The sequence below is a fragment of the Argopecten irradians genome, chromosome 12 (genome assembly GCF_041381155.1).
Source record: "Argopecten irradians isolate NY chromosome 12, Ai_NY, whole genome shotgun sequence".
NCBI lineage: Eukaryota > Metazoa > Mollusca > Bivalvia > Pectinida > Pectinidae > Argopecten > Argopecten irradians.
In genome coordinates, this window is record NC_091145.1 from 38,234,730 (window position 1) to 38,347,186 (window position 112,457).

At 34.8% G+C, this 112,457-nt stretch overlaps 3 protein-coding genes and 2 pseudogenes across 6 annotated transcripts; 4 read left to right on the plus strand and 1 right to left on the minus strand.

The window, feature by feature from the left end:
- Positions 1-23,353: 23,353 nt before the first annotated feature.
- On the plus strand, positions 23,354-40,791 carry LOC138305087 (uncharacterized; annotated as a pseudogene).
- A 2,715-nt stretch (positions 40,792-43,506) lies between these two features.
- Positions 43,507-60,562, plus strand: LOC138304917 (uncharacterized). Of its 2 annotated transcripts, none has more exons than XM_069245311.1 (8): positions 43,507-43,676; positions 49,752-49,788; positions 50,442-50,626; positions 51,292-51,339; positions 51,567-51,684; positions 53,083-53,439; positions 53,786-53,869; positions 53,960-60,562. In XM_069245311.1, the coding sequence occupies exons 1-8, from the start codon at positions 43,563-43,565 to the stop codon at positions 54,718-54,720; spliced, it is 1,704 nt and encodes a 567-aa protein (XP_069101412.1). In that variant the 5' UTR covers positions 43,507-43,562; the 3' UTR covers positions 54,721-60,562. The 2 variants fall into 2 exon arrangements, with proteins under 2 accessions (XP_069101412.1, XP_069101411.1); XM_069245310.1 differs by having other exon boundaries at positions 43,509-43,676; positions 53,080-53,439.
- A 2,508-nt stretch (positions 60,563-63,070) lies between these two features.
- Positions 63,071-85,070, plus strand: LOC138304918 (uncharacterized). Of its 2 annotated transcripts, XM_069245312.1 has the most exons (12): positions 63,071-63,552; positions 70,309-70,348; positions 71,638-71,808; positions 72,686-72,810; positions 73,384-73,525; positions 74,192-74,382; positions 74,562-74,609; positions 74,902-75,076; positions 76,548-76,562; positions 77,647-77,748; positions 80,847-80,954; positions 81,307-85,070. In XM_069245312.1, the coding sequence occupies exons 1-12, from the start codon at positions 63,466-63,468 to the stop codon at positions 82,422-82,424; spliced, it is 2,322 nt and encodes a 773-aa protein (XP_069101413.1). In that variant the 5' UTR covers positions 63,071-63,465; the 3' UTR covers positions 82,425-85,070. The 2 variants fall into 2 exon arrangements, with proteins under 2 accessions (XP_069101413.1, XP_069101414.1); XM_069245313.1 differs by lacking the exon at positions 76,548-76,562 and having other exon boundaries at positions 63,076-63,552.
- Positions 85,071-89,807: 4,737 nt separating this feature from the next.
- Positions 89,808-104,679, minus strand: LOC138304919 (uncharacterized). Of its 2 annotated transcripts, XR_011205648.1 has the most exons (4): positions 102,407-104,679; positions 95,507-95,701; positions 90,763-93,802; positions 89,808-90,723 (listed from the first exon to the last, which is right to left on the minus strand). XR_011205648.1 is itself a non-coding variant. In XM_069245314.1 (3 exons), exons 1-3 carry the CDS (start codon positions 102,792-102,794, stop codon positions 93,174-93,176), a joined length of 1,212 nt encoding a protein of 403 aa, XP_069101415.1. In that variant the 5' UTR covers positions 102,795-104,679; the 3' UTR covers positions 90,740-93,173. The 2 variants fall into 2 exon arrangements, 1 of the variants encoding a protein (XP_069101415.1); XM_069245314.1 differs by lacking the exon at positions 89,808-90,723 and having other exon boundaries at positions 90,740-93,802.
- A 5,179-nt stretch (positions 104,680-109,858) lies between these two features.
- The window catches only part of LOC138305088 (uncharacterized), a 4,815-nt pseudogene continuing 2,216 nt past the window's right edge, over positions 109,859-112,457 (plus strand).

Genomic DNA, 112,457 nt, shown 5'->3' on the forward strand with positions numbered 1-112,457 from the left:
TGTTGGTTGGTGCAGTACCCCCAAACCCTGTTTACAACGTTATTTACAGTCACGTCACTTATTTCAAAAATAACAGCTAATGTATTGTAAGTAGGATATGTTCTAAGCCACATGAGAATGATTAAAAGCATATTTCTTCTTGACATACACCACCGTTCAGTACTTTGAATAGGCGGACGAAGATTTTACACTATTTCCCCGAGTAAGCACAAAAACGTTTCCTGTGTTTCTCCTGTAACTGTGTAGAATTGTCTTCTACGTTGACTAAGACATCTCCATACATTTCTCCTGGTATATTCAGCAGTCTCGTCATCTAAGAACATAATTTCTCTTGTACTTAGAGATGGTGGTTGTAATAATGTCAGCAAAAGTGGGAAAGCGATACGATTTCGATGTCGATGTACTCTTCCATTTCTAAACAAAAATAGGAGGAATAAGATCTGGAAAGAAATATATACATAGGGATTGGATTTCGTTTTTATGTTAACCATGCTTGTATGGAGCAATTCCTCTAAGAATATATTCTATGGGGCGCGTTAGCGCCCCATATTGAATATATTCTTAGAGGAATTGCTCCATACACGCATGGTTAACATAAAAACGAAATCCAATCCCTATATTTACACTCACACGACTTTTTATTTATATTTTATGGAATAAAATCGTCATTTGAAAGTGACGTAATTATTCAATAAAAGTCGGTCAAAAGTGGGAGGAGCTTACTCATTTCAACAGCGAATGGTGACGCTTCACGTAAGGTAGAATTATTCATCCGCGACGACAAAAAAGTTCAATATTTTAGTGTAAAATAAACATGACAAACAAAGTAAATTTCAGAGATAATTTTATTTAATCAGATCAGAACTTAAATACATATTCAATTTTGCTAAAAGTTAATATATAGCGTAATAACATAAAGAATTTGTACACGGCCACATGTGTGAACTCGGTGACCGTTATTGTGCAGCGAGGCGAAGCTGACGCACGCTTACACACTTAAGTTTGCCGAAGTTGGCAAAACACCGATTTTCAAGTAGCTCAATGTGTTTGAGATGTCGTCTGACTTGACGGTATTACATCCTTGGGAGCCATGTGATTATATAATCTACGCTTAGATCCATATCGCCATCGATAGATGAAACAAACTCACTTGTGTTCGATGGATACAATGTATTTGTGGTGACGCGGAACGGTCAACACGTGGATTATTAGCGGTGCATGTTTTATAATACACATGATTAAATACTCAAAGAACAAAGACAAGAGGATATGTTTATAACTGACCTCTATCAGAGGGTCTCACACCCGTCCACCCCAAAGGCTCGATCGTAGGACGAACATAGGCACAGAGGTAATGTTTACATTTGACACCCATCATTTTTAACAAAAATGAAAGCACGTCGCCCCGGTCGGGATATTTTTCCGTTTCTTTATACAATTGTTAATTTAAAAATTGTTTGAATCATATATAAATATAAAACATGTATATATTGTTTACATTTTTCCAAAATTCTATGAAAAACAACAATATACACGTAATGTTGCGTCAAAATGTAAACAAAGCCATGTTTTTCTTTTTAAAAACAAGTAATTCTTTTACGTTGCACAGAACATTTCCTTATGCAAGTTCAAAGTTCAATGTTACCATGCAGTTATGGTAAACAAAATCGGCTAGTATTAGCGTATAGTGACCAAGCCTAGCAAGTGTAAATATATAAGTATATAGTTTTCAGTGGACGACTGACCGTCGCTTATTCTGACGTCATTTTGATTATGACGTCACATACAACTGTATACAATTGTCATAATAATCGGAGGTTGAGACTCGTTGTACGTCATTTCTCACAAGTACAGGAAAGTTGATATCGTAGAATAAGGTAGTTTTAGTATGTACATATATGTAGGTCTGTGATCAAAATTTGGATAAATGGTACAGACATCATGTTATTTTATTATTTCGATACCGCGAAAACATACACATATATGTGTATCCTTACGTTAATGACTATCGCTTTAAGGAAAAAGAAAAAGACAAAAAAAAAACAAGAAAACTAAATCCAGAAAAGAACTAAGAAAGGAAAACGAGAAATTCCAAAATAAATTGTAACGTTTCTAATAGAAAAAAAATAATAGAAAAAAAAAGAAAAAGAAAAAAAAGTAGGCGTGATATGTTGAGCTCGAGTTCAAGTATTAAATACAAAATTCCAACAAAACAAACACACATTGATTTTTGTTCTTAATTGTAATTTGTAATTTATATACACATAGAACAATCATATGAACAAAATTAATATGATAAAAGTTATGAGAAATATTCCTACTTAAATTCTATATTTACTGTTCACCTTAGTCAATGCTCGCTCCGATGAACCACACTAATGACCAGCGTACAGTTCCGCTCCTTTACGGTTCACCCAGGTACACACATGACATGTGCACGAGACTTTGCATTATAGGTCAAACAGGTAGCTATACAGAGACTGCATTGAACAACACACACTAAGATATTCACAAACAATCAAATCAAATCCAAATAAGTTACGATAACATAAGTTTTATTATAGATTGAGAAAATTCATCGATTTTTATAAATATCCGTATAGGTATCCGTATAGGTATGCGTATACGTATACCGCTTATTGTAAATAGCCCTTATTACAATAATGTTTGCAATGGAAACAAAAACAGCAAAATAAACAAACACAAAACACAGGTATCTGTAAATATGTTCACACACTGTATACACTTTAAAGCGTGGTAGGCGCGCGCGTGCTCAGTCCGTGTCACGCCTAACGGCCGCCACACAAAAACAAGTATTGTCAACCTTCGTCGTCGAAACATGTGTTCAATATTTGGGCTTTTGCTTCAATACCACAAAAGGAAACTCCTTTTGATACACAATTTTAAATTTCTTCTTCTCAGACGAGGACATCTCCCAACTGTCTTTCTGCAACTTAGCACGGATTTTATTTATTTCAGGGGGTAGATCTGTCATTACATTGTAGCCCGATCCAGGTTCAAGCTTCTTGATAGCTTCTAGCACCTCATCCTAGTCTATCAAGCTATTGAAACGCATGATGATATTGCGCTTTCCACCCTTGCCACCCTTCAGCCTGTGCGCGGCTTGAAAGATCATCTGGTCGATAATATCGTTTTGAAGTTTTAATGTATAGTCGACAGAAATTCTTTTACTTTTGTGAGTGTTTCCCTGGGTTTTTCCCCTTCGGGTCCTTCAATGCCTTTTAAAACCAGATTCCACTTTCGGCCCCAAATTTCTAGCTTCAGTCTCTCATGCGACTCATTTTTTTATTTTGGTTTCTATTTCAGGCTCTAGTTTATTCAAAGTCTGCTTAGCATGGGTCGCAAATTTCTCTAAGTGGTCGACACGTGCACGCGCACCAAGATCTTTTACGGTTCCCCGAATAACATCGATCTCACGGCTAAAACCGTAGTGCATATTTGCAAAACATTCGGTGATGTCCTTGTTTTTATATGAATCAACAAGACTTAGGTATTCAGACGTTTTATTTGGCTCTACCTCCATTGTTCCTGAATACACGTACACGTACTCGTATAGGCCACGTATTTCTATAAATAGTTCACAGGTGTGGTCAAGCAGGTACCCGGTAATTATTTTTCAATAAAACACGTTTCCAAAGTAATAAAAGTTCAAATAATCAAATGGTGAGTTACCTTATACCATAAGGTCAGTACTGGTATGTGCAATTCCTCCAATGTAATGTTAGGAATGTATATATGGATATGTTTTCTTCGGAGGCTTCTCAGGCACGTTCACTCACCCCGCCATTTCAACCGGAAGTCTCCTGTATTGGAAAACTACTATATTATATTTTCTTTCATACCTACGGGTGTAATACTGGCTGGTCTAGGGTAATACACTCATGCCGCCTGAGGCTGTATTGCATGGCTATCCATGCAATAAAGCCTCGTGACATCACGGCGTCAACAAAATTTCTATTTCCTCGGTAAAATTTTTAAGAAATTTTTTTCACAGACTTGACTGGTTTTACTATAAAAAATGCAAACAACGGAATTTTTGTTGAAAATATCACGTATTTTTCCTTGTATGAAAAATTGACTTTCTGCCGTGGATTTCTTCGAATTTATTTCAAAATAGCGGGATATTATAGTTGTAATATTGCAATAAATCATCGAGGAACGAAAGAAAAATACTCTTTCATAAGTGGATATGAAGGATAGGGATATTCTACCCTCGGGATCACAAAATGTTGCAAAACCCTCGGCAACCTCGGGTTTTACTACATTTTGTGACCCTTGGTTATAATATCCCTATCCTTCATTTCCACATATGAAAGAGTCTTATAATATTATATTATAACCGGAAGTACGTACCGTTGTCGTAAAACGAAATATATTTTCTTAAATTCACGTTTCCTGCATGTAATTTGACTGACATATCAATAATATAGTTAACTTATTACATCAGATCAATTATGATGTGTTTTTTTTTTTATTTATTTTGCGAAAAAAAATATACGACAACCGTGTTGGTTTACGATGCGCGCGCGCATTCAAAATCGGCCGAGCCAACAACTTTAAACAGAACGTTATAAAAGATTCAGCAGGCTGATAGTGCTTGTCATTCTTTGGCTAAAAGTAAGACACTGCCTGCTAGGAACTCTTCAAAAGAAGTTTTTAGTGTCTGATATAGACTATTTGAAAACTGTTACCACGACATCAGACCAAGCTTATTCAAGTAAGCAAATTTCAAAGTGCTTCATCCGGAATGATACAGCTAGACCAACTATCTGAGTTCTTTAGACTTTTAATTCACATTGATCAATATTTAAAGCTGCTTGAAATGATTCTTTATATTTGACCCCTCTGTGATCATGACAGTAAAATGTAGATCTAGAGTTCAGTCTTTCATTCCAACAAGACTGCAAGACACCTCAGTTATTGCCAATACTTAAACGTTTGTTTTGCCCAATTTGACTCTTGTGACCTTGGATTAAGGTCAAGGACACTCATTTGACAAAAAGTCAAAGCACGTTAGACGGTACACGACGACGTACATTTTGTATTGTATAGGTCATACTAACTTTTCGGTTCAGCTGATCATAATAATCAAAGTACTGTAAGTACTGCAGTCCTTAAGCATTTGAGTCCATGATGTTATAAGTTGAGGAGCTTTACAATTTGGTCTGAGTAATATAATGACATGTTTTGTCATACAGGGTGGCCTAGCTCCATATCAAAGGTTTTTTTTATGAATATAGATGTCATGTTTTGCCATAAGGTATTACCTTGATACGTTAATCAATAATTTTCGCACATCTATACAATGCAGATAAATATAGTCTTCGCATATACTGCTTTTTAAAGTGAAAGCAGTAAATCAATATTTGGGACATGAAACAATTTGATACAACTTCTACAAAAACAAAAATAAAACCAAAAAGTGGAAGGGGTATTATGTAAGAATAAAATGACGAATAAAAATACGTGTATTACCATTACATAATAATGCAAAGATTTCTTACAATTGTAAGGGGTATATATACAGTAACGTCAGTGATAGTCACCACTGGAATATTGGTGATGCATGTAACTCAATAGTAGCGCATTACATGTACGTCCAGTCAGCTTTGACCACTAAACCCCTTATATTATTAAAAGTTTCAAGGTCATCTGATCCAAAATAGCGGAGATATGGCCGTTTGAAAAATGGTGATTTTGTCGTTTTCGCGCCAAAAATGTACAAGGTTTCATAGGCTACATAGACATAGCATGGACAGATGTCTACCAAACTATGCTTTTCATCGACATTGACTTATCATTCAAGGTCACAGTTAGGTAAAATTATAAAACCAAGTCTATTTTACCGCCCAAACTTTATGACTCTTATACCTTATTAAATCTGATCATGCAGATTCCATATTTCAAAAACTTATGACATTCATGTGTTCCAGCAAATGCAAATGCATCTTTATTTACCTTAGAATTATATTCAATGAAGTCACATATACTACAACAGTACAATTGTTGTAGAACACTTTTACATCAAAGATCTATTACGGCATAGACATCTCGAGTAAGTCCCTTTAACCATAGCTGCATAAGAACAAACAAGAGTCGCCGACATGACGACGAAAGTTCTCACAAAATACAAGTTAAGTGCACCTGGCATGCACAGAGGTGAAACCCTAATTAGGATGATACCATTACAGAGGACAATCATCTTTGAATGTAAATAATTTGAAACTCAAAGTGTTGTTTTATTTTATAATTTAGATGAGCTGAATGTCAGCATAAGTTTACAAGTACTCTTATTTGGAAGTCCTAAACTTTCTGTAGACCAAAATACAATTATTTTCAACCATGTACATAGATTAACAAGGTCTAGTAATGTATTTTGATTTTATGTAAACTAAACTAGACAAACTCGTGCTAAAGATTATAATCTCACATTCTTTCTCTACATATCTTTTCACAGCGCTCTCTCTCCTTCCTCCTCTCTCTCTCTCCTAAATTTTTTTATTATACATTTTATTTTTTTGTCGTATTTTGTTGTCATCATATGATGTTTGTATATTACATTATTATGTATTATTGAGAAAAGGACTTAATGAGGTGATAAAACTCGTGTCAAATCCTTTTGTTATTTAACAATGAAATATGTTTCAATCAAATAATCTAGTACAGTATTTCTATGTACATGTATTTACACTATAATTAAAGATAAACACGTTTGAATCAATAAGAAACTATAAATGGGACAATTTTACTATAGATGTTTTACAGAGTCAATATTATTCTAAATCTGAAAACTAAAGCAAGTTGTATTATTTCTTTTAAATATTTACACTTATAAAGGTGAAAATAGCACAAAAATGTATTCTGCAGCAGCTTGAAAATAATTAACAGTTACTGATTTGCCGATTACCTACCAGGTGAGTTGATTTACCTGAGATTTACCTGTGATCTTGCAACGAAATCAATTACAGACTATTTAAGCGCGGGCCAAGATGTCGTAAGTTGAACTTCTACAGTTACCACCTTCAGATATAATACATTATCGGAACCTCATACCTTTAGCAGTGCAAGACCACTGTTTTTTGAATGGAATCTTGATAGCTTTATAGATTCCTGAAAGTTACAATTAAACAACGCCCTGTCTGCATCTGGTCGTGGACGAAGTAAACTGAGAACTTACAAAAACTTTAAGAGTAATTTTGGTACTGAGACTTATTTATCTAAAGTTATGTCTACAAAAGCACGTGGTGCCCTAGCCAAATTCAGATGTGGAGTAGCTCCAATTCGAATAGAAACTGGTCGTTATGAAAACTTAGACTTAAATTCTAGAACATGTTTTAACTGTCATGATCAAATAGAAGATGGAATCCATGTTTTATTAATTGTCCGTTATATCAGGATGTTAGAAATGACTTATTCTTAAAGGCTTGTAGGATAAATTCTGATTGTTCAACACTTTGTGATACAGAAAACTTATGTTTTATTCTCCAAAATAGTGATATGTGTTGTTATAGTGCAAAAACCTGTAAACAAATATTAGATAAACGCCGAAACTTATTTTATAATAACTGATCATGATTCGTATCATTTTTAAGGTTTTTATTCTCATATTTTGAATGTGTGTATATGTATATTTTACAGTCTCTCGTAATTCTGTATAGAATGGCCTCTTCAATTTAAAGAAACTTTGTTGTATTTATTATGTAATGTTTTAAATTGAGGGTGAGACTTTAATAAAATATTTGAACTTTGACTATGACTCCATATCAACACAACCCCTAGGAAACACCCCATCATATATAGCTATCTATACCCAGAGTTGGTGTTCGGGGAATACCCCTTGGACAGTAATGGGACAAAATGTATTTCATGAACTGACACACTGACATTAATTCTCCCCTATGGTTATGAATTGTTTTACCTGTAACTAACATCCTGACTTGGGTATACAGGTACTAGACCAATTTAATGCCTTTATTACCCATCAGATCAAGTGAAGTAAAGAATGAACAAAATGTCTTTACATTGTAAATCCTATATCCTAAGATATAGAATTATACATATTGTAGTAATAGCTAAATGTACATGTATAATATAGCCCTCATCAGAATTTGTGAACAGTTTTAACATCTAATAGTATTTTGTTAACGAAACTACATGACGATAGCTTTATTTTATTAATAAGCTGTCCTGTTTTAAAGAAAAAACAACAATTAGATGTATGAATATTTTAGAACATGGTATGAAAGATTTATTTTGTTTTGATATTCAATTAAAAATATTGAACTACTGATAATTGAACTGGTAAATAACCAATGGTGTTTGATAAAAAAAAATACCAAACAAAGTTCGAAGATGCTTATCAAATGCATGTAAATTCACATATGTACATTAAGCAATTTTGTAAAGACTAAAGTTATACGAATGTACCAGGTATAAAAATTTGATAAAAAAATCTATTTATTACATGACAAAAGTTAAAAAGAAATTTAAAAAATACATACGGGTTGTATAAGTTATATGAAAAATTAACGTTTCATTGCAACAAATAGATAAACAAAACAATTTTTTTAAATCGTGTCGTTGGCAGCGCGGATCGATTCCCTACCGCTTGTCCAGAAAAATTGCATGTTACATCGAGACCACATTTTCGTCTTCTCAATGATAGGTGAAATTTTACTTTAGATTGATTACTTTTGTTTACTGTTTGTTTTCTTTTTGTCGAAGTGACTTTTTAATGATGTTATGTTTCAAGATTAACTTACACAATTATTCTAAACTATGTTATGTTGTAAATGAATGCAAATTGCTACCATAAATACCACTAGTGAATGCTTATTCATTCAAAACGTAAGTCGGGTGGGGGGAGAGATAGTTCAAGCGTACTTCCGGCAAAAGCGTTGACAAAAGTCCCTTTGCAAGGCTTAAGGACTTAAAATCATTATCGGGGTAACATTTGCTGCATCTCAATATGTAGGCTACCACCCAGAAACTATTACTCGTTTGATTTCCGTTTTTCTGAAGCTATGTCATTAAAATATCTCTGCATATATGATTTATGTTGAAACGTATAGGAAGATCAAGATATTAAAAGTTTGCGATAAAAACCGGTGTTTGATTAAAATCCCTTATTTATAAATCTTATTTAGTTTATGTCATGTGTTATCTCGTAAAAAGCGACTAAATTTCAGATCATCTACTGTATTTTCATTTAATCCAACCTGACTTTATTCCTAACGTCTCCCTTGACACCGCCTCGCTTTTGGCATTGAGTTGAGCGCTGCCCCCGTGAGGAATTTATGTAGGCTCATGGGTTCCGTCTCCTGGCTGGGATACGTACACCACAGTCTGTAAAAAAGGGAGTTTCTCCTCATGCTTGGTGTTTAGCATAAAAATACCCTCAGTACTTTGATGTCAATGCAATAACAGAGGGTAGTGGAAAATTTACTGAAATGTCTTGGCATATCCAGTGATTCATCAACTTGAGTTGTGTAAAATGGACGGACGACAAACTAAACATAATTTTACACGTCAAAAAGAGTACTTGGGTAGGGTAGTGTCGTACTTATTCTGTTGCTCAAATGAAAAAGTGGCTTATTTGCTGTCAAAATGATATTTGCCTACGATTTTTGCGGATACAGCCAAGTGTGATATGTCGTTTCGAAGGTGATCTTATCTGGTACATTGTATTTTTCATTACCACAAAAACTCGAATTCAGCATTATGACTATGACTTATGCCAGGAAAAAGGCATTAGGGATTTTATCTTTTGATGATGTCTGACAACATGGTTACGTGCGAGTCAGAAAGTCATTAAAGGCCCACTACCTTTCCGGAGCAAAGCATAAAATTTCCTTAAAACATTAATAACATCAGAAAATATATACTGATGGACCAAGATGAGATTACAACACCAAAAATATACAAGATTATCTGCGAAATACATGATAACAGTAGAGAGTCATTTCGCTGTTTTGGCGACTGGCGCAGTAATAGTCAAATATTTCAACTACAGCGCGGTATGTAGGACGACGACGGGAAACATAAGACGACCCGCGTTATGAAAATTAACATTTTATTTATTTTAATCAAATCGTTCAGGAGGTAATGATACGTGTAATATTAACGGTAAGTTAAGAACTTTTGCGACTCTATATAATCATCTATCTCGTTTTACATTCCCATTTGAACAAAGAAAAAGGCCTAAAAAGAGTCTGTGAACCCAGACTAAAATTAAGGTAAGAGATTGTTTGAAATAGAATAATCTGCCAGTTGTTTATTGACTGCCTTTAAAGTAATTTAGAAACATTGCTTAGAACACTGTCTGGTCCAGAGATTGAAAAAGTCAGTGAATATGTGCTTGGATTTTAATTCTTTCATTTTCCAAATAGAAAAAAATGCTTGAGAGGTAAAACAAACTATTTTGACTTGAAAATAGTTAAAGACCCGTCAAGATCTGTTTGTGTGTGTTTGTTTGGTTTTTGTTGTGTTTTTTTTTTTTTTTTTTTTTTTTTTTTTTTTTGTTTTTTTTTTGTTTTTTTTTTGTTCTGTTGTTGTTGTTTTCGTGTCAGTGATACAGATATAAAAAGATTTTACCAAAGTCAATACAGTTCAAAATAAGGTGGAACATGCAATGATTCAATGACTAAATAGGTTAGCAGAACATGGGATCAAGGCATATGTTAAGTTTATCTACCTCCTACCACCAAATGATCAACAATCATTGGTCAAGCGCTATTTCCTTGTGGACATTAGTTTGGTATAAAGTCAATCGGCCGACCTTCGAATCACAACCCTTCTACTTGAAGCGATAAAGGTAAGAAAACAGAAAAAAATGTTTTTATCTTAGCACATACTTTCCGTTACAAATCTTGTAATGTCTGCTGAGTATCACCTGATGTATTATTGCTATTAATGTGTAGTTGTGTTGATGATTTTACAGAATATGCCCCTCTTACTGTAAACCAACATTTGTCGCTTTATCATACCAAGGAACTTTACATGGCAGCTTAATGCCGCGACCTAGACTTTTCGGGGTCTGCTTTACTTATATCTGAATGATTTTGTTTTGCGATTTTTATAGACCACTTTCAGTGCAAGCTTTTATACAAGCAAGTACATATTACTTGTGTTTTTCTGTTTGATTATTTGTTTATATCTCCGACACTTACCCTAGAAGCACCACAATGGTACTGCTGTTGCTGCTAATGTCACACTGAGACACTTTAGAACATTGTATTTTATTTCACTATGGTGCTTTACATATGATGTGATTCCAACTGCCTTTATTAACAAAAACATAGTACACTGTTATAATCCTTTAAAGTATTCTCCCTGGATATATGATAATGTATCTTTTCAGCCCAATAACAACATGCAACTGACAGTATTATTCGGCTGTGTTTTGCTGTGTGCGGCGTCACATGCCTTCCAAGTAAAGTCGAAATCAGACCAAGAGATCGCCAACACTCTCCGCATGGCTACTCTGGCAAGAAGTAAGTATGACGAATAAAAGAACATTGTAATATTTATTTATGGTTATATTTATCTGATATGCATATGGGTGCTATGTTTTTTGAAATAATGAGGAACTACACCAGATTTTGCTATAAAAAATATTTTTCTTCGTTTGCATCGTTACTTATCGATTTTACGGTTTGACTGGTTGGACCTGTTCGTTCAATACTTAATTAATGACAAACCTAACTCGCGATTTTATATTGTCAGACTAGCCTTGTCAAGTCCCCATATTAAAATCTGCAGGTCTGTCATGATATACACTTGAAATGGTTTCTTTTATAATCGATCCAACTAGTCCAACAGTACATTTTTGTATAAACTAAAACAGCCCGGCTGAAATGTTACCAATTTATGTTGCTACACTTGGGTCTATCTGAAGAAAGAATATAACTGACTTCTATTACATGGTTTATATTAGAACTATTTTGATCTATTTGACCACTATTTGTATCCCTTAGACTTCCATTCTATGTTTTATATTAGAGTTATTTGTTTGTAATAGGTGCGTTACCAGTTGAGCACCAGCAGGTTACTGACGACTATGTTGATGGCGCTTGTGGAGTTGCTGGGGCCGCTTGTGTCCTCGGAGGAGTTGTTGACCCTGTCTGTGACGTTTCTGGCGCTTTCTGTGCCGGAAAGGCTATTGGAGACACACTCGGACACATATTCGGATGAACATGCTGAAATAAACGATTTGTTTCTAAATAAAAAAATAAAATGAAATAAAATATATACATGAATAAACATTCATAATATATCATTTTGCATATATATTAGATTATCATATTCTATCATTTAATCGGTATTTAAAACCATGTCTGGTTTCTTTCTAAATATTTTTTAACAAATTCACGCACTTAAGCATTGAACGTCTTTCAGTTGGCATTCATTACCTATAAGAATGCAAACTGGACAGAAGCAAATTCCATGAAGCGCGCTTCATGTCGGTTTTGCCTCTGTCCAGTTGGCATTTATATTGGTTATGAATGCCAACTGAAAGACGTTCAATGCTTATATTTACATTTGGTTACAGTTTTAAGATGAAATCCCTAGGAATTTTTCATTTGAAATGAAATAATAATTCGTTACCGTCATGGATGGAACAGCCATTTTAACAGCAGTCTTCTGTGATCCCTGGCACGACAACTGTGACATCACAATGACAATGACGTAATAATAAGCGTTTGAAGTTCATTGCCTATATGGCTGCCAACTGTGCTTGGTAAGGTTACATAATGGGGCTGCAGTGAAAATGTAAATAGATCATATTAACCTGAATGCTATACTGTATAAAACATGTTGATTTGGAGTGAAAAAAAACCTGAACACAAATCAAAATCTGTCTTTCTGGAAAAACCATACATACAATTGTATGTTTACACGAAAAGTAATCCATGGACCAAGTGGATTCCACAATCAATGATAATACAATTTTAATGTAAGAGAACGGTCAACATGTGTGTATTGGAGTTAGATAATTGGCATTGATGCGTGTTTATGAGACCACTTATGTCTTCAAAAAGTACACATCTGCATGAACAGTCCGGTAGTGCACCACATTATTCATTCGTCGCTAAACTGTAACCACACAGAATGTGGTATGGTTTAACTTGAGAACAGTTTCTCGCGTAAATTGATTTGGTTGACTGATAAGACGTAACGTTCTATTCCCAGGTTAAGAATATGACTTAATAAGATTTTTTTCATGAGTTTCATGATCAAATTCAGATTCCTTACAAGTTTATCAACAACCCAGACAAAATTAGTAACAGATACTTTTTTGAAAAACATGCATTAAAAGAATTTTTTCTCTGAAGTGAAGGCAGCCAATATTTTGCATATTCCTCCATTTTCCTGAGTTGCTTCCCTTTTATACTCCGTGCCCGGCCTTTAAGATTGTCCTTCCCAGTATACAGTGTGTTACATGTGTGAATTACACAGGGACAATGCATGTTATGGGAGGCTGTGGTATATTCGTGATGTGTCTCCATGTAATTGTTCGACTCGTGCTCTTTTTTATAGTGCTACCTCCCTGAAGCATGCTGGCATTTAGAATCTCTACCCTTTCAGTTCAATTCCATTGATAGAACAAAATTCACTTATGTTCTTTATATTTTACAAATAAGATGTTACTATCTTTCGAACGATGCTATAGAATTTTAGTAAAATGTATTATAACCATGTACATTAGTTGCAGTTAATTGATCTTTTCCATAGTATTATTGGATGAACTATATTTCTTTGATTTTGCTTTGACACTTATGTACAGACATTTTTGTATATGACTATCAGTTCATGCATATGCCCTAATGCAACTCATGAACATTTATTTTCTATCATTTCTATAATTGGTATCACGTTCAACACACACGATTTTTCTTTATTTATTGATTATCAATTAGCTGTATTATCATTATTCAATAACTGATGATAAATGTACTTTATCCTCAGGTAATTTTAGGCACTTTGTACTTGTAGTTTGCTACTTTAATGTAATTTATTATTATGTACTTTTCAATTTGGAGGTTAACACAGATATAATAATAGTGCTATATCACTGAAGCATACCGAAAAACATTTAGAATTCTACACGTACAATTTTTCAGCTCTGTGTTTAATACGATTGGCTGGAACCACTAGCTGTGTCGCTTTGACAGTACAATGTATATATGCCTTTAACTCCTTTAATGATGTTGCATCTGTTACATAAATGGTGTATGTACCATTTGCAGTTTGCCAATCAGATATTTTTTTGTAGAAGAACAGGGACTATATACTCATCCCCGTGGAATGCTCCGACAAGAAGTCTAATATCACTGTTGTTCACGCACTCTCAACCTGAGACTTTTAAATCACCTTCCATGGGTCCCAAGTTGTGCGCCATTGTAGAAGAACAAGGCAAATATTCATTCCTGTCAAGTATCCTGTTCAGGAATCGAATACGTAGGGTCCCCGGTATGAAAAGCTAAGACTATACCGACTGAGCCAAAGAAGCACAACCTCCGTCAGCTGAGTGACATAGACATGTACCATCCACACCGACCTGCTCCTTTTACATTTTTATCTAATTCGTAATAATTAATTTTTATTCGTTTGGATCCTAAATTCGACTTTTTAATTGACTGACCCATTTTCTTCATAGTACCACGAAAAAAATATCCGAGAATGGCGCGACAACCCGACGTTATCATGACGTCACATTAGAAACGTCGACATTGCGTGTTGATTTGGAAAAAATAATCTATTGGAAAATTAATGGAAACGTACATTTAATCGTATTTTATGTTTCCGAGTGTTCTGAAAAATTAATTATAAGCATTGATGAAACATTTTTTAAATTCGTCGGGTTCTGAAATAAATTTTGTTTGTAAACTATTGTGAAAATCCGCTACGTGGTTACACACAGTTTGCAAACAACATTTCTTTTATACCCCGATAAAATTAAAAGATAGTGACATCACTGCTTAAATAATCATGTTTTCTTTGTTTTCATTCTAAATCTGACTTTCTAATTGGCCGACTCTTTTTTTCATACTATTTAATTTTTCTTTGTTTTCATATTAAATCCAGATACTTTTTCTCCATATTAATACTAAGGGAAAACCCGTTAATGGCGCAAAACCCGGTGTTATTATGATGTCAAAATAGAGACATCGACGTTGCGTATTGATTTAGAAAAAAAAATCCATTGGAGAATTAATGGAATCATATATATATTATCAAGCACATGTAGTCTGAAACATTAATTATAAATATTGATGTACATGTAACTTTTTTTTAATTTCATCGGGCTATGAAATAGATTTTGTTTGCAAATAAAATGCTCCGATCAAATGGAAAAAAAATTAGTGACATCAATGCTTAAGGTAACTCCCTACTTTTGGAAAAACCCATGTCATGTTGTTCTAACAGGTTTTTCTTCTTGCATTTTTCATGCAAATTTCAAATTTGTAAAGACAATTGGGTGTTCTCGAACTACCTTTTGAGATATTTGAGCTTGAAATATATCATCTGTGCAGATTTGCTGACCGAAAAAACAAAGTACAAGTAGAAAAATTCATAAAATTACGTTTTCTGTAATATTCGGGTGCATGTAGTCTCAATCCTGTTGATTTTTTGTTCTAAATTTCTAACAATAAAACAAAATACAAAACTATTGTATTTTTATTAATACTTATACTAATTTTGTTATTTTTCACGATCGTTTCTATACGTAATTATCATGTTTTGGCATATTATCGCCCCTAAAAAATCAATGAAAAGGCAAAATAGGAATTGAAAACCCATGTCTATTTCACAATATTTGTATATGATATGCCCAAGGTGATATATTTTTTTAAATATCATATAAAAACATGGAGTCCTCGATCAAATTTTCACAATTTTGCAAGCTAGAAAATTGCAACTCACAATATTACATGTACCTCCATTTCATCCAGTGCTAAGATGGATCATATTTAACGATTTTTTCAAGATCAAATGGCTAAAAAACATTCCACATCAGTTCACATATGTTTGTGATATTACATCTGTTTTATGTCTGTGTATTGCAATGAGATGATTTTTTTCAAATTTTGTGTTTTAAGGAAATCCGTATGCGATTTATGAGAATTCCGTAATTTCGGTCCGGACGGGTCCCCTTTTATCATTTATAAAACGAACGGTACTTGGAGGCTCGTACGTGCGGGGTTTGAAAATCCATTCCCATTTACGACAGGGACAGCGAAAACCTCAGAGATCTGATATAATTTTCACTTCATTGCTTTTATTTGATTTATTTAATTATTATAAACATTCAATATTATATTTAGACAATTTTCACCAATTGAAAAAATATCCAAGTGGAATGTCGTAGCGTATCAGAAACCATTCAGTAATTCGAAACAACCTCCGCAGATTCCGGTGTAGCGTCATACGGATGGTCGCGGTTTTCAAAAGTATGGACCTACCTTAAATGAAAAATAAATCCGAGAATGGCGCGAACGACGTTATCGTGACGCCACAATAGAACATTGACATTGCGTATACTATTGATTTAGAAAATTACTTCCCTGGAAAACAAATGGAATCGTACGTGTTAACGTATTTTATTTTAACACGTAGTATGGAATTACTTATACGCATTAATACACGGATTCATTCAGTTTGCAAACAAAATTTCTTTCATACCCCGATTACCCATTATTACAAAATTTCTTTTATTATGTAAACGCCATATAGCTCCGATGTTACATCGCATGTTCAAACTCCCACACTGACACTGGTGTATACGTGCAGACGTTGTGTATGTGAAGACGTGTGATCGACGGCACTGAATCATAATTCTAGAGTCTTGTATTTTACACAGTTGCGTTATTACTCTAACACCCTACGGACAAATATGTTAACGCCGTCCTGATATACTTCATACTTGTAATATTATACCTATGTATAAAATGTTTGTAAATAATGTGAGCTGCGTACGCCCCGAATCACACACATTTCATGGTATGTTACGGAACATGAAACCATGAGAAACGTTAACAAAACCTCCTAGTAACCACACATTCCTTGGGGCTGCAGTTGTACTTAGGTCAAAAAGTTTATTTAATATTTGTGGTTCTCTAATTTGCTTTGCTTCTTTCTAAATGATACGCAACTATCTAGTTCCCGGAAAAAACCAGGTGATAATGAATTTAATGAGTAAAGAAGAAAAAAATGTGCTCTTTTACTGACAATGTTAAAGAAAAAGTAAGATAGCATTTGATGATCTGTAAAAATTATGGTCGAGACGTTTTCAGATGAATCTGTTTTAATAACAAACCAGGCCCCGGTTTCTCGAAACAATAGTGCAGACTTAAGTCCAAACTTAATCTTTTCTTCTTATGTAACTTATATGACAATTTATGACTTAAGTCAGTTTTTGACTTAAGTTTGTTTCGAGAAATCGAGGCCTGTTTGACAGGCTCATGTTTATGTCGCCGCTTACGATGATTTAACGGTTAATCTAATCTTAAGTCCCTGTCACACCTTGATTCCCTTATCAAGCTCATGTCAATACATATAAATACGGAAACATGTCTTATACTGTTAGTCGTATCCAGATCACTATTTGGGTTGAACGATTTAGGAGTACATCCGCCTATTCTATCATATCTGTTCTTGATTCAGATAACATCTATAATCAGCTATGATAAAAATGAAGTAATAGGTACCTGAACCATGTACAGCATCATATATAACTATATTTTGTAGATACTGCCAGCAAAAAACACAAGCGTGAATAATGTAACGCCTATTTCCATCGTTTAGTTAACACTATGAACTAATTTAAGATACCAGATGATTTTCTAAATACACTATGCATTTGTTTGTAATTGCTAATAGTAATGATTTACTTCAACAAACCATGCGTTTACATTAATAGTAGCAACGATTTACTAAATAAAGCATGCAGTTGTTTGTAATAAGTAACAATTTACTAAATAAACCATGGACTTTATTGTAACTAGTAAAAATTTACTTTATGAACCTTGCACTTGCCTGTAATAAGTAACAATTTACTTAATGAACCTTGCACTTGTTTGTAATAAGTAACAATTTACTTAATGAACCTTGCACTTGTTTGTAATAAGTAACAATTTACTTAATGAACCTTGCACTTGTTTGTAATAAGTAACAATTTACTTAATGAACCTTGCACTTGTTTGTAGTTAGTAACGATTTACTTAATGAACCTTGCACTTGTTTGTAATAAGTAACAATTTACTTAATGAACCTTGCACTTGCCTGTAATAAGTAACAATTTACTTAATGAACCTTGCACTTGTTTGTAATAAGTAACAATTTACTTAATGAACCTTGCACTTGTTTGTAGTTAGTAACGATTAAATACGTTCTGCACTTATTATTACGTAATTAACAACGATTTCAAAACAAAACATGCACTTGTTTGTAATTAGTAACGATTTACTGAAAAAGACATGTATGTGTTTGTAACTTTTAACGATTTACTAACAAACCATAATAAGTACCTATTTGTAATCCGCAACGGTTTCAAAATAAAATTTGCACTTGTTTGTAATTAGTAACGATTTACTGAAAAAGACATGTATGTGTTTGTAACTTTTAACGATTTACTAACAAACCATAATAAGTACCTATTTGTAATCCGCAACGGTTTCAAAATAAAATTTGCACTTGTTTGTAATTAGTAATTATTTACTAAAATTAAGCATGTGTTTGTTTGTAATTAGTAATTATTTACTAAAATTAAGCATGTGTTTGTTTGTAATTAGTAATTATTTACTAAAATTAAGCATGTGTTTGTTTGTAATTAGTAATTATTTACTAAAATTAAGCATGTGTTTGTTTGTAATTAGTAATTATTTACTAAAATTAAGCATGTGTTTGTTTGTAATTAGTAATTATTTACTAAAATTAAGCATGTGTTTGTTTGTAATTAGTAATTATTTACTAAAATTAAGCATGTGTTTGTTTGTAATTAATAACGGTTTACTTTATAAATCATGCACTATAGTTTGTAAGTAGTTATGATTTATTTAATACGCCATGTACATGTACTTGTTTGTAACCAGTAAAGTTAGTTTTCTACATTTAGTCACTTGTACACTACAGTATATTATAAACATATATATATTGCCTTAAAAAGAGGACGTTTTAAGGCTTGACCTGTTATCTTATTTCTGTTGACATAACATCAGAAATAAAATATTCTGTGAAATGAAAACTGAGATACTCTTTTTGGAAGAAAACGGATTGTTCTCTACATGTTTGTTATGAACATGTCCTGCACCTCCCATTACCAAAATCTAGCTATGTCTAAACATGCGCACCGCATGCTACATAATTATAGTGTCCAGACAGCATCCGTATGGCTAATTATAATTTATCAGTTATGGACTTAAATGACCTTTTTATCTGAACATGTGTCAGACTGAGCCTTGCCTTTTAGCTCGTTCGCACTGAATTACTAGAAAGCCTACCGGGTGTCATCATCAGTCTCAGGTGTAGCGATATTGCCGTGTGCATCTAGAGCCGAGAATGACTAGGTTGAAGTCGCAGAGCTCTAAAGCTAGACTGACCACCTTGCGAAAGAAAGTCTACCAGGTGAAAGTCTAATGAGCTAGACTGACCACCAGACCTTTGAAAGCTTACCAGATGAAAGCCAGAACCTAGTAAGTCTACCAGGTGAAAGTTATAAGGTTCTAGAGCTGGACTGATCACCAGATCTTCGAAAGCCTTCCAGGTTAAAGTCGTTACTAATGGATAGTTATAAGGCTATAGAGCTAGTCCGACCACCAGGTCCTAGAAAGTATACCAGGTGAAAGCCGTTACTAGATGAAAGTCATAAGGCTCTAGAGCTAGACTAACCACCAGATCTTAGAAAGTATTCCAGGTGATAGTCGTAAGGCTCTAAAGCTGGACTGACCACCAGATCTTAGAAAGTATTCCAGGTGATAGTCGTAAGGCTCTACAGCTAGACTAACCACCAGATCTTAGAAAGTATTCCAGGTGATAGTCGTAAGGCTCTAGAGCTAGACTAACCACCAGATCTTAGAAAGTATCCAGGTGATAGTCGTAAGGCTCTAGAGCTAGACTAACCACCAGATCTTAGAAAGTATCCAGGTGATAGTCGTAAGGCTCTAGAGCTAGACTAACCACCAGATCTTAGAAAGTATCCAGGTGATAGTCGTAAGGCTCTAGAGCTAGACTAACCACCAGATCTTAGAAAGTATCCAGGTGATAGTCGTAAGGCTCTAGAGCTAGACTAACCACCAGATCTTAGAAAGTATCCAGGTGATAGTCGTAAGGCTCTAGAGCTAGACTAACCACCAGATCTTAGAAAGTATCCAGGTGATAGTCGTTACTAGGTGATAGTCGTCATTAAGGCTCTAAAACTAGACTGACGACCAGGCCCTATAAAGTATACCAGGTGAAAGTCATAAGGCTCTAGACCTAGACTGACCACCCGTAGTGTAGGCTGATTACGTCCACTGGGTAACTGACAATGCAAAACGCCATATTATCATGATTGAAAAAGATAGAATTGCTTTACATTGAGTCATTTTCCTACTGAGCTTTGTTTTGTTACATTCATGTTGAACACTGAATAACTGAAGATGGAGTCTATCGCCGTATCCATGATACATTCTTACTCTTACAATAAGTTGTTGTTCAGCAATCACTAACAACATCTGCATTATACATGTATGTCAACATGTTAACACATTAATAGAGTATACCAACCCACACACACACAAAACATTAGATAAAAGTCTGTTGTTAACGGTTACACACTGCGTGTAGGCCGAATGATTTGTTCATGGCGAAACCACATATATAGAGCTTTGTTATTTGGTTTTCATCATGGTCGTTTAATTGGTAATATATACTATATATGTTCATCACCGTCCTCGATCAGAATATACCCAATTCAAACACAACAACCATAATATATCTATAGAAAAGTGAACTTTGAAAATATTGTCTATTAGCAGGATCAGTGCATCGCGAGAGTAAGCGATCCCAACTCCATTTACACTAAATGTATCTGTAAATCTAGATCAAGTAAACGGCACCATTACATATTACAATTAGGGGGCACAAATGACACCATTCTACCGCCGGCGGCCGATATTAACTTAATCATTCAATCGTTCCTAGAGATTAATGGGAAACATTTAGAAATTGTATTTGATATTACAGACTGTATGAATAAAGCACGAGTATTCTAATATTCTTATTTATAGCTCATCACCCTTTTTAATATACCACTGTCATTAATCGTTGTTGGAATGCTTGTATTGGACTATTACTGTTTATCGATACTTTATAACATGGTTTTTTTGTAATAGCATTCGTTGTTGCTATGAACAACGAGTAAAAAATTAAAAAAAGAAAAAAAAACAATAAAAAAAAACAACAAAAAAACAAAAAACAACGAATATTTTCACCTACAAAAAACAAACCACGGCATGTCATAATATACCGTATGTAAACGAGGTAAAGGTATAGATAATGAGAGTGTAATTTATTTTTGTATAGGGAATGGGTATATCTAATGCCATATGGGGATTGTGATTTATTGAACTGACGACTCAAACAGAAATCGGGATAAGACACACATATATATGTGAGAGTAATAATAAACGATTGTCATCGACTTACGGTTAGTAGGTGGCAAATACTACACGTGAATTTGAATGGTAGGTGTAGTTTACAGCTTAGGAACACCCTATACCACTCGGCCCATGCAGGTGTGTGGGCAATTGTTGTAGTGAAATGACTGATGCGGGGTATCTCTCGAACATTATACTATTATATAATATAGGTGAAAGGCACTTAGACAAACAAATATTGAAACAAAATTTATTTATGAGGTGGGTAATCGGGTTTCATATCCGTTTTAAAAGTCTGTCGATTGATTTATACACCAAATACGTCCCCGAAAACTGATGACTGCAAAAAGATTGGAAATTATCTTATCTATTGCTACGTTTAATAATTGATACAATATTGTGTGTTTTATTTGTAATTGCAGCCAGTGCACTTGCCATCGCTCCCAGGGGTAAAATGGGACACATAACCTTTGAATCAGACGGGGGAGAGTGGGCGATAGTGATTGGGTAGTTATTTATATATTCTGCTGTGGCTTCCATGACTTGATTCACTTACAATCCGTGTACGCGTGTGTTTGTTGATAAAGAATGGAGAAGAGGTTGTGGTATACTTATTTTGTGTTAGTATTTATCAGTGGAGCCAGCAGTGTAAGTCCTGAATTTATCTGTCAAAATAATGTAAGTATACACCACCTTCTGGAATTAGATACATGCTTTTATCATACATGTTATTGGTTTTGTGTTTCATACAACGCGAACACCTTCACTAATCGGACCAGCGTATACAATCAATGTATCTAATAACTGGAGTGAAGGACTTATTATATGGATTCAGTATGGCATGTCGTATATATGTTGTTTTAAAGAATAAGTTATATATATTTATTAACTGCATGATTCTACTTTTGATAATGTGTTACCTTAAAGTTTCTTTATTGTCCATTTCTGTTTCCGAATATACCGTTATGCTGGCAATTACAATGTATAACATTTCTAATTTGTTGAATCATCAGCAAAATATTTCCGAAGTATGTTCGCAGGCAGGAGGGTGCCATTAATGTGGGCCCTCTGGTGGCCAAGACTGATACGTGTTATAGTTTGTTAACATATGACAGGTCAGATTAAATCTTTTTTGTAAACATTGTCAAAGTGTCGTAGTACACACATTTATACATATATCGATACATCGTTTACCACACCCTTTACTATCATCACAGTTTCCTCTAATCTCCAAGATTGTGAGACTAAGATTGTGACCGCGTTTTCAAGACCGGATGTAAAGTGGATCTATAATATGTCTTGCTATTTGCAAACTCTGTTTATTACCCACGTTATCAAAACTGCGTGTTGAAAACTTATCCTCGACAAAAACAAATATTGTTACGTAAATCTGTGTTATATAACCATCTTGGTGTCTGAGAGGTCTACAGACTCAACATATGTTTACATACAACCCTTTATATACAAGGAATGATGTAACATGTAATCATTATATCTTAACATAGTAGATAGAGACGATCCTTAATCTTATTTTAATGACATATGAAGCAAAAGCAGAAAAAATATTAATTTTACATTTTTGTTTTTCACAGACTAAGAGTTAAACGACGTTTCGTTTTTAACTATATAAAGAATCATTTGCGATGGTCCCCAATCTGACATAATTCCAGAACGTAAAATATTAATGGGGCAAAATGTCACAGATGAAATGCCAAGTGGCGCATTCTAATGTATGTCGTAATACCTAAGTTGTTTTTGTCTAATAATGATGACTGTAGAAAGTTTCTCGTGGTGTTACATGTGATTCAATGTACATGATATCCTCCGGTCACATTTTATTACATATCATCGGGTCACATGTGGATACATGATATCCTCCGGTCAGATTTGGATACATATCCTCCGGTCAGATGTGGATACATATCCTCCGGTCACATGTGGATACGTGATATCCTCCGGTCAGATTTGGATACATATCCTCCGGTCAGATTTGGATACATATCCTCCGGTCAGATTTGGATACATATCCTCCGGTCAGATTTGGATACATATCCTCCGGTCAGATTTGGATACATATCCTCCGGTCAGATTTGGATACATATCCTCCGGTCAGATGTGGATACATATCCTCCGGTCACATGTGGATACGTGATATCCTCCGGTCAGATTTGGATACATATCCTCCGGTCAGATTTGGATACATATCCTCCGGTCAGATTTGGATTAATTGGATACATATCCTCCGGTCAGATTTGGATACATATCCTCCGTGATTTGGATATATCCTCCGGTCAGATTTGGATACATATCCTCCGGTCAGATTTGGATACATATCTCGGTCACATTGAATGCATATATCTCCGGTCAGATTTGGATACATATCCTCCGGTCAGATTTGGATACATATCCTCCGGTCAGATTTGGATACATATCCTCCGGTCAGATTTGGATACATATCCTCCGGTCAGATTTGGATACATATCCTCGGTCACATGTGAATGCATGATATCCTCCGGTCAGATTTGGATACATATCCTCCGGTCAGATGTGGATACGTGATATCCTCCGGTCAGATTTGGATACATATCCTCCGGTCAGATTTGGATACATATCCTCCGGTCAGATTTGGATACATATCCTCGGGTCACATGTGGATACATGATATCCTCCGGTCAGATTTGGATACATATCCTCCGGTCAGATTTGGATACATATCCTCCGGTCAGATTTGGATACATATCCTCCGGTCAGATTTGGATACATATCCTCCGGTCAGATTTGGATACATATCCTCGGGTCACATGTGAATGCATGATATCCTCCGGTCAGATTTGGATACATATCCTCCGGTCAGATTTGGATACATATCCTCCGGTCAGATTTGGATACATATCCTCCGGTCAGATTTGGATACATATCCTCCGGTCAGATTTGGATACATATCCTCGGGTCACATGTGAATGCATGATATCCTCCGGTCAGATTTGGATACATATCCTCCGGTCAGATTTGGATACATATCCTCCGGTCAGATTTGGATACATATCCTCCGGTCAGATTTGGATACATATCCTCCGGTCAGATTTGGATACATATCCTCGGGTCACATGTGAATGCATGATATCCTCCGGTCAGATTTGATTACATATCCTCCGGTCAGATTTGGATACATATCCTCGGGTCACATGTGGATACATGATATCCTCCGGTCAGATTTGGATACATATCCTCGGGTCACATGTGGATACATGATATCCTCCGGTCAGATTTGGATACATATCCTCGGGTCACATGTGGATACATGATATCCTCCGGTCAGATTTTGATACATATCCTCGGGTCACATATGAATACATGATATCCTCCGGTCAGATTTGGATACATATCCTCGGGTCACATGTGGATACATGATATCCTCCGGTCAGATTTTGATACATATCCTCGGGTCACATATGAATACATGATATCCTCCGGTCAGATTTGGATACATATCCTCGGGTCACATGTGGATACATGATATCCTCCGGTCAGATTTGGATACATATCCTCGGGTCACATATGAATGCATGATATCCTCGGTTCATATCTGAAAACATGATATCCTCGTGTCACATGTGGATACATGATATCCTCCGGTCAGATTTGATTACATATCCTCGGGTCACATATGAATGCATGATATCCTCGGTTCATATCTGAAAACATGATATCCTCGTGTCACATGTGGATACATGATATCATCGGGTCACATGTGGATACATGATATCCTCGGGTCACATGTGGATACATAATATCCTCGTGTCACATGTGGATACATGATATCCTCGTGTCATATATGGATACATGTTATACTTGTGTCACATGTGGATACATGATATCCTCGGGTCACATGTGGATATATGATATCCTCGTGTCAAATGTGGATACATGGTATCCTCGTGTCACATGTGGATACATGATATCCTGGTGTCACATGTGGATACGTGATATCCTCGGGTCAGATGTGGATACGTGATATCCTCATGTTACATGTGGGTACATGATATCGTTGGGTCACATATGGATACATGATATCCTTGGGTCACATGTGGATACATGATATCCACGTGTCACATGTGGATACATGATATCCTGGTGTCACATGTGGATACATGATATCCTCATGTTACATGTGGATACATGATATCCTTGAGTCACATGTGGACACAAGATATCCTCGGGTCACATGTGGATGCAAGATATCCTCGGGTCACATGTGGATACATGATATCCTCGGATTTTTATAAAAACAATTATCCAATTAACGATTAAGAATCATTTGGACCCAGTTTCAGGAAAATTTCTTAACTTAAGCAATACATTTACTTAGAATTCCTCAGAAGAAAACAATAAAAAATGTAAGCGGACCACAACTTAGTTAAGGAGCCTCCCTGAAAATCCAAATACTTTCATGTGGGGATTTTTAATGAAGAGAAATTGAGGAATGCTCTTGAAACTGAGTCACAAAAAGATTAAATAGAAAATATCGTTTCCGCGTAAAATATATGTATGATTTTTTCTGTTTACAGACACGTATCTGCACCGTGAAGTCGGAGCAATGTCAGTGTAAACGTATGTATACAAAATGTTTAAACTCACATCGCAACTTATATCTGATAAAAACACGAAGCATACTATATGTAAGCAAAAAACTCATTAGCCGTAATGCCAAACTTTTCGTTCATTTAGATATTAAATCAAATTATGGATATATAAGATAAATCTGTAGCACTCAGTGATGTTTTATTTCGCAATTATTTTTCCACAGCTATAATATTATATACTTCTGAAAATATTATGAATAAATAGTTGTCAATGAATAGATCTTAATGTCGTATATATTCATTTTAAAATTCAATTTAAAATCCTGTTTCATTTTTATCAGAATACTATGGAATTGCTGAGATATGTTTTCGAGTGGACTTGAGCTCTGATCTATTTTTTTGTGGAAATACTCTCCGAGGAACAGGCTAGCTTCTATATACGGGTCTCTCCTTATCTGAAATTTGAAACAAAGCCGGTTAGTTCACGACTTAGTGAAATCTTAAATATCATACAATGTTCAATTTTCACGGCTCGCACTTGTTTATTTCTCTATCAGGCTGGTAATTTATTTTCAATAAACACTTTTGTAGCGATTTCTATGTGTGTGAATAAATACAGTATAGTTTAGTGAATAATTTTGATGAATATCTCTATATATGAGGCTTAGAAAATTAGGTGTATTAATGACAAAAAGATTTAGAAAATTCTCAAATTTGTATAAGATACCAGTATCTTGTAATATATGTAGTAGCGTCTGTACTATCGTTGTATCAATATTTACATTTACAGGCCTCCTGTCGCTTGCTACACCTACCGATGAGAAACTACACCGTCAAGGTATACTATCACTCTTCTAGCTAGGGTTTTATAATGCAAACTGTTTTTATTTCTCAATGATTTGTAAAGTTTTTTGTATGGTTTGTAGCTAGTTCCGCTGTCGGCATACGACTTGTGGGCCGGAAATTACTTAAAGATGTTTTAAGGTGACCTTGTTTTTGTCATCACTGTATGTTTGATTTTATCGAGTCTCCAGATATATTGATAATATTAGGTTTCCACTGTTTTATCCAATGTTGAATTATCGTAACGGTGTTGGTTTTTTTTTAAACTTTTTTATTTCCATGAAAGTGTGTAATAAGAATACTGTGGAATCATTATCATTTCGAGGGGTTAAATTTCATGGATGTCGTTTTTTTGACTTGAAGCAACGAAAATACGTCCACACATTTGATCTGTTTAAAACAATCATAATTATTTATCTGTTTATCGAAGCTAAACATCAAACTGCTGTTTTACCCAAGGCCACAAATATAGCTTAACTCACAGTAACGACACGCCGACATATACAACAATGTATACTTGTCGTCCCACGAATTTAAAGCCCAGCAAAAAGGTTTTTTTCTTCCATTCAAATTAAGCCCTACAACAATTAATGATTTTACAGAATCGTCAGCTGAGAAATGACTATTTATAATGTTGATACCGTCAATACTACTGTGAACGTTATTACATACTTACAACAGAATTCCCATGCTAACACTCCTTCGTTGGTGTGTTCCCGAAATGTGTTCTATATCAAGGCCTCTGTCAGATAAGATTGAAAAAAAAACACCCCTGTGGGTCCCCTTCAATGATATGCAGGTGTACTTAAGATTTGATTTGACAAACCGTTCTGTCATTTGTCAGTAAAGGACCAATGTGAATCCCTCTTTGGTAATTTGGAATTGTTTGCTCTTTGTGGGGGTTATCGTCCCAGTGACAGGTGGACAGTAGAGGTCATAAAAGTGATGTGGCGAGGAGAGCTTTATCTCTAACTGATAACAACGTTTTTTGCAGATGTTAAAGCCCTTATACGATTTTTTGCAGATGTTAAAGCCCTTATACGATTCAGAAACAATGCACTACAACATTGGTAATAATATTTACTGATATGGTTAGCACACCACTATAAAGATATAAAATCAATATAACTACAATAATTTTGTTGTTGAGAGGAAACTTTTGATATTTGAAAATTATATGTGCATGTAAATAAATAATAAGCCAAAGAAAGACTAAGCTAAAACGCATGCAAGCTACTTGCCAGTAACGACTGAAGTATTTGTAGATACAACATTTATGTTTGTATTTCACTATCACTAGCATGCATCATATGTATATTTGATATTTTATAATTCTTCCATTACCGTGGCAATGCGGTTTCCAATCCCCGAAATGAAATGTGACATAAGCTAGATTAGCATTTCATAGAATCACTAACTTTATTTTACGACATATGGTCGACGAACCATAAATATTTCCTATTCAGAAGTCTTATTGATTTATTATTGGTCGGCTGTATTTAACTGTCCACTGTATACGTACATTGTTACCATGCGGTATTTAATTATAAATTAAGGCTGTGCTGATATGATTAGGGACGTTGTTATTATCGAAATACACCAATGACATCACGTGTATCCACTGACAGCTCTAACACATATATACCATAGGATGTCAGATGTTTCATTATCGATATAGTGCTAATATTTGAAACTATATGTCGGATTTATATACAGTGTACGTAATTTTAATTAGAGACTTCTTTCCAAAAGAACTTCAATTATTCAATAGCTACTGATGTTGTATAAAACAAAATATCTAAATTCTAATAAATTATTGTGTTCGTAATTCACATTGTCGGAAAAGGTGTTTATTGCGACTCCAATATTAGTAATACGTGTAGTACACTGTAAACCAACTGCGATTGAAAACCAAACAAGGGAGAAAAACAAAACTGGAAAGGATATATGTAGCAACATAAAACGACAACATTGACTAAGTTGTACTATTTCGGTCAAAGCTATCACGTTAAAATGACGACAACATTGACTTAGTTGTACTATTTCGGTCAAAGCTATCACGTTGAAATGACGACAACATTGACTTAGTTGTACTATTTCGGTCAAAGCTATCACGTTAAAATGACGACAACATTGACTTAGTTGTACTATTTCGGTCAAAGCTATCACGTTAAAATGACGACAACATTGACTTAGTTGTACTATTTCGGTCAAAGCTATCACGTTAAAATGACGACAACATTGACTTAGTTGTACTATTTCGGTCAAAGCTATCACGTTAAAATGACGACAACATTGACTTAGTTGTACTATTTCGGTCAAAGCTATCACGTTAAAATGACGACAACATTGACTTAGTTGTACTATTTCGGTCAAAGCTATCACGTTAAAATGACGACAACATTGACTTAGTTGTACTATTTCGGTCAAAGCTATCACGTTAAAATGACGACAACATTGACTTAGTTGTACTATTTCGGTCAAAGCTATCACGTTAAAATGACGACAACATTGACTTAGTTGTACTATTTCGGTCAAAGCTATCACGTTAAAATGACGACAACATTGACTTAGTTGTACTATTTCGGTCAAAGCTATCACGTTAAAATGACGACAACATTGACTTAGTTGTACTATTTCGGTCAAAGCTATCACGTTAAAATGACGACAACATTGACTTAGTTGTACTATTTCGGTCAAAGCTATCACGTTAAAATGACGACAACATTGACTTAGTTGTACTATTTCGGTCAAAGCTATCACGTTAAAATGACGACAACATTGACTTAGTTGTACTATTTCGGTCAAAGCTATCACGTTAAAATGACGACAGCATTGACTTAGTTGTACTATTTCGGTCAAAGCTATCACGTTAAAATGACGACAACATTGACTAAGTTGTACTATTTCAGTCAAAGCTATCACGTTAAAATGACGACAACATTGACTTAGTTGTACTATTTCGGTCAAAGCTATCACGTTAAAATGACGACAACATTGACTTAGTTGTACTATTTCGGTCAAAGCTATCACGTTAAAATGACGACAACATTGACTTAGTTGTATTATATCAGACTTACTCTGTCACATTAAAATTACGATTAAACTATTTAAGGTCGAGTCTATCACACTAAAATGACGTGCGACATATTAACTAGGTTGTACTAGTTCAGACCGACACACGTAACTATTAATTATTATAATATTTAACTATTTAAGGTCGAGTCTATCACACTAAAATGACGTGCGACATATTAACTAGGTTGTACTAGTTCAGACCGACACACGTAACTATTAATTATTTTGATATTTAACTATTTAAGGTCGAGTCTATCACACTAAAATGACGTGCGACATATTAACTAGGTTGTACTAGTTCAGACCGACACACGTAACTATTAATTATTTTGATATTTAACTATTTAAGGTCGAGTCTATCACACTAAAATGACGTGCGACATATTAACTAGGTTGTACTAGTTCAGACCGACACACGTAACTATTAATTATGATAATATTTAACTATTTAAGGTCGAGTCTATCACACGACACAACGATCAGGAGTGTTACTGTGGTGGTTCGATGCCTCTTTGGTGTAAGTCTTGTGCTGTACAGGTCACTCATGTCAGTAATTCCGGTAAGTTTATATTGAAACATAGTGCTTATGACTGTATAACATTCTTTACATTTTCTAATAACAGAACGCAACAATGTTGTACACGTGAATACTTGATTTTATTTAATTCCCATGCAATTAACGTGTTATGAAATAAATACAGAACAAAAATTTGCCATGATGTCTACGCTGAGCCTTGTCCCTTATGCATTAAGATTGTATACTTTCCAGGTTGTGCTCGGGTCAATTTCAAGTTTATATTACCTGCTTTTGTTATCATGTGTTGTAGACATATTTTTTGTTTAAATTATGTTAGACATATTTTTTGTTTAAATTATGTTCAATTAGCATTAGACCTTAAGCGACGGAGAATCATTTTATAACTTCTAATTATCTGTTTAGTTCTTAACAACACAGGCAACTTTGCAAAAAGTAATGGATTGAATTGAATTGAGTCCTGTACGTTTAAAGGCAGATTTGAGAATAAGATATTATTGGTAAAATGTAAAGGTCACCCAGCTTTCGTTTTACTGTAATGACATAATTCATAGGTACGTAATCAGGTAGCGCTATCGCTGGAACATCAGCTAGTGTCGACGGTCCTTGGTTTAAACCCCGGCTTGGCTGCTAGATTTACTCCTCTCTATTACAATTTCAATAATTCAATTCTAAAGTTACATTGCCTTACAGTGGGTATTGACTGATACTTTGATATTGCTTTCTCTATAGATACCTGGACCGTCTTGACTGGAGCCCACGGTCCGGTCCCCGTGGTAACAGCATATACTACTGCCACACCGCAACAAATTACACCACTGAACATAAAGGAATCGACAATTGTCAGCGCTGTCTCATCCTCCATCTCAGACTACCCCCGTCCGAATGGTATACAACCAACATATACTCAAACACCAATAGCGGTAGCGGTGTCTTCATGTGTCGTGGTATGCCTAGTAGTGATTTTGATAATCCTGCAATATAAAGGTGAGTATTTAGCGGATACTTATTTAGTAATATAAAGGTGAGTAGTGTAGCGGATACTGATTTAGAAATGTAAAGGTGAGTAATGTAGTGGATACTTATTTAGTAATGTAAAGGTGACTAGTGTAGCGGATACTTATTTTTTAATGTAAAGATGAGTAGTCTAGTGGATACTCATTTAGTAATGTAAATGTGAGTAGTCTAGTGGATACTTATTAAGTAATGTAAAGATGAGTAGTGTAGCGGATACTGATTTAGTAATGTAAAGGTGAGTAGTCTAGTGGATACTTATTTAGTAATGTAAAGATGAGTAGTGTAGCGGATACTTATTTAATAATATAAAGGTGAGTAGTCTAGTGGATACTTATTTAGTAATGTAAAGGTGAGTTGTCTAATGGATACTTATTCAACTGGTTTTCCTTACCTGTTATGTAAAGGTGAGTGTTCTAGTGGTTGTCCTTACCTGTAATGTAAAGGAGAGTATTCTAGTGGTTTTCCTTACCTGTTATATAAAGGTGAGTATTCTATTGGTTTTTCTTACCTGTTATGTAAAGGTGAGTAGTCTAGTGGTTTTCCTTACCTGTTATGTAAAGGTGAGTATTCTTGTGGTTTTGCTTACCTGTTATGTAAAGGTGAGTGTTTTAGTGGGTTTCTTACCTGTTATGTAAAGATGAGTAGTCTAGTGTTTTTCCTTACCTGTTATGTAAAGGTGAGTATTATAGTGGTTTTCTTTACCTGTTATGTAAAGGTGAGTATTCTAGTGGCTTTCCTAACATTTTAGTAAAGGTGAGTATTCTAGTGGTTATTCTTAGATATTTAGCTGTAATCTTATCTAAGAGCGTTTCGCACTAGTAACTGATTGTAAAGGTGAGTAGTCTAGCGTATACTGATTTAGTAATGTAAAGGTGAGTAATGTAGTGGATACTTATTTAGTAATGTAAAGGTGACTAGTGTAGCGGATACTTATTTAGTAATGGAATTGACTAGTCTAGTGGGTTTCTTACCTTTTATGTAAAGGTGAGTATTCTAGTGGATACTTATTTAGTAATGTAAAAATGAGTAGTGTAACGGATACTTATTTAGTAATGTAAAGATGAGTAGTGTAGCGGATACTTATTTAGTAATGTAAAGTTGAGTAGTCTAGTGGATACTTATTTAGTAATGTAAAGATGAGTAGTGTAGCGGATACTTATTTAGTAATGTAAAGTTGAGTAGTCTAGTGGATACTTATTTAGTAATGGAAAAGTGAGTAGTGCAGCTGATACTTATTTAGTAATGTAAAGGTGAGCAGTCTTGTGGATACTTATTTAGCAATGTAAAGGTAAGTATTTTAGCGGATACTTATTTAGTAATGTAAATGTGAGTAGTGTAGCGGATACTTATTTAGTAATGTAAAGGTGAGTAGTTTAGCGGATACTTATTTAGTAATGTAAAGGTGAGTAGTGTAGCGGATACTGATTTAGTAATGTAAAGGTGAGTAGTCTAGTGGATACTTATTTAGTAATGTAAAGGTGAGTAGTCTATTGGAAACTTAATTAGTAATGTAAAGATGAGTAGTCTAGTGGATACTTATTTAGATATATAAAGTTGAGTAATCTAGCGAATACGTTTTGAGTAATATAAAGATGAGTAGTTTAGCAGATACTTATTTAGTAATGTAAAGGTGAGTAGTCTAGTGGATACTTATTAAGTAATGTAAAGATGAGTAGTGTAACGGATACTTATTAAGTAATGTAAAGGTGAGTAGTGTAGTGTAGTTTAGTGGATACTTATTTAGTAATGTAGAGATGAGCAGTGTAACGGATACTTATTTAGTAATGTAAAGGTGAGTAGTGTAGCGGATACTTATTAAGTAACGTAAAGGTGAGTAGTGTAGCGAATACTTATTTTTTAATGTAAAGATGAGTAGTCTAGTGGATACTCATTTAGTAATGTAAAGGTGAGTAGTGTAGCGGATACTTATTAAGTAACGTAAAGGTGAGTAGTGTATCGAATACTTATTTTTTAATGTAAAGATGAGTAGTCTAGTGGATACTCATTTAGTAATGTAAATGTGAGTAGTCTAGTGGATACTTATTAAGTAATGTAAAGATGAGTAGTGTAGCGGATACTGATTTAGTAATGTAAAGGTGAGTAGTCTAGTGGATACTTATTTAGTAATGTAAAGATGAGTAGTGTAGCGGATACTTATTTAGCAATATAAAGGTGAGTAGTCTAGTGGATACTTATTTAGTAATGTAAAGGTGAGTTGTCTAATGGATACTTATTCAACTCGTTTTCCTTACCTGTTATGTAAAGGTGAGTGTTCTAGTGGTTGTCCTTACCTGTAATGTAAAGGAGAGTATTCTAGTGGTTTTCCTTACCTGTTATATAAAGGTGAGTATTCTATTGGTTTTTCTTACCTGTTATGTAAAGGCGAGTAGTCTAGTGGTTTTCCTTACCTGTTATGTAAAGGTGAGTATTATAGTGGTTTTCCTTACCTGTTATGTAAAGGTGAGTATTCTAGTGGCTTTCCTAACATTTTAGTAAAGATGAGTATTCTAGTGGTTATTCTTAGATATTTAGCTGTAATCTTATCTAAGAGCGTTTCGCACTAGTAACTGATTGTAAAGGTGAGTAGTCTAGCGTATACTGATTTCGTAATGTAAAGGTGAGTAGTGAAGCGGATACTTATTTAGTAATGGAATTGATTAGTCTAGTGGTTTTCCTTACCTGTTATGTAAAGGTTAGTAGTCTAGTGATTTACTTACCTGTTATGTAAAGGTGAGTATTCTAGTGGTTATTTTTAGATATTTAGCTGTAATCTTTTCTTAGAGCGTTTCGCACTAGTAACTGATTGTAAAGGTGAGTAGTCTAGCGTATACTGATTTCGTAATGTAAAGGTAAGTAGTGTAGCGGATACTTATCAAGTAATGGAATTGATTAGTCTAGTGGTTTTCCGTACCTGTTATGTAAAGGTTGGTAGTCTAGTGGTTTTTCTTACCTGTTATGTAAAGGTGAGTATTCTAGTGGTTCTACTTACCTGTTATGTAAAGGTGAGTATTCTAGTGGTTTTACTTACCTGTTATATAAAGGTGAGTATTCTAGTGGTTTTTCTTACCTGTTATGTAAAGGCGAGTATTCTAGTGGTTTTCCTTACCTGTTATGTAAAGGTGAGTATTCTAGTGGTTTTCCTTACCTGTTATGTAAAGATGAGTATTCTAGTGGTTTTTCTTACCTGTTATGTAAAGGTGAGTATTCTAGTGGTTCTCCTTACTTGTTATGTAAAGGTGAGTATTCTAGTGGTTTTCCTTACCTGTTATATAAAGGTGAGTATTCTAGTGGTTTTCCTTACCTGTTATGTAAATGTGAGTAGTCTAGTGGTTTTCCTTACCTGGTCTGTAAAGGCGAGTATTCTAGTGGTTTTCCTTACCTGTTATGTAAAGGTGAGTATTCTTGTGGTTTTGCTTACCTGTTATGTAAAGGTGAGTGTTTTAGTGGGTTTCTTACCTGTTATGTAAAGATGAGTAGTCTAGTGTTTTTCCTTACCTGTTATGTAAAGGTGAGTATTATAGTGGTTTTCCTTACCTGTTATGTAAAGGTGAGTATTCTAGTGGCTTTCCTAACATTTTAGTAAAGGTGAGTATTCTAGTGGTTATTCTTAGATATTTAGCTGTAATCTTATCTAAGAGCGTTTCGCACTAGTAACTGATTGTAAAGGTGAGTAGTCTAGCGTATACTGATTTCGTAATGTAAAGGTGAGTAGTGAAGCGGATACTTATTTAGTAATGGAATTGATTAGTCAAGTGGTTTTCCTTACCTGTTATGTAAAGGTTAGTAGTCTAGTGATTTACTTACCTGTTATGTAAAGGTGAGTATTCTAGTGGTTATTTTTAGATATTTAGCTGTAATCTTATCTAAGAGCGTTTCGCACTAGTAACTGATTGTAAAGGTGAGTAGTCTAGCGTATACTGATTTCGTAATGTAAAGGTAAGTAGTGTAGCGGATACTTATCAAGTAATGTAATTGATTAGTCTAGTGGTTTTCCGTACCTGTTATGTAAAGGTTGGTAGTCTAGTGGGTTTTTCTTACCTGTTATGTAAAGGTGAGTATTCTAGTGGTTCTACTTACCTGTTATGTAAAGGTGAGTATTCTAGTGGTTTTACTTACCTGTTATATAAAGGTGAGTATTCTAGTGGTTTTTCTTACCTGTTATGTAAAGGTGAGTATTCTAGTGGTTTTCCTTACCTGTTATGTAAAGGTGAGTATTCTAGTGGTTTTCCTTACCTGTTATGTAAAGATGAGTATTCTAGTGGTTTTTCTTACCTGTTATGTAAAGGTGAGTATTCTAGTGGTTCTCCTTACTTGTTATGTAAAGGTGAGTATTCTAGTGGTTTTCCTTACCTGTTATATAAAGGTGAGTATTCTAGTGGTTTTCCTTACCTGTTCTGTAAAGGCGAGTATTCTAGTGGTTTTCCTTACCTGTTATGTAAATGTGAGTAGTCTAGTGGTTTTCCTTACCTGTTATTTAAAGGTGACTAGTCTAGTGGTTTTCCTTACCTGTTCTGTAAAGGCGAGTATTCTAGTGGTTTTCCTTACCTGTTATATAAAGGTGAGTAGTCTAGTGGTTTTCCTTACCTGTTATATAAAGGTGAGTATTCTAGTGGTTTTTCTTACCTGTTATGTAAAGGTGAGTAGTCTAGTGGTTTTCATTACCTGTTCTGTAAAGGCGAGTATTCTAGTGGTTTTCCTTACCTGTTATGTAAATGTGAGTAGTCTAGTGGTTTTCCTTACCTGGTCTGTAAAGGCGAGTATTCTAGTGGTTTTCCTTACCTGTTATGTAAAGGTGAGTAGTAGAGGTTTTCCTTACCTGTAATGTAAAGGTGAGTATTCTAGTGGTTTTCTTTACCTGTTATGTAAAGGTGAGTGTTGTAGTGGGTTTCTTACGTGTTATGTGAAGATGAGTAGTCTAGTGGTTTTCCTTACCTGGTCTGTAAAGGCGAGTATTCTAGTGGGTTTCTTACCTGTTATGTAAAGGTGAGTATTCTAGTGGTTATTCTTTGATATTCAGCTGTAATCTTATCTAAGAGCGTTTCGCACGAGTAACGGATTATACTTATAACTATTCTGTATATCATTCTAACAGCAATTGTGGTGATTCCTTATTGCACTCACATTTAAGATCGAGTTTACGCTAAAGTACATGTAAAGCATTTGGACATAAACTACGAAATAAAACTGAATACCAGAGATAGAAATGTATATGTTGTAGATAAAAGGGATAAGTACTTATTAGAACTCACAGAAATAATGTTATTATATAAAGTTTCATAACGATGTACTAAGTAATATAGTGTAGGGTTACACAGACCCCACCCCATCACATTTTCATCACAATTGGTTGCCACTGAGAACACAACCCCTCGAAAAGTTTCAGTTCATCGATGTTATGTGTCGTCCGTCTCGAAGGAGAAATAGTTTTATTTAATTTCTTAATATACGACAATAGATTATCTGAAGTTCAACATTTTAATGAGTGTCCATTGTCTTAAAAGCATTTAGGGCTAATATGGCTTTCCGACGAAGAAAATGACTGATGTTTTTACATATTCTAGACCTATCACATTCGAGGTAATATTTACAGCCGAGGAGTTCCAATTGGTAATTGAATGCAAGCTTTTATATAAATTTACTCAATACCCCCGCCATGGATCACTAGCCATGCATTTAACCGATCGAGCAAAGAGAAATTCTCTCTGGTTTTGAGTTATATTGCGGTTATATTGACCAAGTTTAAAACTATTTCTAGAGCAATTTTCGAATTCGTTTTCAATTTTTGAAACTTTCATTTTGTCAATGATCGAAACTATATTTTACCTTCTTATAAAGGAGTTTCTTCTTCAGGAAAGCTGTATGTTTGTTTTAAAGCTAAATCAAACGAAGACAATTTATCAACGAAACAAGAAATCCTATCGCGGCCCAAAAGTCCAATAACTGGTGAGTGTTTGTTAGGGCAGATTTGTTTTTAGTGTTAGGCTTTGTAGGTATAAAACATTTAAAACATCACTGGATTGTTCAAATTCTCGTTATAACGGCTTTTGTTTGCAAGGTGTTTTATGAATTTGATTTTAATGAATACTAGAAATATGTATATATTGCATCTGAAAATTAAATTTGATAGAGCACTGATATTTTAGTGGCTACTTTTCAACGCAGACAAAATTAATGAGTTTTTTCATTGTGTTTGAAATAGAGAACTTTTAAACCGCGAAAACCGTTAGGAGTAATCCATGCGACATATTAATCGAGATGAAAACAAATATAATCAGTTGTGATATGTATATAATTGAAACCAGAAAATACGATATTCTTTCACACGATTTTTTTTTTTGGGGGGGGGGGGGAAATAATTCATACAACCAAAAGTTTTAACACAAGTTTCCAGTATATAGTTTAATGAAGGAAAAACAACCGTTAACATTTCTTTGTTGATTTATCAAATTTAATAATTTTTGATGCTGACATTATATTTGTAGTTTGAAAACTGATTGCGAATGATATGAAGAAGGATATATGGAAAGAAGTTTGCTTAAGTAATATTACATTTACGCTTTAAAAATCATTATTGTTTGATATCAAATTCGGGGAATTATACTGACAGTCTTGTATTTTGTAGAAACATCTGTTATACTTTCAACAAAGTCAAAATATCTCCAAGACGATCCCCGTGATTCTGGATTTGAAAGTGTGCCTGCCTGTCGGTGTTCCATTTTAAATCATACATACAACGGTGAAGATGTGGATTCCGTGTATGATGAAAAATGGGGTGCCTTCTCAATTCCCAAACCTGTGACATATGAACTTGACGTTGGGGATGGATGTAAAAACACGGAAATTATTAAGGACTCAAATCCCATAAAAAGGCCCCCTCTGACAGGGCAGATACAGCAGCGTCCTTTAAAGTTGCCTGCTGGTGTACATTTCTGCCCTCCAGAGGACCACAGTCTGGTTGTATCTGAGGAGATGCTCCGAATTAATAGTGCATATATGACAAGTATTGACGCAGAACCCTATGGGCACCTGCCGCCAATTATCGAGAGGGCGTGTGATGTCAATATCAGGTCGTGTCAGCGATGTAGAACAAATGTAAATGAACATTTCCAAGGTCAAGAACAGTCATCAAAGACATTCGACCTACTTAGTCTGGGAGGTAAAAGCGTATAAAAGTCAATAGACATTCGTCTTAATTAGTCTTAATTAATTCATGTATGTTGTATGATTGTTAGACGATATCATTTTGGATTGAAACATAGTTTTTTAATGGTTGTAAATTAAGTAAGTAAAAAAAGTAAGTTTTTTAACACAATACATGTAAGTGGGTGTTATTCAACTATCATGGTATTGGATAAAAAAATGCAGCTGTTGATTAACAATTTATTTATATCACATATGTTATAAACACTGTACGCATTCTGATTGGCTGACACGGTGAACTTTGACCGAACTACTTATCCCTCAGTTCTACGTTAACAATTGCCAACGTCATCAATTATCATGTGATGTCATGTTATATTGTGATCGCCGCATGATGTCAAACCTACTGTTGGAAAGCGTATGTGTCGTGGTCGTTGTATCAAAGAACACGTTTTTACTCGTGGTGAATACTAATCTGTGTAACTCGTTTCGACGGCAAAGAATTAACTTTTGAGTTTGGTAGATTTAACGAGTCTAAAGCGGATTTGAAATTGATTACAATGACTTGATGATTATTTGGTGACAAGTAGACGACATCGTCCTGCACTGGGGATATATACAATCCTATATATATATCTCAAATCTCTATAAATATAGGGAACGGCAGCCATAAAGTCACACGATGCACATTTGTTATCATTTAGAAATTGTTAAAACATTCCATTGAAAACAATGTATTACCCAGTAAAGACAGAAAACAAAGACTTATCCGTTGGCCACAATACTCTTGCGTTTTTTTGTTTTAGTTTTTTTCAAACATTTTTGAAACAAAACAACTGAGATCAAAACGATAAGTCCAAGTGATTACGGACCAATATTTAATTGGAATCCATTTAAAGCATGTTAACATTCATTTGTAATTCATTTTCTTATTCTAACACATACCGTGTCATGTAATAAATAAATAGCAACGGCCAACATGTCAATATCATAATTTCCCCAAAATGCACAAATAATGTAGCTGTATGCACTACTTTATATCTTTTTGACAATTACGTATCGATATTAGTTTCTTAAACCATAGTCCTATGGTCTAAATCAGAGCTAGTTGGTCAATACCATAACATTACCGCATATACAGACCTATATTGATACGAATCTTGGATAGAACAACTGGAAAACATTTTTTTTTTTCTTCGAACGAACTATTTGTTATATGGTTAGAGATAAGAATGCAAGTGTCGAAACTTTTTCGATGAAAGCTTGACTATCAGGCAAACAGGTTTCAATCACGTAACTATCTTGAGAATTGATTCATTTACAGTTGCTCGCACAATTAAAGGGCGACAACTGTTCAATATGTAACTTTAATACAGCTGTACAGTAACTAAATTACTAAATGCCGATTGGTGCTGAGTACTGCCGGTATTGCTTAAATAGCTGTAGCCATCTGCTTGTATTTAGTTTTAATTTGAAGTTTTACATTGCAAACAGATATAAATTACACAAAAAGCTTCAAATATGGATTTACAATAATTTACGATCAGTCATGGCGGCGTGATTACAACATGAACCCTTATGGTGTAATTACGGTTGTTTATGGTCACAATATAAATGCAATTAATAAATCATAATGGATATTAGATTTTTTTTAAATATATTTTATGGATATATTTTTTTAATATGTAAACATTATAATTCTCATATGATTCTTTCAAATACGATATAATACATTTATGTCTTCTGTATTTTTTATTCATTATGTCTTAAGAAGTTATTATTAGCTTCAGATTTTGCACTGTTTATTGTATAATATATACACATAAAATGCGTATAATTTAATCTTCATTCCATGCTGTTCCTTTATTGGAAAAAAGTATTGCCGTGATTCAAATAACACATGTAAATAAAACAATAAACTAAATTGTAATGGTCTTTAATTATCAGTTTATTCTATGACATTGTGTGTTATTATCAAATTTAAAAAATATATATAACACCATCTGTTTATGGCTTTAATGTGATTTAATGATGTTTTACTGAACAATGTCAGAACTGTTCATACCTGCATGAGATACGTCAACTAGCCGCCCATCTGCTCGTCTATGTATTTTATTTTTGTTTTCTGAAGTTCATGCTGATAACACCATTATAAATCACACAGCGTCACTGCGCGGGTTATACAGTCACTAAACTAATACATTAACTGATCATAGAATTATCATTTTGATGGCGGTTATATTCATTGCGATCAAATTAGAAAATAATCAAACAGTTTATTTTGTTTCGCCTTCACTAGTTTTGGTTCATTATGCCTTCATGAATACATTAAAATCATGCACTCCGTAAGATACGATATGAACAGGAACGAATGGTTGTGTAAAATGCTACGAGTTTTGGCTTTAGATTCGGTCGCCTTATCAGATTATGTAAAACAAATGGTATTTTAACACATGAAGCTAAATGTAACAGAATTGTAGATGTAATATTATTCAATGATCCAGAGAGATTATAAAGAACAGTTTTTATTACCAACCAGAACTTTTATAGTCCTGCATTTACCGAGCATCATGATGTTATTCCCTTTATACCCAAATAATGTTATAGAGAGAATACACGGTAACTATCTTACAATATAAGGCTTATTTTGGTGTAAGACTTAGCGGGACTGAATGATGTTTCATTCAACGGAAGATGAAAGTTCAGGATCAAGTAAGAAAAATGTGAAACAAAGTCATGTGATCGTATTGACGGGAAAACATTTCGTAATGACAGATAAAGCATAGGTTTATCCAGTAGAAGTTAATCTGTCAGTATGTTCGGCAGTTGTAGGATAAATGAGCGGTATTTGTAATATGGATAAATGCAAAACAATGTTTTATTAACTGATAAGCATAATAACTTACAATTCACATCTTTTCTACATTGATTAATTTTGATATCATTCGGATTAAGTTTTAATCTATAAGCCAGAAGCGTATGTGATGAGTATTTAGTATGTTTATGTTGTGTAACGTCTTGGTATGTATCCCGTGGCGGTAACAGGCGGGTTTACGAGTTTCTATTGAACAAAACAATTGGACAACTGTCAGTACTTGTCAGCTACCCAACGAAAACGGACATGAAACTGCAACCCAGCGGTGAAGTGTAATTAAGTCGGAACACCTTTCATACACTCGATGGTTGTCAAGTCAACGATTTAATAACATACGGTTACATGTGTGTCATCTGATGGGCATTAAGAAAAATCATTGTCAATCACTTGGTCTGTCTAATTTTCCAATTTATGAATAATTCTGTTTTCTATTTATTTCGTATCCTGACGAAAATGTTACTCTTCAACCAACATTATTATTATCATCATCGTCATCATCATCATTATTCTTTGTTCTTCAAAATGTTGAAAGTACATAGAACGAAAAAGGAGAAACGTGTCAATATAGTAGACGGGACTTATTTACTTTGATATTTTATATCAAACTTAAAATCGCGCTACTACACGTATACCGCATAGCCGGTTATTTTCGCAGATCAAAGTTTTCGCGATTTGTTCTAAAAACGAGAAAATCACATTTTAAATTTTCGCGATATGGATTTAAGGGTAGATATTATTCAACCATTTCTCATTATTTTGTTAATCAATAAAGTAACCGGCTATAAGGTATAACTTTACATGATAGTAAATAAAGTGAATTTCACAGCACCGCGAAGGTAGATTTCTGCTGACTTACTGAGGAAATACGAAAATCATTTACAAAGTCAACTGAGGATTCGTCATATTCAAATGTACTCTGAATATTGATTGTAGTAAAAGTTCTTCGGAAAGTTTAACCATGGTTATGTATGGCTGGACACCATGAAAGTCAACTACTTTCGTTTTAGAAGCGTCTCTCAGTTGACATGTTCTTGTACAGCTTGTTACAAAACGTCTTATGATATCGTATAATGGCTTATCATATACAATCGGTTCGTTGTTTCCAAGATACACAGGTAATCATTACGCGGCGCCGTTTTATTGTCAATACCCGGTATGTGTAGTTTATGTAGCATGTGATAAGGTCTTTAATATGTGGAGTGAACATTCTGCAGCGATTACCGATCATCATGCATATGTATATAGTTCCTCTCACAAAAAAGTTTCCATCAGATCTTTGGCGGGATATTCGCGGACTGAATAGAACACTAGATGGAATCTAATAGTTTGTATTTGGCTAAATAGACACAATATCGGGGATGAAACCCATTTGCTTTGTTTTCGACGTGTCGTTATACGCGAAATGCCTACGTATAAAGAATGCATTTCAGGATAAAATATAAACCTCATAATTGTATAAGATTATTACATGACAAATGTAGTTATAACTTAAACGGATATATATCCAATTACAACGTAGACATAGTCATATGAAATTCAAAGATAAAAATATAAGGTTCTTATTTTGGGGCATGGTGGATTTGAGGAGGAGAAAGCGTTGTAAATGCATTACATATCTCTCTCACCTGTGTGAATTTTAAACCTGAGCGTTTTTTTCATGAACCTTCTTTTTTTCCCAAACAACAGTAAGGACGGATCATTATCAGTTTGACGTGTTCCTGTAATGTTCACGTGTGGCGATCTGTCAAGTTTATTTACACGTTAAAATTGGCGGATATAGATTACGTGGAGGGTTATATACAGTACACGCCATATCCTGTTAGTAATCAACGATGGAGGGCCGAACGTTACTAGTCCATTTAGTCTGTGTCTATAGTCTTACCATCACAACAAAAGCAACAAATCTGAAATTCACCAAAGGGATCGATTGCTCAATGAAATATCAGGTATGTATAGCATTCACCATGAACGAACCAGATGAATAATTGTGATCTATCATTTTCAAAAGTATAGAAAGCGTTTGGACAGTCGTATTATAGGATTTCGTTTGTTAAAAGAGCTTTTTGTTAAGAGGGTCGTCGTGGTTTGTACATGAATACGGTTTCTGTCACTTTGCACATGAACGGAACATGCTTCTTTTGCTCAGTCGGTAGAGCCGTAGATTTTCAAACCTCAGACCTGGGTTCGATTCCTGGTCGGGACACTCGGACGGAGTCATATGTGGTTTCCCCTGGTTGTCTACATTTTGAATGGAGATAGTAATATAAAGGAAAAGGACTTGAAATGCATATCACATTCACTAGGTATGATTTGTGAAATGTTTTCTGTTATAGAAACCCATTTAATACCTTGTCAAATCACAGGACGATGCAATTGCTTAATTACATGTTGTTGACTAATTTGCAATATCATAGCTATAGGTTCGCGTCGCTAATAAAAATATCAAACCATTCTGGAACATCAAACATGTAGCTTGTGCGTTACTAACTTTGAGAACGTTGATTTCTATGTGACACAAAATACTGGCGTAATTGAGTCTTTAGACACATATTAACATGGCAAACATTATCTTTGTGTATATATTAAGTTTAAGTCATTTTAGCCGATTAGCTAGCTTTAAGGATAACTTAAGGTTCCGTCTGGTGACAAATGTTTACACGAATAACTACAAACCGAAGAAAAGAAAGAATTATATTCGATAACAAAACAATACAAATGTTTAAATCTATAGGCATTTATATTGAAAATTATAAATGTATATCGGTACATAAAATATGTAAATATAATTTGAAATCGATGTCAAAATATGAACATCCTACAGCTTATATTTCTTGTTGATTTATAAAACTCAAACGATGGTGTTGTGCATTGTCTTCATAGCGCAATGTGTGTTCCACTGTTCTTGGCTTTATTTTCTCTGTTCATATTATTACTCGTTTTGTAAGTGTAGATTAGAAAATAAAATATCATTTAATTCTAAAACGTCGATACCTGTATTTGTACAGGTGAAAGATTATCAGATTGATATAGATAACGCCTTTAACATACCCGTATTTTTAAATTTATTATAAATCTTTCTTTTTTAAAACACATGATAGAACAAACCTTTTTTATTGAACCTGTTTTTTTAGCATGGTTTTATAACATTAGGCAGGGGCCGCAGTGGCCGAGTGGTAAAGATGTCTTGACAAATTACCACATGTCCACCACCTCTGGATCGTGAATTCGAATCACATGTGGGGTAGTTTCCAGGTACTGACTGCTGGTGGGTGGTTTTTCTCCGGGTACTCCTGCTTTCCTCCAACAAGCTTGGCACGTCCTAACATGACTCTTAATATGACGTTAAACTAAAAAAACACCATATTACATTAGGAGAATATTATTTACTATTGAAATAGGGACAACATTGGTTGAGTAGTTCGCTAGGATTCCCTGATACACAGGGACCTGGCACAAAATTTTTAACCAACAGTATACATATACATATATTATAGTATCAAGGGTATGAACTCGGTGGTCGAGAAAAACTGACCTATTTTTTTAAACCGTAATTATTTTGATAAATGGGCTCTATAAACCATCGACTTACTTTGATTATACACCTGCCGTACTTTGTAGAAACTCCATTTAAACATCGTGTAGCTCACTTACTTTAACCATCACCGCCATGTTCATTTGTTCTTCTGAATGCCGCTCGATTTTACCGACAAGCACAACACTACATAATTTATGTAAAATCGAGCAGCATTCCGAGAGAAAAAAAAATAACATGGCGGTGATGGGGTCATGACACCTCCAAAGGAGATTGTGGATGAACACAGATATGGGTACTGTTTACCACCACAAGCGTAGATTTTGTGATTTTGGCTTGGTTTTTGAGGTACCCATTAGAGGCGAGACGACATTTCGACCGGACAGGGAAATGTCTACCTAGCATATTTTTCGTAAATTTTCCGATCAAGCCATAACTTCGTCAATACTTGGCCAATTTTGTTCATCAAGCACTCAATGGAAAGATAAATTATTTCTCTTTAAGGTAAGGTATATGTCCATTTATTAAAATAATCCCGGTTTTTAAAAAATAGGCCCGTTTTTCCTGACCGCCGAGTTCATACCCTTGATACTATAATACATATATGTATACTGTTGGATAAAAAATTTCGTGCCAGGTCCCTGTGCCCTGATATATATTGATCACAAACACTTTACCTCTGGGTCGCGAGGTCGAATATCACGTGTGACAGTTGCCAGATACTGACAGCGAGCAATGGTTTTTCATTGGATACTCCAGCTTTTCTCCAACTCCAAATCCAAGCCCGGTTTTAAAATGACTGTAAGTATGACGTTAAATTAAAAAACAGTTCAGAAATGTTTAAATGGCTGACTCCTTAATAGTTAATATTACGGTACAATTGCTCTTCATGCATTCCTTCAAAATTCGGATTGAGAAATACAGTTACATAAAGATGAAGTTCAGTTAAAAGAATTAAATTGAAGTGTGTTAAAAATGTGAAATTAGTTTTACTGAGGCTTGTACTGAACAGCATACGATAACCTGATTGTAGTGAGGGATGCCTAGTAACGGTATCTGTATACACTATATATAAACACAATTAACTGATTACATTGGATGTAATGAGATCACGTTTGATAGTTTATAAAATTGTAAAAGAAGATGTAAACAGTTTAACAAGCGTATCATCTATGTTAGGCGCATAATGTACAATGAATCAATTCATTATGAAATATTAGGGGTAGAGGGTAAATCGAATATTTGGCGCCCTCCTATATACACCGTCACCTTTCGTTGATCCCTAGATTTCTTGTCATTCTACAGTCAAATGTTTGACCTGAGACAACCCACTTGGATGAAAAAATCAACATAATACAATTTCATAATATACCATTCTTTCAGAGACTGACAATTTTTATGTTTTCCTTGTATCATCAAATACATACTGTGGATTACACGTACTTTACTCATAGAATTAAATTCCAAGGATGAGAAAGATCTTTCAATAGGCTTTCAAAATGTTCGATATTCTTCCCGATGCATACCTTATTATGGATGGATTGTAACCGCTGAATGGTATAACTGTCGCCAGCCCTTCCAATAACATCAAAACCCAAGGTGGACAGTTGTGAGGTTCTTATCGTATGTCAGTGATTGTTCCCAGGTATTTGATGTTTCCATATAACACCTGAACGTTGTTAAAGGACACTGGCTATTAATAGGATACCAATGATAACAAAGATACTGAAACAGTCAAACAGAAAGATTACATAAAGCCAACAGATCTTGAAACTTTTGATACTACAGTTCGGCCCTACGCGATTGGGTTCTGATAAATCTTTTGACGTGGAACAGAAGTACCAAGTCTATTAATATATATGTTTTAAAGATTTATTTTATTGCGGCTTGCCGCTGTCAATGTTCTGGGTTTTGTTTGGGTTTTATTACTTTAACGTCCTATTAAAAAAGGGTCATATATTAAGGATGTGCAAATATTCCTGGTAGCAACTGCCACACTTGGGATGCGCATGCGCAACCAGAGGTGGAGGGCCTGTGGTAATATGTCTATACATTTTAACCACTAGAACACCGCGGCCCCAATGTATTGTTTCAGGGGGAAATCTGATACCTCAGGGCCATGAAATTCACAATTTTGTAAAGGGCTTTAATACCTTTCCATCTATGAAGAGTATTTGATTCTATTATTTCTGGAAATTTGGAAGGTGAATTTTGAGGTTTAAGCCTATTTGACCCCCTTTGGCCCCGTCCCTAAGGCCCCTGGAGGTCAGTAATGGAAATTGTATTAAAAGGATTCAATGGTAATCTCATAGTTATTAACCCCTTAATTCCCAGGGGGACATGCGAGACCCCAGGGTAATATAATTCACAATTTCTTTAAAGGACCTTAATACAATTTATACAGATAAACACATTTATGTTATATTTCGGATTTTTATGTAAATCGAGTTCACCTGAACCGATTTAGACATATGTCTATGTACCTTAAAAGATGAAGTAAATCGAGTTACCCCTTTACCAATTTAGGTGATTAGCCAATAGTTCATTTTATCACGTGACAAAACAAAGGGTTTTTTTTAACTAGCTATCATATATTGTCATTTATTTCTGATGTTATTCTTTTTTTATGATTGTTTTTACAATGAATATTGTAACAAGAACTCATATTATGTTTAATGTATATATCTGTATGTTGATGAACTCATATTATTGCATCGTCGGAGACCCATGGGTGATCGCACTACACTACGCTAGACTTATCACCCGTGGGCAAACTCCAGATAAAATCGTCGTAGGTAATTTATATGCATGAAGAATTTGATTGGTTCCAGTACACTTTTGCGATGGGATTTCATCCAATCAGAGTAAGGGTTATGTACAGTATACGGCAGCACAACAGAGTTGGCCAACAATTGCACCTGGCGAATGTTTGGGTACACGATACTGTGAGCGCACGAGCGGTTTATACACGTGTGTGTATGGGCCAGGTAAACTATATGAACAAAAGCGTAGTTAGCTTCGTTCATAGCAGTATAGGACTTCACTAGGTATTTCTGTAAAAAATATTATGCTTTATTAGGGCAGAAATTTTCATTTGAGTGTTTTATACTAATAGTCTTAATGTTATTAGGTATAAGATAATAATTAGGGCATACATGTACGTATGTTGTAATGGAGCCAACACCGCCTTAACCTACATATTGTAACCAAACACAGCTGGTTAACACTCACCGTGGTCAACAACTCCATTCTACCCTTGGTGTCTTACCTCCACACTCAGAAATTGCCATGACCTATGTGGTCATATGAGATAGTTTTGGAAGATAAAGATCTATACAAAACTCACATGTGTTTTTATGGGCGCTGCCATTTTTTGTTAATCTTCAAGCTAATAAACCAGTCTTCATTCTGAAGAGTTCCGAACTATATATCGAGTATTCTAACTGGTCAATTCTAGTGTGTGAATTAGCATATTTTACGAGGATTTTACGAGGAGTTTGCTCACGGGTGATAAGTGTAGCGTAGTGTAGTGCGATCACCCGTGGGTCTCCGACGATGATATTATTGTTGTATGTCTGCAACTGTATTTTGATGGCATGTTTTGATGCTCCACGTTTTTGGTTATATCAAGACATTTATGTTGTATGTATGTTTATGCAGCATGACTGCATTGTTGTTACCATGTCTGCCATTTAACCCGGTTTTTTGTATTTTTTTTCATGTATTTTATTTATATTTTTTACTAGGCGAAACAAATAAATGAAATAAAAGCACTTATAAAAAAAGGCATGTTTAGCGGACTACCCTGGGGGTAGGGTTGATATTATGATTGGCCTTGTGCTTTAGATGGTTTGTGCAAAATAGTATTGAAATTGATTCATCGGTTTTGGGGTCGGAAATGTAAATTGTTTACGGACATACGACACCACGACGGACGACGCACGACGCACGACGATGGACAAAAGGCGATTAGAATAGGTCACTTGTGACTTCGTCTCAGGTGACCTAAAATGGAAAACATTCCTACAATATAACATATTTGACTTAATTTTGTTAATACAACATACAAATACAATATAATTACCAATGTACAAATACAATATAATTACCAGGCACATTGCCAACGTGAGACTCGAACTCGAAATTAAGAGGCGGACGGATATCAGATCACTTTAATCATTTCATACACTTAGTAACCCTGAAATATTTTCAAACATCAAGATAAATACAAAATATATAAAAAGAAAAGTACGTTACACAAATACCATTAATCTAAATTTCGTATACAAACCAGGTGATTGTCTTTCACTAACCATATAAACTAAGCGCAATGACAACCCATCATCAGTGAAAAATCAAGAAATGAAGTGGGTTTTTTTAATGTAGATTCAATACGATGCATTTACCAACTGAATGTGTTAATCAAATAGTATCCATTTGTCGAATAATTTTACCATTGATTTAATGTGAAATAAACGTTCTATTTCAGAATCGCTGCGATATAAGCATAACTCCTCCGACAGAAAGTAAGTACTGCGTTTCCGTTTTGGCATTGGGGATGATATCAGTATGGCGATGGCTTGATTGTATCTCATTATTCGATGAACAACTCATTATGCATTTTGTAAAATTAGTATCAATGTTATTCTTTTACATAAAAGATTCTTTCTATTCCAAATATTTGGATAGTAAAATAGAGATAAATGCAGTAACAAAATATTTAATTATGAACTATCACTCCTTTAAAACGACACTTTTTGTATGATGGCCACTGCAGTTTCACTTTTCCCTCGACACTAATGTGTGATGATAGAAACTAATCGTGAATATGGTGTTGTTTGTGAGATGTGAAATAAAAAAAAACAATGGGATTCTTCATTTGCCAACAGGTCCATCATTTTATTCTTATCAAATATTTTGATCCAAACCTGACCATGATTTGCATGGTGAACATATCATAATCCCATAATACAGCTTGCTTTTCCACATCTTCTAACAATAAATTTCTTGTATTTCCGTACCAGTATGAACCTCACCTCTTCTAACGATTCTTGTAACCAGTTTATCCTATCGTTGATTTTGCAGTTCGGTTTCCAACATAAATCAAACACTACTGCCACATCCCCACAGTATAACATGGTGTGATGTAAACAGTCAGGATGTTGTGTTTATTATTCAGGCTATATGCAGACTTGCGGTTGCCGCTTCCTCATCAATGTATGTCTAGTGTCAGAAAATGACATCATACTATCCTACTTACCTCCCCTTGGGACATACGGGATACAGAAGAGCAGTGTATATTTGAATTTATACAACGGCGACAAGAGCACCGAATACGACATGTTCCAGATCCCCCTCAATCAGGTGACAATATTACCACCACTACTATACGTAAAGGTCATTGTATCTAACACAACAAACACTAACATCATTATCATCATTATTAAGTATTGTGATATAAAAACAGACTGCACATTGTAACCCTTTCAAAGAATAAGTCAGTGATGCTTAGTTACATTGAACTATTACGACACTCACGCACTGTTCCAGATGTGCATATTTCAGAGTTATCTCCCCTCTGGCCATGGGTAGATATCGATTATGACGTCATCATTTCATGAGCTAAAATTACGTCTTTTTTTCTCCAACAATATGACGTTATATTCGTAAAAAGAACAAATACAAAATAATTATACATAGTTTCGAGTTCCGATATCAAGCATACACAAATACATTAACCATAATGTTAACTTATCTTGAGGGCATAGTTTTGTGTTTTATGTAACTCAAAAAACGGTTAAATATGTTTCTGATGATTCCGAGATTCTGACACACGGTTTGTTCTTATACAGGTTAACTATTTGCGAATTTCCCAAATGATTGTTTGATAAGTAAAGAATTTCGTTGTAAACCACATGCATTAAAATAACACTCATAACGATGACGATGTTATAATTATCTTTTATGTTGTTTTTTTCAAATACTCAACATTTTCTCCAAGAATTATATCTTGAAGTTCATCTTTTCAGAAACCTTGTCGATTTAATGAAGTTCTACCTGGAAAATATGATGTTTGGGTAAGTTATTGACCATAGGCAGACTACTAGGTCACTCGTAGGAAGGGGAGGTCACTCGTAAATAAGGGATATCACTCCTAGATAGAGAAGTCACTCGTAGAAAGGGGGATGACTCGTAGATAAGGGAAGTCACTCGTACATAGCGAAATAAGATAAATGTTGAGAAATATTCTTATTTGTGTGAATAGATATGCATGTTAACTCTAACCGACGCCATTTCTCTTTAGATGTCTCCCATTGATCCAGATCCCGATTATGAAAATTACGATGACAACTACCAACGCTGTGACTGTTTCGGGTACAATTTCAAAAGCAATAAATTTATTATTAGTTCTAATATGAAAGGTGAGTGACCAATATAATATTGTCATGTTCTTTTTATATTCGCCAGTATGCATTGAATAACACAATCGCAGGTTACACAAACACAATACGTTTGGTGACTAAGTCTATGAAAAAAAAAACAAATATGATCATCATTTTTTCAATTTCTTTCTAGCACTTTCCTTTTTCCTAAATAAATGTGTCCATTGAATATGATTTAACTATTCTACCGTACCTGACAGGGTTTTCCCGCGGTTGCTAAGGAACATATTACTGTTTTTTTACCGAGTTAATTGCAACATCTCTGAAGTCGACGCCATGAATATAATTCTAAACAACTGAATTCTTCGTTAAATCATTGGAGATAATAATCAAACGTGGATCAGTCAAGTGGACAGGGATAGCTCAACCCCGGTGATAGATTTTGGCTGCCAACTGAGTTTATAAAGGACACCACACAGGCAATATCTCTTTACGTGGAATTCACGTGATTTTTTTTCACTTGAAATTCACATGAAATTCACGTGAAATTTCCATGACAAAAATCACGTGAAATTCACATGAAGAAATATTGCCTTCGTAACGAGAAATAATAATACTTTCTTTTATAGACTGGTGTCCGTTATACACATGTACATTATACACTAAATTGCACCAGATGGAGTACATGATCCTGTCCTTTATAAAAAAAGTGTTATACAGGTATAGAGGTGTCCTTTATAGCAGGTTTGAGTATGTGGAAAATGGCATAACTTTCTATACTTCTATAGCTTTTATAACGTTTCGTGATGGGTAATGGGATACTGATAATAATACAAGATTCGCATAATAGGTAGATTAAAGATTTCTGTATGTTTAACATGAAGTTCATCTCTTTTCCATATCCCCTGCAGTTCCCATATACTAATACTTGGCCTCTACATTGTGTACTGATGGCGTTGTCGATGAAGTTACGAACACCTGTTAAGATATCTTAACAGGTATTTGTACATATTTGCTATTTTTCAGTTGATATCAGTTTTAATATTTGTTTTGTTGTCACCTGTATTTGAGTTTCGATAATGGGTTTGATGTTTTCGAGATTATTACATTTTTGTAGGGAAGACCTTTATTTTGATTTGGATTCATTGCCAATATTCATTAAACCATTATCATTAAATATTCTTCAGAATGACAAACTGAATTTAAAGTATTTACTAATTATTTTTTGTAGCGGAGAATTTTACATTGATTTGGGTAACCTACTACAAACATTAAATATACTTCAAGTTTTGATTTCTTGACCAGCAGGATCTATGACAATTGGACTAGTCAAACATGAGATATACTTCTATATTTGATTTCTTGACCAGCAGGATCTATGACAATTGGACTAGTCAAACATGAGATATACTTCTATATTTGAATTCTTATCAGCAGGACCTATGACAGTTGGACCAGTCAGTATCAGTGTCACGTCCAGTATTGCTTATATGATGACGCCACCAGAGTTTACTGAATCAGGATTGGACAGCAATGAAGCAGGTGAAATAAATACCCGCCCGGGTATCGTACACCAGTTAGATCCCAGTAACGATCTTCCTAAAGCCAATCTCAGCCATAACAACAGCCTGCAGTCACCTTCCGGATATGATACGTGGATTAATACAACAGATAACAATAGCACCAAAATTACTGGAATTCAGGACTTCGTGATCGTGATCATTGTCTCAACGATATCGTCGACTTGTCTTCTGATAATCTTCCTTGTTGTAATGGCAATCACCCGGAAGAAAAGTAACGTGAACCTAGTGTTTTATGCAATTTTTTCCGTTTCTTATATATATTTATTCCTTTTGATTCAAAATTTTCTAGCTTTGTGTGTTTTAATAATGTTTTAGGCCATCTTGTTTTTTTCATTATGGTCTATTTAATATAATCTAATCGTTCAAATTGACAAAATATGGGTTCTAAGATTCTAGCATTAGCTTTCCAATTCATACGTGCGAGCTGATGCCAACAAAGTGAAAAGTTTCTAATGATACTTGGTGCGGAAGCTAAGTAAAATTGATTTAGAGATGCAAAGCTGTCTTCAATTATATATTTACGTTTCTATAATGATACAGAATATTGTTTCCTGCAGATCGTCTCCTCTGTATAAACCACAAAAATGAAGTGAAGAAACAAGTATCGGGAGAGCCTAGTGCGAATACAGAACCCGAAAGAGGTAAAGAGTACACAAAAACACATATAGCGTTTTTCTTTAGTTTATATCAGTCTTGTTCTGGCAGTAAAACTTATCTTATCTCTTTTATAGCGAAAGAAAATCCAGGAGCAGAGACGTATGACTCTGGTGTAGATATGTCGAGTGGTGGTGAAGGATTCCAGCATTCCGACATCGCCACTTTACGAGAGAGATGTGGGTCCATTACCTATGACACTGGAACCCCAAACTCAGTGTTCGATCTTTATGGATATACACGGACTGATGAGAGTGTCCGAGACCCGTCAATCTACCCGGCGATTACTATCCTAGATGGAACCTTTGAACAAACGAATTATGTCCATCCGCTTGTGAACGTTGAGTCTGGTGGCTTTGTCAATCCCACTGTTCCTTGTTCCTGTGGCTCTATCAGTCCTCACGTGTTGCACAAGAGTTTTGAAAGCCAACATAGCACACATGCTGAATTTGATTTTCAACCGCAAGATCAGGTACTGGAAGCGTATCCAAATGGAAATATTACAGAGTGTGACTTACACAGGGGCCATACTGAAGAGGTTCAAAGGTCCGGAATAGATTCCATCGAGTTTATTCCACCTGACCCCACCTTTAGCGAGTGTTATGACATTACTAGTGGTATCATCGAGCAGGAAATGTTTGAGATTAATCGGAATTATAACCGAAATGTTTCGTTATTTGGTGAAAATCGTGTACGAAGTTCGGTTATAAAGAAGTCGTTTTCCACTGGAAATAAAATGACTGACACAAACATAGACCCGGTTTCGGTGCATGACTACCCTACTGACGATATTATTCAGGACTCAAGTGATATCAGTATTGGTGGGATCAGTTTATAGGCTATTGACTTTTAAGAAAGATGTAAAATGTCAGCTCATCTAACAATTTCTTTTCATATGGTTGTAAGTTATTACTCGTTCATGATTCATGGAGTGGAGCTGGGGAAATACTATTCGTTTGCCTTTAATGTATTGTGCATTGTTTTGTTTTAGGACCCGGATACTTAACAGACTCATACGAGTACATGTTGTCTGGCATGAACTTCAGTCTAACTTTGGATAAGTGTCACTAAACATAACTTAATTCCAAAAGAAAATAAAACATCTGTCTTTATTTAGCACATACATGTATTTTCTAAGCACCCTCATAATATAGTCTACCAGATGTTCTGATTCGCTGGCTTTTCATACTTGATCTAAACACCTCTTGTTATATAAATAAACAAAGACTGCATACGAACCTCGCCATACAAAGGGTTTTGTTATAAATTTATTACACTTCAAAACACGGAACTGTCCGTTGGAAGGTAAATGACATACAAAGGGGAATAACTCTCGTAAATTATTAAAACAGTCAGGAAAAATAAGAATTGTTTTAAAATACCATGTTACGCAGACTTGCGTACGATCCGTGCCATAGAAAGTATTTTTTATTTCATTACCCTTCAAACGACTGACCGTCTGACCGTTACGGATTTGGACAAAGTTTGTCCTTGGAAAGTAGTAAATGACATAGAAAGGGGAATAACTCTCATGAATCATTTAAACAGTCTGGGAAAATATTTGCAGATTATACTATAAACCACTCTATGTTCGCCTATACAACATGTCGCACCATCGTTTTTTTTTTTTTGTTTTTTTTTAAACTCAGGACTAAGGTAATTCTCTATGCATAAATGGTCCCAATGCGACAATGGTATATAGCATATGTATATTTTGAGAAGGACAGAGAAAGAGAGAAGAAGCGAGATAGAGAGGAGGGGAGCAAGAGTAAAGAGCAACATAGAGAGCGAGGGGGATGGAGAGAAAATACAGAAAGATAGAGAGAAATACAGGAAGTGGGTGAGGGAAAATACATAAATCGAGAGGGGGAAGGGGAGAAAAAAAGACAGAACGAGAGAAGGTAAGAGGGAAAAGACAGCGAGAGAGAGCGGGAAAAAAAGGAAAAGAGAGGGGGGAAGCAGGAAAAGACAGGAAGAGGGAGTTAGAGAAAAGAGAGGAAGTGGAGGCAAGCAAGACTGTCGTGGGCGCGTGGCAAATAGGACTACTGTAGATGAGTGTGAAAGGTTAGAGAAAAATAGAATATCCGGTAAAGGGAGTGAGAGGAGAGATGAGAGTCAGGCTAGAGCAAGTACGAAAGCGAAAGTAAGCTATGTGAGAGTCATGAAGTCATCATCTTTCTTACAAGGATTCACATTACGCTAATATTCAATTATAATACAATAATGCGGAAAGAAGAATGTTTATGAATATTTATATATCGTTTGAGTGATTTTTTTCTTAAATGTTGTAAATACCTATTGTCTCATTTTTCCATATTTGCTAAAGATATTATTCTTTCAGTGTCATCATAGTGCATTTTTTTATTATTATCTATTATTGTTTCAAATACACTGTATTTAATTTATGAGTGAGTCATGAACTAAAAACATTACATACAATTATAATTAACAAAATGGATTTCATGCGCACACAATCTACATTTGTACATGTATACATCAAGTGTCATTGCCCTATATTCCACCAAGTAGTCCATATAAAAAGGCAAAAGGCTACGACACTCAAAACTTATACATAGAAAGTAAAAAAAAAAACATTCACTAATTGCCATATTTTGCCATATGTACATGCAAATTAGATAATTCAAAGAAATTAAAGGCCCAACATCCGTATCTTTCTTATTTTTTTCATGATATCGAAGAACGTTATGATTCGGAATATGTTGATAAAAATCAAATAAATATTAAACATCGCTAGGTGGGTCCCACTTAGTCAAACAAGCCGAAGTTAGTTGACATTGTAACGTCGTTGCCGAGAACGTCATGTGACTACCGTAACTACGTAACGTCTGTCCGAACTCTTCCGAAAACGGGTCATGAACTTTCCGACTTCCGTTCGTCAATAATCGTAACTTCTATGGCGACCAGTCTACAATGAAGGCATGCTTACATGTATCGACTTTCAACAACTGCTGTACCAAAGTAAAAAAAAAAACAAAAAAAAAACAACATTATAAATATTCTGTAATATATCTTAATTTCAACTAAATCTACAAATACTAACAATATCGGAGTCGAATTTAACTTGAAGTTTTGTTGATAGTTACGTATAGTGTGGCTTTAATTTACTAGGTATCATTACACGTAGGCTATGTAAAAAGTTATTTATGCATGTGTTGCTTGGCAAATGTCTAATTTTCCTTACATCGCTATACGTTTTCAATTCGTTTTTAATACCCTAAAAATGTCAATTTCCTTCGTTCTTTTTTCACTAACGTAGTACGTTTTATACAGAAAAATGTATAATCGATACTAGGACATTTAAATCTTCATATACTGGCGATTCCGTTTTATAGCCGGTAATAATATATTTGATATTTGCTAAGTTCCTTCCAATTTTAATTTTCTTAAACGTTTCATTGACTTTTACCCAGAATATTTTTACATGTTCACATAAAACAAAGAAATGATCGTAATCTTCCGTTATATGACATGTAGTACACAAAGGATTGGATTCTATTTTCCATCTGTGCAGTAATTTTTCATTTTTAATTTATTCTCATCAAAAGAGTGAAAACTAAAATTGAGACTTGTTTTTAATTGAGTATCGCTTGACAATTCAAATTTATTTTTCCAAAAATTAAATGTATGTGCTTTAATTTTCTTATTCTTTACTAATAAGTCATAAATTATTTTATTTGTAAGTTTTTCAAGAGGAATACACTGTCTTCTCTTAGTCGTTATTTGCAATTTCAAAACGTCATGCGTGATTGTTGTATTAATAGAAGAATTAGATTGGAGTTCCTGTAACCACCACTTTGGAATTGATTTTTTCAACATAATAAGCTGTGACATCCAGTTCTGTTGTGAGGTCAGTTTGTTCAAAATATACTTCTAACAGATTTTTCCAGAATCATCGATTACATTATCAATTGTTAATAGTTTATCTTTAACCCAATTTGGAAATAATAAGGAATATTTCCCGTTTTTAATATGTCTGTTGCCCCAAATGATTTCTTTTCTTATATCTAGGTAATTTCGTGGAATAAAAATCTGATTTAAAGTTGACTACATGGTCAGTATGAATCTTATTGCATAAGCAAATAAGGCCATCTATACCGTATTGGTCAAAATAGAAAGATGGAATAGAGGTCCAGTTAGCACCAACATTATCAAAAAATCTTTTAACCCATGCCACTTTTAACATATATATATGATATTCCACATCGATCATTTGTAGCCTGCCATCTTCGTGTTTACCGATAAGTGTCTTTCTCTTAACTTTTGTCCATTTTCCCTCCCAAATGTAGGTGAAAAGTATCTTTTCCAATACACTAATCTGTACTTTACTTATGTTTTGAGTCGACGCTATATATATAATTTTAGATAAAAGTAGGGCTTTTACGACAGTTTTTCTACCTAGCATAGTTAATTTTCTTTTCTTCCAATTCTTAATGTCACGCTCTATGTCGATTCTGACAGGTAAATTTATCTGGTCCAAAAACATATCCTAACGATTTGACTTGCCCTCTACTCCAGGTTATATTCTCATATACAGCATATCTCAATTTGTTTCCCTAGCTAAATACCCTCTGATTTGTCTTTGTTAATCTTTAACCCAGAAAGTTCCCCAAACATTCCAATTTCCTCTAAGGCCGTTACTATATCCGCATATTTCAAAAACAAAGTTGTATCATCTGCTACATGTAACTGACTTATTTTTAAATGTTTGTTTCTTGCCGTTATACCACATACATGTATATTCTTGTTGGAGCGTATCCTAATTGCCATAATTTCGGCCGCTATGATAAAAAGTAGACAAGATAACGGACAACCTTGTCGAATACCACGATGTATATTAAATCTGTCTGAAATCCAGTTATTATTAGAAACATACCCGTAGACATTATTTTCAAAGATTTTACCCATTTAATAAAGGATTCCCCCAAGCCAAATGCTTTTAATGAAGCGAACATAAACTCCCATTCAATCGTGTCAAAGGCCTTAGTAAAGTCTAAAAATAAAACAGATGCATTAATGTTAAAATGTTCCGAAAAGTCTATAACATCATGAATTTGTCTAATATTGAAACCAATAAGCATATTTTTTATATACCCGTTTTGGTCTGTATCAATAATTTTTTCGATAACGTGTTTTAACCTGAACGATAGAGCTTGAGCAGCTATTTTGTAATCGACATTGAGGAGTGTTACTGGCCTCCAATTTTTTTAAAAGATCCTCGTCACCCTTTTTGTGTTTTAAAGATAAAATTCCACATTTTTGCATATTTGAAAATTCGCCCTCGGCGTAGCCTTCATTTAAAGAGTTTACAACTAAATCGCCTACATCGCTCCAAAATTTTCTGTAAAATCCTACAGTTAAACCGTCTATCCCCGGACTCTTCCCCAATTTCATTTTATGCATGGTTTGTTTGCATTCATCAACAGTTAACTGCCTCTCACATAGGTTTTTGTCAGTGGGTGATAAAGAATGTGGGATATTTGTTTCACTAATATAAGTTTTAATAGCGTTCGCATCCGGTTTGTTACTGGTGTAAAATTTTTGATAAAAATTATGTTCGAACTGTAGAATATCATTATTTCCGGTAACAATTGATCCATCATCAGCCTTAAACTTGTGTATAACCTTTTTTGACTGTCTACATTTTTTCTAAATTTAAAAAGTATTTTGTTGATTTCTCACCATGTTCTATCCATTTGGCTTTTGCTCTCACATGTGCTCCTTCTGGGAGTACTAACAATCGTTTATTCATATACAAGTTTTTAACAATGATTCGTGAAGCACTTGACTTTATGTTCGAACCCTCTAGTGTATACATAGTTTTTGACGTGAAGTTTTCTGATGTAAGAGCAGTGCAACCTTAAAATCGATAATTGATCGATTATCTCAGGATCGTACCTACAGAGACAGGTAGATAAGATTCGCTCTTGTTCGTACCGCTTCAACTATGTGACGTAAATTTCATTCTGACGAATCAAATACAGAGGGTTTTTTTCATATGATATTTACTACCAAAGTTTATCAACATTTTGAGAAGTGCAGAAGTACAATACTTACAATGCATAGGTTTTAATTTACACAGGTCACAATGAATTTGGCAGTGCTGCCAAAAATTATCATATGTACGTTTACATTGCAATGAAATGAGCACATTGTACAGTTCAGACCATAAAACCCTAGATGTGGTCTACAATTCATTTCACGTTTTTACAGTGTTATTAGTAATTTTAAGTGGCTTCTTCAAATATATTTTAATACAACCATACATAAATCATTAAACATAAAAAACCCGTTTACGATGGAATGTTTTTTTGTTGTAACTGTTTGTCCATGATTTTGAATGGTTTTTACAGCATAATTCATCAAACCTGATGGTTTTAAATACATAATTGAAGAAAAGAATATCTTGTCGAACTTTTCTCCCAGTTTATAGATATTTTTATTGTTGTGTTTGTACACTGTATCTATGTCTACATAAAATAACATTATAAACTAGACAGCGTTTCATTAATAACTGTGATAAAATACAAAAAGAATAATATACTGTATTAAACTTAATATGTTCCATTACGACGATATCAAATTGTCGTTTTTACATCAATCCTCACCCTGTTGTTTGTCATCATTCAATAAAAAGATGTTTAACTACTGGGCATGTCGTATATTAGTCTCACACACAATAAAAACTTTAATACAAATATATTGCTTTAATTTAATAGTCCATCTGTTACTTATCCAGCCGATTTCGTTGGCTACTTAGCATTTTGTTTGGTTCAAAATCAAATTTTATTCAAAATGTCATAGTATATTATATAACATTAAGACAGGAGGAGAATCATTCAACACACAACCATATATACTTTTCATGAATTTAATTTTCTACAAAATGACATACAATCATGGGTTAGTTGTAGTATAATGGCTGACGAGATATGCCCCATCTAACCTATTGCTTTCATCCTCCTGTAAAGAGAGGTAATTTCATTTAATACATTGACTACTTATCATTGTCTATTAAGTATATTACATCTGCTACTAATCAAAAGTATAACCTATATGTGATATATACGCCATCATGACCCTGGCTGTTAATAGGACGTTAAACTAATAAAACCCAAACCCATTTTTTATCTGCTGCCTATCAGTTATTACTATTTTTGCATTATATGGTACTTATCAATATTTATAGATAAGAAGCTTGCTTTATGTTTTGTATTTTCAGTTTTTGTTTATATTAATACGTATTCAGTTAAAAAATTCTACGAAAGTTAATTACCATTTCTCTTTACTTAATTAATACTTCATATTTTTTAACCTTGCTTTTCATTTTTTTAGCGCATTTTTGGCTATATTAGAACGCTGCCAATGGACCATTCTATGTGTTTCTGTGCACAGCTTTAACCACCTATAGTACACATATTGGACAAAAACACAAGTTATATGAGGAGCAAACGATTGTGGTATACAAGATAACATATAGAGAGTGACTTCCGTTAACACTCATATAACAGCCATTTTCTCCGGAAGCTTTATCATACTCATATGTGACGTCATATACTTGTATATAAATCATGAAGTCGTCATAAGCACATGGTCGCGGAAGCCCCTTAGTTTCTATGGAAGTGAAGTACTTGACGATTCCGCGTATTTGTTCTTAGGTCTGTTTATCAAATATTTAAATCAAGTTGAAAATGCTATGTAGGCACGTAAAAATGAAACCTCGGATTGTTTTTGTTGTTTAAGGTTTTAGATCCTATAATACATCTATAGTTATATGAATCAAAATTATCTATTTGAGGTAAAGTGTGACTTTACTGGAATTTCACTGTTTTGAGCATACACACGAAAAACTTTTGCAAATTAGTTGTCCGATAATTAAGAATATTCGCAAAATTGACAAAACCAATGTTTTCTTAAAAACATAATTTCTAAAACCATCATAAAAATAGGTTGATTTTTTGTCCCGATACAAAATTGGTTATTTTTCAGTATTTCTTGATAAAAATTCAAATCGCTTTCTCTGCACTAAAATGGAAAAAAAACCCAAAAAACCAATAGGTTAGGATTTCAACCCTAAGTGGTCTTCTATTTTTATCTCAGGGAACCGAAAAAGGATTCACAGCAAAACCTAACTTGATACAGCTAAACATGTTGTCGCACGGGCGAGATTTAGTAAAACCACTGAAGTACAAAAGAGTGACACCTCTCTACAAAGTGTAAGAAAGGCACCTTTTCAAAATGGACGCAGAATTGGTCATTTCTTAATTTTTTGTATAAAAAAATCTTCAATCAAAAGAAGTATATATTTTTTTACATATTTGCTACATGCCAACTTACAACAAATTGAGATAATTAGCTTTTATAAATCACATAAACCTTTTGATTAATGATGAAACGGGACTGAAACCTCATCACAGCAGATCCTTAAACCAGATTCAATATAAAGTGCAAGAAAATTTATTATTTGATATCATATGATAAATATTTCACACAGAGACACACATACAGATATACATTACATAGAATGTAACCAACACGTTCTCGACCGCCGTCACGCTGGTGAAGACAGTATTTTGACCAATTCATGTTAAACAGTTCTATTATTTTTGACATGGCATAACAATTAGAAATACAAAATGAAACTTCCTTAATTTGCTAAAATCTAAATAATAATTAACTTTTATTACAAAATGGAATTTGTGTTCAATATCATCACTATTGCAGCATATCATCACGATTTGTCTTTCTATACTTCTGTACGTATTTACCATTTTCTAAATATAATTGTTAGAAATGCTAGATAAGAAAATAACATAAAACCTCAGGTTGTTTTTTGATGTTTAGTTACTTTTCTGTTAGACGGTCTACTGCTTTCCATTGACCTCTTAGCGTTAACTAGCTTTTATTGGTAGAATATATGATTGAGCACATATTTCTTCTGATTACCTGTGTAATTCTCTGTAATATAGAAAGCTCACACATTGTAAACAATCTAACATATCTAATCATTCACTAGCCGTTTCGTTACCTATTAAACAAGTCAGAATTTAAAGCTGCCGGGTAGGGATATAGTGAGTCACAACGATTTACGACAGTCGTATCACAACGAAAGGGAATACACAACCGCAATAAAGTATGTTTATCTTCGAGTAGGATGTTTAATATGTGTAGTTAGTGTATAACGGTTGCTTTATCTACCCTGGGTATACCTACACATCAGTGTAAGTCAATAGCCGGTCTTTATAACAACGGCGACGCTATATACCCATTGACCTACTTCTGATTTATATGTGTAATATATACTAAGAAACTGGAATTCCTTGAATCAGGGGACGTAACCGTTACAAAGCAGTGAAGACTGACCTGACACACATAGAGTTGATAAAACTTGAGAAAGAGTTTTTACTTCCTTAGCAGAGCGATAAGATTGTCTTCTGGTATATGAATGAGTCGTGTTGTGGACACGGGACCAGTACGGCTATGGACGTTTGAATGGACTTCACACCTGTCTAGGACACTGGTGTCTTATAATTAATTACCTGTAACTTCCTGGATACACTCAACCATGGAGGGACTGGTGTACACCGGGCTGTTGTTGTTACTACCAGTGATTACTGCCTATACAGAATTCGACTGTACGTCGGTCAATGCGGTAGGTTTCTACACTTAACCTCCTATCTATAATCCTGATAACCCAATTCTATACGTTACTGTTATTATGGTGTATTGACCTGTGCTTTGTTTTTCTTAAAACACGCTAAGTTATAAATAGTTTATCAATCAGTAGTGTTTAAATAGGTGATTACAACTTCCTGTTTCTAATCAACAATGCATTGAAATTTAGGTTTAAGTAAACGTTCCATGTATTTTTTATTGATATTAACCAAATATCTAAAGGCTTAAGGTAACATAACTGTTTTAACTTTGAGACTCTCAGCAATAACCCAGAACTATAATATATATAATACTATCCATCTATGTTTGTTCAGAAACATGCAGATTTGTACATGTAATTCTTTTCCAATCTACGCAGTCTGCAGATGGGTACGTAAAACAGGAGACTATATCATATCGATAGGAAATATAACTCATTTATCTAATGTGAAGCTTATGATTTAATAACTGTACTATTGTACTACGTGTTTGACCTATCACACATGTGGTTATGAGATCTACAGAAAGAAAGAATATGAGTTGTATATGAATAAATGAGTATAATGTAATTAACCCCAGATTAGGTTTATTGTATATCTACTCTGATCTAGCTCAAGTACTCAATCTTCCTTCCCCGCTATCGCTCTTAAAAGATACATAGTGATGATAAAACAAAAACGATATAATACAATATAATATAACTGCCATATAAATGTCATCTTGATAATGAAATATTGTTTTTTTTTAATTCAAACTTTGAGAACGGACTTGATATATCGTAATAAAATACATGTAGGCTTACATCAGATCTGACCACACGTGGATATGTTCCAAATCAAGAGCACATTTCATGGACGTGCCGTCTGCCATTAACACGTCAAAGTGATGTGTATGATGTTATTAAAACACTTTAAAAATAAAGGTATTATTTCTCGAAAGAATTTTTTCTTATTTACATACACCACAATAGTGAATATATATATTCACCGACCATCGAAACATTATGGCTACATGGATATGATTTCATTGTGAAAAAGAAATCTTATATATATCGATAAGATTTCTTTCAATTCAAATAAGAATTAGCGACGGTATATGCCGATATAATGATAAAATACTTTACATAATACATGATCTCCATTATCATGTTTCTAGCTGGTTGGTTGTAAATGTTTGATTAGATTATGCCTTACTTCTTTCAAAAATCTAAAACCTGAGTTGTATATAGTGATTGATAGTGTTTGGGATACATTATTATTATGGAAACTCATTATCATGATCATTGAATCATACAAATAGCTGCTGGCACGTTTAAATGCATTTATGGGGCTGGCTGTCTCGGTCATAGGACACAGAACCCAAACCCAAATGGAAACCGTATATGATATCCAAGATCAAGTCATCCCTTAAAACCATGCATTGGGTAGCGGTTCTAAAGCCAACTGTATATGGTTAATTATTGTTAGATATCCGTGGCATCCGTGGCCATCTGCGATAATCAACTTATTTTGGATATCATGTTTGTATAACATAACAATACATAAAAGCTATGAGTCAAATAGTGCGACTCCATGTGGAGAGATGTTTGTTTCAGCCTTACTGACATCTAACACAGTTGTTGTAATGCTAGATGCCTTGTGGCATTTCAATTTCGAATCATATTTCAATATTATAGTAATAAAGATGAATTGTACAATTTTATTATTTATCAGTTTTCCTCTTAACTCACGAAACGACACTTTAATGGTTTTGTGGTAATTTAAGTAAACAAATAACATTGTTTCTGTTCTAAAACATATTTAGTTTCAAGGAGACCATATCGAATCCTACTGTACGTGCCATCTTGACGTGACATTTGCTCCGGAGATTATAATTAAGTATCTAGTGTTGTAGGTACTTATGTGACAATGGGTGTATCTTGTTTAAGTGTTGCAAGTACTCTTTGTACCGGGCATGGCAGGGTATACTATTGTTTTATAAGAAAAGTCCGGGATCCTGTGTCACCCATATTGTACTCTTCAATGATGATCCTAATAAGCATCATAGCGATAGTATGATACTTTATGAATACACCCCAACACCTAAAAAATGTTTTATGGAAAGACATATATACGCCATGTCTGATGTCTAATCCCATTGATTTTTATCAAACAATACGTTGTTTGTAATTGAAGTGAGCATTTTGCTCCATCGATAGATTTTACTGTCATTTACGTATATACAATGTGTAATTGTAAAACGGTACTTAAACCATAGTTCGCCTAAAAGTAATTACGTATTGTGATCGTGCTCATGCGCACAATTAAAATTTTACCTGTAGCCATGCTGAAAAATTGGAACAGGATCATGTTAACTTAATCTATAGCAAATCTTCTAAAACCTGGTGTAGTGTAGATATGCAGAGTCATGTGCCATACAGCATAACAAACATTTCCTTTGTTGCGTATTACCTGTACTACATTTGTATTTTTAAAATTGACTTTGTATCAGTAAACACTCTGTCGAGAGCTGTATGGCAATGTTACAACTCATATGTATCGTACTGTATAGGGATAACAGAACTGAGAAAAAGAACTTCGCAGATCATGAAATTTTGGTTAACATAGTCTTCACCATATTAGGCATGGAATCATAATTAGACCAATCAAACGACGCGGAAGTCAACTCTCATCATTTGCTTGCGTTAAATTATGTTTTATTGGGCTCTGGAAATGCCCAGTATGTTACAGGATGCAGCATTCAACTATTCATATTTAAATCCAAACACAATGAAAATGAAATACGACGTTGTAAGTTTATACAATTGTGCGTTGGCGCCAGAATCATTCGTTATCCGGCTTTAACACGTCGGACAGAATTGTTTTTTCAAATCTTCGTTTCAAAATTACAATTTGTATTACAATCATAAAAAAGTAAAGTCGTGAGGTTTTCCCATCGATAGGATAGGAGATAAACGTAACATGCTTCCACTTGTATTTGAAAGAACCTTTTCGTGAGGTTATACTAATTGTTAATAGTTATGCAATGTGTAGTATGTTTACAATCTTACATGATTCTGTTGTTATACAGGACACATATGGAATAAAGTTATTCTTTTTCCCAAAGCAATACACTATTTTATTAAAACATATATTGAATGATGTTTACATGGAGAATTCAACTAATATATACGAGTTAATATTGGTATTTAAATTTTCCAACATCACTATGGTATTAGATAAATGCACTGTTCAATGATCTCACTGACAATTATATCCGATTTCACAAATGGATAACATTGTTGGACGTCTTACGATTCCAATCATGACGTTTTCTTAGGTGCTAATGTCATCAACTGGTCACGTCACTGTCGCGGACGACAACATTAACACGTTATCAGTAAATCACACCGTTATAATTATTTTTTCTTTGTTTTCATACCAAATCTGACTTTCTGATTGGCCAATATTTTTTTTGCATACCACTTTGAAAAAAAAATCAGAGAATGGCGCGAAATCCGACGTTATCATGACGTCACAATAGAGACATTGACGTTGCGTATTGATTCGGAAAAAAGATTCCTTTGAAAAACCACTATAATGTTATATTTAAACATACTTCATTTTATCAAATAGAGTATAAGATTAATTATAAGTATTGGTGTCACTATTTTTTAATTTTATCGGGTTATGAAAAAGAAATGTTTGCAAACTTTTGTGGGAATCACAGTTTGCAAACATTTTTTTTTCATACTCCGATAAAATAAAAAAAAAATAGTGACATCAATATACTTAAATGGTATTTTCTTATGCAACAATCATATGTATTTGTTCATTATACTTTATAGCTATGTGCTGAACAGATTTATGTGCTTTTGAAACAGGCTTAAGCGGTAATTTGTTGAATAATAGAATACTAGTTTGATAATTTCGACAAGGATTTGCATTTTCAGCAGTTTTCATTATCTACGAACACCTTTAAACTCAGATGTGTCACATATATAATGAGTTTGAGTAACGGGGTGCTCTAGAGCGATTTATAGAGCATGAGTTAATGTTCGTGTCTTGATATTGGAACTATTCAATGTTACGAAAGTTGATAGAAACGAACAAATAATTGATGCACCCATGCTAGTGAATCGGTCTAAATACGAGAAAAGAGTTTTTTTTTTAAATATTTCAGCATAGTATTTGACTCCCAGATTCTCCAGATCTTTGCGAATTACTCCATGGCAGAGTGTGGCCGACTAATAATACACCATAGTTTGGCTATTTACCAACTCAAAATTTTATTAAAAAATTGTAGCTGTTGATAAAACGACGTCTATTTTCATGTCTTCTGTTGAGGGCAAACTTTCCTGTAAGCCTTCGAAGTTGTGTCGGGGTTAAATCAAATCACATTAAGCTAAGTTTCAAATATCTATAGATAAAGCCGGAACATTATTTAATGAATAGACATTTATAAGAAAAGCAACGAAAAAACTGCATTGAATCATATGCATATATATTGCACTTTTGTATGAGTTCCTTTCTAGTTGTAGAGTCATGGTCAAAATAACACTACAAAATGTCGCTAGAATATTGCTTAGAGATAAGATTGTGGTTACGTATACCTCACCACTGAAAGTCGTGTAACGTAAGAGACAGTATGTCCGACCTATTTATAGAATTGTTAGCTTGATTTAAGTTATATGTGCAATTACATACAATAACAAATTATTTTTTTCGTGGTTTTCGTTGATTTCTGAAGCTGACTTCATTAAAGGAAAATGCAACAGGTCACAAAATGTCAAAACTTTATAGGGTCCATTTGCGACTCCATTTCAATTCAGCTTTCCGACCAAAATACTTAATTTGAGTTTATTATTTACTTTAAATATTCAAATTCCCTTCTGGAATAAAAGTAGTTTTAATCAAAATGAGATTGTAATGAACTGTCATTGGATTTGTCGTAGGAATTGAAAGAAATGCGTTATGATGTATTGATTAAACTATTGCAATTTATTAATAGTTTTAATGTAAAAAAAAAGCTAAATGATTAACATTGGGGTTATAGCTTTTTGCAATTCTTTATCAATTAGATCTTATTGAATAATATCTAACTGATTTGTTGGCTTGGAAATTCTTAAATACTATTCTATGAATAGAAGTTTCAGTTATTAATAGTGAAGACCTTGATTGGTTCATGACATCTGCCTTATTGGTTTATATATATACATGTAAATGAGAAATTGAGAAGTCTTATTAACGGTCCTCGTACATGGGGGGAAATTTAGAGTCCCGCCACCATAATATCTGTACGGGGAAATTAGTCCCACTAATAAAATAAGGTCCCGCCACCATAATATCTGTACGGGGAAATTTAGAGTCCCGCCACCATAATATCTGTACGGGGAAATTTAGAGTCCCGCCACCATAATATCTGTACGGGGAAATTTAGAGTCCCGCCACCATGGGGAGAGTCCCGCCACCATAATATCTGTACGGGGAAATTTAGAGTCCCGCCACCATAATATCTGTACGGGGAAATTTAGAGTCCCGCCACCATAATATCTGTACGGGGAAATTAAGAGTCCCGCCACCATAATATATGTACGGGGAAATTAAGAGTCCCGCCACCATAATATCTGTACGGGGAAATTTAGAGTTCCGCCACCATCATATCTGTACGGGGAAATTTAGACTCCCGCCACCATAATATCTGTACGGGAAAATTTAGAGTCCCGCCACCATAATTTCTGTACGGGGAAATTAAGAGTCCCGCCACCATAATATCTGTACGGGGAAATTTAGAGTCCCGCCACCATAATATCTGTACGTAGAGCAACGGTAACCAGGCTACACGTAGTGACTTGGTTGTGTGACACTTAAAAAGCAGGTTAGTTTTGACGAATAGGCCTTTGTGATTAATAGTTTTTCTCCAACGTGTAATCACTGCTTCACACGCAATGTTCAATACTCCTGTTATGTGTAAAAGCACATTCAGAAAGGTTTATAAATAACCAAATACTGGTTGGATGATTGTTAGGTGTTTTGTTCCTTTTTGCAAAGTTTTGTTCCTTTCTATTTACTCTTACTTTTATCATAATTCAATATCAAAGTGACGCAATATACCGTGTCAGTACAATCAGCCCTTTGTTATGATAGATTTGGCAATACATGAGAAAGTTTCGATATCTCAGATAAAACATGGTTACAATGCCATGTTACGGAAAACTATAACTTCAGGGGAATTAAACATTGGCATCTACTGCGTGATCCAGATACGTTGAACATACTTATGTGTGGCGCAATCACATTTTGGCGTCAGGACAATCTCTAACAAGTCACTGTGAATACGTGTACCAGCCCATTCTCTTTCGGTGTAGCAATTCCTACACTAAAATCAGATTACCGCTAACAGTTTAGATACTGTCTGGTGATAAAAAGAATATCGATGAATTAGTTCTGAAACTAAATTAAAGTTAGTGTCAACATTTATGACAAGCAAACTCCAATCACAACCAAGCAACACACATTTAACTAGGTTTTATATTTGATGGACCCATTCCATTAAAGCATATAAAAGAATAACTGAACATATAACATTTAAAGATCAACTATATTTGATGTCATCTTAAACACAGGAGTGTGAACAATGAAACGATGTGTGTAAATTGTTAATGTAATATTGTGAGATTTCATAATCCTTAATGATTTTATTCAAAGTTGATTAAAGGTGGTTAACTCCTGAAGTACTATTCTATCTTTATGTGAAACTTGTTTTATCTTTTCAGCCACATATTGGTTGTCAAGTATACCACGGAACATCAAATGGTAAGTTAAGTTTGACTACATTTACTACTTATATAGTATTTCATGAAACATCCTTTTTTAATTTTACTGTAAACCAACTCTAATTCGCGAATTTTGCAATGCATATAAAATCGCGATATTTTCTGTCTGTCAATATACATATCTACATTTCGTAGATCTTTAAATTTCATTGTTAAAATTGTTCTGAAATGAAAATCACGAAATGTACAATCCAGTTAGTTGGTTTACAGTAATAATTATCGTCGTTTATTGGTTAAATGGACGTCATAAACCACCCCTTTGTAATGTAACCATTGATCCCGTTTATTGTATTACCCTTAAATTAATACCTACTGACAGCACCACTGTGTAGAAAATAGATCGGGTGTTTAACATGTATAGATATCATCATGGTTACAACCTACAGTGATTTAATACACGGAAAATAGAGATAAGTGATTGTGTGTCCTGGAGGACAAAGATCACACATGTATCATATATCATCCCATATCATAATGAAGTTTATCGGGGACTGGGAGAGGCAGTTTAAGTCCTTTTAGATTATTTACAATATTTACATACCAACCACATAATACGTACGCGTGCTGCTTATAGCATCGTGGCGATCTAACATTATTGAAGGGGACTCTTACTGTATTAACATTTTAATATACCTTCTATCTTTTATATATCCCTGAAATATCGACACAGAAAGATGTTCAATATTATAGCATTAAAAAGAATTGTTAATAAATGAAAACACAGAATGATATTCGATATTATTTAATTGAAATTGATTATTGATACATGTAAAACATGGAATGATATTCAATATTATTTAATTGATTATTGATACATATAAAACATGGAAGAGTACCATAAGATTTAAAAGTAACCATTTGATAGGTGCACTAAATCCATTTTAAAACATTTTAATATTCGTGTAGCCTTTACAATACGAAGGATGAAATATTGTCGAATCATTCTGCGTTGTTGAAATCTTTGTAAATACTTAAAATGAGTATTGAAAATATAGGATTTTCCTGTATGTCCTCATGCTTGATTATTTCAGTTGAGTTTCTTGCATTATTTAAAAAATTACCATATAATGTGTACAATCAACATATGTCATTTATCCTTTTAATATTTATATTATTATTATTCCCTCTATTGTGTACTTATCCGAAATATATTAAACATAGTTTATATCCATAAATAGGACTTGTTAGCTTATTAGTGATACATAAAACGTAACCATTAACAACTCCTGTTATCAAAAGATGATACAGAAATGGTTATCCCTGATTTAGACTGCAGACCGGATGAGCTACAGGCCAGGTTCTCGCACCTGTACAATGACGGACTGGAGTACCCAGAGAAGCCGTACGACTTTACCGTCGATATCAGTTACATACACTATCCACAGTATCATGATGCCTCGTACCCGGCCTTTAATATCACCGTCCGTCCTCCCATTACAAGTACGTACAAATACCGCAAATATGTTGACATTTCCAAGGTTTCTGGGGAAATTACGTGGATGTGATCCGCGACAGAATGATAAAAGGATGAATTAAATATATCGTGATAGCAAAATTGTACTTTATTTAGCCTTTTTGTGCAAATCGTGAAAAGTAAGATCCGCGAAAATAAGCCGGCTATCAATAGTATAGTAAAGTGTATTGATTGTGATTTATCAGAGCTACATTGCTTCGTGTCACTCCATCTGTATTAGCGTTGGAAAGAAAAGTAATGTGATAGATCAGAATGCAGTCTATTACACAGGGGAAATATTAATATTATGTAGCACAATGTTTTTGACTTGATACATGTAGTTTAAAGATGCTAAACCGTCGACGAATATAATTTTTATCAGTCAGAAACAGAAGCAAAAGAATTTATAGCTTTCTTCCGTTGCAAAAGTTACTCACTTGACACCATTACCACCATTGGGAAGTTTGAGCTTCTTATTTCACTTCAATATAAAAAGTACGTTTATTGAAAATCTCCATTTATGGAATGAAGTACAAATTGCATTTGTACCAAAACAAATTACTTTATATTTATTTTTGTGTTAATTAGAACACCAGTTATTGTTCAATTGATGAATGTCGTTTATGCTATGTCGGTGGTAGAGCATCTTTAAAGTTTATAAACATTTTAAAACTTTTCTCTTTTATTTTTCTACGGTTTAGCCGGTCTTCATTTAGTCAAACTACCTGATGATTCATTACATCAAGTGACGATGTATAATGTAACATACAATTAGATAAAAAAAATGACGATTTGTAATCTACAACTACTTCCTGGTAAATTTTCTATATATGTATTTTTTAATTCATCAATTACACATTTTAGGTAGTTATAAAGATGTTAAAGGCTTTGAAATAACTTATATGGAGCTCATTGCTGGGAACACGGAAGTGAAATGCATCATCTTTAATCTAACTGGTGAAATCACTACAACCGACAAGGAAAATAAGGTATGGCTCTATTGTTATGTGTGGCGTCATTGCATTGCCTAGCTACAAACGTGATGATGTAGTAAGCACAGGCATATGGTGCCCGGCTACTGTTAAGACGCTTGCCAAAGTTACACTTAGTTACATGACGTCATTGTCCTCGAATTCAATATAATGTAAAATGTGTCTATGTTAAAACACGTATGGTAAATTTTCAAAATGATTGTAGTGTCTATCTACAATGCGAACTCTTGTGTATCTTTTAATACCTCCACCGTCTGTTTTGGACCAAGTTCACACTTTCAAATTTCAGACTTTTTCATTTTCTCTAGATCAGACATATACGATCTGTCTGTATCCGTTTAAATTAAAGATTTATTAATTCTCTAAATAAATAAATGTCCAATTTACAATATTGCCTGCTTTATTGAATTAAGCATTTTTTTTTAAATTTCAAAATATGAAGGTATGACAAAAGAATTTTGCCAATCGGAAAGTCAGTGTGAACTTAACATGAAAACAAAGACAGATTTAATTACCAATGCGTTTTGGTCGTCTTGTTTTTTATACTGACTTACGTTATATTTATGCAAGGTGGCCTTCACATCAGAATTGGTTGGTCCTGTCGCCTCCGGAAAAGACTTTTTTCTCATGGCCTACAGCCTACCGAAGCCAGCCGCCCATTATGATAAAGACATGTCTATTGCTACCATGGTCCACACTGGTCCTCCATTTAGTAAGTTTGGGATGATGCAGTTGTAATAGTAATCTTAAACACAATTATTCGTTTTTGGAAACCTGTAGAAAAAGGTAGGGGCGGAGGTGTGTGTGCAAACAAAACATCGAAAATTATTTTAAAATTCTCATTTCGGTTTTTACAAAATGGTTCCAGGTATTAGACTTTTTGTGATTTTTCAATATTGATAAAAATTATATCAAATGCAAGACATGTTATTTCGTTAAATCAGTTCTATTTTTAACTGAAGTGCATTATTCTGTCCCCTGTGATTGGTTATTCAGAGTTCTCATCGTAGTTGTTTGCGTTCTAATTAAATTGGTAAATAAAACGATGTGGTAGCTCGACTGGATAAGTGAAAATTAACTTTCACGCTTTAACACGGATCCCTATTTAATTTATAATGTATACTCCTTTTTAGAATTATACAGATTAATAAAGGGATTTATATATAAATAATGGAGTAATTATGTAACAGAAACAAAGAAAACACATCGGGACTTGAACTCGGGACCTCCGAACACTAACGCTACTACGTACACAGATTGAGCTACCCATCCAGACAAGTTTCTCTTCAGAGGATTTTTTAAATACCAGATATTTTCTTCGATACTTTACAACATTGATGGTAAACATCGACTGTATTTTTGTTATTTCCTCTTCCAGATACCACATCTCCTTCCGCGGCCTCTTGGACAGCCGTCATTTCCTATAGAAACTTTTCGCGGGAGATTTACTACTCCTTTCAGCCACCACCCTCACGCTTCAATTTCCAGTATTTCATTGTCAGCTTATACAACGTGTCCGATGATAAAGAAATTTATGGTCCTTTAGTCGGACGTAAAAATACAACCGAAGTAAGTAAGATATATAGATACATGCTAGTGTACAAGGAAGATTGAATTATACTGGATTTAACAAAACATACAAAAATAGATGTACTTTTTCAAGTGTTTGCGTTTTTTATTATGTTGCTGCAATTTTGAGACGACATACGAGGTTTTAATGCTTATTTCATGTTTTTATTATTATGTAGTTTTCTGGAGTGTTCACAGACCTTAAGTCTGGCTGGTATCGTTTGAAGGTAAGCTCAAATTGTTTTTTATGACGCTACCCAACCACCCATTTTAAATGTATAAATAAAAGGCGTCGCAATTAGCGAATAGCTAGCAATGGTGTCAAGACAAAGGTAACAAACATTTATATTCTTGAATGAGTAGGGGACTTCTCATTCAATATTTAATCACAAAAACATATCACAAAATTAATAAATACGCGTCTTTAATTTCGCTTTGATTTAGCTGACACACTATGCGGTTACTGCTGTGGTAGTCGGTAATGTTGCTACATAATACTGTGAATTTGCTTCTTTACAGATTTTCCCTGAAGATATATATTTCCAGGATCATGAAAAATGTCTTTGTAAAAACAGTAGAGATTTATGTGTAACGTGTATAACGACTAGAACAGGTGCGATGTATATTCACGAACCGCCTAGCACAACGCCCAGCCCAACGACCACACATCAGCCCGTCTTACCAACCACCAAAAGTAAGCAAAGTCCATATTACATATCCACCAGATGTTGTCCTTAGTTCAGATCCTTCATTTAAAATAGCAATCCGGATTTATTCCGCACCTAAAACCTTCCATTCCACATGTTCCAATGACTATACCAGTGGTGATTTTCTTCTCTATGTTATACGGAGCCCCCTAACTGACATGCCACGAACAGATTTTATTTCGTTTTATTGAAATATGTTTTAGTTTTATCGAAATACTTTTTGTTTTATCGAAATGTTATTTCGTTTTAAAGAAATACTATTTCGTGTTATCGAAATAATATTTGTCTTAACATATGTTATTTCATTTTATCGAAATACCATTTCGTTTTATCGAAATACTATTTCGTTTTAACGAAATACAATGTACTGTTTCGTTTTAAGGAAATATTATTTCGTTTTATCGAAATGTTAAATCTTTTTAACGAAATACTATTTCGTTTTAACGAAATGTGATTTCGTTTTATCGAAATAATTATTTCGTTAAAACGATATAATATTGAGATTACCACTCTACCATTTCGATGATTCGTTTATTATAAACAAAAATGTTCAGATATTACCAATGTGATTAAAGGGGTCCTTGGTCCGTTTTCATGAAAGTTACCATGCTCAAGCGCAAAAAAAAATGATAAGGATTGTAATGTCTAAATGCGTTACACAGTTGTATCATCACATAATTCGGCTTTCATGCATTACATTTGCCCACTTAAATATTGAATCCGTAAGGGACCTCACCTATATATATCCTGAATCCGTGTGATTCAGCAGCCATAGAAACACGCTGACAAATGACCAAACAGGTGCGCGTTACCAATAATTCAAGATAGTATCAATCCAGGATATTATTGTGTAACATATATTCTAACTGCATTCGCTCTACCTATACGTGGTTGTCAGTCACCGTAGACACTGTATTGAAAAAATAAAATAAATCTGAAATTCTAAGAGATGTCTTCCTCATACTGAGAGATCTCCTCGATGACAGGTATTCCGTATTTGCTGATAGAAGTTAATTGCGACGTCATGTGTTTGCGAGCGTTACGTCGGAAAAAACGACGTGCTTTCCTCTCACAAAATATTGATGTCACAATTGGATACCTATTCGCAAGGGAGGTAACTCAGCAATATACAACAACGGAATACGCTAGTAAATAATGTGATTTATAAAAGTTACCTTGGATATGTATGCATTATTACTTATAGATATAGTCTTATGCTATGTTTACTTGGCTGTTATTTAAAAATAATTGTCCACAGACTATTTGAAATATGCTTAAGTTCTTACACGTATATAAAGTCTTCTGATAGCTAGTGAGGACCAGCATGGGACATGTAATAGTTCAGCAATAATCTCACAATGCTTGTTTCGAAAGTAATAATTTGAGTTGTTGGCGGTTTACTTGGTAAAGATGGATTTGGAAGATTCCTAGTAAACCTTTTTTTCTGATGTGTTTTAGGTTCGACTTCCAGCGGTAAAAGAATGTCCAACAGCCCCTCTTCTTTTCCTATCGCTCAAATTATTTCTTAGAAACATTTTATGTATAGTTATTTTATATAAATAAAATACTTTTACTTCTAGAGATCTCTTGTTTGCTCTTTGGCCCTGCATGTGGAATATTTCAGGTGGCTTACAAACTAATATATCATTTCCTTCTGTATCTGTGGTTTGCAATCCGCTTTCCGCAAGAATCATACTGAATGCTTGTCTTTTCTATTCACTTCTTTTTCTATCTTTATCAAGATTTTTTATAATCATTTGTTGAAAAGTATACATGTCATTTTGGGATCGCCTTTTACTTCGCCGGCTGCGGTTCGATCCCCAGCACGGGCGTTAAAAAGTAGGTTTTCTCCAGGGACTCCGGTTTCCCCGCACTCTCAATCCATTTGCGCTCAAGAAAGATTCCCTATTTACTTAAAAGACAAATAATCGATTGTAAATATTGAATGCAACCCTATTAGGACATCAAGAAAGTGTTGAAATCCTAGATATAATACGCCGCTACAAATATACCTACACGTTTTACAATCATGTCTATTGGTAATAGAATAAAGGTATGGATATAATTTAAGCGTACCCACTGTTTAATACATCGGATCAGATTGGGATATTTTTCAATAGTAAATGAACTGTTTCACATTAATTTGACGTTGATATCTTTATATCAGTTCAACTTTGGACATGTAATATAATAATTGCATGTAGTTAATGGATGCAGACGATAATTTAAAATAGAGCCAAAGACATTAGTGAACTGTATAACTGTATAGCTTCAATTTATTGTCACATCATCCTTGTACAGTTAGAAAAATATGTTAAGTATATGTATGTAATAATTTACATTAAGAGTAAACAAATAAACATCGTTTCATCGCTTTTCTTAAAATGCATATACAGGTATACATATATTGCTCCATTAACACATGTTGTAGGAATAACATAGATGTTCCTCGCTCTTTCAATACAACTGTGTATACCTTCTTCATTGATTATATAATAATCACATATAAATGATACGCAAATCATTCTCATTATGGTATTTCTACTTATCTCCACAGAACTTGAAGACCATACGGGCAAGGTTGTGGGAATAGCGATTGGTTCCGTTCTCGGTGTCATCCTCATCGCCATCATCGTTCTATTCTTCATCATGTACAAACGTAAGTAACATCCGGGTACTCCCCAGTAAATCCCCTTAGTGTACAAACGTAGGTAACACTCGGATACTCCTCAGTAAATCCCCTTAGTGTACAAATGTAGGTAACATTCGGATACTCCTCAGTAAATCCTCTTAGTGTACAAACGTAGGTAACATTCGGATACTCCCCAGTAAATCCCCTTAGTGTACAAATGTAGGTAACATTCGGATACTCCTCAGTAAATCCCCTTAGTGTACAAATGTAGGTAACATTCGGATACTCCTCAGTAAATCCCCTTAGTGTACAAACGTAGGTAACATTCGGATACTCCCCAGTAAATCCCCTTAGTGTACAAATGTAGGTAACATTCGGATACTCCTTAGTAAATCCCCTTAGTGTACAAACGTAGGTAACATTCGGATACTCCCCAGTAAGTCTCCTTAGTAGTCAAACGTAGGTACATTCGGATACTCCTCAGTAAATCTCTTTAGTGTACAAACGTAGGTAACATTCGGATGCTCATCAGTGAAACCCTATGTGTACAAACGTAAGTAACATTCGGATACTCCTCAGTAAATCCCCTTAGAGTACAAACGTAGGTAATATTCGGATACTCCCCAGTAAATCTCCTTAGTATCCAAACGTAGGTACATTCGGATACTCCTCAGTAAATCCCCTTAGTGTACAAACGTAGATTACATTCGGATACCCCTCAGTAAATCACCTAAGTGTACAAACTTAGGTAACATTCGGATACACCTCAGTAAATCCCCTTAGTGTGCAAATGTACTTAACATTCGGATACACCTCAGTAAATCCCCTTAGTGTGCAAATGTAGGTAACATTCGGATACACCTCAGTAAATCCCCTTAGTGTGCAAATGTAGGTAACATTCGGATACTCCTCAGTAAATCTCCTTAGTGTGAAAATGTAGGTAACATTCGGATACTCCTGAGTAAATCCCCTTAGTGTGCAAATGTAGGTAACATTCGGATACTCCTCAGTAAATCCCTTCAGTGTACAAATGTAGGTAACATTCGGATACTCCTCAGTAAATCCCCTTAGCGTGCAAATGTAGGTAACATTCGGATACTCCCCAGTAAATCCCCTTAGTGTGTAAATGTAAATATCATTCGGATATTCCCCAGTAAACCCCCTTAGTGTGCAAATGTAGGTAACATTTAGATACTCCTCAATAAATCCCCTTAGTGTACAAACGTAGGCAACATTCGGATACACTTCAGTAAATCGCCTTAGTGTAGAAACGTAGGTAACATTCGGATACTCCTCAGTAAATCCCCTTAGTGTACAAACGTAGGTAGCATTCGGATACTCCTCAGTAAATATCCTTATTGTACAAACGTAGGTACATTCGGATACTCCTCAGTAAATCTCTTTAGTGTACAAACGTAGGTAACATTCGGATGCTCCTCAGTGAAACCCTATGTGTACAAACGTAAGTAACATTCGGATACTCCTCAGTAAATCTCCTTAGTATCCAAACGTAGGTACATTCGGATACTCCTCAGTAAATCCCCTTAGTGTACAAACGTAGATTACATTCGGATACTCCTCAGTAAATCACCTAAGTGTACAAACTTAGGTAACATTCGGATACACCTCAGTAAATCCCCTTAGTGTGCAAATGTACTTAACATTCGGATACACCTCAGTAAATCCCCTTAGTGTGCAAATGTAGGTAACATTAGGATACTCCTCAGTAAATCTCCTTAGTGTGAAAATGTAGGTAACATTCGGATACTCCTGAGTAAATCCCCTTAGTGTGCAAATGTAGGTAACATTCGGATACTCCTCAGTAAATCCCCTTAGTGTACAAATGTAGGTAACATTCGGATCATTTAAATATTCATCATGTACACCAGTGGGTTACATTAGAATATTCATCATCTGAATATTCATCATGTACACAAGTGGGCTACATTAGAATATTTATCAATTAAATAGTCATCATGTACATGATTGGGTCACATTAGAATATTCATCATCTGAATATTCATCATGTACACAAGTGGGCTACATTAGAATATTCATCATCTAAATATTCATCATGTACACAAGTAGGTTACATTGGAATATTCATCATCTAAATATTCATCATGTACACAAGTGGGCTACATTAGAATATTCATCATCTAAATATTCATCATGTACACAAGTAGGTTACATTGGAATATTCATCATCTAAATATTCATCATGTACACAAGTGGGCTACATTAGAATGTTCATCATCTAAATATTCATCATGTACACAAGTAGGTTACATTGGAATATTCATCATCTAAATATTCATCATGTACACAAGTGGGTTACATTGGAATATTCATCATCTAAATATTCATCATGTACACAAGTAGGTTACATTGGAATATTCATCATCTAAATATTCATCATGTACACAAGTAGGTTACATTGGAATATTCATCATCTAAATATTCATCATGTACACAAGTGGGCTACATTAGAATATTCATCATCTAAATATTCATCATGTACACAAGTGGGTTACATTGGAATATTCATCATCTAAATATTCATCATGTACACAAGTGGGTTACATTAGAATATTCATCATCTAAATATTCATCATGTACACAAGTGGGTTACATTGGAATATTCATCATCTAAATATTCATCATGTACACAAGTGGGTTACATTAGAATATTCATCATCTAAATATTCATCATGTACACAAGTGGGTTACATTGGAATATTCATCATCTAAATATTCATCATGTACACAAGTGGGTTACATTAGAATATTCATTATCTAAATATTCATCATGTACACAAGTGGGCTACATTAGAATATTCATCATCTAAATATTCATCATGTACACAAGTAGGTTACATTGGAATATTCATCATCTAAATATTCATCATGTACACAAGTGGGCTACATTAGAATATTCATCATCTAAATATTCATCATGTACACAAGTAGGTTACATTGGAATATTCATCATCTAAATATTCATCATGTACACAAGTAGGTTACATTGGAATATTCATCATCTAAATATTCATCATGTACACAAGTGGGTTACATTGGAATAGAGAGGAGAACATGGAAATAAGACAACATAACTTATCTTACAGGGAGAATAGGAAAACAGAACGATCCTGAGCCAGGCAAATATTTACCAGGACCTGACAAGGGCGAAGTGAACAAGAATTATATCAATGATGAGAAAGTTACACCAACTGGTAAATAGGGTGTTTTCTATTGAGCCTTCTTCAGAAATAGTGGATTTTATTAGATAAAAGCTGTTACACGATGACAATGTATTATTATCCTTAGAAAATTATGATACATGTGTTGTGTGCAATGGCATAAAAGTTTGCTAAAAGGTATATATTCCACTTTGAAATAACTTAATTTATATACAGCACATATTGTCATTCTATTGCATAACAGAAACTGTCATCATTTTTATTACTATAAAAACTGATATGCATATAAAAAAATAAATCAATTACTAAATGTTCATAGTGATCGACATAATATTTCGTGTGTAATGTGAAATAATGTAATAATCGCTTTTCTCTGTACCATCAGGTTTACTACGCATACAGAAAGTGTTCCTAGTAAACACTGAGGACCATCCGAAACACCTTGGAGTGCTGAAGTCATTTGCTGCTTTCCTGGAGAAGGAATGCTGTTGTGATGTGACCTTCGCGCCCGATTGTAAGATAGAGGACAAACAACAATGGATTGCAAGGTCCATGGACTTAGCCGACTTCATTATTGTTGTGCACTCGTCCGCATCATACCTTCAATACAAGGCATGGAAAGAGAACAAGGGTGAGCTATGTTACCAGCCTCTTACTAAGGCAGGGGATATATTTGTACCATCACTACAGAAAATTACTGAACGTTTGAGTAGGGGAAAAGATGTCCACAAGTTTGTCTCGATTCAGTTTCCCTATACCCCTGAAAGTTTTGTCTTCAAGAATTTGTTTCTTGGTACTGTGTACAATATTCCTACTCATTTGGATGGCTTCCTTTGCCACCTTCACGGCTTAAAACCGCCACATGACAAACTAGAGGAGCTCAAACTTCCTGTTCGAGTAAGCATCAGGCTGAGACCATCGGGTATGAACCTTATTGACGCAATAAATGCGGCTACAGAATACGAAAACATGCACAGGAAAAGACGAAGAACAAGCTCGGAAAAGTACGACTCTGGAATTGGTGTTGAGGACGTTCAATGTAATGGCATACAAAATGGTTCGGATGACAACAGCAATGGACAGTCGTCTCCTTCCTACGAAAACACAAATAGACCAAACTGCCATTATGACTATGCTGTCCATGGTGGAACACCACCTAACCAGCTATCTCCTCTACCACTACAAGAATATGAATACATGCAAATCAATCAGGGACCACAAAGAAAGGTGTTTCCAAAAATGGAGTTCGGACAAGGGGAGATGTGGTCAGCACCAGACCAATTGTCAGAAGATATTCCGGGTTACTTGGAATTTGAAGGAGACGATCCCTCATACCAACCGCATCCTCCCAGTTACATAGGCGAGGACGACATCCAAAGTACACAGCTCCGAGATGAAATTTATGACATGAACAAACGATACATGACAAAACAGTTCCTCCAGCATCTGGAGAGCAGTGTTGAGGTAGAGGAGTGCCAGAGTCTTGGTGGTATGAGTGTGTAACACAGACAGCAGTGCTGGTGATTGTTGTCTCGAGTCTGGTCCTGATAATCAATACTGGGGGATGACATACTACTTCATCACTTACTCCGTGTGAATATGAATAACATTTGCAAAGAGTGCATTATTCCATTGCGTCTTTTAACAGTCCATGCGTTATCCATATTAGGAAGGATATATATACATGTATATATATAATTTCAAGATGATATGGTGAATTTGCATCCTCCTTCAACAAAAAGACATGATCAGCAAAACATTTGAGTTTCCATGACTTCTTGAATTTTGGCCAAGTTAATGGTATAGATAATCAACTAATTTACATATGAAATTCTAGACACTATTTCATGTTTGTTTGAAAAGAGTTCTGTTAAATGATAGCAAGTGAAATCCTCGTGTCATTGTGTGATACAAGCATAACCAACGACTTCGGCGATAAGAAGATGAAATGTTAGTGGAAATGAGTATACATTGTGATGAAATCCATTCTATGCATTCACATTACGATATTCATATAAAATCTTTCCAAACATATGATGAATTCCTTGAATGTTTTTGTGTTATAAACATACATTTTTATATTTTCTTTATGTATTTGAATATTTTGGAACTCGGTTGTACATATTTGAGCTTTAATATATTACTATGCATTTTATTAGAATTAAAAATGAATATATTTTGTTTACATATTTATAAATAACTTGTTATTGACTATAAAAATGATGTCATATTTTAATAGATTTAGATATGCATACCTGCTTGACGTCAATTAGCAATCCCCAACGTTTCTATATGATTTTTGTACAATTATCATAGAAAACCATACATGATTTGTACATGATTTGCTAAACCACATATTATTAAAAATCTTTATTTGTCTCAAATTGAACATAAACTGAACAGTGGTATTCTTTCAACGGCATTATATCGATAGATCATTATTCGTTCATTGAAACGATATTCTATTGTGAAAATATTAGCGACAGTGCAATTTTCCCATCAGGCAAGCTGAATATTCTTCATGAATCAATTCAAAATTACCATTACCCAGTAGTTTTATGTATATAAAAAATTGTAACATAATGCCAAGCTATATGTCAAGTATTTAAGCATAGAATAATTGATCAGTTCAGTACAATCTTAAAAGAATGACAGTCAGAAATGACATTTACATTCCGATACATATGTAGCTTCATTGTTGTTGATTATCGCGAGGAATGGCATGATATTTGTTGAAATCCAAATCTTTTCAATGTCCTCATTGAACTCGGTCTCGTGTAATAACACTTTTTATACGATAGAGCGAATTTTACTTCGGACTTATGTTCCATATACTCTCATTGTATGTACTTAAAATAATTTCCAAACATGCACCTGTATTTGCTTTCTTCGGGGCCATACACCTCTTTATCGAGGATATTGGTAAACAGATGTTTCTATGTGAGATAAAAACAGGAGATGATCATTGGTGAGATTTATTATTAATAAGTTATCATTTTTTTCTATTACTTCCTCTTTGAAATTATTTTTTATTATCAGTATTGTCAATTTTATCTCATCTTTAAAAAACCGTACCATATACAGTCGGATTTTATTTAAAAGGTTTTTTTCTGAATTGGTGTTTTGTGAGGTAACCTTTCTCGCGATTCCACCTCGCTCACGGTCCTCAAGATATATGATTGGAAATAATGTGCCATTTGTTGTCATGACGTTCATTTTAGAATAACATGTATAACATGTATGCTTACATGTATGTTTGCACGTGCATTTTAATATTTCTTTTGTGTTTTATTGTAAACGTACATAGTTTTGTAGAAATCTTACTCTAGATGCTCCACCGTTGACAAAGCAGACGATTAAGTTGGGTTTTTTTTCAGTTACAAAAGTTACTTACTTTACAAGGCAAAATAAATTATTTTACATTATTTTCTGTGTTAATTAGACATATATATACACGATTGAACACAAATTATTTTTCAAATGATGAATATCATTTGTGCTCTGTCAGTGGTGGAGCATCTTTAAACACTCTTCTTTTTATCACTAGTGATAAACAACAATTGCGCTCAATAAAACAAATACTATCGTGAAGAAGAAAAAATTACGCTGAATCATTTTTGTATAAAATCAATTTTGCGCGAAAATGTATGGTGCTAAATAAGCACAATTACAGTACCGGGTTTTTCATACTTTCATTTGTATCATTTGTAATACAAAATAATGTAGGAATCTCTGATATTTAATAGACTGATGGTGCTTATGATGTTTCTTGTGGTACAATATATGTCGACACGTTTAGTATTGGCAATAACACAAGTATTAGTGTTCATTTGGCTTTCTTAGATAAATATTATTTACTATAAGGTTTTATTTAGACGCCTTTAAAGACAACTACAAGTGTGCATGCTATTTGATTTTTGTGTCGTCTGCAATGCAAGGCGGCATATAGGTATCACTATGTCGGGGTCGGTGTCGGCGTACGCGTCAGTGTCGGCGCCGGCAGCGACAGGGAAAAGATGTTGTCCTATTTCAACCAAAGGAGGAGTGTCAATTTGGACCCTCTGGTGGCCATGACCGATAAGCTTTATTTCATGTTTACAGATACCTGGGGGTTAGAACATCATAATATGACATATGATTAAGGTCCGGTCGGAATCCCTTGCGAGTAAGGGGGGGGGGGGTTAAACAGGAGGAGCAATTTTCTGTTCAATTTTTGTTTGAACCAAATAATATTTTGAATAATTTTTCATCATCAATAATGCATTTATATGTTGAAAATAAAAAATTTGGAAAATATGCCTTAGTGTCAAAATATAGGTCACAGTGACCAAGTTTTGTAAAATGTCAATCATGTAAGTATACAGTTCATCTGGTCCCATAAGGAGATTTCAGAAAAGATGGCGTGACGTCACAGAAAGTTTACATCCGGGTCCTCAAAGGTACAAACACAGTATGGCGACTAATAAAAACAATAACTGATACGTACATCGCTGCTACACATTCGATATTTTGACAAAAGTATACACATTCATACTTGCAAATTCCGATTTTAAAATTGTTTCTTATTGTTTCAGAGGTTACAGACATTTATATTTTTGTATTTACAATTGTTTATTGCTGAATATATTAATTTGTGTAGAGTGTTGAAGCCAGCTTGCCAAGCGGTGTCGGGCCGTCACAGTACCCGTTTTTTCTTCACAGGTAGAAATCCTTGTGAAAAAGTTATGAATAGATAATTGATTTTATTGTTTAACGTTTCTGTTATACATGAAAAACTTGTTCACAATACTATTAAAATATAACGAAATGTGAACCACATTGCTAGACCACGACCGCTCGTGCATGGAGCTTTCGCTGGTACATGTAGATCACCTCAGGCCACAGCCCATAGTTGGTAATTTAATAATATAAATACGTAATTACCAACACATATCTCAATAAGTACTTGTAAAAGATATATATTTCGTTCTTTTCCATGTATATCTTGCTCTAAAGGAATGCTATAAACCACTGTGTTACACTTATATGCAGATCTACGCAATGTACATGTTTACGTAAACGTATGGCTGCCGATATCTCGAAAATTAAAATGGTGAAATCGTTCAGTTTTAATGCTGTAGAGTTTATTTTTTAATGTCAGTCGCTTTTATTCCATGGGCTGCTAGTGAAGTCTCAAATTGAAGCGATATTACTTTAAAATAATTTGAATGCATGTTAGATAGACTGCATTTAGATTTATGAATACAGATCGTAACACTGTAAATGCCGACCAGGCACATTGCGCACGGCTTCGAAAATCCTAAAATACTAAAAGTTTTGTTTAAAAATACGATAAAAAGTAACTATAAACTGACTCATTTGTATGTCATGAGCTAAAATCCATAATTTCTGACAAATAAATTATCTAGAATACGTAATTTTGTGACTCTAAAAAAGGGCGAAATTCGAGATCTCGGCAGTACTGTACGTACTGGCTGCCGTGCGCTTGGGGTGATCTACGAAAGCAAACTTTAATTTGGTGATAATCACACATCTTAAGGTGTTTTACAAAGTAAGACTAAGAAAACAGTAATCGCTCATTAAAATTTCAGTACTATATTTGCGGAACTTGGAATTTAATTTGTAATTTCAAGCTGATATTTGCAATATTCTGTCAATGTTTACACATAATGGCTCAATGTTTACACATAATGGCGGTGGCGGTCGAAAATGGAGTATAAACATCGTAAAATATATGAATACCATATGTTTATATCTATATATTATTGTTACATATTTTTATTTACACCTTTGGAAATTAAGATAAAGCAACAATTCTCGGATGGTCGTACTATTTATTACAATAAAATGTAAACAAACATCGAACGGCTGTGTTCCCACCATGTTAATGTGTACAGATATACAGAGTTGTACCTTTGAGCGCCCGGATGTACCTTTGTGTGACGTCATCGCCATCTTTTCTGAAATCTCCAAAAAACAAAATTTTATATATATATAATTTTAGATTGCATTGAGCAATATTTAAGGAATATATTTTTATTTTGTTGAGGTTATGATGGTATAATGATAATGGAGCCCGTGTAAATTTTATCATTATCATTATACCCTCGAGCTAATAACCTCAACAAAATTAAAATATGTTCCTTATATATTTATATTTACAGTTTTTCATGTAAATGAATATAATTTATTCTCGCGGCAGTTGCATATTTTTTAATAATTAATTTTTCTTTGATTTCATACTGATTGGCCAATTTTTTTTTTTTTTTTGCATTTAAGCATTGATGTCACTATTTTTTAATTTTATCGGGGTATGAAAAAAAAATTGTTTGCAAACTGTGTGAATCCGCGTAGCGGATTCTCACAAAAGTTTGCAAACAATTTTTTTTTCATAACCCGATAAAATTAAAAAATAATGACATCAATACTTATAATTAATTTTATACTCTATTTGATAAAATGAGTATGTTTAAATGTAACGTTATAGTGGTTTTTCAAGGGATTCTTTTTTCCGAATCAATACGCAACGTCAATGTCTCTATTGTGACGTCACGAAAACGTCGGGGTTTCGCGCCATTCTCGGATTTTTTTTCATAGTGGTATGCAAAAAAAATATTGACCAATCAGAAAGCCAGATTTGGTATGAAAACAAAGAAAAATTAATTATACCACTATGAAAAAAAAATCCGAGAATGGCGCGAAACCCTGACGTTATTGTGACGTCACAATAGAGACATTGACATTGCGTATTGATTCGGAAAAAAGAATCCCAAGAAAAACCACTATAATGTTACATTTAAACATACTTCATTTTATCAAATAGAGTATAATTTTAAAAAGTATGTGTTTGAAAAAATTGTTTTTGTGAGAACACGCGGATTCACACAGTTTGCAAACAAATTTTTTTCATACTCCGATAAAATTAAAAAATACTGACATCAAGGACGTATATATATATAAATCCTTGACTGACATCAATGCTTAATTAAAATATCCATTTTTTTCTCTCCCGTTACGTCAACGAATTCGATTGAACAGCTGATTGGAATCGAGTCATTCATATGTTCCCACCAAAAGTGGGGTCATGACCACATGTTGCTACGCCATCGACTATTCCCGTAACAATAGAATCGCCGCACGTGTTGTACTATTTATATACACGGATAATGATAATACTAGAAAGCCTAGTTATTGAGTCCATGTCAGTGCAAACTGTAAATATATTTGCACATTATAAATTTGGGCAAAGAATATTGTATATGGGATGGGGTTGGGGAGGGGGATCAGGTTGGGGGAAGGAGGATTTTTTTTATTTTCTTTAAACTTTAAAACACCTATAAATGTATTGTAATGATCAGAATTAAGATAAACCGGCTCAAATATTAACTATTTTTCTCTAATAAATGGCATTTGAGAGAATATAATGATATATAATACAATGCACATTTATAACATTTACAAAATTATAATTGCATTTTAAAATTTCATACAAAAGTATTTGAGCAAGTATATGGCCCTCTGAACACAAGAAAAAACATATAGTGTTGTTCTAAAGTTTAAAAAATAAAAATCCCTCTCCTCCCCCCCCCCCCCCTCCCCGATCCGATCTCATCCAATATATTCTTGCCTAAGTTTATAATATGTAAATATATTGCTCAATGCAATCTTATATAATGTATATATCATTTTTTTCTGGTATATTATGGCACCAGGTGAACAATGTTCTTGAAAAAATTGACATTGAACAAAGTTAGGTCACTGTGACCTATTTTTCAACATTAAGGTATACTTTCCAAAATGTTTTATTTTTAACATATGAATGCATCATAATTCATGAAAAATCATTCAAAAATATCATTTGGTTCCAGCGAAACGGGACAAAACAGAAAATTGCTCCTGCTGTTTTACCCCCGATAACTCACAAGGGACTCCGACCTGACCTTAATCATATGTCATATCATGATGTCCTAACCCCCCGGTTGATACTCCTCCATTAGTATATTGTTTTATATCAATGAGATCTCGGATGGTTTCGATACTGTTCAAAATCCGTCAATATTTGCAAGAGTTACGGGACTTTAAAATCGTCAAAACAAAATAAATCCATAGTTTACACTCGATAACATTAGTATTTATTTTCCAATTATATCAGTGAGATCTCGGAGTGGTTTGATACTGGTCAAAATCCGTCAATATTTGCAAGGGTTATGGGACTTGATAACTTCACCTAATTATTAATAATATTTTCAACAGTAAATAACTATTTTTGTGATGATTTAAACTGCTGTGCTGGCGACACATCCACTTCCGTGGAATTCTTGTATTATTGACTTATTCTGGACGTACTTGGTAAACTTATGTATTTTGAAATTTATACCTATATTTCTTTAAAAGTTTTTTTTTATTTCAAATACATTTAGATATACGGTGTCAAATTGCATTTGAATGACATTTTCCAAAAGATAATGTTTCATTGGGTCAGTAAGTAAACGATTAGGGATCAGATTGACGGAAATCTCAGGTGTATTGATTTAAAAATATGTCGAGTCAATAAAATAATTCTTACTTGTTTCATTTAAGACCTATCACTTGTTTTATTGGCACTGTTCTTGGCATTTTTGGATATCAATAATTCGAATTATTGATATCAAGAATATATTTTTTGATATCAAGAATGCAAATGATTGATTTCCAAAAATGAATTCTTGATATCAAGAATTCGAGTTATTGATATCAATAAATCATTTAGAATTTTGGATATCAAAAAATGGAATTTTTGATATCAATAAATCGTATTCTTGATATCTAAAATCATATTCTTGATATCAAAAATTGTTTATTTGGATATCAAAACATATTTTTGGAATACCCAAAATTGATTTTTGGATATCAAGAATTCACTTTTGGATATCAATAATTGATTTTTGGATATCAAAAATTCGAATTTTGGATATCACTAAATTGAATTTTGAATATCCAAAAGGTGGAGAAAAAAAGTACAACGGCGCCCCATAATTATGTCCTCTGAAATGGTTATCATTGATACCAACCAATCAGAAAAAAAATATGCTTACAATTAATTGCTAAATTCCCATTAAAGTGTCATAAAATGTCAAGTGTTGTTGTACAAGTCTTTTTTCTTCATTTTTTGTCCTTTCTATGTTTCTCTTTTTAAAAGTATTGACATTCACTTTATGTTCGATCATAAAAAACATGTTGTTATCAAAAAAATCTGTGATAGGTCATTTCATGTATCAAATGTTACCATTGTTATTTTGCCAATCAATTTATATTACCTTGGCTTTTCAAATAAAATATATATACATAAATCCAAGATGCGTTTTAATTTATATCACTTATGCAAAGTCTACATTTTATGTACAGATTACAAGAGAATTATATACTAACTTTTTTTCAAAAATACATGGGGCAGACACTAAAGAGCCCTCCAGTCTTTCTTGGATTATAGGATATATGCTTCAACCGGTCACATGGCAGTACATGTAGTTCATTGACATACAGGAATATACAATGTACATACAATGTACATACATATGCTTATAAATACAATGCATACTGTTATTATATAGATTTTGACCTATCCTAGTATCCATAGGTCACTTTAAGATGTTTTACTGGTCTAGATATAAATATAGTAAAACCATATGTACTATACTCATGTATAGCATGCTGTATTAATGCAACCCAATTTGAAGTAACTTTTGTGGAACTGGTATAATAAAGCATGAAGAATACTAAAGCCCAGGAGAAAATAATCTTTGGACACTGTAGATATATATACCTGCTATAGGTAATCTTTGGACACTGTAGATATATATACCTGCTATAGGTGAGGGATGTAGCAGTAGAACCAAAGACATGAATATAGTATGTTGAAATCAGTTATGTTAGATTTTTACAGCAATAACTTCTTAATGACCCTAGCTGTTAATTAAAGGCCCACTACCTTCCTGAAACAAATATATAAAAAAAAATCTTAAAATCAACAATAACAAAAGGAAATATATATTGATCACCTAAGATGAGGTTAACGCAAAATAAATGCAAGGTTCCCTCAATAATATTCAGCTTCATTATGCTATTTTAACGTCTCGTGCAGTGATAGTCAACCCTGTAATTATGACGATGGCAGGAAACATATGACGACCCGCTTTATAAAAAATAACATTTCATCTATTTCAAATAAATTGTTGATAATGCAATGATAAGTATAGTATCAACAGTAAATTAATAACTCTAACAACTCTACAAAATTATAAATCTCATTGTACATTCCAATTTTTAAAAGTCGTAGTTGTTTTGGGAAGGTAGTGAGCCTTTAATAGGGTGTTTAACCTGTTCAACCAAATCAAATCAAGCTTGCATTTTTTTCCAATAAGAGGCCCAGAGGGCCTGTATCGCACATGGTTTATTTAGTAATTATCATAAAGTTTGAAATAGCAAAATTGAACCTTTTGGTCCATTGTGAATCCCAATGTGATGCATGGCTTTCTGAAGTCCCTAATAGGTCCATATTGATTTTGAAAAGGGCATTAATGAAAAATAATATGTCTAATTGGAGTGATGTTAATTCCTAACGTGACGCTACCTAATTTGGAACGCTACCCAAAATGAAATGCTTTTAAAATATGGGATACAGAATTTTCAGTTTGCAATCTAAACTAACAATAACAGTCCTGAACAAAAATTAAGGTGCTGACTAATAACTGTGACAACTTTAATATGTCATTTTCTTCCCAGTTGCTTATTTACTGTATTTAAAAATGAAAATAATGAAATTTTGAAAAACTCCGGGAAAAGACGTCGTTCGACAACCCTAAAAACACCATATATTTTAAAATAAGAAAAAAAAAAGCTGAATGGAATATTTTTGAAAAACATGTGACTTGAATAAACTAAAAAATAGTTGAACTTTCTTCTAATGAATTCAAACAATTTTTTATCATGCCTGGGCATTTAATAATCAAACTTTATTTAGGAGGTGTTCCATTTTGGGTACTCAAACCTGCTGAAACACAGGGCTGAACAGGGCATGCTTCCAAGCTCTGTATTTATAAATATATGCACTGCTGACAAGTAAACAAATCATGAAATTAATAATAAAGGCATCTTTTTGTGGAATGTTAAGAAAAAAATCTAGAATCAACCACAAGTAAGAAAATTTTTACAATTATCTTCAAACAGTGTTCCAATTGGGGTAGCGTCACTTTACTCTTAAAGATGCTCCACCGCTGACAAATGGTATTTTTTCACTATCAAAAACAGCACCAGACATTTCAGTATTTTTCTTCACTTACAAAAGTTACTTACTTTACACCATTACCACCGTTGAAAAATTTGAGCTTATGATTTTGCTTCAAGTCAAAAATATCAAAAATGATTAATTGCATCCTGAAAAAATTCCGTGGCACTATATCCTATATGGAATGATGTACTGGTTGCGCATACACCAAAGGAAAAATAAATAATTTTATATTATTGTTTGTGTTAATCAGACATATATATACACGATTAAACACCAATTATTGTTCAAATGATGAATATAATTCATGCCTTATCGGCGGTCGAGCATCTTTAAGAATTTACCTGGATTATTTCAGTCAAACATTAACACACATATTGCAAATCATGATCCCCGAGTTTGGTTACCAAGGTCTTCCATGATATTTTTCTTTCAGTTTCCATACAACAATAATAATGGAGTGAGAACAGATTTTATAAGTAAAGTACACCAACCTGTAGTTTACAGTATATTTAAACCATATGGAACAGCAACATACAAAACATTGTTATACCCCTATAAAATAGTTCCTATATAAACTCTATTGCCAAAAATGCCAATAAATGAACTGTTCCGTCGAGCGGTCCAAAGAACTGTTAAAATCGACTGTTAAAATGTGCTGTTGGACTGGAGTGACGTCACACCTACAATTCGTGACGTCAATGCATTGCTTTGAGTCAATGGGTATAACAAAACCGTTATCGACCGGGTATTCGGGCAACAGATGATTTGTTGGACCCTCAAACAAACTGTTGCCCTCGGCCGAACCTCGGCCTTCAGCCTCGGGCAACAGTTTATCTTCGGGTTCAACAAATCATCTGTTGCCCTCAAACCCAGTCAACAACTGTATAATGTTACTTAGAACTCGGAATGATACCATACAGCTTATACAGTCATGTACATATATACACAACAGGAGTAAACATGATTATTCAAATCAGAAGTTAAAATCAGAAGTATTTAACTTCAGAAGTATTTCTATTTAAACATTCATTCTTCATAATGTCAAACAGCTTTCTATTCCTTTGACGGATGGGGTCAGTGTTATCAACTTCCACACAAGACATCCTCGTCTGATGTGGCGCACCGATGCCACCAATCTTTAAATTCTCTTGGTAGACAGCAAGTTTAGACCTTGTCTGGGCAAAAAAGTCCGCTTTCTTTGCCCTCATGGCCTCTGTTAGTCCGTTAGACAAGTACCTGGTGTTGATAACCAGCCACGACGTCAGTATAGCATCCATGTTCACTTTGTAGTGTCCTACACGTCCGACTAAAATTGGCACCTTCAAACTTTCCAAGAGGACATCGAAAGTTGAATCATAAAAGTAGAATATCAAATCAGTTTTTGTTACACCAATACAAGGAATCAGGGAAATTTCATCTGGCTCAAGATTCTTCTGAAGAAATGAATTCACAATGGTCTCTGCTATTATATGTTCCTTGTTGAAACTCACATGCCATTTTGTCTCTGAAATGTGTTCATTCTCAAGACTTTCTTCCACAGACTCATGAACAGGTTCCACAATAACAGCATCATCAAAGAGAATGTCTACCCTGCCATGCCAGACTTTTTCATTTCCTTGGAAGAAATTAAAGATAATTTAAGTTAAAAGTTATCAATAAATAAAAGAAATTTGCCACACAACATGTACACGTAATTTATTTAATTTATCGTTAGGGGTCAATTAATGATAACTCCTCAGAAATCTACAAGATATTAACTTCAACAAGAGGCCCATGGGCCTTAACGGTCATCTGACTATTAGCAAAATACATCATAGTCGTTTAAAGATTTTAGCCTATTTGACCCCTGTGACCTTGATTGAAGGTCAAGGTCATTCATTTGAATAAACTTGGTAGCCCTTCATCCCAGCATGTCACAGGTCCTGTATCTGGTCTCTAGGCCTTCTAGTTATTCTCAAGAAGTCATATAAAGAATTTAACCTATTTGACCCCTGCAAACTTGAATGACAGTCAAGGTCATTAATTTGAACAAACTCGATAGACCTTCAAGAAAGCATGCTGCAGGCTCAATATGAGCATTCCAGACCTTTCTGTTCTTGAGAAGAATTTGGTTAAAGATTTAAACCTATCCGGCCCCATGACCTTGAATGACGGTTAAGGTCATTCATTTGAACAAACTTAGTAGCCCTTCATCCCAGCATGCTTCACGCCAAATATCCATACCCTGGGCCTTCTAGTTCTTAAGATTTTGTTGTTTAAAGATTTTAGCCTATTTGACCCCTGTGACCTTGAATGAAGGTCAAGGTCATTTATTTAACTAAACTTGTTAACCCTTCATCCCAACATGTCACAGGCCCAATATCAGGTTTCTTGGCCTCCTACTTATTCTCAAGAAATTGTTTAAAGATTTTCCTATTTGACCCCTGTGACCTTGAATGAAGGTTAAGGTCATTAATTTGAAAAAACTAGCTAGCCCTTCATGAAAGTATGCTGCAGGCTCAATATGAGCATTCCAGACCTTTCTGTTCTTGAGAAGAATTTGTTTAAAGATTTAAACCTATTTGACCCCATGACCTTGAATGATGGTCAAGGTCATCCATTTGAACAAACTTGATAGCCATTCATCCCAGCATGCTGCAGGCCCAATATCAGTACCCTGGACCTTTCGGTTATTGAGAAGAATTCGTTTTGAATGAAAAGTGAACGACGGACGGCGTACGACGGACGGTGCATGATGTCAAATTGGTCATTCTGACCCTTCGGTCCGATGACCTAAAAATCATCATATCAGTACCGGTAATGAGCCATGCAGTAACCTTACCCAAGAACAGTTTCTTGCTACAGAAAATACAGATATATATTAATGAAATATTTTATCACATTCAAGCTAACTACTTGCAATTAAGTAAATTGTTTTAATTTACATAACCATCAATTAAATTATACACCTACAATATTTGTACATCAAAAATTGGTAAATGTACCATATTTGCTGCAATTAATGCCCAGCACTTGAAAATTATAACAAATGGGGAAAGGTGTATAATATAAGGGAACCAAAATGTAAGTATCCGGGCCTCAAACAGGATGTGGCGCAGTGGTAGAAGACGCAGCTATGTTTGGCTAGGCGATTGGGTGCCGTAGATCGTGAGTTCGAGGCCTGGATATATAGGACACAAGTCAATAAATTGTCATGCTTTGTTAAATTTTGTTTCTTTGATATTTATTATATATATATATATATATAAATTCAACTCCTTCTCCATAAGTTTGAAGGGGCACTAATTACAGAGAATACGGTAAACAGTGTCCACTATACCTATACTTGTATCTCCATGATTTTCCTTTGATATGCATTCTTGTATTTGACATGGACAGCTGGTAACCATTGTGTCTTTATTCACTTTGTAGTCTGGAACAAATGCCAGTAAACTAAACAGGTGGTTTGTTAAAAGCATAGCTAGGTCAGACTCTCCACAATTTGGAGCGGTGTTTTCCAGTACAGCTTGCGACTCTGAAATAACAAAAGTATTTCCCACAATTAAATGTTGAAATAATCCACATAAAGACATTTAAGTAACAGTCTCTGCAGCTAAATGAAATGAATCTTCACTTAAATGTACTAGAGGCCACAGACCCAGTACTGATGTGTATCTCTATGTACTAGAGGCCACAGGCCCAGTACTGATGTGTATTTCTATGTACTAGAGGCCATAGACCCAGTACTGATGTGTATGTATCTCTATGTACTAGAGGCCAAGACCCACAGTATCCCATGTACTAGAGGCCAAGACCCAGTACTGTGTATCTCCATGTACTAGAGGCCACAGACCCAGTACTGATGTGTATCTCATGTACTAGAGGCCACAGCCCAGTACTGATGTGTGATCTCCATGTACTAGAGGCCACAGACCCAGTACTGATGTGTATCTCATGTACTAGAGGCCACAGCCCAGTACTGATGTGTATCTCCATGACTAGAGGCCACAGACCCAGTACTGATGTGTATCTTATGTCCATACTGGTGTTCTCAGACTAGGCCACAGCCCAGTACTGATGTGTATCTCATGTACAGAGGCCCCGTACTGTGTGTATCTCATGTACTAGAGGCACAGTCCCAGTACTGATGTGTATCTCTATGCACTAGAGGCCACAGACCCAGTACTGATGTGTATCTCCATGTACTAGAGACCACAGTCCCAGTTCTGATGTGTATCTGCATGTACTAGAGGCCACAGGCCCAGTATTGATGTGTATCTCCATGTACTAGAGGCCACAAGCCCAGTATTGATGTGTATCTCCATGTACTAGAGGCCATCCCAGTATTGATGTGTATCTCCATGTACTAGAGGCCACAGGCCCAGTATTGATGTGTATCTCCATGTACTAGAGGCCATAGGCCCAGTATTGGTGTGTATCTCCATGTACTAGAGGCTACAGTCCCAGTATTGGTGTGTATCTCCATGTACTAGAGGCCATAGACCCAGTATTGATGTGTATCTCCATGTACTAGAGGCCATAGACCCAGTACTGATGTGTATCTCCATGTAGTAGAGGCCACAGACCCAGTATTGATGTGTATCTCCATGTACTAGAGGCCACAGGCCCAGTATTGATGTGTATCTCCATGTACTAGAGGCCACAGGCCCAGTATTGATGTGTATCTCCATGTACTAGAGGCCACAGGCCCAGTATTGATGTGTATCTCCATGTACTAGATGCCACAGGCCCAGTACTGATTTGTATCTCCATGTACTAGAGGCCACAGGCCCAGTACTGATGTGTATCTCCTTGTACTAGGGGCCACAGGCCCAGTATTAATGTGTATATCCATGTATAAGAGGCCACAGGCTCAGTATTGATGTGTATCTCCATGTACTAGAGGCTACAAGCCCAGTACTGATGTGTATCTCCATGTACTAGAGGCCACAGACCCAGTATTGATGTGTATCTCCATGTACTAGAGGCCACAGGCCCAGTACTGATGTGTATCTCCATGTACTAGAGGCCACAGACCCAGTACTGATGTGTATCTCCATGTACTAGAGGCCACAGTCCCAGTACTGATGTGTATCTCTATGTACTAGAGGCCACAGGCCCAGTATTGATGTGTATCTCCATGTACTAGAGGCCACAGGCCCAGTATTGATGTGTATCTCCATGTACTAGAGGCCACAGGCCCAGTACTGATGTGTATCTCCATGTACTAGAGGCCATAGGCCCAGTATTGATGTGTATCTCCTTGTATTAGAGGCCAAAGGCCCAGTATTGATGTGTATCTCCATGTACTAGAGGCCACAGGCCCAGTTTTGATGTGTATCTCCATGTACTACAGGCCACAGGCCCAGTATTGATGTGTATCTCCATGTTCTAGAGGCCATAGGCCCAGTATTGATGTGTATCTCCATGTATTAGTAATTTATTATTTACATATGTTTAGCCTGCAATTACAATATTTAAATTATGTCATCGAAGTAAAGTGAGTTAATTTTTCGGAAAATTTGTGAGCATGCATGCAGTTGTACATGGTGAAATATTTGTTTTTCTGAATGCTGACAAGAGACAAAACAAAATAAAAATATGAAGGGTCAATTTTAACAGCATTGTTTTTAGTGTACAAAATTTTGTTAAAGGCCCACTACCTTTCTGGAGCAAAATATAAAGGTTTCTTAAACAAGAGGCCCAAAGGGCCTTTACGGTCATCTGACTACCTTGGCAATAGTAAAATGAATTATATATGATGACACTTTGTCAAGGCCATGTCAGGATCATTTTCAATTTTTTTCAACGAATTCTAATTCAAACAAGAGGTACAAGGGCCTTAACATATAGGAAATTAATTAGATATAGTGTCATGGTAGCCATCTTTGATTTGGGATCAACCAGAGATGTAACAATACTTTGTCGGGACCATATCAGGATCATTTCATGCAAGTTTCAGCCAAATCGCACCGGTAGAACTTGAGTAAAAGTTCAAAATGTTGTCAGGACCATGTCAGGATCATTTCATGCAAGTTTCAGCCAAATCGCACAGGTAGAACTTGAGAAGAAGTTCAAAATGTGATTTCAAGATGGCAGCTGTGGCAGCAATCTTAGATTTCGAATCGACCCCAAAAATAACAACACTTTTTGGGACCATGTCAGGATCATTTCATGCAAGTTTCAGCCAAATCGCACCGGTAGAACTTGAGAAGAAGTTCAAAATGTGTTTTCAAGATGGCGGCTGTGGCGGCCATCTTGGATTTTGGATCGACCCCAAAAATAACAACACTTTGTCGGGACCATGTTAGGATCATTTCATGCAAGTTTCAGCCAAATCGCACCGGTAGAACATGAGAAGAAGTTCAAAATGTGTTTTCAAGATGGCGGCTGTGGCGGCCATCTTGGATTTTGGATCGACCCCAAAAATAACAACACTTTGTCGGGACCATGTTAGGATCATTTCATGCAAGTTTCAGCTAAATCTCACATGTAGAACTTGTTAAGAAGCTCAAAATGTGTTTTCAAGATGGCGGCTGTGGCAGCCATCTTGGATTTCGGATCGACCCGAAAAATAACAACACTTGGTCGAGACTATGTCAGGATCATTTCATGGCGCATGGCGCACGACGACAGACGAAGCATGATGGCTATAGGTCATCCTGACCCTTCGGGTCAGATGACCTAAAAACATTAATAACATTATAAAATTTACACAGATGGACTAGCTAAGATGTAGTTACAACACCAAACATATGCAAGATTTCCTGCGTAATATCTATATGAAAACAGCTATTGGAGAGTCATTTCTGTTTTTTTACTGTCTGGTGCAGTGATAGTCAACTACCGCACTGTATTTGGGACGCAGCAGGAATCATAAGACGACCCAAGTTATGAACATTTATATTTTTATATATTTAATCAAATTGTTGAGAAGATGATGATAAGTATTTATAGTAACAGTAACTTTTGCAACACTACAAAATTATCGATCTCGTTTTACATTACCATTTTAGAAATTAAAAGCCGTTTTGGAATGGTAGTGGCCCTTTAAAATTGGCAATGTTCACATATTCAGGAAGAATTATCTAAAAAAACAAGAGATCCCAGAAGGATCTTGGTGCCCAGCATAGATTGATCTAATTGTCTGACATTTGACAGATGAATCTTTCCTCTACTTTTCAAGCTTCAACTATCAAAATCCTCTACTAAGTACTTTCAAGCTTTAACTATCAAAATCCAAGATGTTGGGCTGACGGCCATCTTGTTGACCGATCGGTCTCTAAATACAATATGCACAACTAGGGCTCTAGGGGAACTTACAAATGAAATTTAAGAATGATCCCTTCAACACTTTCTGAGAATTGTGATAAAAAACTTTAGCTATCAAAATCAAGATGGCCTGGCAGCCATCTTGTAGATCGATCAGTCCCAAAACGCAATATGTTGTTGTCCTCAACTAGGGGAACATACATATGAAATTTGAGAACGATTCTTTTCATACTCTCTGAGAAATAGCGATAGCAAGAAATGTTAACGGACAGATGGACGGACGGACGGACAACGGACGAAAAGCGATTTTAATAACCAACCATCCGATGATGGTGGGCTATGAAGTGACAGTAAAGATTACAGTATGTATAGAGTAAAATTATTTTTGAGGGAATCAAACTCAGTTACATGTTAGTAACACTTAAGCATTGATGTTATTATTTTTTAACTTCATAGAGGTATGAAAGAAATTTTGTTTGCAAACTGTGTGAATCCTCGTACCGGATTCTCACAAAAGTTTGCAAACAAAATATATTTCATAACCCTATGAAGTTAAAAAATAGTTACATCAATGCTTATAATTAATTTTTCAGACTATTTGATTACATAAAATACATTAAAATGTACATCTCTATTGATCAGGGCTCGACATTAACCATTGCCTGACTGCCTGGGGCAGGTCAGACCTCCTGTCGGGCAGGTCAGTTACATCTGTGACTTGCCCGACTGGGCAGGTGGATATTTTAGTGCCATTGATACTTGTTAAGGCTGATGTAGAGTTCATATCACAGTCATTAAGATAAAATTAAGGGCCAGCATGCAACAAAATCTTAGCTATGAAGCTGTCTACACAGATTTTTCGGTATAGTTAGTCATGGTCAAACAGATGTTTGTACATCCATGAAGTATACGATGTGATAATTCAAGCGCTTTGATGACACAGTCATAATAAAATTTGAAAGAAAGCATGGCAAAGAGATTGATAACAAATGGTAGGCCTAGCTAAAAAGCAATGGTATAGCAATAGTGGAAATCAAAAGTTTATCATTATGTGCAAGATTAATTATACATGACCAGATTTTGACTGAAAATCAAGAAATTTATAAGTTCTGTTCGCCATGCCAGCTATACACAACATAGTCTGCTCATTAATCGATCTTTCCCTATCGGTATTTCACAGTTTTTGCTTGTAGAATATTGTTAGCTAAGACACCTGTTCATCTCGTAAATAATCTCGTAAACGATACTGTGTGGACTAAGAAGAAGATACATCAAAGCAGATTTGTAGAGTCAGTGGAGTTATTAGGTCTGGAAGGTTCCTGATAATTATCACTTGCCCGACTGATCAGTAGCTAGGAACAATTTAACAGGACAGGACATATTTTGTTATATTTATATAATTACTAATTACAGTGTAATATTAATTCTCCAATATGCTCATATAAAACACAAAAATTAAGAAAATCAAAAGGAATGATAAATTAATCATAAAAATAGAGAAATTTTATCATTTTTCATTAAATTTAATAGGGCAAGTCAAATTTCCAATCGGGCAGGTAGTTTTTGTGGTTACCTGGCCGACAGGGCAAGTCCTTAAAAAAGTTAATGTCGAGCCCTGTTGATCTTCCAATGGATTCTTTTTGGAAATCAATACGTCGACGTCTCTATTGTGACGTCATGATTACGTCGAATTTTCGCCCTATTCTAGGATTTTTTCTTCATTGTATATGAAGAAAAAGAATGTCAATCAGAGAGTTGGATTTAGTCTGGAAACAAATAAAAATTAATTATAATTGTAAGCATGCGACAACTTACTACATATATGTGTAATGTTACCTTGTTAACGTTAGTGAAATAATTTAAACAAGCAAATTCGTGGAATTTCCATCCCCCGCTTTCATGACATATATTGAGGTAAACATTATTGAGGTTAGGTTTAACCTTGTTTGAAACATGCCATGGCAATCGAACTTGGACAAGCACTTAAGGCATTTGACCTTGTTACCAAGTTTGAAGAAATTATGTTAATATTTATTACAATTATTGTAGGGAAATGGCAGAAAATGACTTTTTTTATTAAATAAAAGGGCCATAACTCGGCTAAATAAGGTCCATCGCAAGTGGCGATCGAACTTGGCCGAGTTCTTAAGACATTTAATTTTGTTACCAAGTTTGAAGAAAATTGGTTAATATTTATTACAGTTATGTAGGAAGTGGCAGAAAATGATTTTTTTTAAGAAATCAAAGGGCCATAACTCTGTTAATTAAGATCTGCCAAAAGTGGCGATCGAACTTAATGGCTAAGCCCTAAAGGCAGTTAACTTTGTTAACGAGTTTTAACAATATTAGTTTTATCATTTGTTAGTTATTACACAGAAACTACAGAAAAATAATATTTGTGGTAAATTAAAGGGTCAAAACTCTGATAAATAACATCCGCTGAAAGAGTTGATCGAACCTAGCCAGGCACTTAAGGCATTCAACCTTGTTACCAAGTTTGAAGAAAATCGGTTAATATTTATTACAATTATTGATTTATTGTACGGAAGTGGCAGAAAGGGACTTTTTTTCATTTAAGCAAAGGGACATAACTCCGCTAAATAAGGTCAGTTGAAAGTCATGATCAAACTTGGCAGAGTCCTAAAGGTATTTAACCGTGTTACTAAGTTTGAAAAAAATCGGTTTACATTTGTTACACTTATTGCACGGAAATGGCAGAAAATGCATTTTTAGTAATTCAAAGGGCCATAACTCCACTAAATAAGGTCCGTTGAAAGTCATGATCAAACTTGGCCGAGTCCTTAAGGCATTTAACCTTGTCACCAAGTTTGAAGAAAATCGGTTTACATTTGTTACAGTTATTGCACGGAAACGAAGTGTTACAGACAGACGGATAAACCCAAATTAATATCCAACGTTTCAGAGAAAGAGGGGGATACAAAAAAAGTAAATATTTCAATTTCTCTACCTGTATCAGAGAGATATTCAACGAGCATCTTCAACAGATCCCACATAAGCCGAATGCGTGGTATCTTCTCAGAATGCAAGTAATCTAACAATATGTCTATTCCAACCTCAAAAACACTTCCAAACACGTGCGCTGGTGCAATGGGGAGAACGCTACAATGCGCATTTGAAAACAGGTTCCCTTTTTCGATATCCCCGGCGTTACAGTTACATATTTTTAGCGCTGTTAGCGTGTAACAGGCATCAGACGCCGCTATAATTCGATATAAAGAGGAAGTTGTTTTGTTTAAGAGTCTTTCTGGAAATGTTGGGAAATCCACATCTGTTTTTAAACGAATTTTCTTTTGTGGAACTCCGGAGTAGTCGTCTTTCCCTCTCTTCGACGCCATTTTGTTGCTTGTGGGAGGCTAAAGTGTACACTTAACCAAAACCGTGTTGCAATCATCGCCTAACGGATTTTTTTTTTTTTTTTTTTTTTGGCATATTTTAGATAATTAAATTCACATTTGATGACAAAGCTTAAATTTTGAAGATTTACTGTAATGCTACAATTATGCACTTAATTTTATAAAACACGGGTCTTCTACAATGTTACATGCGCGTACATGTGTGAAAGGATTGATATTTGTAAATTGTATGACCGGCCGGTCGTGTGTGAAAGTGGTTTTGTTTAATATAAATAATATTATGTCATCTGTTTTGTAATGCCTAATTGCTGGTGTTATATTTCCGTATTGTTTATTGCCGCTGGTTTCCTGTTGTCATCCGGGTATCTCAATTTGGTTACTTCCTTTACTTTCATTCAATTTGTAACAAGGTATCTTATTGGCTAAATTTGTCCCATTGTCACTGGTAGCCCTGTTCTGTTAATTTTCGTTCTTAAACTGTTATTTTAACCATATTCGTGATTTTTTAAATACTTATGTTGGTTATATCTGTTTTACTGTTATTATCAAAATTTTAGTTATCTTTAACTAAAAGCATGTTATTATTTTCTAGCACATGTTATATTTTTGCTGCTGTGTTATCTTTATCTTTGCATGCGTTTGTCTTTTTTAAATGATGTTAGATTTAGTGGCTGATGTTATTATTTATTTTGCATTGTTATTCATTTCATTTCACGTGTTAGTGTCAGCTATGATTGTTAATGATTTTGTTTCCCATGTTATTGCCAGAATGTTACGTGAGTTTTATGTGAAACTTTGTTAGCATCAACAGAACATGTGATTATTTACGTGACCACGTTACAAGTATCGTTGGAAACGTTATTTTGTTTTGAAAGCGTTATTTTTTTTCATGGAAATACCACTGCCTATTGTTCTCATTGACCCCCTACGGCGACAGCGCAGTGAGCCAGCGGGCAAGCTTCGCTAGTGTGTTGACCACTCACCCATAACGAGAGCACGGCTCCCAATATATAGTCGACTGGCGGTATCGCTGTCACTGTATCGCTACCGTATCGCATGTGCTGTGCAACTGAGCATGGAATATATATAGTTTTCAGTTACTATATTTACAGTTCTAGCTAAGTCTCTGCGAAAAAAATCCTGTATGAATAGATCCTTAGTACTAGTTACTATATGTTACATCCGTATTCTTAGGTTAGTAAACGTCCAAATTTGTCAAGCTAACCAGTCACTTCTAGTTGTGTTCAAGTACCTAACACAAATGCGGTCACTCCACGAGCTAGCTTTGGACCATATCAAATCGATATGTTGCATCATCAAGGTCACTATGTCATCGCGAAATATCAGCTCTAAAAACAGTATGAGACAAATCTTCATGGTCGTGTTAGAAGTCCCCCTTCAAAATTATGAAGATAAACGACTAAGCCCACAGAAAAAAACAACCCCCAGGTCATTAAAGGGCCGCTTGTTACTGAGGTCGGGTCGGAATAAAATGAATTGAAAAAATTGTCAATTCAAGATTCAGCGAGAGAAGTGATGACAAGGGGCGGAGTCAATTAATACCAATCAAGGTACGCTTGTTATGTGATTGGGTAATAGTATTCATGACATAGCCCATGAGGCACGGTGACATTTTTCATAAAGAATAATGTTCATTTTTCAGACAATTTTAAACATTATAGCCAGTCAGGTGATACGACTTCTTTAATTGACTATTTGTAGACTTCTTTCAATTAACTGTACGGATAAGCAAAAGATGTAATGTCGTCCACGTGTTCTCACAGCATGTCATCACTCAACTACTGTATTAAACGATACTGATTTAACGGAGCAGTGGTTTTTAAAGTAGTATGCAGTTTTGACAAAAACAATAATGTATTCATAGACTTTATGCAGCAGATTTTGGACCTAGAAGATATGACGAATATGGATTCACACAAATTTTTTTTTACCGTGGAAGGAATTATGAAGATATTTATGGATTGTATCGATTGGTCTACAAAAAAAGTACAGCTAAACGACCCATGTCATCTGTTTTAATTATTCTCATTAATTTCATGTGTTTTGTCGATATACATGAAACACTAAATACTTTTGAAACCACGTTTTTACCTGATTGTTTATAATCGGCCCGCAGGTTGAATCATTTAGATTGATCAAAGATCGTATTAAACTTGAAATAAAAAAAATGAACAAATGAACTTTGTATATCAAGGATGTATTAAAAGGACCCCATTCAATCTGAGGACCTCAGTTATGGAACACCAGCGCAAACCCAGTAATGATATATATTATTTTATACTCGGCCGTTGTCTTTTGGTCAAACTCACTTTACAAATTTCTTTACTATTCATAAAATCCACCGACTTATTGCGTTACGTGTTTTATTGAATCGTGTGCATTTATGGAACTATATTTCTGGTTATATACATATTTTTAGCGTGAATTGCCTGGTTAATTGTATATATATATATATATAATATAAAAAAATAAAAATCGATTTCTCACAAAAATGTTATTTAGCAAGAGGGATATTTAATCCAATCTATCACTAACATTTCTCTTTTAACCTCATGTTTACGGACCATGGACAAAGGTTGGCCATTAACCGCCAGCGGGTACTCTCTAAATCACACGCGTGGCCATTCCAACGAACCCATAACGAAAATTGGCGAAGTCGTACCCAGAAAGTTACCTGAGAACTAATACGGTTGCGTGGCTTGGCATGTAAATCGCCGCGGGGTTCTAGCGTGACCAAGACAACGGGGTCATACCTCACGAAAACACGTGGAAAGCCCACCTGTCGTGCTTTTGATTCACAGACTTGCCTAACCAGTGTACGGGTACTCTAATATGTAATTAATCCATGTCACTGCAACTCAGAAGATAGTTTCAAAGATTTCATTACATAGTCTCCCAGACACATTAAAATGTGTTACATGGATTATACAAGTTACATTTTTAACTGCACGTGGCAGGATGGACAATATATATCATAACCAATTACTAAAATATGGAAAATTAACAATACTTATACCGTACTACTATCATAGCTTTTATTCACATCTACAAAAATACCATCATTTTTCTAATGAATAGAGACACCTTCTTCAATGATTGGATATTACAAATACCTATAAAGCCACCCATCTTATGAAGAGTGGGATTACTATAATAATACTGTGGGATATATTTAATACGTATATTTTTTTGATTTCTTCGTGTTTACATACAAAAAGATAGTGAAATTCATCCCCGATATTTTCATTGCATAAATGGCATATTCTTTCCCGTTTCTCAACATTACGCCATCTTCCAGTCCATCTCAATTGGAATTTTTAAATTTGATATACGGAATTTAGTTATGTATACTCTATTCATTTCCGATAATTTTATAAGATAATTTTCAAATCCAAATTCTTTTTTATATAATCTTCCCAGTTCCCCATACACCATAAAATAGTAGTCGAAGAACATGTACATGTACATAAGTACACATGTACCATAAGTACGACTACACAACTGTATGTGTGCTAATATTATACAATACTATTTATTTTATCTAATTCTTATCGGAACACATCGTCGTACCTAAATGAATAGTCAAGGACTCCAGAACCAAAACCTGTAACTAGATAGAAAGTTTCTTTTTAATCTGTTAATATCGTGCATATATCTGGGTTTAGTGTAGTAGATAAACAAAGACGTGCGTGTCCTGAAAAGTCGTATATTAGAACGTGAAACTTTTTTTTCATTTTGAAATATTACCATTTAGTCTTTATATAAAATATCTCATAATACGTTGACTTGTATTTTGAAATGAAAAGTTGTTAAATTCTGTTGGTAACTCGATTTGGTCCGCAGTCACTTAAATAAAACACACCATATTACAGTTTACGCGTGGCTGCACACGTGATGACCAGGTACTGATACAATTGACAGGAACAGAAAGGTCGTCATGGTTCATGCTGGGTGGATAGTTATTTCATGACGGGGAGGGGTGTGCGGTCTGTATACATGGGGCGGTGGCGTTTGTGTGACATGAGTGAGTCGAGAATGCAGACATTTCTTCGATATTTTTAGAAATTGAAACTGATTAATACGTTCATAAAAATCACCAGAACTCAACCGTATGTAGAAAAAAAAATCTATGTATTATTACTCAATGATATGTCGAGCATTTAATTACGCCCCTAATTGTTTTCTAAAAGGTATTGTTCATAGACGGCACTGATTAAGATATACACTTAATTCATTAATATTAAAATATGATACTTATAGATAATACCTGTATATATGTTATCTGTAATTTGATGTATGGATAAGCAGTAGTAAAATGCAAAGTTTGCAGAGGTATCACTATTTTAATTACTGATCAAATTAGGAACATAGTCTAAACCAGACTGACAGATGTTGTAATGGATTTGATGATCAGATTGATTTCTTTACGCAATGACGCGCAAGCGTGATATGGGTCTGATGAAATCCATTGTTAATCGTTGGAAGTTTCGAGTGGGATTGGCATTCGGGTGTCGACAGATCGGTGAGAGGTTGAAGGTTACCACTTCAAAGGAACTCTGTGATTGGTGTTACAAAACGCCATTTATCGGGAAAATATATCAAAGTTTTTCAGGGATGTAAAAAAAATCAACACGATCAATTTTATTGTCCTCTTCAGCTTTTCAACAGTTAACACAAGTGATGACGTCAGGTTGGTATTTCCTTCGATCTTCTCTTGTCTTACACTATGATATCTGTAACGAGAACCTCAGGTACCTTTGTATACTATATTAACTGAATATCAATGATCTAGAACTACAGAATCGTCTTCAATCGCAGATCGAAGCCATGTATACAAGGTGTGTAGACAAGCTTTACAAATTGGAAATTGGTAAAAATTAACACGTGAACTTATGTCGTATAATTTCATTTATTTCAAGATTAATCCTCTTCAGCTGATAAGTTTTGCATCATAACGTCATCCTGGTATTTTCTTCGATCTGCTTCTCTGGTCTTACGATATCTGAAACGAGAACCTCGAACAGCATTTAGTATCAACACAATTCACATCAGTACAAACAGTAATTCATATTTTACCGCTCGTATCGGAACTCCCCCGAAAAAAGGTTGAAAATGCATGTTTCGCCAGGTAGCAAGAATTAGAGAAAAATAAAGTAGTTTTAGTGCATGCATGACGTAAACAGGGGTAGTCTACAATCGGATAGCTTGGCCCGTTCCACGAACCTAATGTTTACCTGTGCAAGCCGTGTGTACTCGGCCGTCACGGCTCGGCGCGTCCGCTCGATAATTACCAACGTCAGTCAGAAAATCTGTTAATCTTCGCGCTGAAAGGATTAATATAACCGACGAAATATTTAATTCTATCGCCGAATGTGTTAATTTCACTGTCGCATCGGAAAAGTTTGACCCCGACTTTGTAGCATAAGATAGCCGTGCATGTAAACAAAGGTGGGTACTTGTAACTGATAGCCTCTGATGGTTTGTTAGTCGGCCGTCACGGCGGCGACAGCGGACAAAAAAAAACTTAATTTTACGGCAGAATACTTAATTTTTCTGATCGAATTGGTCGAATTGATCGAATTGGAATTCGAAGGAAAAGTCCTAATATTAAGGGTTAACACGGAATAAAAATGCACATAAGCTTATCCTGACGAAACTTGTTAAAAATTAAGTATTTTGCCGCTATTCTAACAAATTCTGAATATTGGTGCTGGAAAACAAATCTTTCTTTGACACATAATCGGATAAAAATGTCAATTTATCATAAACCAATACATTTGTACATGTTTCTGTTGTCATACATACATAAATAAAGCATCGACTTGTTTTCATATATATATGGTAATATCACATGGATCCGAAAATTAGCTACATTTGATATATTTTATTTATGGACCCACCAGAGACCATTTATAGACGTTTAAGAGGTTTAGATCAAAATTCAGAAGCCTCTAAAATTGGTCTTAGGGCCCTCTGTTGGTCCGTATAAAACTGTATTTATCAACAAAAGGAAGCAAATCTTTATCTTCAAATTCCGCCGTCAGCTGTCAACATAAAACTTGTTCGATGTCATACTTATAAATGATGGCAATTAGTACTTAAGGTTCCACTTGAAGTTTGGATCGATTCAAAGCTCACGAGGAAAGATCATCCCAATGTCTACCGGGAAATATCGCGGCCTGTTTATTTATTAGTTTAAAACAATACTTTTTACTCAAGTAAACTTCTTATAAGCATACACATACAAATGGATTCAACGATTACAGAAATTTCCCAAGATGTTCTCAATGGGATGCAGAACCTGGAATGGAAATATTAATGTCTGATCAAAATCGTGATTTTTATTCATTCCTATAATTAATGTACATAGTTTTGTTTCTTAAACCGTTCTGGAATTCAAAATAAATAAAAAGAAGTAATTATTGTGTTTGTAATGCACTAAAACAGATTGATAATTAAAATATTTCTGACAACATGAATTTTGACACGTGTAGTTCCACAATATTTAAATGTTATAATTATCTGCAGTTTTTGCGTGATTTCAATGTAGATCTAATGTCGATACGTATAAACCCCCATCCCCATATACAATATATGAATAAAAATTTATGATAGAATATTACATGTTTACTAAATTACAGTAAAACTATTAAGTCTCTGGTTTAAATACTTGTAGATGACTTGTGTGCATATTCTGAAGATTACTATACTTAACGTAACCACCCGCCCAGCTAATCCCGTACTTCGCTAAGATTTCAACCAATTTGCAACTCATAAAGAGAAATTTTTACGTCTACTAGCAACTTTCAATGTTAATGTTCCCTTTCAATATCTTTGTCTATAAAGTGTATACAATTATTGTCGGCCATTTTCTCGCTTCGTGCTCCTACTAGTGCCGTCTTAATATAAGCGCCCCGTAAGTCGAGCGTCGTAAGTCAGGGCGCATCACGATTCCGTTAACCTTCTCCACCGTGTATAGGTCTAGTGTGAATTCCTGTCTAAACAGGATAATCACACTAGCAGACATGGCGAGAACCTGTAAGTGCTGTCACTCAGAGAGGGAGGCAGAGAAAGAAAGAAAGAAAGAGCGAGGGAGAATTAAATATGTAGGAAAATGTTAATCGCTAAGATGAATACAAGTATGTGTTACATTTTACTACAGTCTCTAGAAAGAATGCATAAATCATTGAAAAAAGGTAAGAAATCTACACGAAAGTTTTACCCTCATTAAATATACATAATTATCCACCAGCCTCCGCATCCAGGTGAAATTGTACAGGGTTACGTTGTTCATCGCGGTTCTCACAATTACGCTTTCGTCCCGCATTGCTTAACATTTTATAAGAAAACGAAAATTCAGAACAATGCTATTTAACAATAAAAAAAAAATCAGAGAAACGTAGCAACAATCCGAAATCGCTGAAAATACGTTTTTGAAAATCACAGGTAGGGTGTGTCGAGCGCCGTATGCAAGCATTGATAGTGATGAGCTGCGCTGCCTCGCAAAGGGTCGATGACGTCACGCACCAAATAAGTCTCGTTACCACAATACATGTCCTGACACCAAAATGCGGATATCTAGGTGTCCGGCAACTAATGACTCCGAGTGTCTTGAAAGGAGAACACACCTCATTTTATCATGACACAAATTCTTTGATAGTAGAGTATAGTTTTCCTTTAGCTAGATGACTCTATGTCGCGGTGCCATTTTTCAATAATCTTTGTTGAAGTTAAAAGTTAACGGCTTAAGTTCATTCATATCTTTATTCCTCCGTAAACGAAGAGTTACATGAACATATAAGAATACAAACAAAAAAAGGTGCAAGGTAATAACAAAACAAAAAAAGGTGAGATAGCATTAAGGAAAGGGAGAACACAAGGCAAAAAAGTAAAAAAGGAAATAGAATGGAAATAGTATCATTAATTGTAATCTATATGAATGCACAGGAAAGCATCAGTTTAAATTTGACTATCAACAAACATGTTGAATTGAGTCTACTGTATTGCCACTAATTGAAAAGTAAGTATAAACTTACAAATACAGTTATGAGAAAAGACATCAAATAGCTACACTATACAGCGAATGGTATATAGAGCATTTAATTACTGAAAGGTCAATGCAGACACTTTATCTGCGAAACACAAACAATCTTGAACGAATGAATATACGGTATTATCATCACCGAGAGCTAGAATAATGTTCTCATTTGGGCGGCCAAGAATAATATGTATTTGTTCTTCCCTGTCCGCTTGGTCTAATAGAACATATACACGAACGGGATATATATTCACAACTTTTGTAAAAAACGTATCTCTAATTGCGACTATATCTATATTTCTACAATCTAAAGTACAATGGGCAACAGCGTCAGACACACATAAATTGCATTTGGCACAGTGTAACTCACAATCAGGGGGAGTAATCCATAATTTGGAGACGCGTTTACAGATACCAGAAAAAGATGGAGAAACTTTGGAAATTGACCACAAAATCGATGGAGAAAATTCCATGTGAATATTTCTGAACCTGCGCAATTCAGGGTTTAATGTCAGACGCTGTTTCCATTGATTACTTTCCTCAAGAAGTAAGACATTTTTAACAATATGTTTCCATGTACGTTTGCTTGGAATCCAGGTTGACTCTAAGTAATCATAAACAAACGACTGCAAGTTGACCGCCCCAAAACCACCAACCCGACAAAAACACCGCCCCCCACTGCTCTACCACCCCCAAATCCCCACAACCACACCGAGCAATCCCATGCGACACACTCACGTGCACCCCAAACCACGTAGCCAATCCACACCCACCTAATACCCCTGAACGACCCCACAAGTACACTCACCCATCCCACGCCAACAGCACCACACACATCCAACAACCCATAAACCCTACCACTACACAATCCCGCAACCAACACACCGCCCAATCCCGCCCACTTCACCCCCCCCCCCCACCCACCCCACCCCCCTCATACCCCAGCATAACCACCCCCATGCACCTACCACCCCCAACCACCACCCCCCAACCCCCCCCCCCATCCAACCCCCCACCCCCCGCTCCCTATCACGGCCCACCCCCCAACACCCAACATAGACCCACACCATCCCAGTGAACCCAGCACCCGACCCCACGTTTACACGTCCAGGGATGCCACCCCCCCACCCACCCCACCAACCCACCCATACACCCCCGATGGCCACAAAATACACCCCCCTCAACAACCCCCACCCACCGACACCACAAAACAGACTCAAACCCTACGAAGCCAAAAGAGACCCCAACCCCACACACCCCACCAACCCCCACATTACAACTATCCCCACCAACCACACCCACCATCACACCCACCCCCAACCCATGATCCATACCAACACCCCCCTCCCCCCCCCCCCCACACTTACAAACCCACCCCCCCACCCCACCCATCGAACCCTCCATCCCCAACCCCACTAATATAAACCATGAATAAATAACTCTTCTTAAAAAATTAAAACAAAATACTTACCCCCTTTCTCCCTCTCCAAAACCCTATAGTTTATGTATCCTTGTACTTCTCACATCTATAATCTTCAATCCAACTAATATTTTATATAATACTTAACTCCATTTATATTATTTCC

Bases quoted from the DNA above. Each gene is read 5' to 3' on its own strand.
- LOC138304917 (XM_069245310.1), top strand. From the start codon at position 43,563: ATGGAGGGCCGAACGTTACTAGTCCATTTAGTCTGTGTCTATAGTCTT. The intron at 51,685-53,079 runs GTGAGTGACCAA...AATTCTTATCAG, and splicing joins TATTAGTTCTAATATGAAAG to CAGGACCTATGACAGTTGGA. The intron at 53,440-53,785 runs GTAACGTGAACC...TGTTTCCTGCAG, and splicing joins GGCAATCACCCGGAAGAAAA to ATCGTCTCCTCTGTATAAAC.
- LOC138304918 (XM_069245312.1), top strand. From the start codon at position 63,466: ATGGAGGGACTGGTGTACACCGGGCTGTTGTTGTTACTACCAGTGATT. The intron at 72,811-73,383 runs GTATGGCTCTAT...TATTTATGCAAG, and splicing joins CAACCGACAAGGAAAATAAG to GTGGCCTTCACATCAGAATT. The intron at 74,383-74,561 runs GTAAGTAAGATA...ATTATTATGTAG, and splicing joins GACGTAAAAATACAACCGAA to TTTTCTGGAGTGTTCACAGA.
- LOC138304919 (XM_069245314.1), bottom strand. From the start codon at position 102,794: ATGGCGTCGAAGAGAGGGAAAGACGACTACTCCGGAGTTCCACAAAAG. The intron at 95,702-102,406 runs GTAGAGAAATTG...TTGTTATTTCAG, and splicing joins TGAATATCTCTCTGATACAG to AGTCGCAAGCTGTACTGGAA. The intron at 93,803-95,506 runs GTATAGTGGACA...ATTTCTTCCAAG, and splicing joins TCATGGAGATACAAGTATAG to GAAATGAAAAAGTCTGGCAT.